Below are 111,034 nucleotides of genomic sequence, written 5' to 3' on the forward strand. Positions count from 1 at the left end.
TGTCAGTGGGAGTGTGTGTTTCAGAATGGGAGTGAGTGTCAGTGGGGAGTGTGTGTTTCAGAATGGGAGTGAGTGTGTCAGTGGGGAGTGTGTGTTTCAGAATGGGAGTGAGTGTGCCAGTATGGGAGTGAGTGTGTCAGTGGGGAGTGTGTGTTTCAGAATGGGAGTGAGTGTGTCACTGGGAGTGTGTGTTTCAGAATGGGAGTGAGTGTGTCAGTGGGAGTGTGTGTTTCAGAATGGGAGTGAGTGTGTCAGTGGGGAGTGTGTGTTTCAGAATGGGAGTGAGTGTGTCACTGGGAGTGTGTGTTTCAGAATGGGAGTGACTGTGTCAGTGGGTGTGTGTGTTTCAGAATGGGAGTGAGTGTGTCACTGGGAGTGTGTGTTTCAGAATGGGAGTGAGTGTGTCAGTGGGGAGTGTGTGTTTCAGAATGGGATTTAGTGTGTCAGTGGGAGTGCGTGTTTCAGAATGGGAGTGAGTGTGTCAATGGGAGTGTGTGTTTCAGAATGGGAGTGAGTGTGTCAGTGGGGAGTATGTGTTTCAGAATGGTAGTGAGTGTGTCAGTGGGGAGTGTGTGTTTCAGAATGGGAGTGAGTGTGTCAGTGGGGAGTGTGTGTTTCAGAATGGGAGTGAGTGTGTCAGTGTGTGTGTGTGTTTCAGAATGGGAGTGACTGTGTCACTGGGAGTGTGTGTTTCGGAATGGGAGTGAGTGTGTCAGTGGGGAGTATGTGTTTCAGAATGGGAGTGCGTGTGTCAGTGGGGAGTGTGTGTTTCAGAATGGGAGTGACTGTGTCAGTGGGTGTGTGTGTTTCAGAATGGGAGTGAGTGTGTCAATGGGAGTGTGTGTTTCAGAATGGGAGTGAGTGTGTCAGTGGGAGTGTGTGTTTCAGAATGGGAGTGAGTGTGTCAATGGGAGTGTGATTCAGAATGGGAGTGAGTGTGTCAGTGGGAGTGTGTGTTTCAGAATGGGAGTGGGTGTGTCAGTGGGAGTGTGTGTTTCAGAATGGGAGTGAGTGTGTCAGTGGGAGTGTGTGTTTCAGAATGGGAGTGAGTGTGTCAGTGGGAGTGTGTGTTTCAGAATGGGAGTGAGTGTGTCAGTGGGGAGTGTGTGTTTCAGAATGGGAGTGACTGTGTCAGTGGGTGTGTGTGTTTCAGAATGGGAGTGAGTGTGTCAATGGGAGTGTGAGTTTCAGAATGGGAGTGAGTGTGTCAGTGGGAGTGTGTGTTTCAGAATGGGAGTGAGTGTGTCACTGGGAGTGTGTGTTTCAGAATGGGAGTGACTGTGTCAGTGGGTGTGTGTGTTTCAGAATGGGAGTGAGTGTGTCACTGGGAGTGTGTGTTTCAGAATGGGAGTGAGTGTGTCAGTGGGAGTGTGTGTTTCAGAATGGGAGTGAGTGTGTCAGTGGGGAGTGTGTGTTTCAGAATGGGATTTAGTGTGTCAGTGGGAGTGTGTGTGTCAGAATGGGAGTGAGTGTGTCAGTGGGGGTGTGTGTTTCAGAATGGGAGTGAGTGTGTCACTGGGAGTGTGTGTTTCAGAATGGGAGTGAGTGCGTCAGTGGGTGTGTGTGTTTCAGAATGGGAGTGACTGTGTCAGTGGGTGTGTGTGTTTCAGAATGGGAGTGAGTGTGTCAGTGGGAGTGTGTGTTTCAGAATGGGAGTGAGTGCGTCAGTGGGTGTGTGTGTTTCAGAACGGGAGTGTGTGTCAGTGGGAGTGTGTGTTTCAGAATGGGAGTGAGTGTGTCACTGGGAGTGTGTGTTTCAGAATGGGAGTGAGTGTGTCAGTGGGAGTGTGTGTTTCAGAATGGGAGTGAGTGTGTCACTGGGAGTGTGTGTTTCAGAATGGGAGTGAGTGTGTCAATGGGAGTGTGTGTTTCAGAATGGGAGTGAGTGTGTCAATGGGAGTGTGAGTTTCAGAATGGGAGTGAGTGTGTCAGTGGGAGTGTGTGTTTCAGAATGGGAGTGAGTGTGTCAGTGGGGAGTGTGTGTTTCAGAATGGGATTTAGTGTGTCAGTGGGAGTGTGTGTTTCAGAATGGGAGTGACTGTGTCAGTGGGTGTGTGTGTTTCAGAATGGGAGTGACTGTGTCAGTGGGTGTGTGTGTTTCAGAATGGGAGTGACTGTGTCACTGGGAGTGTGTGTTTCAGAATGGGAGTGAGTGTGTCAGTGGGGAGTATGTGTTTCAGAATGGGAGTGAGTGTGTCAGTCGGGAGTGTGTGTTTCAGAATGGGAGTGACTGTGTCAGTGGGTGTGTGTGTTTCAGAATGGGAGTGAGTGTGTCAATGGGAGTGTGTGTTTCAGAATGGGAGTGAGTGTGTCAGTGGGAGTGTGTGTTTCAGAATGGGAGTGAGTGTGTCAATGGGAGTGTGATTCAGAATGGGAGTGAGTGTGTCAGTGGGGAGTATGTGTTTCAGAATGGGAGTGAGTGTGTCAGTGGGGAGTGTGTGTTTCAGAATGGGAGTGAGTGTGTCAGTGTGTGTGTGTGTTTCAGAATGGGAGTGACTGTGTCACTGGGAGTGTGTGTTTCAGAATGGGAGTGAGTGTGTCAGTGGGGAGTATGTGTTTCAGAATGGGAGTGAGTGTGTCAGTGGGGAGTGTGTGTTTCAGAATGGGAGTGACTGTCAGTGGGTGTGTGTGTTTCAGAATGGGAGTGAGTGTGTCAATGGGAGTGTGTGTTTCAGAATGGGAGTGAGTGTGTCAGTGGGAGTGTGTGTTTCAGAATGGGAGTGAGTGTGTCAATGGGAGTGTGATTCAGAATGGGAGTGAGTGTGTCAGTGGGAGTGTGTGTTTCAGAATGGGAGTGGGTGTGTCCGTGGCAGTGTGTGTTTCAGAATGGGAGTGAGTGTGTCAGTGGGAGTGTGTGTTTCAGAATGGGAGTGAGTGTGTCAGTGGGAGTGTGTTTCAGAATGGGAGTGAGTGTGTCAGTGGGTGTGTGTGTTTCAGAATGGGAGTGAGTGTGTCACTGGGAGTGTGTGTTTCAGAATGGGAGTGAGTGTGTCAGTGGGAGTGTGTGTTTCAGAATCGGAGTGAGTGTGTCAGTGGGGAGTGTGTGTTTCAGAATGGGATTTAGTGTGTCAGTGGGAGTGTGTGTGTCAGAATGGGAGTGACTGTGTCAGTGGGAGTACGTGTTTCAGAATGGGAGCGAGTGTGTCAGTGGGGGTGTGTGTTTCAGAATGGGAGTGAGTGTGTCACTGGGAGTGTGTGTTTCAGAATGGGAGTGACTGTGTCAGTGGGTGTGTGTGTTTCAGAATGGGAGTGAGTGTGTCACTGGGAGTGTGTGTTTCAGAATGGGAGTGAGTGTGTCAGTGGGTGTGTGTGTTTCAGAACGGGAGTGTGTGTCAGTGGGAGTGTGTGTTTCAGAATGGGAGTGAGTGTGTCACTGGGAGTGTGTGTTTCAGAATGGGAGTGAGTGTGTCAGTGGGAGTGTGTGTTTCAGAATGGGAGTGAGTGTGTCAGTGGGAGTGTGTGTTTCAGAATGGGAGTGAGTGTCAGTGGGGAGTGTGTGTTTCAGAATGGGAGTGAGTGTGTCAGTGGGGAGTGTGTGTTTCAGAATGGGAGTGACTGTGTCAGTGGGTGTGTGTGTTTCAGAATGGGAGTGAGTGTGTCAATGGGAGTGTGAGTTTCAGAATGGGAGTGAGTGTGTCAGTGGGAGTGTGTGTTTCAGAATGGGAGTGAGTGTGTCACTGGGAGTGTGTGTTTCAGAATGGGAGTGAGTGTGTCAGTGGGAGTGTGTGTTTCAGAATGGGAGTGAGTGTGTCAGTGGGGAGTGTGTGTCACTGGGAGTGTGTGTTTCAGAATGGGAGTGACTGTGTCAGTGGGTGTGTGTGTTTCGGAATGGGAGTGAGTGTGTCACTGGGAGTGTGTGTTTCAGAATGGGAGTGAGTGTGTCAGTGGGAGTGTGTGTTTCAGAATCGGAGTGAGTGTGTCAGTGGGGAGTGTGTGTTTCAGAATGGGATTTAGTGTGTCAGTGGGAGTGTGTGTGTCAGAATGGGAGTGACTGTGTCAGTGGGAGTACGTGTTTCAGAATGGGAGTGAGTGTGTCAGTGGGGGTGTGTGTTTCAGAATGGGAGTGAGTGTGTCACTGGGAGTGTGTGTTTCAGAATGGGAGTGAGTGTGTCAGTGGGGGTGTGTGATTCAGAATGGGAGTGAGTGTGTCACTGGGAGTGTGTGTTTCAGAATGGGAGTGAGTGTGTCAGTGGGAGTGTGTGTTTCAGAATGGGAGTGACTGTGTCAGTGGGAGTGTGTGTTTCAGAATGGGAGTGAGTGTGTCAATGGGAGTGTGAGTTTCAGAATGGGACTGAGTGTGTCAGTGGGAGTGTGTGTTTCAGAATGGGAGTGAGTGTGTCAGTGGGGAGTGTGTGTTTCAGAATGGGATTTAGTGTGTCAGTGGGAGTGTGTGTTTCAGAATGGGAGTGAGTGTCAGTGGGTGTGTGTGTTTGAGAATGGGAGTGAGTGTGTCAGTGGGAGTGTGTGTTTCAGAATGGGAGTGACTGTCAGTGGGTGTGTGTGTTTCAGAATGGGAGTGAGTGTGTCAGTGGGAGTGTGTGTTTCAGAATGGGAGTGAGTGTGTCAGTGGGAGTGTGTGTTTCAGAATGGGAGTGACTTTCGGTGGGTGGGTGTGTTTCAGAATGGGAGTGAGTGTGTCAATGGGAGTGTGTGTTTCAGAATGGGAGTGAGTGTGTCAGTGGGGAGTGAGTGTGTCAGTGGGCGTGTGTGTTTCAGAATGGGAGTGAGTGTGTCAGTGGGCGTGTGTGTTTCAGAATGGGAGTGAGTGTGTCAGTGGGGTGTGTGTGTTTCAGAATGGGAGTGAGTGTGTCACTGGGAGTGTGTGTTTCAGAATGGGAGTGAGTGTGTCAGTGGGGAGTGTGTCTTTCAGAATGGGAGTGAGTGTCACTGGGAGTGTGTGTTTCAGAATGGGAGTGAGTGTGTCACTGGGAGTGTGTGTTTCAGAATGGGAGTGAGTGTGTCAGTGGGAGTGTGTGTTTCAGAATGGGAGTGACTCAGTGGGTGTGTGTGTGTCAGTGGGAGTGTGTGTTTCAGAATGGGAGTGAGTGCGTCAGTGGGAGTGTGTGTTTCAGAATGGGAGTGAGTGTGTCACTGGGAGTGTGTGTTTCAGAATGGAAGTGAGTGTGTCAGTGGGAGTGTGTGTTTCAGAATGGGAGTGAGTGTGTCAGTGGGAGTGTGTTTCAGAATGGGAGTGAATGTGTCAGTGGGAGTGTGTGTTTCAGAATGGGAGTGAGTGCGTCAGTGGGAGTTTGTGTTTCAGAATGGGAGTGAGTGTGTCACTGGGAGTGTGTGTTTCAGAATGGGAGTGAGTGTGTCAGTGGGAGTGTGTGTTTCAGAATGGGAGTGAGTGTGTCAATGGGAGTGTGTGTTTCAGAATGGGAGTGAGTGTGTCAGTGGGAGTGTGTGTTTCAGAATGGGAGTGAGTGTGTCAGTGGGAGTGTGTGTTTCAGAATGAGAGAGTATGTTTCAGAATGGGAGTGTGTGTGTCAGTATTAGTATGTCAGAATGGGAGTGAGTGTGTCAGTGGGAGTGTGTGTTTCAGAATGAGAGAGTATGTTTCAGAATGGGAGTGAGTGTGTCAGTGGGAATATGTCAGAATGGGAGTGAGTGTGTCAGTGGGAGTGTGTGTTTCAGAATGGGAGTGAGTGTGTCAGTGGGAGAGCGTGTTTCATAATAGTAGTGAGTGTGAGTGTCTGTGAAATTGTGAGTGTGTCAGGTGTGAGTAGCAGTGTTTAAGTGTGTCAGAGTGGGATTGGGCATGAACACGAGTGTGTCAGAGGGAGTGAGTGTCAAAGTGGGAGTGTGTCAGAATGTGAGTGCGTCAGAGTGGGCGATTGTTACAATAAGGGATCGTGTTGGAGTGTGCGTGATAGTGTCAGTATATGAGATGACAAAGTGTGAGTGCGTCTCGGTGTGCGTGTGTGCCAGACGAATGTGATCACATTGGCATGCGCATGATAGTTGCAGAGAGCGTCAGAGTCTGTGTGATAGTGTCAGAGGGTGTGATGGTGTATGAGTATCGGCGAGTGTGCAATCGTATTGGAGTGTGATAGCGGGAGTGACAGTTTCTGAGTGTGAGTAGTGTCAGAGAGTGTGTGGTAGTGTTAGCATTGTCAAAAAAAGGAAAGAATTGCATTTCTACAGCGCCTTTCACGACCACCGGATGTCCCAAAGCACTTTACGGCCAGTAAAGTACTTTTTTGAAGTGTTGTAATGTGGGAAACGCAGCAGCCAATTTGCGCACAGCAAGCTCCCACAAACAACAATGTGATAATGACCGGATCATCTGTTTTTAAGAACATAAGAAATAGGAGCCTGAGTCGGCTATTTGGCCCTTCGAGCCTGCTCTGTCATTCCAACAAGATCACGGCTGATCTACCTCAATTCCACTTCCCGCACTATCCCCATATCCCTTAATTCCCTTAGTTCCCAAAAGTTTATTGCCCTCTGTCTTGAATATACTCAACGACTGAGCCTCCACAGCCCTCTGGGGCAGAGAATTCCAAAGATTCACCACCCTCTGAGTGAAGACATTTCTCCTCATCTCAGTCCTAAATGGCCGACCCCTTATTCTAAGATTGTGACCTCGTGCTCTAGATTCCCCAGCCAGGGGAAACATTTTCCCAGCATTAACCCTGTCAAGGCCCTTAAGAATTTTGTATGTTTCAATTAGATCACCTCTCATTCTTCTAAACTCTAGAGAATATCGGCCTCGTCTACTCAATCTCTCCTCATAGGACAATTCCCCATCCCAGAACCAGTCTGGTGAACCTTCGTTGCTCTCCCTCTATGGCAAGTATATCTTTCCTTAGGTAAGGAGACCAAAACTGTACACAATACTCCAGGTGTGGTCTCACCAGGGCCCTTTATAATTGCAGTAAGACGTCTTTACTCTTATATTCTAATCCCTTTGTAACAAAAGCTAACATAACTTTCAGTGAGTCGTGTACAAGGACACCCAGGTCCCTCTGAACACCAACATTTCCCAGTCTCTCACCATTCAAAAAATATTCTGCTCTTTTGTTTTTCCTACCAAAGTGGATAACTTCACACTTCCCCACATTTGCCATGTTCTTGCCCACTCAGTCAACCTGTCTGTATCTCTCTGCAGCCTCTTTGTGTTCTCCTCACAGCTTACTTTCCCACCTAACTTTGTATCATCAGCAAACTTGGATACGTTACACCCTGTCCCTTCATCTAAGTCATTAATATAGATTGTGAATAGCTGAGGCTCAAGCACTGATCCTTGCGGTACCCCACTAGTACAGCCTGCCAACCCGAAAATGACCCGTTTATTCCTACTCTCTGTTTTCTGTCCATTAACCAATCCGCAATCCATGCTAGTATATTACCCCCAATCCTACGAGCTCTAATTTTGTGTAATAACCTCTTGTGTGGCACCTTATTGAATGCCTTCTGAAAATCCAAATACACCACATCCACTAGTTCCCCTTAGTCACATCTTCAAAAAACTCAACAGATTTGTCAAACACAATTTCCCTTTCATAAAACCTTTTCATATTACGATTTTCTAAATGCCCTGTTACCACGTCCCTACTAACAGATTCTAGCATTTTGCCTACTACTGATGTCAGGCTAACTGGCCTATAGTTTCCTGTTTTTTCTCTTCCTCCTTTCTTAAATAGTGGGGTTATGTTTGCTACCTTCCAATCTTGGGGACTGTTCTACAATCGAGGGATTTCTGGACGATTAATACCAGCGTATCCACTATATCTGCAGCTACCTCTTAAAACCCTAGGATGCAGTTCGTCAGGTCCAGGGGATTTGTTGCCACTTAGTCCCATTCATTTCTCCAGTGCTATGGCCTAGAAATTCGGTTGCTTTGCGCCTCCCGTGAAGGCGCTAACGGGGTGTAAAGCAACTAGCGCCAGGGCAAGGCGCCGCCAACGCCTCCCGCGAAATTCAGTGGGAGGTTAGTGACGGCGGTAACTGTTAGCACCCCGCAGCGCTGCGCCGCCGATGACGTCATCGCCATGCGCAGCACCCTGCTCGTGCCCCAGCCGCAATCTTCGGTAGCGCCCCCTGACCTATCGCCAGACGCTATGTCCGACGGGGTCAGGGGAGCCTACCTGCGGCCAGGGCGGCGCTAATTAAAGGCGAGGTGCCGGGCGGCCATTTTTGTTGCTGGCCGCCTGCCAGCACCTTCCCCCTCTGCAGACCCCGGCCTCCGCTGAAGCCCCCCACCCCTGCGCTCAGGGAGCCCGGCACTTCTCTTGAGTGCCGGGCTCTTTTGCCGGCACTCCGACCCCTGGTGGCCCAGCTGGGCCCCGGGGGACGCTGTGCAAGGCCCCTCCCCTTTAAGAAGGGGAGGCAGGCCTGCAGTACTGCGCCACGATATTCACTTGCAGCGCCCCAAGAGGGAGGTGGGGCGTTTTCAGTAGCACCCCGCTTCCCTCTTGGGGCACCACCGATGAATTTCGGCCGTGGGGGGGGGTGCAAATTTTTTTATGGCAGTACCCTGGCGAAGTTAACACCCCAAAGGGGGTGCGACTCAATTTTCCCCCCTATGTCTTTACTGATTTCTTTAAGTTCCTCATTCTCTCGAGACCCTTGGTTCCCCATTATTTCCGGAATGGTTTTTGTGTCTTCTACCGTGAAGACAGATACAAAGTATTTGCTTAATGTCTCTGCCATTTCCTTGTTGCCCATTATAATTTCTCCTGTCTCTGCCTCTAATGGGCCCACGTTTACTTTCACTAATCTCTTCCTATTTACATACCTATAGAAACGTTTACAATCTTTTATGTCTCTTGCTAATTTACTCTCATTCTATTTTCTCTTTCTTTATCAATTTCTTGGTCCTCCGTTGCTGAATTCTAAAATCTTCCCAATCCTCAGGCTTACTACTCTTTTTGGCAACATTATAAGCCTCTTCCTTTGATCTAATACTATCTTTAACTTCTCTTGTTAGCCACGGTTGGACCACTTTTCCTGTGTCTTAAAGGAATGTATATTTGTTGTAAATTATGTATTAATTCTTTAAATGCTAGCCATTGCTTGTCTACCATCATACCTTTTAATGTCGTTTCCCAATCTACCGTAGCCAAGTCGCCCCTCATACCTACGCAGTTTGCTTTGTTTAGATTTAAGACCCTGGTTTCGAACTTAAATAAATCACTTTCAAACTCAATATAAAATTCTATCATATTAGAGTCACTCTTCCCTAAAGGCCCCTTTACTACAAGGTTATTAATTAACCCTTTCTTGTTGCACAGTACTAGATCTAAAATAGCCTGTTCCTTAGTTGGTTCCTCAACATACTAATCTAGAAAACTATCTTGCATACATTCCATGAATTCGTCCTCCACACTATTACTGCAAATTTGGTTTGCCCAGTCTAAATGTAGATTAAAGTCCCCCATGATTACTGTATTACCCTTGTTACATGCGCCTCTAATCTCCTGATTTATACTCTGCCCTACATTACAACTGCTGTTTGGGGGCCTATAAACAACTCCCACCAATGTTTTCTGCCCCTTGCTGTTTCTTAGCTCTGCCCAAACTGATTCTACTTCTTGATTTTCGGAGCTCAGGTCCTTTCTCTCTACTGTCCGTTATTATCAGGGCTACCCCTCCTTTTCCATTTTCACAGAATCACAATCGCAGAATCACAGAAACCCCACAGTGCAGATAGAGGCCATTTCGGCCCATCGAGCCTGCACCGACACATATCCCACCCGATCCCCGTAACCCCTACACCAACACATATCCCACCCTATCCCCGTAACCCCACATATTTAATCCCCCTAACACTAAGGGTCAATTTATCATAGCCAATCAACCTAACCCGCACATCTTTGGACTGTGGGAGGAAACCCACGCAAACATGGGGAGAATGTGCAAACTCCACACAGACAGTCGCCCGAGGCCGGATTCGAACCCGGGTCCCTGGCGCTGTGAGGCAACAGTGCTAACCACTATGCCACCGTGCTGCCCTATCACTTTTTGTGATGTTGGTTGATGGATATATAGTGCCATGGGATCTTTTACGAGAGGGCAGACAGGGCTTTGGTTTAACGTCTCATCCAAAAGACGGCACCCACGACAGTGCAGCACTCCCTCAGTACTCCCTGCAGATAGCAGAGGCATTGCTACACATATTTAATAATTTGTTAGAAAAGGGTGTCGTGTCAGAGGACTGGCAGATAGCTAATGTAATACCTATATTTAAGAAGGGGGATAGAACATGTCCAGGGAATTATAGACCAGTCAGCTTAACATCGGTGGCAGGAAAAATACTGAGATTAGTAATGAGGTAAGTGCATTTAAAATAAAAAGAGGGGATTAGATTAAATAAACTAATCAAACTCAAAGAGGATAAAACCCTTGGTCCGGATGGATTGCATCCACGCATTTTAAAAGAATCTAGGGACGAGATAGCAGAGGCATTACTACACATATTTAATAATTTGTTAGAAGAAGGTGTAGTGCCAGAGGACTGGCGGATAGCTAACATAATACCTGTATTTAAGAAGGGGGATAGAACATGTCCAGGGAATTATAGACCAGTCAGCTTAACATCGGTGGTAGGAAGAATAATGGAATCCCTACTAAAGGAGAAAATAGAAGAACATCTAGAAACCACAAATATAATAATGAATAGTCAGCATGGTTTTCAAAAGGGAAAGTCTTGCTTGACCAACCTTATTTGAATTTTTTGGGGGAGAAATTGGGTATCGCCCCGTTTGGGGCACTAGTCCTGGCGATGCGCAAAGTTTAGCGCCAGGCGCAATTTAGCGCCACCTGGCGCGATATTGGGTTGCAGCGCCCCTGAAGGTGATTGCGGCGTTAATTCAGGTGCTGCACGATACTCTTAAGGCGCTAACCCGGCGGCGCAACCCAATTTCGCCGCGGCGGGGCGCAGCGCAGGTGCTGTCAGTAATCACTTTCCCCGAGACACACTGGCGCCGGACAGCTCTTAAAGGGGCGGGTCATCAGCCACGGGCACAGAGGATAGCCCTTGTCCCCGAGAAGCCAGCCTCCTGGGTGAGCCAGGGCCTCGAAAAGGTCTGCAACAGAAGTCTGCCGCAGGATGAAGGCATCGTGGCTGCTGCCTGGGAACTGCGCATTCACTGCGAGGATCAGCTGTCGGTGGTCACAGACCAGCTGGACATTCAAGGAATGGAACCCCTTGCGGTTGCGGAACTCCTCCGGATTCTCTACAGGCGCCCGCAAAGCCACGTGCGTGCAGTCAATGGCACCCTGCACCATGGGGAAGTCCGCTATTGCAGTGAAGCCCTCTGCGCGCTCCTGCTGCTTGTCCGGGGTCATTGGGAAGGAGATGTACTGCCGCCTCCTTTTAAACAGGGCATCAGTCACTTGACGGATGCAGCAATGCACCGCAAACTGCGAGATGTTGGCTATGTCCCCAGTTGCGGCCTGAAAGGGGCCGCTTGCGTAGAAGTTTAGGGCAACAGTCATCCTCACAGCCACCGACAGAGATGTCCTGCACCTTATCTGAGGCTGCAGAACTGGCTGAAGCAGGTGGCACAGCTCAGTCACCACGTCCTTTCTAAAGCGCAGCCTTCTGATACACTGCTCCTCCGACATGTTCATGCAGGAAAACTGCTGTCGGAAAACCCTGGCAGCGTAAGGTCTGCTGTGGTGACGTCTGTTGGTCCTCCCCCGTCTGGCCATGCCTGCCCCTCTCTCCCTGCGTCTCTGTGCCCTTTCCAGATGATTCAGCAGCAGGACGTTCCCCTCCAATGCAGCCCCCATAATAAGTGCGCAAAGAAAGTTTTGCCGTTGGAAATGCTCACCAACAGCAAGGTGCTGATCAGAAGGCTGAAGTTCCTCTGCCAGCGCTGGCTCAGTGGTGAAATGGCTCGCAGTGTGCAGCCCAGCAACTCTGTAACTCTCAAAGAAGTTGTGAGCCAAAAAGGCTGCCACTTTTAAACCACACCAGTGCCCTTTAAATAACGCCCCTCCAGCCCGAGAGCGACTGGGGAAGGCTCCGGCTAAGCTGTCCTTATTAGCGCCAGGCGCTGCAGAGGGGGGCACCACTGAATTTCTGGTCCGGGGCGCCCAAAAGGCGTTGCACACTCAAATGACGTCATGATCTGCCTGCGCCACTTGGAGGGTGCGAGTCTAGGTGGGATAGAGGAACAAAGGGATCTCAGAGTACAAATATACAAATCACTAAAAGTTGCGACACAGGTTAGCAAGGCCATAAAAAAAGCAAACCAAGCACTAGGGTTTATTTCTACAGATATAGGGGGAAATATCGGTTGCTTTGTGCCTCCCGTTAGCACCCTGAGAGGGCGCTAACAGGGCGCAAAGCAACTAGCGCCCGGGCGCGGCACCACCAACACCGCCTGCGAAATTCAGCGGGAGGTCAGCGGCACCGGTAACCGGTAGCGTCCCGCAGCGCTGCGCAGCCAGCGATGACACCATCGCTGTGTACAACGCCCCGCTCGCACCCCAGCCGTGATCTTCGGGAGCGCCCCCTGACTTACCGCCAGACGCTATGCCCGACGGGGTCAGGGAGGCCTACCTGCGGCCGGGGAGGCGCAATTTAAAGCCGAGGTGCGGGGCGGCCATTTTTGCTGCTGGCCGCCTGCCAGCACCTGCCTCCGCTCCCGTCCCCGGCTTCCTTACCCGCACCCCCCCCCCCCCCCGCGGCGGGCCGGCTGCGCTCCAAGAGCCTGGCACTTCTCTTGAGTGCCAGGCTCTTTTGCTGGCACTCCCGATCCCCGGGGCCCAGCTGGGCCCCGGGTCGCGCTGCGCAAGGCCCCTCCCCTTTAAGAAGGGGAGGAAGGCCTGCAATACCGCGGCGCGGCGATATTCCCTCGCAGCGCCCCAAGAGGGAGGCGGGGCGCTTCCAGTAACGCCCCGCTTCCCTTTTGGGATGCTACCACTCAATTTCCGTCGCGGGGGCCGAATAGCCTCCTCCTGTTCCTAATGTTGGTTCAATGGGGCTGAACGGCCTCCTCCTGTTCCTATGGGGATGAATGGCCTCCTCCTGTTCCTAATGTTGGTTCAATGGGGCTGAATGGCCCTGGTGAAGTTAGCACCCCAAAGGGGGAGCTACTCAATTTTTAGCCCATAGAATTGAAAAGTAGGGAAGTTATGTTAAACCTGTATCGAACCTTGGTTAGACCACACTTAGAGTACTGCGTACAGTTCTGGTCGCCATATTATAAAAAGGATATAGAGGCACTGGAGAGGGTGCAGAGAAGATTTACAAGGATGATACCAGAAATGCGAGGGTACACCTATCAGGAAAGGATGAACAGGCTGGGTCTCTTTTCTCTTGAAAAAAGAAGGCTGAGGAGTGACCTAATAGAGGTCTTTAAAATTATGAAAGGTTTTGATAGAGTGGATACAGAGAGAATGTTTCCACTTGTGGGGAAGAGCATAACTAGAGGCCATCAATATAAGATAGTCACCAAGAAATCAAATAGGGAATTCAGAAGAAACTTCTTTACCCAGAGAGTGGTGAGAATGTGGAACTCGCTGCCACAGGGAGTGGTTGAAGCGAATAGTACAGATGCATTTAAGGGGAGGCTAGACAAGCACGTGAAGGAGAAGGCAATAGAGAGTGGTGAACCTGTGGAATTCTTTACCACACAAGGCAGTTGAGGCCAATTCATTAAATATATTCAAGAAAGAGTTGGATATATTTCTGAAGGCTAAAGGGATCAAGGGATATGGGGAGAAGGCAGGGACCGGGTACTGAATGTGGATGATCAGCCATGAACTCATTGAATGGCAGAGCAGGCTCGAGGGGCCGAATGGCCTACTCCTGCTCCTATCATCTATGTTATGCTGATAGATTGAGATGAGGAAAGACGGGAGGAGGCTCGAGTGGAGCATAAATGCCAGCATGGACTGGTTGGGCCGAATGGCCTGTTTCTGTGCCGTATATCCGATGTAATCCTGCACTGGGAGCGTCAGCCTATAGTTTTTTGTACTCAAGTCTCTGGCGTGGGACTTGAGCCCACAACCTTCTGACTCGGAGACGAGAGTGCTACCCACTGAGCCCACTGGCTGACATCAAAGGGTGACAGTGCACCCGAGTGTGAGCGAGTGTGTCAGGGAGCGTGGGTGATGGTGTCAGAGCGTGAATTATATTGTCAGCATGTAAGCACGCGCTCCCTCAGTACTGCACTGGGAGTGTCGGCCTGGAATATTATTTAAATGGTGATAGATTGGGAAATGTTGATGTACAGAGGGACCTGGGTGTCCTTGTACACCAGTCACTGAAAGTAAACATACAGGTGCAGCAAGCAGTTAGGAAGGCAAATGATATGTTGGCCTTCATTGCAAGAGGATTTGAGTACAGGAGCAAGGATGTCTTACTACAGTTGTACAGGGCCTTGGTGAGACCACACCTGGAGTACTGTGTGCAGTTTTGGTCTCCTTATCTAAGAAAGGATATACTTGCCATAGAAGGAGTGCAGCGAAGGTTCACCAGACTGATTCCTGGAATGGCAGGACTGTCGTATGAGGAGAGATTGGGACGACCAGGCCTGTATTCACTAGAGTTTAGAAGAATGAGAGGGGATCTCATTGAAACGTATAAAATTCTGACACGGCTAGACAGACTGGGTGCAGGGAGGATGTTTCCCCTGGCTGGGGGGTCTAGAACGAGGGGTCACAGTCTCCGGATACGGGGTAGGACATTTAGGACTGAGATGAGAAATTTCTTCACTCAGAGGGTGGTGAACCTGTGGAATTCTCTACCACAGAAGGCTGTGGAGGCCAAGTCACTGAATATATTTAAGAAGATAGATTTCTAGACACAAAAGGCATCAAGGGGTATGGGGAGAGAGCGGGAATATGGTATTAAGATAGAGGATCAGCCTTGATCATACTGAATGGCGGCTCAGGCTCGAATGGCAGACTCCTGCTCCTATTTTTCTATGTTTCTATGTTTTTCTAATTATGGGCTCAAGTCTGTGCGGGGTGGGGTGGGGGGGGTGCGGTGGATCTGTACGGAGTCCTCAGCGTCTCGCTATATTGATCAATGACCTGGATGACAGAAGAGAGAGCCGTATATCTAAGTTTGCTGATGGCTCTAGGTTAGGAGGCCCAGTAAGTAGTGTGGACAGGAGCAGAAAGTTGCAAAGGGCCATTGATGGATTGAGCGAGTGGGCAAAACTGTGGCGGATGCAGTTCAATGTGAGGTCATCCACTTTGGACCCGAGAGAGTCTGGATCACTGCATTCAGTTCTGGGCATCGCACTGCGGGAAGGATGTATTGGCCTTGGAGTGGGTGCAGCGCAGATATACTAGAATGTAACCGGGGCTGAAAGGGTTCAATTATGAAGACAGTCATTCAATCATAGGAATGTAGGGATAGGAGGAAGTCATTCAGCCCCATTAGGAACAGGAGGAAGTCATTCAGCCCCATCAAACCAACATTTGGAACAGGAAGAGGCCATTCAGCTATTTGGAACCAACATTAGGAACAGGAGGAGGCCATTCAGATCCATAGGAACAGGAGGAGGCCATTCAGATCCATAGAAACAGGAGGAGGTCATTCAGATCCATAGAAACAGGAGGAGGCCATTCAGATCCATAGGAACAGGAGAATGATCAGCCCCATTGAACCTGTTGGAGGAGGCCATTCAGCCCCATTGACCCAACATTAGGAACAGGAGGAGGCCATTCAGCCACATTGAACCAACATTAGGAACAGGAGGAGGCTGTTCAGCCCCATTGAACCAACATTAGGAACAGGAGGAGGCCATTCAGATCCATAGGAACAGGAGGAGGCCATTCAGATCCATAGAAACAGGAGGAGGCCATTCAGATCCATAGAAACAGGAGGAGGCCATTCAGATCCATAGAAACAGGAGGAGGCCATTCAGATCCATAGGAACAGGAGAATGATCAGCCCCATTGAACCTGTTGGAGGAGGCCATTCAGCCCCATTGAAGAAACATAAGGAACAGGAGGAGGCCGTTCAGCCCCATTGAACCAACATTAGGAACAGGAGCAGGCCATTCAGCCCCATTGAACCAACATTAGGAACAGGAGGAGGCCATTCAGATCCATAGGAACAGGAAGAGGCTATTCATCCCCATTGGAACAGAAGGAGGCCATTCATCCCCATAGGAATAGGAGGAGGACAATCAGATCCATAGGAACAGGAGGAGGCCAGTCAGATCCATAGGAACAGGAGGAGGCCATTCAGATCCATAGGAACAGGAGGAGGACATTCAGATCCATAGGAACAGGAGGAGGACATTCAGATCCATAGGAACAGGAGGAGGACATTCAGATCCATAGGAACAGGAGGAGGCCATTCAGATCCATAGGAACAGGAGGAGGCCATTCAGATCCATAGGAACAGGAGGAGGCTATTCAGCCCCATAAGAACAGGAGGAGAATGATCAGCCCCATTGAACCTGTTGGAGGAGGCCGTCCAGCCCCATTGAACCAACATTAGGAACAGGAGGAGGCCGTTCAGCCCCATTGAACCAACATTAGGAACAGGGGAGGCCGTTCAGCCCCATTGAACCAACATTAGTAACAGGAGGAGGCCGTTCAGCCCCATTGAACCAACATTAGGAACAGGAGGAGGCCGTTCAGCACCTTTGAACCAACATTAGGAACAGAAGGAGGCCGTTCAGCCCCATTGAACCAACATTAGGAACAGGAGGAGGCCGTTCAGCCCCATTGAACCAACATTAGGAACAGGGGAGGCCGTTCAGCCCCATTGAACCAACATTAGTAACAGGAGGAGGCCGTTCAGCCCCATTGAACCAACATTAGGAACAGGAGGAGGCCGTTCAGCACCTTTGAACCAACATTAGGAACAGAAGGAGGCCGTTCAGCCCCATTGAACCAACATTAGTAACAGGAGGAGGCCACTCAGTCCCATTGAACCAACATTAGTAACAGGAGGAGGCCGTTCAGCCCCATTGAACCAACATTAGGAACAGGAGGAGGCTGTTCAGCCCAATTGAACCAACATTAGGAACAGGAGGAGGCCACTCAGCCCCATTGAACCAACATTAGTAACAGGAGGAGGCCGTTCAGCCCCATTGAACCAACATTAGTAACAGGAGGAGGCCGTTCAGCCCCATTGAACCAACATTAGTAACAGGAGGAGGCCGTTCAGCCCCATTGAACCAACATTAGGAACAGGAGGAGGCCGTTCAGCCCCATTGAACCAACATTAGGAACAGGAGGAGGCCGTTCAGCCCCATTGAACCAACATTAGTAACAGGAGGAGGCCGTTCAGCCCCATTGAACCAACATTAGGAACAAGAGGAGGCCATTCTTCCCCATAGGAACAGGAGGAGGCCATTCATCAGAGGAATATGAGGAGGCCAATCAGCCCCATTGAACCGACATTAGGAACAGGAGGATGCCATTCATCCCCATAGGAACAGGAAGAGGACAATCAGCCCTATTGAACCAACATTAGGAACAGAAGGAGGCCGCTCAGCCCCATCGAACCAACATTAGGAACAGGAGGAGGCCATTCAGCCCCACTGAACCAACACTAGGAACAGGAGGAGGCCATTCAGATCCATAGGAACAGGAAGAGGCTATTCACCCCCATTGGAACAGAAGGAGGCCATTCAGATCCATAGGAATAGGAGGAGGCCAATCAGATCCATAGGAACAGGAGGAGGCCATTCAGATGTATTGGAACAGGAGGAGGCCATTCAGATGTATTGGAACAGGAGGAGGCCATTCAGATCCATAGGAACAGGAGGAGGCCATTCAGATGTATTGGAACAGGAGGAGGCCATTCAGATCCATAGGAACAGGAGGAGGCCATTCAGATGTATTGGAACAGGAGGAGGCCATTCAGATGTATTGGAACAGGAGGAGGCCATTCAGATCCATAGGAACAGGAGGAGGCCACTCAGATCCATAGGAACAGGAGGAGGCCACTCAGATCCATAGGAACAGGAGGAGGCCATTCAGATCCATAGGAACAGGAGGAGGCCATTCAGATCCATAGGAACAGGAGGAGGCCATTCAGATCCATAGGAACAGGAGGAGGCCATTCAGATCGATAGGAACAGGAGGAGGCCATTCAGATCCATAGGAACAGGAGGAGGACAATCAGCCCCATTGAACCTGTGGTCAGATTCAATAGTAGCGTTCAAACGGGAATTGGATAAGTACGTGAAGGAGAAAAAAATTGCAGGAATATGGGGAAAGAGCGGGGGGAGGGGGGTAGTGGGACTAACTGGATTGCTCTTCGAAAGAGCCAGCACAGACTCGATAGGCCTAATTGTCTCCTTCTGTGCTGTACTATTCTATGATTCTATGGAACAGGAGGAGGCCGTTCCGCCCCATCGAACCAACAGGAGGAACAGGAGGAGGTCATTCAGCCCCATCGAACCAACATGAGGAACAGGAGGAGGCCATTCAGATCCAGTGAACCAACATGAGGAACAGGAGGCGGTCATTCAGCCCCATCGAACCAACATGAGGAACAGGAGGAGGTCATTCAGCCCCATCGAACCAACATGCGGAACAGGAGGAGGTCATTCAGCCCCATCGAACCAACATGAGGAACAGGAGGAGGTCATTCAGCCCCATCGAACCAACATGAAGAACAGGAGGAGGTCATTCAGCCCCATCGAACCAACATGAGGAACAGGAGGAGGCCATTCAGCCCCATCGAACCAACATGAGGAACAGGAGGAGGCCATTCAGCCCCATCGAACCAACATGAGGAACAGGAGGAGGCCATTCATTCCCATTGAACCAACATGAGGAACAGGAGGAGGCCATTCAGCCCCATCAAACCTGTTCGGCCATTCAATCATAGGAATTGCTCGAAGGAAAGGAGACCACGCTCCATCTAGTGCACCTTCTTCCATCTTGGTATCGTATGATACCCTAACGGAGTTCTTGACTCATCACAGCGAGGCAGGGAGAGCTTTGGGAACCGTAGGTCCAAAGTCACCTGTTCCCCCCAAGCACGCTACACCCCCACAGTTTGTGCCTGAAATGAGTCCTATACTGTCTCCCACAATGTTATATTCTGAAAGAGACTTATCTTATTTGCATTTGAGTGCATCAATACTAACTGCTTCCACCATCTCCCGAGGGAGGATGTTCCATGGATTGACCACTCGCTCACTGAAATAACGTTTCCGCAGATTAGCTTTGAATTAGGAAGAAAGGACTTGGATTTATACAGCGCCTTTCACGACCTCAGCGCTTTACAGCCAATGAAGTACTTTTATGAAGTGTAGTCACTGTTGTAATGGAACCACGGCAGCCAGTTTGCGCACAGCAAGCTCCCACAAACAGCAACGAGATAATGACCAGATCGTCTGTTTTAATGATGTTTGTAATGAGGGATAAAGATTGGGCCCCAGGACACTGGTGTGATCTCCCCCTGCTCCTCTTCCAATAGTGGCCGTGGGATCCTCTCCATCCCACCCTGAGAGGGCAGACGGAGGACCTTAGTATAACGTTTCATCCGAAAGACGGCACCTCCAACAGAGCAGGGCTTCCTCAGTATTGCCCCCTCAGACAGTGCTGTGCCCCCTCAGTACACTCCCTCCGACAGTGCAGTGCTCCCTCAGTACTGCCCCTCCGACAGTGCAGCGCTCCCTCCGTACACCCCCTCCAACAATGCAGTGCTCCCTCAGCACTGACCCTCCGACAGTGCAGCGGAGGCTCCCTCAGTACTTCCACTCTGACAGTACAGCGCTCCCCCCGCACAGTGCAGCATCCCTCAGTACTGTCCCTCCGACAGTGCAGCGCTCCCTCAGTGCCGCCCCTCCGACAGTACAGCACTCCCTCAGTACTCCACCTCCGACAGTGCAGCGCTCCCTCAGTACTGCCCCTCCAACAGTGCAGCACTCCCTCAGTACTTACCCTCCGACAGTACAGCGCTCCCTCAGCACTGCCCCTCCGACAGTGCAGCGATCCCTCAGTACCGACCCTCCGATAGTGTAGCGCTCCCTCAGTACTGCCCCTCCAATAGTGCAGCGCTCCCTCAGTACTGATCCTCCGACAGTGCAGCGCTCCCTCAGTACTGCCCCTTCGACAGTGCAGCACTCCCTCAGTACTGCCCCTCCGACAGTGCAGCGCTCCCTCAGTACTGCCCCTCCGACAGTGCAGCGCTCCCTCAGTGCCGCCCCTCCGACAGTGCAGCACTCCCTCAGTACTCCACCTCCGACAGTGCAGCGCTCCCTCAGTACTGCCCCTCCGACAGTGCAGCACTCCGTCAGTACTGACCCTCTGACAGTGCAGCGCTCCCACAGTACTGCCCCTCCGACAGTGCAGCACTCCCTCAGTACTGACCCTCCGACAGTGCAGCGCTCCCTCAGTACTGCCTCTCCGACAGTGCAGCGCTCCCTTAGTACTGCCCCCTCCGACAGTGCAGCGCCCCCTCAGTACTGCCACCTCCGACAGAGCAGCGCTCCCTCAGTACTGCCCCTCCGACAGTGCAGCGCTCCCTCAGTGCCGCCCCTCCGACAGTGCAGCACTCCCTCAGTACTCCACCTCCGACAGTGCAGCGCTCCCTCAGTACTGCCCCTCCGACAGTGCAGCACTCCCTCAGTACTGACCCTCTGACAGTGCAGCGCTCCCACAGTATTGCCCCTCCGACAGTGCAGCACTCCCACAGTACTGACCCTCCGACAGTGCAGCGCTCCCTCAGTACTGCCTCTCCGACAGTGCAGCGCTCCCTTAGTACTGCCCCCTCCGACAGTGCAGAGCCCCCTCAGTACTGCCACCTCCGACAGAGCAGCGCTCCCTCAGTACTGCCCCTCCGATAGTGCAGCGCTCCCTCAGTACTGATCCTCCGACAGTGCAGTGCTCCCTCAGTATTGCCCCTCTGACAGTGCAGCACTCCCTCAATACTGCCCCTATGACAGTGCAGCGCCCCCTCAGTACTGCCCCTCCGACAGAGCAGCGCCCCCTCAGTACTGCCCCTCCGACAGAGCAGCTCTCCCTCAGTACTGCCCCTCCGACAGTGCAGCGCTCCCTCAGTACTGCACCTCTGACAGTGCAGCACTCCCTCAGTACTGCCACCGGGGAGTGTTGGCCATTGATTATGGGGCTCGAGTCTCTGGAGTGTGATTCGAACCCACAACCTTATGACCCAGAGGCGAGAGAGGGCGTGCTACCCACTGGGCCACGGCTGACAATTAGCCTGCTTACAAATTTACTCCCTTCAAGCACAGGCTGTGCTTTATGGCCCTGCCGCTCTGTTTGTGCCTGATCTGTATCTCAACCCACTGCTCTTTTTGATATATATTAATGACCTGGACTTGGGTATATACAGGATATAATTTCAAAGTTTGCAGATGACACAAAACTCGGAAATGTAGTAAACAATGAGGAGGATAGAAACAGGCTTCAGGAGGACATAGGCAGGCTGGTGAAATGGGCAGACACGTGGCAAATGAAATTTAACGGAGAGGAGTGTGAAGTGATACAGTTTGGTAGGAAGAATGAGGAGAGGCAGTATGAACTAAATGGTACAAGTTAAAGGGGGCGCAGGAGCAGAGAGAGCTGGGGGTGAGTGTACACAAGTCTTGAAGGTGGCAGGACAAGTTGAGATGGCTGTTAAAAAGCACTCCGGGTCCTGGGCTTTATTAATAGAGGCATAGAGTACAAGAGCAAGGAAATTATGCTAAGCCTTTAAAAAAAAAACCTTGTTAGGCCTCAGCTGGAATATTGGGCAGGATTTTCATTGGGCCGTGGAGTCGGGATTGGAGACGTGTGGGGGGGGTTAAAATCCTGAAATCGGGGGGGCACGAACCCATCCCGCCCCCAACCCGCCTCCATGCCAGTTTCAAAGGAGGCGGGTACCCAACCCGCACTGGGACCCGCCTCCCCGAGGCGGGAAGGGATTAGTGCCAATTAACTGCCTGTTAACAGGTAGTTAACAGGCAGTCTTTAGCCTAATCCCTATTTTGAAGGTTGAAGTGTGGGATTCCCGACAGCTCCAAACCACGCCAGGTTAGAGGAGGCGGGCCGTCGGGTTGAAGGACTTGGAGGGGTCGAGATGTTGGTGTTCAGGTGAGTGATGTGTGCATGAGTGCAAAGGTAAGTGTGTTTGGTATGTCTAAAGTGATTAAAGAAGTGTAAATTACCTTTTCTTACCTTTTCAGCCTTCCTTCCTTTAGGTCTCGGGAGTCCCTCATCTCACCGGCACAAAAAGCAGAATGGCTGCGAACTGTCAAAAGTGACAGCCTGCAGCTTTCTGTGTATTATGTCCATGTATAATTGAGACACGGACTGCAGGAGTTGATTATAACAAGTCTTTACTGAATGGAGATAACCTGGAAACTGAAACTACAGAAGCCTGCTAGGGCCTTTTATACAGGGGTGGTCACTGCCGGTACTGCAGTCTGAGACCAGTTATTCCCTTAAAGGTACATACACAACAATTCCTCCCCTTTTAGATAAACAGTACATAACATTCATTTAACAACTAAATAATAACTAATTACAATTACAATTACGGTTGCTAGATACATTGGTTGAAGTTAAGCAATTATAAGTTCAGTCTTTGAGGAGGCTTCCTGATTCTGTCTGGATAACGCCTCTTTGGGATATCAGGTTCTTCTGGCAAGGTTGAGTCGGGATCAATGTCGTTGTTTGGTTCGTCTGCTTCCAATATCACCGATTCTGTGGTAGATGCAATTGGTACTTCGGTTTCATCGCCAGGTGTATCAGATCGTGGTGTGGAGTTGACGTTTTCCAGTGACTCTAGAATCTGGTCAGCATGGCGTCTTACAATGCTCTCTCCAACGTCCACGGTATACATTAGAGGTCCTTGCCGTGTACAGATCGTTCCTGGCTGCCATTTCTCTGTGCGGTAGTCCCGGGCCAAAACTGGTTGACCTATCTTAAAACTCCTGGTCGGCCTTTCATTCATATTCTGAAACTGCCTGTTCTCCACATCTCTTCTGACGTTTGGCTTAACCAAATCCAAGCGGCATCGTAGTCTTCGATTGAAGAACATCATGGCTGGAGTTTGGTTGGTAACTGCATGTGTCGCATTCCGGTAGGCAAACAAGAAGTTGTCCACCTTGTGTTGTAGGGGTATATCTTCATTACACATTGCCTTGATAGCCTTCTTGAATGTTTGAACAAACCTCTCGGCCAATCCATTAGTGGCTGGATGATATGGGGCGGATGTGTAATGCTTAACTCCATTGTTCTTTAAGAACCTCTGGAACTCTTCAGACACAAACTGTGGTCCATTGTCAGAGCAAATCTGTTCAGGCAGCCCATTCCTGGCGAATATGGTTCGTAAGACTGTGATAGTTTTTTCTGTGGTGGTTGAGGACATTTTTATTACCTCTGGCCACTTTGAATGTGCATCCACCGCAATTAAAAACATCGAGTCCATAAAGGGACCAGCAAAATCAATGTGCACCCTTTGCCATGGAGATGAGGGCCACTCCCATGGATGTAGAGGGGCTTGTGGTGGGGCGTTTTGGACCTTCTGGCATCCTGTACAGCTCTTGGTCATCTCTTCGATTTCTCTATCGATTCCCGGCCACCACACAAACACTCTGGCTAAGTTCTTCATTTTTAGCCCTCCCAGATGACCCTCATGAAGCTCATTGAGCACTCTATCCTTCAATTTGGGTGGAATTACTACTCTGGATCCACACATCAAGGTTCCTCTGCACACTGACAGCTGTTCTCTTCTCGGCGAGAATGCTGGCAGCAGTGGTTCGCCATGTGCTGGCCATCCCTTCACCGTTAAATCATAGACCCAGGAGAGTGTCGGGTCATTTCGTGTTTCCTTTTCTATGTTTGCATTCGTCACAGGGAGACATTCGACTATAGTCGAGTGGAATAACTCCACTGGATCCACTGCCAGTTCTTCTTCCACCGTCGGCAACGGTAGGCGCAAAAATCCATCAGCATTCCCATGCTGTTTAGTTCCTTTGTACTCGATGTCATATTGGTGTGCCCCTAGGAAAAGGGACCACCTCTGTAGCCGTTGTGCCGTCATTATCAGTACGCCCTTCTGAGGGTTGAAAATGGAGATGAGAGGTTGATGATCAGTTAGTAGAGTAAATTTCTGACCGTGCAGGTAGTGATTGAACTTCTTCACCCCCCACACCAGGCTGAGGGCCTCTCTGTCAATCTGGGCGTAGTTACGCTCGGCTGAAGTTAACGAGCGTGACGCAAAAGCTATCGGCCTCTCTGAACCATCAAGGAATTTATGTGACAGTACCGCCCCAATGCCGTAGGGAGACGCATCACACGCCAGTCTTATCAGTAGTGATGGGTTGTAGTGAGCCAATACTTCTCTTGAAGTGATTAGGTCCTTACTCTTCTGAAAGGCCCGCTTACATTCATCGCTCCATTTCCATGCTACTCCCGTTCGTAGTAGGGCGTTCAGTGGATGCAGAATTGTTGACAAATTCGGCAAAACCTTATGGTAGTAATTCACCAATCCGAGGAATGACCTCAGTTGCGACACATTTTCAGGCACTGGAGCCTTAACTACCGCTTCAATTTTGTCAGGGGACTTATGCAACCCCTCTTCATCAATCACGTGGCCACAATACGATATCTGTTTCTTAAAAAACTCGCACTTGGGGCGATTGGCTCGTAGCCCATGTTCACGTAGTCTAGTGAGCACCTGCTCTAGGTTGGCAAGGTGTTCACTGTCATCTTCACCTGTCACTAGGATGTCGTCCAAGTAACACTGAGTCCCCGGAATCCCTTGCAGGACTTGTTCCATCGCTCTTTGCCATATCGCCGGAGCTGATGCTACTCCGAATACCAGTCGATTATACTGGTAAAGACCTTTGTGAGTGTTTATCGTGAGGTACTTCCTAGAGGATTCTTCAACCTCCATCTGCAAATATGCTTGTGCTAGGTCAATTTTTGTAAAACGCTTCCCTCCAGACAGTGAGGCGAAGATATCTTCTATCTTTGGAAGAGGATATTGTACTGTGTGAAGGACTGGGTTCACCATCACCTTGAAGTCCCCACAGATGCGAACCTTCCTTGGCTCCTCAGACTTATTGTTTAACGTTTTCTTCATGACAGGAATGATGGGTGTCGCCCACTCGCTCCAGTCTACCTTAGATAACACGCCTGCATTCTCCAGATTCTCCAGCTCTGCCTCGACGGCTGGGCGAATTGCATATTGTACCGGTCTTGCTTTGAAAAACTTGGGAATTGCATTCTCCTCTATTTTTATCGAGGCGGTTACGCCTTTAAGAGTGCCCAGTTCTTGTTGAAATACCTCTTTGGCGTCAGCTAAGATTGTTGACAATCGTCCAGGAGTGACGTCGTCATCCTTTTTACCAGCCACCGTCAGTGCCTGAATGGAGTGCCAGTCTAAACTTATCTTTCTGATCCATTCACGTCCCAATAACGGTGGTCCACCATCTTGCAGAATGTAGAGATACAATTTCCGTATTTTCTTGCCGTTGTACTCGACAGGCACCCTTATTTTTCCTCTGGGGTATACTTTTTGCCCCGTATACGTCCTCAAGACAATGGATGTCTCTCTCGGGTATGTGTGAGAATAGCCGCTCGTAGTCTCGTCGAATCATGACGGTTAGAGCTGATCCTGTATCCAATTCCATTTTGACTTGGGACTCTGCTATCGTGAGGGTGACCCAAATGGTTTGGTGATCCTCTTTTGCGATTACATTGTGAAGTTTGAGACAGCTTAGTCTCTTGTTCCAGGATTCACTATCGCTCATCTGGTCTTCGGAACTACTGTCCGTCATCTTTTGTACTTTCCTGTATGGTTCCTTAGTAGCCTTTTTGTTGTCGTTGGTCTTCTTCCCAGACCTGCAAACTCGTGCAATGTGTCCCATCTTTCCGCATTGCCTGCATATTTTGTCCTTGGACCAGCAGTCCTTCTGGTCATGGGTTGTTCTGCCGCAGCGATAACATTTTGCAAATCCCCGTGTCATTTCGTGGGTGCCGTATTCCTGTGGCTTTTGTTGTATTTCCGCAGCTTCCCTTGCTGCTGCTTCGTATGATACTGCCACACTGAAAGCCTTATCTAGCGTCAGCTCTTTCTCTGAGAGTAACCTCTTCTGGGTTCCTTCACTCAGGAGTCCACAGACAAATTTGTCCCGTAAGGTATCTGCCAGTCCTGCTCCAAACTGGCAGTGCTTTGATAGCTTGTGTAGTTCCGTAAGGTAATCAGCATTGCTCTCATTTTTATGCTGATTTCTCCTGTGGAATTTAAATCTTTCTGCTATCAGCAGCGGTGTAGGATTTAGGTGTTCCTGTAGGATAGCAACAATTTCGTTAAAACTCTTCGCCTTCGGTTTGGCTGGAGTAATCAGGTCCCGCAATAGGCCGTACGTTCTTGCACCCATTAAATTTAGCAATACCGATGCCTTTTTCTCATCGGCTATTTCGTTTGCCTCGCAATATACCTCGACTCTTTCCACCTACGTGGTCCAGTCTTCTATTGCATTATCGAAGGCAGTGATATCGCCAGTCTTTGGCATCTTGAAAATCTAAGATGGCATCTCCCGTGCTTTTCCTTCGTCCCCGATGGATCAAAATAGCGCCTCCCGCGCTTTTCCTTCTTCCCCGCCGAGTTAAGATGGCGCCTCCCGTGCTTTCCCGCTGCTGCCGCTGCTGCCAATGCTGTTGCTGGCGATTATATTTATTTTACTATCCTGTAATGGCGACGCCCTATGGTCTTCGCGCCTCCCCGATCGCTGCTGCCAACGCCGCTGTCCGCGGTATTTTTATTTTTCTATCGCGCTTCAATATTTGCTCCGTTAATTGAAAAACCGTTCCTGTCGTGGAGCGGACCCTCTGGGACACTTCCCTCCCTCTTCTTAGGTCCGAACGCTGCCCGGCTTCGAAGCACCGGCCGCGCCCTGTGTGCTCCACCCTCTCTCTCTCTCTCTTTGCTTCCCGACTCGCTGCCCGGCCCCGTTGCAGAGCCACCCGATCGAGCTCTAGCCCGCCGCAGCCCAGGAAGGATCAGTGCACTACCTGCCACCAGCCCGATTAGCTGGGAAACCACAGACTGGAGAACCAAGCCTGGCTCTCGACAGTCTCTCCTGCACTTTTCAGTTCGATGATTTGGAGGGCGGTTGCCCACGGTCGACGCCCGTTTCTCGAGTTTCTTTGGATTTTTTTTTTCTTTCTTCTGGCTTCGACCTTCAATAACGTCGTCTGAGGTGCTGCCGAGTTGCAGGTAAGTTAGTTTCTTACTCGTCGCCAGTATTATGTCCGTGTATAATTGAGACACGGACTGCAGGAGTTGATTATAACAAGTCTTTACTGAATGGAGACAACCTGGAAACTGAAACTACAGAAGCCTGCTAGGGCCTTTTATACAGGGGTGGTCACTGCTGGTACTGCAGTCTGAGACCAGTTACTCCCTTAAAGGTACATACACAACACTGTGCAGGAGAGATTTCTAACTGAGTCTGTGGAGAAGGACTCAGGTTAGAAGTAAGACTGTCAGTGTTTGACAGCTTCAAACAGCTGTGAAACGCTGATATTTCATCTGTCAAAATCTCTTGACAGATGAAATTTCAGTCTGTGACGTCACCTGTTGCCGGGTGGCCCTTAATTGGCCTGCTGAGCCCGCTGGGCAGGCTGAACAAGGTCAATCAAGTTAAAATCGCGTGGGTTGGCCGCATCTCGATGGAGGCGGGACTACAACCCTGAAAGCTGTAGTCCCGCCTCCAACCCGACTCCTCAATGAAAATCCAGCCCATTGTGTCCAATTCTGGGCACCGCACTTTAGGAAGGAGGTCAAGGCCTTGGAGAGGGCGCAGGGGCGATTTACCAGGATTACATAGGATATACGGCACAGAAACAGGCCATTCGGCCCAACCAGTCCATGGTGGTGTTTATGGTCTCCTTCTGTGCTGTATCATTCTTTAATTCTAATTCAATTTTCCCGCCTTTGCTCCATATCCCTGGATACCCTCGCCCAACAAAAATCTATCCATCTCATTCTTGAAAGCTCCATTTGACCCCCAGCCCCAACAGCTTTTCGGGGGGAGGGGAGTTCCAGATTTCCAACACCCTTTGTATGAGGAAGTGCTTCCTGACATCACTTCTGAACGGCCTGGCTCTAATTTTAAGGTGATGCTCCCTTGTTGTGGACTCCCTGCCCCCCAGAAGAAATAGTTTCTCTCCCTCTACCCTATCGAATCTCTTAAATCAGCCGAACCTGGAATTGCAGCGACTGGGTTGAATGGAAGTCAAGTTGGGCTCTTGTGAAAAGTGCGCAGCCCTGCTGTAAAGGGAAGAGGAAAATTGAGGTCACAATCACACACGGACACAATCACACACACTGACACAATCAAACACCCTCACACACTGACACAATCACACACACTGACACAATCAAACACAATCACACACTGACACAATCACACACACTGACACAATCACACACAATCACACACTGACTCAATCACACACACTGACACAATCACACACACTGACACAATCACACACTGACACAATCACACACACTGACACAATCAAACACCCTCACACACTGACACAATCACACACACTGACACAATCAAACACAATCACACACTGACACAATCACACACACTGACACAATCACACACAATCACACACTGACTCAATCACACACACTGACACAATCACACACACTGACACAATCACACACTGACACAATCACACACACTGACACAATCAAACACCCTCACACACTGGCACAATCACACACACTGACACAATCAAACACCCTCACACAATCAAACACAATCACACACTGACACAATCACACACACTGACACAATCAAACACAATCACACACTGACACAATCACACACACTGACACAATCACACACACTGACACAATCAAACACAATCACACACACTGACACAATCACACACACTGACACAATCACACACACTGACACAATAAAACACAATCACACACTGACACAATCACACAAACTGACACAATCAAACACAATCACACACTGACACAATCACACACACTGACCCAATCAAACACCCTCACACACGGACACAATCACACACACTGACCCAATCAAACACCCTCACACACGGACACAATCACACACACTGACAGACTGACACAATCACACACTGACACAACCACACACATTGACACACTGACACAATCACACACACTGACACAATCACACACACACACACACTGACACAATCACACACACTGACACAATAACACACACTGACACAATCAAACACACTGACACACTGACCCAATCAAACACCCTCACATACTGACACAATCACACACACTGACCCAATCAAACACACTGACACAATCAAACACCCTCACACACTGACACAATCACACACACTGACACAATCAAACACAATCACACACTGACACAATCAAAGACAATCACACACACTGACACAATCAAACACACTGACACAATCAAACACCCTCACACACTGACACAATCACACACACTGACACAATCACACACTGACACAATCAAAGACAATCACACACACTGACACAATCACACACACTGACACAATCAAACACAATCACACACTGACACAATCAAACACACTGACACAATGAAACACCCTCACACACTGACACAATCACACACACTGACACAATCACACACACTGACACAATCAAACACACTGACACAATCAAACACACTGACACAATCAAACACAACCACACACTGACACAATCAAACACACTGACACACTGACACAATGAAACACCCTCACACACTGACACAATCACACACACTGACACAATCAAACACACTGACACAATCAAACACACTGACACAATCAAACACCCTCACACACTGACACAATCACACACACTGACACAATCAAACACACTGACACAATCAAACACAATCACACTGACACAATCAAACACACTGACACAATCAAACACTCTCACACACGGACACAATCACACACACTGACACAATCAAACACACTGACACAATCAAACACAATCACACACTGACACAATCAAACACACTGACACAATCAAACACAATCACACACTGACACAATCAAACACAATCACACACTGACACAATCAAACACAATCACACACTGACACAATCAAACACACTGACACAATCACACACTGACACAATCAAACACACTGACACAATCACACACTGACACAATCAAACACACTGACACAATCAAACACAATCACACACTGACACAATCAAATACCCCCACACACACACAATCAAACACACTGACACAATCAAACACACTCACACACTGACACAATCAAACACACTGACACAATCAAACACAATCAAACACACTGACACAATCAAACACACTCACACACTGACACAATCAAACACACTGACACAATCAAACACACTGACACAATCAAACACACTCACACACTGACACAATCAAACACACCGACACAATCAAACACACTGACACAATCAAACACCCACACACACTGACCCAATCAAACACCCACACACACTGACACAATCAAACACACTGACACAATCAAACACACTGACACAATCAAACACAATCACACACTGACACAATCACACACTGACACAATCACACACACTGACACAATCAAACACACTGACACAATCACACACACTGACACAATCAAACACACTGACACAATCAAAGACAATCACACACACTGACACAATCAAACACACTGACACAATCAAACACAATCACACACTGACACAATCAAACACGCTGACACAATCAAACACAATCACACACTGACACAAACACCCACACACACTGACACAATCAAACACACTGACACAATCAAACACTGACACAATCAAACACCCACAAACACTGACACAATCAAACACATTGACACAATCAAACAGTGACACAATCAAACAGAATCACACACTGACACAATGAAACACACTGACACAATCAAACACCCTCACACACTGACACAAACACCCACACACACTGACCCAATCAAACACCCACACACACTGACACAATCAAACACTGACACAATCAAACACAATCACACACTGACACAATCAAACACACTGACACAATCACACACTGACACAATCAAACACACTGACACAAACACAATCACACACTGACACAATCAAACACACTGACACAATCAAACACAATCACACACTGACACAATCAAACACCCACACACACTGACCCAATCAAACACCCACACACACTGACACAATCAAACACACTGACACAAACACCCACACACACTGACACAATCAAACACAATCACACACTGACACAATCAAACACACTGACCCAATCAAACACCCACACACACTGACACAATCAAACACACTGACACAATCAAACACCCTCACACACTGACACAATCAAACACCCACACACACTGACACAATCAAACACACTGACACAATCAAACACAATCACACACTGACACAATCAAACACCCACACACACTGACACAATCACACACTGACACAATCAAACACACTGACACAATCAAACACAATCACAGACTGACACAATCAAACACACACTGACAATCAAACACAATCACACACAGTGACACAATCACACACCGAATGGCCTACTCCTGCTCCTAACTTTTATGTTTCTATGACACAATAACACTCAGCGACACAATCACACACACGACACAATCTCTTCTTAGGCAGTCCCTCGGAACCGAGGATGACTTGCTTCCACATTAAAAATGAGTTCTCAGGTGGCTGATGAGTCCAATGCGGGACCTACAGTCTCTGTCACAGGTGGGGCAGACGGTGGTTGAAGGGGCGGGTGGGTGGGGTGCTTGGGTTGACGTGCGCTCCTTGCGCTGCCTGCGCTTGGCTTCCGCTTGCTCCCGGCGAAGAGACTCGAGGTGTTCAGCGCCTTCCCGGATGCTTCTCCTCCACTTTGTGCGGTCTTGGGCCAGGGATTCCCAGGTGTCGGTGGGGCTGTTGCACTTTTTCAAGGAGGTTTTGAGGGTATCCTTGAAGCGTTTCCTCTACCCACCTGGGGCTCTCTTGCCGTGCTGGCGCTCCGAGTAGAGCGCTGTTTTGGGAGTCTCGTATAGGGCATGCGGACGATGTGGCCCACCCATCGGAGCTGATCGAGCGTGGTCAGAGCTTCGATGCTGGGGATGTTGGCCTGAGCAAGAACACTGACGTTGGTGCGCCTATCCTGCCAATGGATTTGCAGGATCTTGCGGAGGCAGCATTGGTGGTACCTCTCCAGTGCTTTGAGGTGCCTGCTGTACATGGCCCATGTCTCTGAGGCATACAGCAGGGCGGGTATCACTGCTGCTCTGTAGACCATAAGCTTAGTGCCGGGTTTGAGGTCCTGGTCTTCAAACACTCTCTTCCTCAGGCGACCGAAGGCAGCACTGGCATACTGAAGGCAGTGTTGGACTTCGTCGTCAACGTCTGCCCTTGTTGACAGTAGGCTCCCGAGGTATGGAAAGTGGTCCACGTTGTCCAAGGCCTTGTCGTGGATTTTGATAATCGGGGGGGCAGTACTGTGTGGCGGGGGCAGGTTGGTAGAGGACCTTTGTCTTACGGATGTTTAGTGTAAGGCCCATGCTCTCGTATGCTTCGGTGAAGGTGTTGACGATGGTTTGGAGTTCGAGCTCCGAGTGAGCGCAGACACAAGCGTCGTCTGCATACTGTAATTTGACGACAGAGGATGGGACGACCTTGGATCTGGACTGGAGGTGATGGAGATTGAACACAATCACACACACACTGACACAATCACACACACTGACACAATCACACACTGTGACACAATCACACACACTGACACAATCACACACTGACACAATCACACACACTGACACAATCACACACTGTGACACAATTACACACTGACACAATCACACACTGTGACACAATCACACACACTAACACAATCACACACTGTGACACAATCACACACACTGACACAATCACACTCAGTGACACAATCACACACACTGACACAATCACACACACTGACACCATCACACTCAGTGACACAATCACACGCAATCACACACTGACACAATTACACACACTGATACAATCAAACATAATCACACACTGTGACACAATCACACGCTGATACAATCACACACTGACACAATCACACACTGACACAATCACACACTGTGACACAATCACACTGACACAATCACACACTGACACAATCACACAACTAACACAATCACACACACACTGACATAATCACACGCTGACACAATAACACTCGGTGACACAATCGCACACAGTGACACAATCACACAAATATTGACACAATCACACGCTGTGACACAATCACACAAATATGGACACAATCACACACTGTGACACAATCACACACACACTGACACAATCACACACACTGACACAATCACACACACACAATCACACACACACACTGACACAATCACACACACACACTGACACAATCACACAGACACTGACACAATCACACACACACACACTGACACAATCACACAAACTGACACAATCACACACACTGTGACACAATCACACACTGTGACCCAATCACACACACACTGGACACAATCACACACTGTGACACAATCGCACAATCACACAAATATTGACACAATCACACACTGACACAATCACACAAATATTGACACAATCACACACACACTGACACAATCACACACTGTGGCACAATCACACACTGACACAATCACACAATGTGACACAATCACACACACTGTGACACAATCACACACACTGACACAATCACACACACCGACAATCACACACGATACAATCACACACACTGTAACACAATCACACACTGTGACACAATCACACACACACTGACACAATCACACACACTGACACAATCACACACACCACACAATCACACACGACACAATCACACACACTATGACACAATTACACACTGTGACCCAATCACACACACACTGTACACAATCACACACTGTGACACAATCACACACACACTAACACAATCACACACACTGTGACACAATCACACACTGACACAATCACACACACATTGACACAATCACACTGTGACACAATCACACACACACTGACACAATCACAATGTGACACAATCACTCACACACTTACACAATCACACACAATGACACAATCACACACATTGACACAATCACACACCCTGACACAATCACACACAATGACACGATCACACACACAATGACACGATCACACACACACTGACACGATCACACACACACTGACTCAATCACACACACTGACACAATCACACACACACTGACACAATTACACACACTGAAACAATCACACACTGTGACACAATCACACACTGACACAATCACACACTGACACAATCACACACAGTGACATAATCACACACACATTGACACAATCACACACACACACAATCACACACACACTGATACAATCACACACAGTGACACAATCACACAGTGACACAATCACACACACAGAGACACAATCACACACACTGACACAATCACACACTGACACAATCACACAGTGACACGATCACACACTGACACAAACACACACACTGACAATCACACACTGACACAATCACACACACTGACATAATCAAACATAATCACACACTGTGACACAATCACAAGCTAACACAATCACACACTGACACAATCAAACATAATCACACACACTGACAGATTCAAACACAATCACACACTGTGACACAAACACACACTGACACAATCACACACTGTGACATAATCACACTGTGGCACAATCACAAACTGGACACAATCGCACACACACTGACACAATCACACACACTGACACAATCACACACTAGACACATTCACACACACTGACACAATCACACACACACACCAACACAATCACACACTGGACACAATCACACACACACTGACACAATCACACACACTGACACAATCACACACACACACTGACACAATCACACACACACACTGACACAATCACACACTGGACACAGTCACACAATCATTGGCACAATCACACACACTGACACAATCACACACACCAACGCAATCACACACTGTGACACAATCACACACACACTGGACACAATCACACACTGTGACACAATCTGACACAATCACACACACTGACACAATCACACACACTGTGACACAATCACACACACTGACTCAATCACACACAGTGACAATCACACACACACTGACACAATCACACAGTGATGCAATCACACACACACTGACACAATCACACAGTGATGCAATCACACACACTGACACACAATCACACACCGTGACACAATCACACACACACTGACAATCACACACACACTGGACACAATCACATAGTGACACAATCACACACAGTGACACATTCACGCACACACTGCCACAATCACACAGAGTGACACAATCACACACACCGACACAATCACACACACACTGACACAATCACACTGGCACAATCACACACTGACACACAATCACAGTGACACAATCACATACACACTGACACAATCACACACACATTGACACAATCACACACAGTGACACAATCACACACACACTGACACGATCACACACACACGGATACACACACACACACTGACACACAATCACATACACACTGACACGATCACACACACACGGATACACACACACACACACTGACACACAATCACATACACACTGACAATCACACACACACGGATACACACACACTAACACAATCTCACACACACACTGACACAATCACACACACACACTGACACACAATCACATACACACTGACACAATCACACACACACACGGATACACATACACTAACACAATCACACACACACACACTGATATACACACACTGACACACAATCACACACACAGTAACACATTTTCTGGGAGAGCCTCAAGGACTGAGAGAGACTACAACTCCCGTCAGCCTCCGCGCCACCTGTTCCCCCCGCCCCTTGGCCAGTCACTCGCCGCTCGGCTCCCTCCGCGCAGGCGCGGATTCTACCCCCCGGCGCCTTGTGGGACTTGTGGTCCCGCCGCCGGATGAGCGAGGCGGGTGGGGGAGGAGGAAAGACTACAACTCCCAGCAAGCGGCAGTGTGGCGGGGAGGGCGCAGGCGCAGTGGTGCCGCCAGCTCTCTCTCTGGCTCCCTCTCTCTCTCTCTCTTCCCCTATTGATTATCTCATTGTGTGTGAGTCTGAATGGGGAAGCACTTGGCAAGATTCATTGGCAGATTGTGGGCAAATCAATGAAAGAAAAAAAGAGAGAGAGAGTGTGACAGGGAAGAGATAAAGAGAGAGAAAAAAGACAAGGGGGGGAAGAGTAAAAAAAAAGAAACAATTAAAAAAAATTAAATTAATAAGAGGCAAAAAATTAAATTAATAAGAGGCAAAAAAAAAACAAATTGAAGGATTTTTTTTGAATATCGATTTTAAAGCCCTGCTCACTCACTTCCCGCGGAGTCTGTAAGTACACAATCAACTCCATTGATTTTTTTTTTGCATTCTCTTTTAAAAAAAAATTGTTGTCGCTTTAAGCATTTAATTTCAGTTGTGCAGTCGAAATTCAAAAAAGGGCATCTGTGGCCACACTCTGTGCGTGTCTATGTGTGTGTCTGTTGGACTTCAGAGCGTTTTTTTAAAAGGAGAGGGGGTGGAAAGGATCAAAAATATATTATGTATATAAAAGCCAGGCTTATTTTGTGTGTGTGTGTGTTTGCAGTGATTTGCAACCGAATCCTAGCTTGTATTTCTTTGAATTATTTCCATTGCAGTTAATCAATTGGGAGAATGTCATTTTTGCAGAGAGTGCGTGCGTTTGCAATGATTTGCAACCGAATTTTACATTTTGTTTTGACTTTTTTGCATTGCAGTTAATCAATTGAGAGCATATCATATTTGCAGTGTGTGTACTTCCAACGATTTGCGACCGAATCTTACATTCTATTTATTAGAATTCTTCGCATTGCAATTAAGAAATTGAGAAAATATCATTTTTTTTGCAGAGTGCGTTTGAGTCCTAGATTTGATTTATTTACAACAAATTTAAAGAATACCTTTTTGTGTGGCTGCATAGCGTGTGTGCATTTTTCCCTCGACCGTTTCCATTCATTACATCTCCTGCACCGTCTTTCTATGAAAGAGAGTGACACACAAGAGTGTGTTTAATTCATTCCCAGCTTAGACGATTCTTGCCAAAGAAAAGTACCCAATTTTGAAAAAGATCGATATCTTAAGGGTTTTTTTGTTCTCTCTTTAAAACAGTGTTGCATTATTTTGTGTTATGCTTTTCTTTTTAACCTTCGCTGTCATTTCTATTGAGGGAGGGAGGGGGAATATTCTTAACATTGTAAGGAATTCGCACTGAATTACAATCTGCTCTGAACATGCAAACAGGGAATTGTTATTGGTGCGAATCTAGCTATTCAACTTTTGCCCTGTGTGTGTGGATGTTCCCCTTGTTGTTAAGGGATTGAGCTGGACTGTCGAAAGCGTTCAGTCACCGTGTGCTCGGCACCTTAGTGTGCCTGAGAGAAGGGGGTTACATGAGGAGTGTCACACAGCGAGGAGAGGAGACACTCGGGGGAGTTGAGGCTTTGCTCAGTACAGAGAGCTCGCGTTGTAAATATGTAAAAGGATTTACGATGGTCAAAGGAGGCGGGGTTTTTTTTCTTCCCTTCTCTGTGCGTGGTTCAGTCGGAAGGGACATCTGCACCTGCATTGTGTGTTTATAGAAATGGGATCATCAGCGAGCTGGAGAGCGAGCAAGCAAGGGACTGGAGGCAGAGAGGGGGACACTGAGTGGGAGGGAAAGGATTGGAGTGAGGCAGCGTACAGAGGGATGGCGAGAAACCAGAGGCAAAGGGAGGCCATTTAAGACACGGATGGTGAAACGTTGATTGAGTGAGACGGAGAAAGAGTAATTGAGACAGAGAGAAAGAGAGAGAGGCAGAAACAGACAGAGTGATGGAGAGAGGCAGAGAGACATAAACAGACAGAACGAGGGAGGCAGAGATAGAGAGAAGCAGAGGGACACACAAAGGGAGACACAGAGGCACAAAGAGAGAGACAGAGTCACACACATACAGAGAAAGAGACAGACAGAGATACAGAGAGTCACACACAGACAGAGAAAGAGATACAGACAGGGAGTCACACACAGACAGAGAGACAGATACAGACAGAGAGAGACACACACAGACAAAGAGACAGACAGAGCGAGAGACAGAGAGCGATAGAGACAGAGAGACAGCGATACAGTGAGAGAGACAGAGAGCGAGACAGACAGCTAGAGAGAGAGCGACAGACCGAGAGAGAGAGACAGACCGAGAGACAGACAGAGAGATTCATTTTCCAGTGCTTCCACATTTCAGAGGCGGGCAGAATATTTGAAGAGACGGTATTATATCTCGTTGAGCCTGTGTGCGCCGGGTGGGTCCCGATTCTACAACACAGTCTGGGAGCGAGGGTCTGGGCAGCGCCGAGAGAAATTCAATTTGCAGCCAGCACTGACAGTGACGGGCGATGTTTATCTGGGGGCCGCAGTCGGCGCTGGCCCAGGGACACCGAGAACTGGGTTGTTAAATAGGTCTTTAATAGGTTGCACTTGCGGCGAGCGTATGTGTGCGTGTGTGAGTGAGTGTATGTGCGTGACTGCGTGTGATTGTGAGTGTGTGAGTGTGAGTGCGTGAGTATGTGTGTGCGTGTGTGAGTACATATGTGTGCGTAAGTGAGTGTGTATGTGTGTGACTGCGTGTGAGTGTGTATGTGTGTGAGTGCGTATGTGTGTGCGTGAGTACATGTGTGCGTATGTGTGTGTGCGTAAGTGAGTGTGCGTGTGTGTATGTGCGTGACTGCGTGTGATTGAGTGTGTGTGTGTGAGTATGTGTGCGTGAGTACATATGTGTGCGTATGTGTGTGTGAGTGCGTGTGTATGTGTGTGTGAGTGCGTGTGTGAGTACATATGTGTGCGTGTGAGTGAGTGTGCGTGAGTGTGTGTATGTGCATGACTGCGTGTGAGTGTGAGTGTGTGTGAGAGTGCATGAGTATGTGTGCGTGAGTACATGTGTGCGTATGTGTATGTGCGTGACTGCGTGAGTGTGATTGTGTGTATGTGTGTGAGTGCGTATGTGTGCGTGTGAGTACATATGTGTGCGTGTGAATGTGTGTACGTATGTGTGTGCGAGTGAATGCTTGTGTGAATGTGTGTGCGTAAGTGTGTGCGTTTGTGAGTGTGCGAGCGAGTGGGGGGGTGTCTGTGTGTGTGCGTGTCTGTGAGTGCGAGTGTGCGAGTGATTGAGTATCTGTGTGTGTGCATGAGTGAGCCTGAGTGTGTGTGCGTGCGTGAGTGCATGTCTGTGCGCGAGTGTGTGTATGCGCGTGTGCATGAGTGTGTGCGTGAGTGTATATGTGACTGTGTGTGTGACTGTGTGCGTGAGTGATTGAGTATCTGCGTGAGTGTGTGTGCGTGAGAGTGCGCGTGTGTGTATGTGTGCGTGCATGTCTGTGCGAGTGTGTATGTGCGCGTGAGTGGGTGAGTTTGTGTGCGCGAGTGTCTGCGTGTGTGTGAGGGTGTGCGTGAGTGTGTATGTGTGAGTGTGTGTGACTGTGTGTGTGCGAGTGATTGTGAGTATCTGCGTATGTGTGTGTATGTGAATGTGTGCGTGTGTGTGCATGACTGAGTGTGTGACTGTGTGCGTGAGGGTGTGTGTGTGCATGCATGTGTGAGTGATTGTGAGTGTCTGTGCGTGAGGGTGTGTGTGCGTGAATGATTGTGAGTATCTGCGTGTGAGAGCGTGAATGTGTGTGTGCGTGAGTGTGTATGTGCGTGAGTGTATGTGTGCGTGTGTGTGCGCGTGTATGATGTATCTGCTTGTGTGAGTGTGTGCGTGCATGAGTGTGCGCGTGTATGTGTGCGTGAGTATATTTGTGTGTGTGCGTGAGAGTATGTGTGAGAGTGTGTGCATGTGTGAGTGTGTGTCTGTGTGATTGTGTTTGAGTTTGTGTGTTTGAGAGAGTGTGTGAGTATGTGTGTGGTTGTGAGTGTGTGTGTGAAAGTGTGAGTATGTATGTGTGAGTGTGTGTATGTGTGCCTGTGCGCATGCGTGTGTGTGCATGAGTGAGCGCGTGAGTGTGAGTGCATGAGTGATTGTGAATGAGTGTGTGCGCAAGTGAGTGTGAGAGTATGTGTGTGAATGTATGTGTGTGAGTGTGCGCGCGGGTGAGTGTGTGTGAGAGTATGTGTGTGAGTATATGAGTGTGCGAGACTGTTTATATGAGTGTGTGTGAGAGTGTGTGTGTGAGTGAGAGTATGTGTGCAGGTGTGTGTGTGCATGAGTTTGTGTGTGAGTATGTGAGAGAGTACGTGTGTGTATGAGTGTATGTGTGTGGGAGTGTATGAGAGTATGTGTGTGTATGAGTGACTATGTGTGTGTGTGAGTGTATGAGTATGTGTGTGTTAGTGTGTGCGCGAGTGTGCATGTGTGTGTATTTGTGTGAGAGTATGTATGTGAGTGTGTCTGTGTTTTAGTGTGTGAATGTGTGTGAGAATGTGTGAGAGTATGTGTGTGTGTGTGTTTGAGAGTGTCTGTGTGTGTATGTGAGTACGTGTGTGAGCATGAGTTAGTGCATGTGTGTGCATAAGTGTGTGTGTGTGTGTGTATGTGAGTATGAGAGTGTGTGTGTGTGTCTGAGTGTGTGCGTGCGTGAGTGTGCATGAGTGTGTGTGTGTGCGTGTGTGAGTGGCGTGAATGTGCATGAGTGATTGTGTATGAGTGTGTACGTGTGAGAAAATGTGTGTATCTGAGTGTGTGTGTGTGTGAGAGTGCGTGTGTGTGAGAGTATGTGTGAGTGTTTGTGTGAGTATATTTGTGTGTGTGAGTATGTGTGTGTGTGAGCGCGTGAGAGTAGGTGTGAGTGTGAGAACGTGTGTGTATGAGTATATGTCTGTGTGTGAGAGAATGCGTGTGTGTGAGTATATTTGTGTGTGTATGTGTGTGTGTGAGCGCGTGAGAGTAGGTGTGAGTGTGAGAACGTGTGTGTATGAGTATATGTCTGTGTGTGAGAGAATGCGTGTGTGTGAGTATATGTGTAGGTGTGAGTGTATGTAGGTGTGAGAGTGTGTGTGCATGTGTATGAGAGTGTGTGTGTGTACATGTGTGTGTGAGTGTGTGTGCATGTGTACGTGTGTGTGTATGAGCGTGTGTATGAGAGACTGTGTGAGAGTGCATGAGTGTGTGTGAGAGAGTATGTGAGTGAGTGTTTGTGTGTGTGTGTGTATGAGTACATTTGTGTGTGTGAGAGTATGTGTGAAGAAGTGTGTGTGAGAGTGTATGTTTGAGTATGTGTGTGAGTATGAGTATATCTGTGTGAGAGACTGTGTGACTATGTGTGTGTGTATGTTACCCGAGTGTATGTGTGTGTGAGAGTGTACGTATGTGTGAGTGTGTGTGTGTGTGAGAGTATGTGTGTGTGTGACTGTGTGTGTGTATATGTGTGTGAGAGTGAATGTTTGTGTGTGTTAGTGTGTGTATGTATGAGTGGGTGTGTGTGAGAATGTGTGTGTGTGAGAGAATGTGTGTATGTGAGAGTATGTGCATGAGTGTGTGTGTGTAGGTGTGAGAGCGTGTGTGTATGTGTGAGTGCATGAGTGTGGGTATGAGAGTATGTGTGCGTGTCTGTGAGTGTGTTTGAGAGTATGTGAGAATGTGTGTGTGAGAGTATGTGACATTGTACGTGTGTGTGTGTATGTGAGTGTGTCTGTGTGAGAGTATGTGAGTGTGTGTGTATGAAAGTGTGTGTGTGATGAGTGTGTATGTGAGTGTATGAAAGTGTGTGTATGAGTGTGTGTGTGTATGTGAGTGTTTGTGTGTGTGTATGAGTGTTTGTGTGAGTGTGTGTATGAGTGTTTGTGTGAGTGTGTGTATGAGTGTGTGTGTATGAGTTTTTGTGTGTGTGAGAGAGTATGTGTGGGTGTGTGAGAGAGTATGTGTGTGTGGATGAGTTTGTGTGTGTGGATGAGTGTGAGTAAGTGTATGAGTGAGCGTATGAGTGTGAGTGATTGTGTACGAGTGTGTGTATGTGAGTAGAAGAGTGTGTGTGAGAGAATGTGTGTGTGAGATAATGTGTGTGAGATAATGTGTGTGTGTGTGAGTGTTTGTGTGTGTGAGAGTGTGTGTGTGTGTGAGAGTGAGTGTGTGAGTGAGTGTGTGAGTGTGGATGGGTGTTTGTGTGTGAGTGAGTGTAAGTGTGTGTGAGTTGAATGTTTGTGTGTATGAGTGTTTGTGAGTGAGCGTATGAGTGTGCGTGTGTGTATGAGTGTATGAGTGTGTGTGTAGCCAATTCCTGTTTAGCAAACATCATCTTGCTGTTGAAGCGTGTAAAGATTCAGTGCTCACAGCTGGGGTGTCTGTGTGGCGATTTTGTTATCGAATTATCCCGGTTTGATTTCTGCTTTCGGAAAATCAATATTGCGATTTACAAATACATTGAACAAAAAGACAAGACACAGGGGTTTTTTATTGCAGCTGGCTGTCCCCTCGCCTCCTTCCTTGCTTGGGCTTAACTCCCCTGGTTCAGCAAAGATACAACTAGATGGTATATCACCACCTCCCAGCCCTTGGCGCCTCACAATGTATTTTAGCCGTAATGCATTGAAATTGGCTCAGAAATTAGACTCGGGCGGTGGTGCAAAACGAGCGGTATTGGGTCGGACGCCCGTTACACGCAATACAACTGAACAGTTTTTTAAATATTTGATAAATAGATGAATACTAAACAGAATATACATATAACCCTTGCCTGTAGCTTTTTAGAAGGGAAGGGGGAATTGTAAAGGGTTTGATCGGGCTGGTGAGATCGAGTTGGCGGTTGTTAAGGAGAGGCGGATAGAAACGGAATCAAAGCGCAGGCCAGCAGGATGGATTTGAAATCAAACGGAGGAAAGGGAGAGTGGGAAGCGATAGGAGGAGAAAGACAGGAAGGAGGAATTAAAAATGATAGGAGAGATGGAGGCAGAGAAATAATAGATAGGGAGAGAGAGAGATGCAGAGAGACAGACAGAGAGTGAGACACAGAGAGAGAGACAGTGAGAGTAAGAGAGATGGAGGCAAAGATAGAGAGATACACAGGGGGAGAGAGGAGAGCGAGACAGAGACATAAAAATAGAGAGAGAGAGCGGGATAGTGACAGAGAGGGAGAGAAGTGGAAAGAGAGAGATATATATAGAGGCAGATATATGTGTACATATGGAGAGAGGGCTAGAGTGAGAGATGTAGGGAGAAGTGGAGACAGAGAGATAGAGATAAATATATGTAGCCAGATAGAATCATAGAAATTTAAGGCACAGAAGGCCATTTGGCCCATCGTGTCTGTGCCGGCCGACAAAGAGCTATCCACCCTAATCCCACGTTCCAGCTCTTGGGCCGTAGCCTTGTAGGTTACGGCAATCGAGGTGCATATCCAAGTACTTTTTAAATGTGATGAGGGTCCCTGCCTCTACCACCCTTTCAGGCAGTGAGTTCCAGACCCCCACCACCCTCTGAGTGAATAAATTCTCCTCAAATCCCCTCTAATCCTCATACTATATATTTATACGGAGAGAGAGGGATAGAGAGAGATAGGGAGAAGTGGAGAGACAGAAGATAAATATATCGAGAGAGTTATATATAGGGAGCAAGAGAGTGAAAGACAGGGAGAGAGAAGTGGAAAGAGATGGAGAGATAAATGTATATATAATAAACAGATATATAGAGAGAGGGATAAATATATATATAATAAATAGATCTATGTAGAGAGTGGGATAGAGAGGGAGATACACACAAAAAAGATAGTGACAGAGAAATAAGAGACGGAGAAAGACAGATAGATACAGAGGTAGAGAGACATAGAGATAAATATATATATATATATATATATATAGAGAGGGATAGAGATAGAAAGGGGGGAGAGAACGACAGAAAGATTGATATATAGAGAGATACAGAAGGGAGAGATGTAGAGAGAGAAATATAGAGGGACTGATTTGTATAGAGACAGGAGGGAGAGAGACAGAAAAAGAGACATGGAGAGCGAGACTGAGAAAGAGATAAAGAGAGACAGAGACAAGGAGAGACACAGAGAGAGAAAGAGACAGACAGAGAGATGGAGAGAAACAGAGAGAGAGAGAGGGACAAAGAGAGCGTCAGAAATAGAGGTAGAGAGACTGAGAGGGAGGTAAATAAATAGAAAGGGGAGAAAAACATGTTATATATTTACCAATTTCAATTTTATTTGTCACATAACCAAATACAACAAGTGAAATCCAGTCAGTGAAATGTTTTTTTCTTAACGAGCTGAGCGCACCAATCAGCAAAGGGCACTTAGCTGCCTGGTACGCACGGAGCCCGCAAGGACGGCAGCCATCTTCATCGGCGCCATCACAATAGGGTCGCTCCGCCTTTCCCGCACTCCTGCCCGACAATCTTCAGCCGCCGAGGTACCGATGTCCCGGGGCCTGCTTCTCCCTGGCTCTCCTTCCACCCGGTCTGCCCTCTGAGCCTCCCGCGGTGTCCGACCTTCCAGGGCCTGCTTTTCCTGCCCTCGGTCCGCTGGCCGCCTCCCCTCCTACCGGTTCGACCTCTGAGCTTCCCGCCGAGGAGCTGCCGGCCGCCGTGCTACAGCGGGTCGGCGTGGCCTCCATCGCTGCTTCTGCTGCCTCCCCGCCGACCACATCAGCGCCGATGCACAGCGTCTGTAGCGGGAGTGGCCCGACCGACTCAGGGAGAGCGCTTACCCTGCGACCGCCACCAGGAAGTTCAGGCGCTGCTTACTAGAGTCAGAGAGAGAGAGAGAGACAACAACAACTTGTATTTATATAGTGCCTTCAACAAAGTCAAACGTCCCAAGGCGTTTCACAGGAGAGTTATAAAATAAAATTTGACACTGAGCCACATAAGGAGAAATTAGGGCAGATGACCGTCAAAGTGCTGGGTTTTAAGGAGCGTCTTAAGAGAGGCGGAGAGGTTTAGGGAGGGAATTCCAGAGCTAAGAGCCTCAGCAGCTAAAGACATGGCCGACAAGATGGAGTGATTAAAACCAGGGATGCTCAAGAGGCCAGAATTAAAGGAGCGCAGAGATCTCGGGGATGGGGTGGGGTGGGGTGTCATGGGGCTGGAGGAGATTACAGAGATAGGGACGGGGGGATGAGGCCATGGTGGGATTTGAACACGAGGATGAGAATTTTAAAATCGAGGCGTTGCTTAACCGGGAGCCAATGTCGGTCAGCGAGCACAGGGGTGATGGGTGAAAGGGACTTGGTGCGAGTTAGGACACGGGCAGCCGAGTTTTGGATGACCTCAAGTTTACAGGATGATCTGAAGTAAGACAGAGAGGGAGAGAGACAGAGAGACAGGAGTGTAAACCTGACGCTGACAGGCAGGCAGGAATATGATTTAAGACGACGGGCTGGTGGTGTTAATCTCTCTCCTGATCTGGACCCAGAGTCCAGTGAGCGTGTGAATTATTGGTCTGGGACTGTGGGTGGAGCAGGGAGATGGACTGCTCCGGGTGTCTCTCTCTGTACAAGTCCCAGTGTGTGAATTACCTTAAATAAAACCCCAATCCCTCACAGGTGCAGTTCACTGGCCTCCAATTTTACAAAGCAACCATAAATCTCTCACCTCTTTCGACCCCTGACACACTTTATCTATCTCTCTCTCTATCTCTCCACAATATTCTCTATTTCAGTCGCTGCCCCGACCTTGCCTGCAGTTGCCACCTTCAAAAACCGAATTATGTATGAAATATTAACCATATTTGACAAGTCTGCTTCTGGATTCTTTGTCTATTTTCTCCCTCTTGTACACTGCGCACTCTCTTCATTTTTGCATTAAGTTTTAACCTTCCCAAGCAGATGAAGAGGGATTTGTATCTAAGCGTGTTTAACCTGTCTCTCTCTCGTTGTCTCTCTCTGTCTGTGTGTGACTCTCTCTCCGTTTCTATCTTTGTCCCTCACTGTCATTCTTTCTCTCTCTCTCTCTGTCACTCTCTAGTCTCTGTCTCTCTCTGTCTGTCTCTCTCTCATCTATGTCCCACTGTCTCTGTCATTCTTTCTGTCTCTCCTCTGTCACTCTCTGTTCGCCTCTCTCGCTCTTTCTGTCTGTCACAGTCTCTCTGTGTGCGTCTCTCTCTCTGTCACTCTTTCTGTCTGTCTTTCTCTCTCTCCCCTGTCAGTGTATTATATCATGGGGGATTATCTGGGCGTGTTTACTGTGCCTCTCTCTCTCCTTGTCTCTCTTTCTCTGTCTCTCTCTCTGTGCCTCCCTCTATCTCTATGTCTCTCGCTCTGTGTCTCTCTCTCGCTTTTTCTGTCTGTTTCTGGCTTTCTGTCTCTCTGTCGGTGTACTATACAATGGGGGATTATCCGGGAGTGTTTAACATGTCTCTCTCTCTCTCTCTCCCCATCAGTGTATTATATAATGGGGGATTATCCGGGAGTGTTTAACATGTCTCTCTTTTTCTCTGCATTATCTCTCTCGAAGTCATTATTTCTGTCTCTCCGTTTCTCTGTCTGTTTCTGTGAATGTCCCTGTTTCTACTCCTCCCTTAGCTCCTGGTTTCTCTCACTCTCTGAATCTGTTTTTGTACTTCTCTCCCGATTTCTTATTTTTCTCTCTGTTCCTTGTCACTCTCTCTCTCCGTCTGTCTCTCTGTTTCTCTCCCTCTGGTTCCTTGTCTCTCTCTCTCTCTGTCTGTCGCTGTGTTTATCCATCTCTGGTTCCTTGTACCTCTTTCTCAACTGTCTATCTCCGGTTCCTTATTTGTCTCTATTCCTCTTTCCAGGTTTCTCTCTTTCGCTATCAATTTTTTTCTTTCTGTCGCTCTCTGACATTCTCTCAGCTGTCTCTGTGTATTTGAGAGATTGAGTAGACTCGGCCTATATTCCCTAGAGTTTAGAAGAATGAGAGGTGATCTCATTGAAACATATAAAATTCTCACAGGGCTTGACAGGGCTGATGCAGGGAGGATGTTTCCCCTGGCTGGGGAGTCTAGAACCAGGGGTCACAGTCTCAGAATAAGGGGTCGGCCATTTAGGACTGAGATGAGAAGAAAGGTTATCACTCAGAGGGCGGTGAATCTTTGGAATTCTCTACCCAGAGGGCTGTGGATACTCAGTCGTTAAGTATATTCAAGACAAGAGAGCGATAGATTTTTGAGCACTAAGGGAATCAAGGGATTTGGGGATCGGGCGGGAAAGTGGAGATGAGGTAGAAGATTAGCCATGATCTCATTGAATGGCGGAGCAGGCTCGAGGGGCCAAATGGCCGACTCCTGCTCCTATTTCTTATGCAATAAGATCATGAATGATCATCGACCTCATCTCCACTTTCCCGCCCGATCTCCATATCCCTCGATTCCCCTAGAGTCCAACAATCTCTCGATCTCAGCCTTGAATACACTCAAAGACTCAGCATTCACAGCCCTCTGGGGTAGAGAATTCCAAAGATTCACAACCCTCTGAGTGAAGAAATTCCTCCTCATCTCAGTCTTAAATGGCCGACCCCTTATCCTGAGACTATGCCCCCTAGTTCTAGACTCTCCAGCCAGGGGAAACATCCTCTCAACGTCTACCCTGTCAATCCCCTTCAGAATCTTGTATGTTTCAATGAGATCACCTCTCATTCTTCTAAACTCCAGAGAGTATCGGCCCATTCTACACAATCTCTCATCATAGGACAGCCCTCTCATCACAGGAATCAATCTAGTGAACCTTCGTTGCACTCCCTCTATGGCAAGTCTATCCTTCCTTAGGTAAGGAGACCAAAACTGTACACAATACTCCAGGTGTGGTCTCACCAGGGCCCTATATAATTGTAGTAAGACATCTTTACTCTTATACTCAAATCCTCTTGTAATAAAGGCCAACATACCATTTGCTTTCCTAATTACTTGCTGTAACTGCATTTAGCTTTCAGTGATTTGTGTACAAGGACACCCAGGTCCCTCTGAACATCAACATTTCCCAGTCTCTCACCATTTAAAAAATACTCTGCTTTTCTATTTTTCCTACCAAAGTGGATAACTTCACATTCCTCCACATTATGGGGGAAAAATTCAGTTGGTTTGCGCCTCCTGTTAGCGCCTTAAGAGGGCGCTAATGGGATGCAAAGCAACTAGCGCCCGGGCGCGGCGATGTTTGCGCCGCTCGCAAAATTAACTAGACATTTTGCGGCGGCGCTAAACACTACCGCCACGATCGTGATGTCAGTCGAGTGCGCAACGCCCCGGACTGGATATTGAGTGGTGTCCCCTGCCTTACCGCCTGCCGCTAGCAACGACAGGTTGAGCGGGAGCGTTTTGCAGTCAGGAAGGGACTGGGGGAGCGCTATTTAAAGGCAACCACTTCCTGCCTTTTTTTGTTGGTGACATTTTTGCACCACGCATTCTGAGAGAGAGAGAGAGAGAGACTTCTGGAGAGAGTCAATGCTGTGTGAAGGAGTTTTGGGTACTGAGCAGCACTTTGCCGGTTCATTTTGATTTGACCTTCCTGGCATCGATTTAGAAGAGACTGTGGGGGCTGCACTCTGAGCTCTTTCCCTGGGTCTCTCCATTGTTCTTTCCAGCAGATTTGATGTCCAGGTCTCTCCAGGCCGAGATTCAAGGCTGCAATGAGCAGGATGTGGATGGAGAGCCAGATCGACCCTCCCCTTTAAGAACTGGCCGGCGCCAGTGTGTCTGTGTTCCATTGCTGACTGACATCACACGAGCTTCGCCAGCGCTCTGAGGTAGCGCCTCGCTCCTCGGCGTTAGCGCCTTAAGAGAGGTGTGAAGCGTCTGATTTAGCGCTCCAATCACCTCCAGGGGCGAGAGAAGCCAAGTTTGCCGTCGGAGGCGATAATTAGCGCCAGGCGCTAAACTTTGCGCCCGGCCGATAATGGCACCCCAAACGGGGCGATACTGAATTTCTCCCCCTAGATTCCATTTGCCATGTTCTTGCCCACTCACTTAGCTTGTCTATATCCCCTTCAAGCCTCTTAGAAACATAGAAGATAGGAGCAGGAGTAGGCCATTCAGCCCCTCGAGCCTGCTCCGCCATTCAATGAGATCATGGCTGATCATCCTAATTCAGTACCCTGTCCCTGCTTTCTCCCCATACCCCTTGATCCCTTTAGCCTTAAGAAATATATCCAACTCCTTCTTGAATATATTTAATGAATTGGCCTCCACTGCCTTCTGTGGTAGAGAATTCCACAGGTTCACCACTCTCTGGGTGAAGAAATTCCTCCTCATCTCTGTCCTAAATGGCTTACCCCTTATCCTTAGACTGTGACCCCTGGTTCTGGACTCCCCGACCATCGGGAACATCCTTCCTGCATCTAGTCTGTCCAGTCCTGTCAGAATTTTATAAGTTTCAATGAGATCCCCTCTCATTCTTCTAAACTCCAGCGAGTATAAGCCCAATTGACCCAATCTCTCCTCATTCCTGCCATCCCAGGTATCAGCCTGGTGAATCTTCGCTGAACTCCTTCCATGGCCAGAACATCCTTCCTCAGATAAGGCGACCAAAACTGCACACAATACTCCAGATGTGGTCTCACCAAGGCCCTGTACAACTGCAGCAAGACATCCTTGTTCCTGTACTCGAATCCTCTCGCTACGAAGGCCAGCATACCATTTGCCTTCTTAACCGCCTGCTGCACTTGCATGCTTACTTTCAGCGACTGGTGCACAAGGACACCCAGGTCTCGTTGCACTTCCCCTTCTCCCAATCTATTGCCATTCAGATAATAATCTGCCTTCCTGTTTTTGCCACCAAAGTGGATAACCTCGCATTTATCCGCGTTATATTGCATCTGCCATGCTTCTGCCCAATCACCCAACCTGTCCAAATCATCCTGAAGTTTCTCGGCATTCTCCTCACAGCACACACGCCCATCCAGCTTTGTGTCGTCTGCAAACTTGGAGATATTACATCTAGTTTCCTTGTCTAGATCATTAATATATATTGTGAACAGCTGGGGTCCAAGGACCGATTCCTGCGGTACCCCACTAGTCACTGCCTGCCACTCGGAAAAAGACCCATTTATTCCAACTCTTTGCTTTCTGTCTGCCAACCAGTTCTCTATCCAAGTCAATACCTCAATTCAATTCAATTTTATTTGTCATATATGCAGCAAACGTGTGTACTGCACAATGAAATGTTGATTTTTACCAGTCCTCCCAACATTGGAATAAATATGGCATAGCAATGATAAAAATACTAATAGAATATAGTAATAATAAATAAACAACAGTAATAAATAATAATAAATTATTCGTTCATGAGTCTTATGGCCTGGGGGTAGAAGCTGCCCCCAATCCCATGTGCCTTAACTTTACACGCTAATCTCTTATGCGGGACCTTATCAAAAGCCTTCTGAAAGTCCAAATACACCACATCCACTGGTTCTCCCTTATCTATTTTACCAGTTACATCCTCAAAAAATTCCAGTAGATTAGTCGAGCACGATTTACCTTTTGTAAATCCATGTTGCATCCTCCTCACAACTTACATTTCCACCCAGCTTTGTATCATCGGCAAACTTGGATATATTACATTTGGTCAACTCATCCAAATCATTGATATAGATTGTGACCAGCTGAGGCCCAAGCACTGATCCTTGCGATACCCCACTAGCCTGCCAACCTGTAATGACCCGTTTATTCCTACTCTCTGTTTTGTGTCCGTTAACCAATCCTCAATCCATGCTAGCATATTACCCCCAATCGCAAGAGCCCTAATTTTGTTTAATAACCTCTTGTGTGGCACCTTATCGAATGCCTTCTGAAAATCCAAATACACCACATCCACTGGTTCCCCCTTATCTCTTGAATGGTGGAGCAGGCTCGAAGGGCCAAATAGCCTACTCCTATTTCTTATGTTTGTCTATCTATTTCTAAGCCCGTTTTTCCCCCATTATTCAAGATATAAATCGGTCTTCGCACAATATTCAAAGCTCCACGTTCCTCCTGCAGTCTCCATCGCACTTTCATTCTGTTTCCCTCGTCTAATTGTACGATTACAACTTTTTAATGAACTGCCATGGCCCTCATTTAAGAATCGAAGTTCAGTTTTTCTCTTTGAGAACGATCTGCACCTTTAGCCCGTGAGAAGGTGTCGCAGAGATCGGCTGCAGGAACCTTGATCGGCACCCCATCCACCACCTTAAACATTCCCTCCCTCCACCACCGGCGCACCGTGGCTGCAGTGTGTACCATCGACAAGATGCAGTGCAGCAACTCGCCAAGGCTTCTTCGGCAGCACCTCCCAAACCTGCGACCTCTTCCACCTAGAAGGACAAGGGCAGCAGGCGCATGGGAACATCACCACCTCCAAGTTCCCCTCCAAGTCACACACCACTCCCGAACAGCACTGTGGGAGTACCTTCACCACACGGATTGCAGTGGTTCAAGAAGGCGGCTCCTCCACCACCTTCTCAAGGGCAACTAGGGATGGGCAATAAATACTGGCCTTGCCAGCGACACCCACATCCCAGGAACGAATTTTAAAAAAAATAACAGGGGGTGGGGAGGGGACGAGAGGGAAAAGGGCAGACAGACGGTGAGAGACAGAAAGAGACAGAGGGTGAAAAAAAGTCTTGCATTTATATAGGATGTCACAAAGCGCTTTACAGCCAATGAAGTACTTTTTGAAGTGTAGTCACTGCTGTAATGTAGGAAACGCAGCAGCCAATTTGCACACAGCAAGCTCCCACAAACAGCAATGTGATAATGACCAGATCATCTGATGTTGATTGAGGGATAAATATTGGCCAGGACACCAGGGATAACACCCCTGCTCTTCTTCGAAATAGTGCCATGGGATCTTTTACATCCACCTGAGAGATGGGGCCTCGGTTTAACGTCTCATCCAAAAGACACCTCCGACAGTGCAGCACTGGAGTGTCAGCCTAGATTTTTGTGCTCAAGTCTCTGGAGTGGGTCTCTGAACCCACAACCTGCTGTCTCAGAGGCGAGAGTGCTGCCCACTGAGCCACGATAACCTTATTATTATCACTGTTCAAGAGAGAGAGAGAGACAGAGATGGAGAGACAGATAGAGAGAGAGAGACAGACAGAATGAGTGAGAGGGACAGAGAGAGAGAGAGAAAGATAGGAGAGGGAGAGAGAAAATAGAGAGTGACAGAGAAAGAGATTGGGAGAGACAGGGAGGGAGATAGAGATGGAGAGACAGATAACGAGAGAGAGAGAGAAATAGAGAGGTAGAGAGAGAGAAAAATAGAGAGACAGACCGAGGGAGAGAGAAACAGAGATGGTGGAGAGAGGCAGCGAGAGAAAGGGGAGAGAGAAATAGAGTGGGAGAGAACAAGAGAGCTGTGGAGAGAGAGAGGTAGTGGGAGACAGATAGGGAAGGTGAGAGACAAGGAAGGAAAAAGAGGAACTTAGAGGGAGTGAGAAACAGACAAAGGTGTTGTATCCGTGTGTTAATGGAGACACGGAATGCAGGAGTTGGTTTCACAGGTGTTTACTGAACAAAGTCTGGAGGTGAACTAACAGATACAAGACACTATACAGGCTTATATAGCCCGAGTGGCCATTACCGGCATTACAGTACACAGGGGGCTCTTAAAGGCACATACACCACAATTCCTCCCCTTTTAGACACCCAGTACATAACATTTTAAGTAATCATTAATTAACATGTTACAAGAACAATAATCTACACATTTGCTGCAGTTAATCAATTATAAGTCAGTCTCTCTGGAGGCTTCCTGACTCGGTCCGGATAACGCCTCGGTGGTGTAGTGGTTTTTGGTGGTGTAGTAGGTTCTTTTGGCAAGGTCGATTCGGCTTGAATGCCAGTGTCGGGTTCATCTGGTTCCAGTATCACCGGATCGGAGGTAGATACTATGGGTATCTCTGCTTCATCATTAGGCGTATAGAGTTGTGGTGTAGGTTGTCCCTTTTCGGATGACTCTATGATCTGGTCAGCATGGCGCCTTATTATGCTTTCTCCAATGTCCACGGTATACATCAGCGGTCCTAGTCGTGTGCAAATAGTTCCAGGCTGCCATTTCTCGGTACGGTAGTCCCGGGCCAAAACTTGTTGACCTATCTGGAAGGTTCTAGTTGGCCTTTCATTCATGCCTTGAAATTGCCGGTTCTCCACGTCCTTTCTGATGTTTGGCTTGATCAAATCCAGCCGGCATCTTAGGCTTCTATTGAAGAACATCATGGCGGGAGTTTGGTTTGTAACCACATGTGTTGCATTCCTGTATGCAAACAAGAAGTTATCTACCTTATGCTGTAGATTTATGTCTTCATTACCCATGGCCTTTATGGCCTTCTTGAAGGTCTGGACAAACCTTTCAGCCAATCCATTGGTGGCGGGATGGTATGGGGCGGACGTGTAGTGCTTAACCCCATTGTTTTTTAAGAACTTCCTGAATTCTTCGGACACAAATTGCGGTCCATTATCAGAACAGATCTGTTCCGGCAGCCCATTCCTGGCAAATATGGTCCTTAATACTGTGATGGTTTTTTCCGTGGTGGTGGAGGACATCTTTATTACCTCCGGCCACTTGGAGTGTGCATCAACCACGATTAAGAACATTGAGTCCATAAATGGACCAGCAAAGTCGATGTGTACCCTTTGCCATGGAGATGAGGGCCACTCCCATGGATGTAGAGGGGCTTGTGGTGGGGCGTTTTGGACCTTCTGGCATCCTAGGCAGCTCTTGGTCATTTCTTCGATGTCTCCATCGATACCTGGCCACCATACAAATGCCCTGGCTAGGTTCTTCATTTTCACTCCACCCAGATGCCCCTCGTGAAGCTCCTTTAGCACTTTATCCTGGAGTTTGGGTGGAATCACCACTCTGGATCCACACATCAAGGTTCCTCGGCACACTGACAGCTGTTCTCTTCTTTGCGAGAATGCTGGCAACAGTGGTTCACCATGTGCTGGCCATCCCTTCACTGTTAAATCGTAGACTCGTGAGAGAGTCGGGTCATTTCTCATTTCCTATTCAATGGCAGAATTTGTTACTGGTTGAGTGGAACATCTCCACTGGGTCCACTGTAGGTGCCTCTTCTACCGTTGGCAACGGTAGGCGCGATAAACCATCAGCATTCCCATGCTGTTTTGATCCTTTGTATTCTATGTCATATTGGTGTGCCCCTAGGAAAAGGGACCACCTCTGTAGCCTTTGCGCTGTCATAATGGGAACACCCTTTTTAGGGTTGAATATGGAGACGAGGGGTTGATGGTCAGTCAACAAGGCAAATTTTTGTCCGTGTAGATAATGGTTGAATTTCTTCACTCCCATACCAGGCTGAGTGCTTCCCTGTCGATCTGGGCGTAGTTACGCTCAGCTGAGTTCAATGAGCGTGACGCAAAAGCTATCGGCCGCTCCGAGCCATCAGGGAATCTATGCGATAATACCACTCCTACGCCGTAAGGGGATGCATCGCATGCCAGTCTGATTGGCAGTGATGGGTTGTAATGAGCCAAAACTTCCTTGGACGTGATCAAGCTGTTGCATTTATGGAAGGCACGTTTACAGTCTTCGCTCCATTTCCAAATTACTCCCATTTGTAGCAGTTCGTTAAGAGGGTGCAGAAGAGTTGACAAGTTCGGTAAAAATTTATGATAGTAATTTATCAATCCCAGGAACGACCTTAATTGTGAGACATTTTCAGGTGCTGGGGCTTTTATGACCGCTTCAATTTTTTCAGGTGACTTATGCAACCCTTCCTCGTTAATTATGTGGCCACAATATGATATTTGTTTCTGGAAAAATTCGCACTTGGGGCGATTTGCTCGTAGGCCCCGTTCTCTCAGCCTAGTGAGCACCTGCTCCAAATTGGCAAGGTGCTCGTTGTCGTTTTCTCCTGTTACAAGGATGTCGTCTAGGTAGCATTGAGTCCCCGGAATCCCTTGGAGGACTTGCTCCATAGCTCTTTGCCAGATAGCTGGAGCTGATGCTACTCCGAAAACCAGTCGATTGTACTGGTACAGGCCTTTGTGTGTATTTATCGTGAGATACTTTTTAGAGGCCTCTTCAACCTCCATCTGTAGATATGCCTGTGCCAAGTCAATTTTGGTGAAACGTTTCCCTCCGGATAGTGAGGTGAAAATATCTTCTATCCTCGGAAGAGGATACTGTACCGTGTGAAGGACCGGGTTTACAGTCACCTTGAAGTCCCCACAGATGCGAATTTTTCTCTGTTCTTCAGATTTATCATTATTCAACGTTTTCTTCATGACCGGGACGATGGGTGTTGCCCACTCGCTCCAATCTATCTTGGATAACACGCCAGCTTTTTCCAAATTCTCCAGCTCTGCCTCGACGGCTGGACGAATTGCGTATGGCACCGGCCTTGCCTTAAAAAACTTGGGAATTGCCGCATCTTCCACTTTTATTGAGGCGGTGACGCCTTTCAAGGTTCCTAGTTCCTGTTGAAACACTTCCTTGGCGTTGGCCAAGATGTCTTTTAATCGTTCAGGTATGACGTCATCATCATTTTTTTTCTTACTGGTCACCGTCAGTGCCTGAATGGAGTGCCAGTCTAAACGTATCTTCCTGATCCATTCACGTCCCAACAGCGGTGGACCACCATCTTGCAGAACGTATAAATACAACTTCTGTATTTCCTTGCTGTTGTATACAACAGGCACCTTTATTTTCCCTTTGGGGTATACTTTCTGCCCCGTATATGTTTTCAGGATAATGGATGTGTCTTTCAAAGGTATATGCGGAAATAGCCGCTCGTAATCCCGTCGACTTATGACGGTCAGAGCTGATCCTGTATCTAGCTCCATTTTAACTGGGGACCCCGCTATCGTGAGGGTAACCCAAATGGTCTGGTAATCTTCTTTGGCAATTACATTATGTAATTTGAGACAGCTTAGTCTCTTGTTTCCGGAGTCGCTATCGCTCTTCTGGTCTTCGGAGCTACTGTCCGTCATCATTTGTACCTTTCTGTACTTTTCCTTATTGATTTTTTTCCTGTCCGTGGATTTTTTTGTGTCCAGATCGGCATACACGTGCAATGTGTCCAATCTTTCCGCATTGCCTGCATGCTTTGTCCTTGAACCAGCAGTCCCTCTGGTCATGGGTGGATCTGCCGCAGCGATAACATCTCTCGAAACCCTGTGTCATTTCATGGGTGCCGAAGTCCTGTGGCTTTTGCTGTATCTCTGCAGCTCCTTTTGCGGCTGCTTCGTATGATACAGCCATACTGAAAGCCTTGTCCAGTGTCAAATCTTTCTCAGAAAGTAGCCTTTTCTGTGTTCCTTCACTTAGGAGACCGCAGACGAATTTGTCTCGAAGAGAATCTGCCAGTCCTGCCCCGAATTGGCAGTGCTTTGACAGCTTCCTTAATTCGGTGAGGTAATCAGCGTTACTTTCATTCTTGTGCTGATTCCTCTTGAAGAATTTGAATCGTTCCGCTATCAGCAGCGGTGTTGGGTTTAAGTGCTCCTGTAGGGTATCAACAATCTCCTTAAAATTCTTGTCCTTTGGTTTGGCTGGAGTGATTAAGTTTCGTAACAGCCCGTATGTCCTTTCACCCATTAGATTTAGAAGTACTGATGCCTTTTTATCATCTTCTATTTCATTTGCTGTGCAATATACCTCCACTCTTTCCACATATGTGGTCCAATCCTCTATATCACTATCGAAAGCATTAATATTGCCAGCCTTAGGCATCCTGAAAAAAAATGGCGCCTCCCGCGCTTTCCTTTCTTCCCTGCAGAAAAAAATGGCGCTTCCCGCGCTTTCCCACCGCTGCCGCTGCTGACAACGCTGTTCTCCGCAGTTTTTATTTACATAGGTTTTTTTCAATAGGTGGAGACTCGTTCCCGCCGGACTCTCTGGGACTTTTCCCTCCCTCTGCTTGGTCCGAACGCCGACCTGCTTTGCGGCGCCGGCCGTCTCCCGAGTGTCTCTGTTTGCCTCCGCCTTCGCTGCTCGGCCCCGCTGCAGAGCCAGCCGATGGAGCCCCAGCCCGCCGCCCAGGAAGGATTATTGCAGTACCTGCCACCAGCTCGGCTAGCTGGTGAAACCACAGTTTTTTTTTTTCTTTCTTGTTTTTCTTCGACTTTCGTCTGAGGAATCGATCTCCTTGAGGTGCTGCCGAATTGCAGGTAAGTCCGTTTCCAATTCGTCGCCACTGTTGTATCCGTGTGTTAATGGAGACACGGAATGCAGGAGTTGGTTTCACAGGTGTTTACTGAACAAAGTCTGGAGGCGAACTAACAGATACAAGACACTATACAGGCTTATATAGCCCGAGTGGCCATTACCGGCATTACAGTACACAGGGGGCTCTTAAAGGCACATACACCACAAAAGGAGAGAGTGAAAGCGAGATGGAGCGGGATAGAGTGTGTAGAGAACAAGAGAGGGGATAAACAGATACAGAGAGTGAGAGAAAGTGACAGAGGGGGAAGAGGGAGTAGGAAAGAAGCAGAAAGGGAGGAACGGGGAGCAGGAGAGAGAGAGTGAAAGAGAGGGAGAGAGAGGACTGGGAGAGGGGTAGAGAGAGAGAGAGAGGGACAGAGATAGAGAAAGGCAGAGACAGAGGGGGAGATAGATAGTGCAATGTAGAGAGTGAGAGGGGCAGAGACTGAGGGAGAAGGAGGGGGAGAGGGAAGGTGGGTGAGAAAGAGATAGAGAGTGCGCACATACAATCGGCCCCGTCAGGATTAAATAATACAAATCTCTGATGCACCATTTTAAAAACATGTACACAAATTAAGTCTCTCTCTATCGTTCCTCTTTTCCTTTGTTGAAAGCGTTGCACGTAGCATTTAATGTAAAAACATCTGTATAGAAAGCTCTTGGGCATATATCTAAATATGTCTATGTATCTATATGTGTGCGTATTTATTCTGTATGTGTATACACAGATATAGATTGATCAATTCGAATACAGTGTGCTTTGTACATATTTATTCAACTTCCATCTATATGTATTTCCGTCCCTCTCTCTTGCTCAGTAATGGGTAAAGGCGCGCTGCCGATTCACAAGGTGAAGAATCGCTCACCTTTGCCTCTTTCTGTGCCACCTGCTGCCCCCGATCCCTGGTGCGGGCGGACGGGCTTGTGCCACCGCGAGCCTGTAATGTGAAGTTTGCAGGCATTCCTCAGCGTGCAGCCCCTCCCCCTTTAATACTCTGAAAAATAGAGTAAACAATCTTTTTCTTTATTCATTTATGGGATGTGGGCGTCGCTGGCAAGGCCGGCATTTATTACCCATCCCTAATTGCCCTCGAGAAGGTGGTGGTGAGCCGCCGCCTTGAACCGCTGCAGTCCGTGTGGTGAAGGTACTCCCACAGTGCTGTTAGGGAGGGAGTTCCAGGATTTTGACCCAGCGACGATGAAGGATCGGCTGATATACTCCTAAGTCAGGATGGTGTGTGACTTGGAGGGGAACTTGGAGGTGGTGGTGTTCCCATGCGCCTGCTGCCCTTGTCCTTCTAGGAGGGAGAGGTTGCGGGTTTGGGAGGAGCTGTCGAAGAAGCCTTGGCGAGTTGCTGCAGTGCATCTTGTAGATGGTACACACTGCAGCCACAGTACGCCGGCGGTGGAGGGAGGGAATGTTTAAGGTGGTGGATGGGGTGCCAATTAAGCGGGCTGCTTTGTCCTGGATGGTGTCGAGCTTCTTGAGTGTTGTTGGAGCTGCACTCATCCAGGCAAGTGGAGATTATTCCATCACACTCCTGACCTGTGCCTTGTAGATGGTGGAAAGGCTTTGGGGAGGGAGTTCCAGGATTTTGACCCAGTGACGATGAAGGAACGGTGATATATTTCCAAGTCAGGATGGTGTGTAACTTGGAGGGGAACTTCCAGATGGTGGTGTTCCCATGCACCTGCTGCCCTTATCCTTCTAGGTGGTAGAGGTCGCAGGTTTGGGAGGTGCTGTCGAATAATCTGCAATAATAGATAAACTGATAGTAATATTCTGTAATATGAACAGGGAGATAGAGCGACAATCCAATAATAGAGAGACTGATAGTAATATTCTATAATCCCTTGAACAATGATCATGATAATAATACAGGAAACTTTGTGTTATCCGGAGGCTAAATGTCCGGCAAGCTCGAGCCACTGGCAAAAATCAGGAGCCTTTTTTTTTCTTTTCGTTTCTTTTCGTTGCTTTTTTCTCAACAGTCAAGCTCTGCAAGGTCTGTAGCTAAGCAACAGCTTCAGCTCGAGACGCTTGCCGACTGTTTAGAAGCTGTATGTTTCAACATTAGCGCTGGAGTGTCCGGCAGTTTTGAGGGAACGGCAACAGCTCGGTCCCGTCGGTGCCGGATAGCACAAAGTTTCCTGTAAAAGGGTTAGCCGTGGCTCAGTGGGTAGCACTCTCACCTCAGAGTCAGAAGGTTGTGGCTTCAAATCCCACTCCAGAGACTTGAGCACAAAAATCCAGACTGACACTACCAGCGCCAGTTAAACCGAGGCTCCATCTGCTCTCTCGGGTGAATGTTAAAGGTCCCACGGCCACTATTTCGAAGAAGAGCTTGGGAGCTATTCCCGGTGTCCTGGCCAGTATAGCTCAACATCACTAAAAAACAGCTTACCTGGTCATTATCACTGTTAAGTCTGTGTGTCCCAGTTATGCTTATTATAAATCACTGGACACAGACCACAAGAATAACTTTAACAGGTCTTTACTATTCGGAGGTCAGGGCTGAACTGCCCAGCAAATCCCTACACAACACAACACTTATATACCGGTGTGGTCACCACCGGTATTACAGTATACAGCAGCCAAGAGAAAGTAGTACATCTCTTAAGGTAGTTCTCTTAAGGTGGAACAGGTTACATACACCACAATCACATTGCTGTTTGTGGGATCGTGCTGTGTGCAAATTGGCTGCCGCGTTTCCTACATTACAACAGTGACCACACTTCAAAAAAGTACTTCATTGGCTGTAAAACACTTTGGGACGTCCGGTGGTCGTGAAAGACGCCATATCAATGCACGTCTTTCTTTCCTTGTTTCTTTCTTTTCAATCTGTAATAATAGATAGACTGATAGTAATATTTTATAAGAACATAAGAAATAGGAGCAGGAGTCGGCCATTTGGCCCCTTGAGCCTGCTCTGCTATTCAACAAGATCATGGCTGATCTTCTACCTCATCTCCACTTTCCTGCCCGATCCCCAAATCCCTTGATTCCCCATGAGTCCAAAAATCTATCGCTCTCTGTCTTGATTATACTCAACGACTGAGCCTCCACAGCCCTCTGGGGTAGATTTTCCAAAGATTCACCGCCCTCTGAGTGAAGAAATTCCTCCTCATCTCGGTTTTAAATGGCCGACCCCTTATCCTGAGACTGTGACCCGTAGTTCTAGACTCCCCAGCCAGGGGAAACATCCTCCCAGCATCTACCCTGTCAATCCCCTTCAGAATCTTATAAGTGTCAATGAGATCACCTCTCATTCTTCTAAACTCCAGAGTGTAGGCCCATTCTACACAATCGCTCCTCATAGGACAAACATAGGATATACGGCACAGAAACAGGCCATTCGGCCCAACCAGTCCATAGAAACATAGAAGATAGGAGCAGCAGTAGGCCATTCGGCCCCTCGAGCCTGTTCCGCCATTTAATGAGATCATGGCTGATCATCCAAATTCAGTTCCCGGTCCCTGCTTTCTCCCCATATCCCTTGATCCCTTTAGCCTTAAGAAATATATCCAACTCCTTCTTGAATATATTTAATGAATTGGCCTCAACTGCCTTCTGTGGTAGAGAATTCCACAGGTTCACCACTCTCTGGGTGAAGAAATTCCTCCTCATCTCTGTCCTAAATGGCTTACCCCTTATCCTTAGACTGTGACCCCTGGTTCTGGACTCCCCGGCCATCGGGAACATCCTTCCTGCATCTAGTCTGTCTAGTCCTGTTAGAATTTTGTAAGTTTCAATGAGATCCTCTCTCATTCTTCTAAACTCCAGCGAATACAAGCCCAATCGACCCAATCTCTCTTCATACGTCATCCCAGGTATCAGTCTGGTGAATCTTCGCTGCACTCCCTCCATGGCAGGAACACCCTTCCTCAGATAAGGCGGCCAAAACTGCACACAATACTCAAGATGTGGTCTCACCAAGGCCCTGTACAACTGCAGCAAGACATCCTTGTTCTTGTACTCGAATCCTCTCGGCTATGAAGGCCAACATACCATTTGCCTTCTTAACCGCCTGCTGCACCTGCATACTTACCTTCAGCGACTGGTGCACAAGGACACCCAGGTCTCGTTGCATTTCCCCTTCTCTCAATTTCCTGTTTTTGCCACCAAAGTGGATAACCTCGCATTCATCCACATTATACTGCATCTGCCATGCATCTGCCCAATCACGCAACCTGTCCAAATCATACTGGAGTTTCTCTGCATCCTCCTCACAGCACACACACCCACCCAGCTTTGTGTCAGCTGCAAACTTGGAGATATTACATCTAGTTCCCTCGTCTAGATCATTAATATATATTGTGAATATCTGGGGTCCTAGCACCGATCGCTGCGGTACCCCACTAGTCACTGCCTGCCACTCGGAAAAAGACCCGTTTATTCCAACTCTTTGCTTCCTTTCTGCCTACCAGTTCTCTATCCAAGTCAGTACCTTACCCCCAATCCCATGTGCTTTAACTTTGCACGCCAATCTCTTATGCGGGACCTTATCGAAAGCCTTCTGAAAGTCCAAATACACTACATCCACTGGTTCTCCCTTATCTATTCTACCAGTTACATCCTCAAAAAATTCCAGTAGATTAGTCAAGCACGATTTACCTTTTGTAAATCCATTTTGACTTTGTCCGATCTTGTCACTGTTTTCCAAGTGCTCTGCTATTACATCTTTTATAATGGACTCTAGCATTTTCCCCACTACCGATGTCAGGCTTACCGGTCTGTAATTCCCCGTTTTCTCTCTACCACCTTTTTTAAATAGTGGGGTTACATTAGCTACCCTCCAATCCATGGGAACTGTTCCAGAGTCTATAGAATTTTGGAAGATGACCAGCAATGCATCGCGTTTATGCTCCACTCGAGCCTCCTCCCGTCTTTCCTCATCTAAATCTATCAGCATAACCCTCGATTCCCTTCTCCCTCATATGCTTGTCTAGCCTCCCCTTAAATGCATCGATACTATTCGCTTCAACCACTCCCTGTGGCAGCGAGTTCCACATTCTCACCACTCTCTGGGTAAAGACGTTTCTCCTGAATTCCCTATTGGATTTCTTGGTGACTATCTTATATTGATGGCCTCTAGTTATGCTCTTCCCCACAAGTGGAAACATTCTCTCTGTATCCACTCTATCAAAACCTTTCATAATTTTAAAGACCTCTATTAGGTCTCCTGTCAGCCTTCTTTTTTCAAGAGAAAAGAGACCCAGCCTGTTCATCCTTTCCTGATATGTATACCCTCGCATTTCTGGTATCATCCTTGTAAATCTTCTCTGCACCCTCTCCAGTGCCTCTATATCCTTTTTATAATATGGCGACCAGAACTGTACGCAGTACTCCAAGTGTGGTCTAACCAAGGTTCGATACAGGTTTAGCATAACTTCCCTACTTTTCAATTCTGTCCCTCTAGAAATAAATCCGAGTGCTTGGTTTGCTTTTATTTAATGGCCTTGCTAACCTGTGTCGCAACTTTTAGTGATTTGTGTATTTGTACTCCTAATACACAAATCACTAAAAGTTCCTCTCGTCCCAGGGATCAACCTAGTGAACCTTCGTTGCGCCGCCTCATTGCAGGCGGTTCGGAAGTGTCCCTGGGATCACATAGGACGGGTCAACCAATGAGAAAGGGGGGATTCCTCCGATTCGTATGAGGATCCCATTTGCGTATGGATTCCCCCAAAGCTTATGAGAAATCCCCCAAATAAATAAATAACTGACACAGCTGAAATAAAAATAAGGTTCCCATGTTCAAAACTAATTAAAAGTCCCTTTTACAGAAACATGGCTGCAGGGTGACAATGCCTGGGAATTAAACATACCAGGTTATTTAACGATCAGGAAGGACAGGCAGGAAGGAAGGGGAGGTGGGGTGGCTATGTTAATAAAGGAAGGAATCACTGTAATACAGAGAAATGATATTGGGTCAAAAGATCAGGATAATGAAACAGTTTGGGTGGAGATAAGGAATAATAAGGGGAAAAAAACACTAGTGGGCGTAGTCCATAGGCCTCCGAACAGTTGCAACTCTGTTGGACGGAGTATCAATCAGGAAATAGTTGAGGCTTGTAATAAGGGAACATCTATAATTATGGGGGATTTTAACTATCATATTAATTGGACAAATCAAATTGGGCAGGGCTGCCTTGAGGATGAGTTCATTGAGTGTATTAGGGATGGGTTTCTTGAGCAGTATGTAACTAAACCGACCAGGGGGCAAGCAACCTTAGATTTGGTCCTGTGTAACGTGACAGGATTAATTAAAAATGTCCTAGTAAAGGATCCCCTTGGAATGAGTGACCGTAACATGGTTGAATTCCATATTCAATTAGAGGGTGAGAAGGTTGGATCTCAAACAAGCGTGCTAAGCTTGAATAAAGGAGACTATGAAGGTATGAGAGCGGAATTGAGTAGAGTGGATTGGGAAAATAGATTAAAGGGTAAGACGATACATGATCAGTGGTGTACATTTAAGGAGTTATTTTACAACTTCCAAAAAATATATATTCCACCGAGAAGAAAAGGGTGTAAAAGAAAAGACAGCCATCCGTGGCTAAGTAAAGAAATTAAGGATAGTATTCGACTAAAAACAAGGGCATATAAGGTAGCCAAATCTAGTGGGAGGATAGAGGATTGGGAAAACTTTAAAAGACAGCAAAAGATAACACAAAGATTGATTAAGAAAGGGAAGATAGATTATGAAAGTAAATTAGCAAAAAATATAAAAACAGATAGTAAGAGTTTTTATAGTTATATAAAAAGAAAAAGGGTGGCTAAAGTAAATGTTGGTCCCTTAGAGGATGAGACCGGGAAATTAATGGTGGGAAATATGGAGATGGCAAAAACACTGAATGAATATTTTGTATCAGTCTTTACAGTAGAAGACACTAAGAATATCCCAACACTGGACAAACAGGGGGCTATGGGGGGGAGGAGCTAAACACGATCAAAATCACTAAGGACGTGGTACTTGGTAAAATAATGGGACTCAAGGCGGATAAATCACCTGGACCTGATGGCTTACATCCCAGGGTTTTGAGGGAAGTGGCGGTAGGGATTGTGGATGCATTGGTAATAATCTTCCAAAACTCCCTGGACTCAGCAAAGGTCCCGGCAGACTGGAAAACTGCTAATGTAACACCCTTATTTAAAAAGGGCAGTAGACAGAAGGCTGGAAACTATAGACCGGTTAGCCTAACATCTGTGGTAGGTAAAATTTTGGAGTCCATTATTAAGGAGACAGTAACAGGACATTTGGATAATCATAATTTAATAAGACAAAGTCAGCATGGTTTTATGAAGGGGAAGTCATGTTTGACAAATTTGCTGGAGTTCTTTGAGGAAGTAACATATAGGGTGGATAAAGGTGAACCAGTGGACGTAGTGTATTTAGACTTCCAAAAGGCATTTGACAAGGTGCCACACAAAAGATTATTGCTTAAGATAAAAAATCACGGGATTGGGGGTAATATTCTGGCATGGATAGAGGATTGGCTATCTAACAGAAGGCAGAGAGTTGGGATAAATGGTTCATTCTCAGACTGGCAATCAGTAACTAGTGGTGTTCCGCAGGGGTCAGTGCTGGGTCCCCAACTCTTTACAATCTATATTAACGATTTGGAGGAGGGGACCGAGTGTAACATATCAAAGTTTGCAGATGATACTATGATGGGAGGGAAAGTAGTGAGTGAGGAGGACCTAAAAAACCTGCAAGGGGACATAGACAGGCTAAGTAAGTGGGCAGAGATTTTGCAGATGGAATACAATACTGGAAAGTGTGAGGTTATGCACTTTGGCAGGAAAAATCGTAGAGCAAGTTATTATCTTAATGGCAAGAAAGTGGAAAGTACTGAAGTACAAAGGGATCTGGGGGTCCTGGTGCACGAAACTCAAAAGGTTAGTATGCAGGTGCAGCAAGTGATTAAGAAGGCCAATGGAATGTTGGCTTTCATTGCTAGGGGGATAGAATATAAAAATAGGGAGGTATTGCTTCAGTTGTACAAGGTATTGGTGAGACCGCACCTGGAATACTGTATACAGTTTTGGTGTCCATACTTAAGAAAAGACATACTTGATCTCGAGTCAGTACAAAGAAGGTTCACTCGGTTAATCCCGGGGATGAGGGGATAGACATATGAGGAGAGGTTGAGTAGATTGGGACTCTACTCATTGGAGTTCAGAAGAATGAGAGGCGATCTTATTGAAACATATAAGATTGTGAAGGGGTTGGATCGGGTGGATGCGGGGAGGATGTTCCCGATGATGGGTGAAACTAGAACTAGGGGGCATAGTCTTAGAATAAGGGGCTGTTCTTTCAAAACTGAGATGAGGAGGAATTACTTCACTCAGAGGGTGGTAGGTCCATGGAATATGCTGCCCCAAAAAGCTGTAGAAGCTACATCATTACATAAATTTAAAACAGAAATAGACAGTTTCCTAGAAGTAAAGGGAATTAAGGGTTACGGGGAGCGGGCAGGAATTTGGACATGAGTCTAGGTTCGGATCGGACATGGCCCTGTGGGTAGCGGAGCGGGCCCAGGGGCCGTGTAGCCTGATCCTGCTCCTATTTCGTGTGTCTAATTCTGTTAGATTCAGGAGATGGTTCTGTGATAGTAGATTGGCGGTTAGGATCAGATCAGCCATGATCTTATTGAATGGCGGAGCAGGCTCGAGGGGCCGATTGGCCTACTCCTGCTCCTATTTCTTATGTTCTTATGTTCTTTAATTAAGCGTTTAAAATAAAAATTTAATTTTTTGAAAAATAATTTTTAAACAATTTAATCCTGGCCAAAATTTAGGTAAACTAATTTTAAATGTTTTTGTATGTTTTAATCATTTTTTAAATGTTAATTTAACATTTACTTTAACTCTTACGCTGATAAAAGCAGGCCCTATGCCTGCTTTTACCAGGCCATAAGGGTTTTGTGGGCAATATGATGTTGTGGCAATAACGGAAACATGGCTTAAAAACGGTGAGGACTGGGCACTTAATATTCAAGGGTACAAAGTGTTCAGAAAAGATAGGGAGGTGGGGGGGCAGTGCTGATTAAGGAAGACATTCTAGTGTTGGAAAGGGAGGATGTCCTTGAGGGGACAAGGACAGAATCCATTTGGTTAGAGTTGAGGAGCAAAAAGGGAATGATCACAGGTATTCTATAGGCCTCCAAATAGTGAGAGGGAGGTAGAGGAGCTAATGTGCAGGGAAATCGCACAGATATGCAAGAGCTATAGAGTGGTGATATTGGGGGACTTTAATTACCCAAATATCGATTGGGATAATGCTAGGGTAAAGGGAAAGGAGGGGGAGGAATTTCTGAAATGTGTTCAGGAGAATTTCCTTGACCAGTATGTTCTTGGCCCAACTAGGAAGGAGGCATTGCTGGATCTGGTGCTGGGGAATGAGGTGGGCCAGGTCGACCAAGTGTCTGTGGGAGAACACTTGGGTGCGAGTGATCATCATATCATAAGATTTAGATTATCAATGGAGAGGAGCAAGGAACAATCTAGAGTGGAACTTCTAAACTGGAATAGGGCTAACTTCAATGGGATGCGAAAGGATCTAGCCAGGATAAAATGGAACCAAAGACTGACAGGAAAAACTGTAACGGAACAATGGGTGATCTTTAAGGAGGAGATGTTCCAAGTACAGGCTAGGTACATTCCAACAAGAAGGAAGGGTAAGGGAACCAAAGCAAGGGCTCTTTGGATGACAAGGGAGATAGAGAAGATGATGAAACAAAAAAAGAGGATGTATGATGCATGTCAGGTGAATTCTTCAAGGGAGAACCAGACCAAATACAGTAAGTTGAGAGGGGATGTGAAGATGAAAATAAGATTGGCAAAGAGAGAATATGAGAGTAGAATGGCGGTTAACATAAAAAGGAACCCAAAAATCTTCTACCGGCATGTAAATGGTAAGCCCGTAGTAAGAGGCAGGGTGGGGCCTATTAGCGACAAAGAAGGTGTTATATGCTTAGAGGCGCAGGGCAAGGCTAGAATACTCAATGAGTACTTTGTATCGGTGTTTACTAAGGAGGTGGATGCTGACAAAATATCGGTAGAAGTGGAAAAGGTAGAAGCAATGGAAGGGGTGAAAACTGATGGACAGAGTGTACTAGAAAGGCTGGGTATGCTTAGAGTGGACAAGTTGCCTGGTCCAGATGGCTTGCATCCCACCCAGGTTTCTAAGGGAATTGGGGGAGGAGATAGCGGAAGGGCTTGCCATAATTTTCCAATCTTCCCTAGATGCGGGGGAGGTGCCTGAGGATTGGAAAGTGGCAAATGTGACACCATTGTTCAAGAAAGGGTGTAAGGACAATCCTAGTAACTACAGGCCAGTCAGTTTAACATCAGTGGTGGGTAAAGTTTTAGAAACAATAATCAAGGAAAACATTAACAGGCATTTTGAGAGGTTTAAGCTAAGTAAGGAAAGCCAACACAGGTTTGTAAAAGGCAGATTGTGTTTGACTAATCTAATTGAATTTTTTGATGAACAGGGAGGATTGATGAAGGGAATGCAATGGATGCTGTCTACATGGATTTTAGGAAGGCGTTTGACAAAGTACCACATAGAAGGCTGGTTAACAAAATCGAGGCTCACGGAATAGGTGGGTCAGTGGCAGCTTGGATAAGGAATTGGCTTAAGGACAGAAAACAGCGAGTTGTGGTAAATGGCTGTTTTTCAGACTGGAGGATGGTAGACAGTGGTGATCTCCAAGGGTCAGTCCACTGCTTTTTTTGATATATATAAATGACCTGGATATTGGAATACAGAGTAGAATTTCTAAATTTGCCGATGGCACCAAACTTGGGGGTGTGGCAAACAGTGAGGATGATACCAATCGACTGCAACAGGACATAGAAAGGCTAGCAGAATGGGCAGACAAGTGGCAGATGGAATTCAATACAGAGAAGTGCGAGGTGATGCATTTTGGCAGAAGGAACAGGGAGAGGCAATATACACTTAATGGCACAGTTTTAAAGAGTGTACAGGGACAGAGGGACCTGAGAGTTAATGTGCGTAGGTCTCTGAAGGTGGCAGGACATGTTGAGAAATTGGTTAGCAAAGCATATGTGATCTTGGGCTTCATAAATAGGGGTGTTGAGTACATAGAAGATAGGAGCAGGAGCAGGCCATTTGGCCCCATGAGCCTGCTCCACCATTTAATGAGATCATGGCTGATCATCCAAATTCAGTACCCTGTCCCTGCTTTCTCCCCATATCCCTTGATCCCTTTAGCCTTAAGAAATATATCTAACTCCTTCATGAATATATTTAATGAATTGGCCTCAACTGTCTTTTGTGGTAGAGAATTCCACAGGTTCACCACTCTCTGGGTGAAGAAATTCCTCCTCATCTCTGTCCTAAATGGCTTACCCCTTATCTTTAGACTGTGACCCCTGGTTCTGGACTCCCCCGCCATCGGGAACATCCTTCCTGCATCTAGTCTATCTAGTCCTGTTAGAGTTTTATAAGTTTCAATGAGATCCCCTCTCATTCTTCAAAACTCCAGCGAATATAAGCCCAATCGACCCAATCTCTACTCATACGTCATTCCTGCCATCCCAGGTATCAGTCTGGTGAATCTTCGCTGCACTCCCTCCATGGCAAGAACATCCTTCCTCAGATAAGGCAACCAAAACGGCACACAATACTCAAGGTGTGGTCTCACCAAGGCCCTGTACAACTGCAACAAGACATCCTTGCCCCTGTATTCGAATCCTCTCGCTATGAAGGCCAACATACCATTTGCCTTCTTAACTGCCTGCTGCACCTGCATGCTTACTTTCAGCGACTGGTGCACAAGGACACCCAGGTCTCGTTGCACTTCCCCTTCTCCCAATCTATTGCCATTCAGATAATAATCTGCCTTCCTGTTTTTGCCACCAAAGTGGATAACTTCGCATTTATTCACATTATACTGCATCTGCCATGCATCTGCCCAATCACCCAACCTGTCCAAATCATACTGGAGTTTCTCGGCACACACGCCCACCCAGCTTTGTGTCGTCGCAAACTTGGAGATATTACATCTAGTTCCCTCGTCTAGATCATTAATATATATTGTGAATAGCTGGGGTCCTAGCAGCGATCCCTGCGTTACCCCACTAGTCACTGCCTGCCACTCGGAAAAAGACCCGTTTATTCCAACTCTTTGCTTCCTGTCTGCCTACCAGTTCTCTATCTAAGTCAGTACCTTACCCCCAATTCTATGTGCTTTAACTTTACACACTAATCTCTTATGCAGGACCTTATCGAAAGCCTTCTGAAAGTCCAAATACACCACATCCACTGGTTCTCTCTTATCTATTCTACCAGTTACATCCTCAAAAAATTCCAGTAGATTAGTCAAGCACGATTTACCTTTTGTAAATCCATGTTGACTTTGTCCAATCCTGTCACTGTTTTCCAAGTGCTCCGTTATTACATCTTTTATAATGGACTCTAGCATTTTCCCCACTACTGATGTCAGGCTTACCGGTCTGTAATTCCCCGTTTTCTCTTTACCACCTTTTTTGAATAGTGGGGTAACATTAGCTACCCTTCAATCCATGGGAACTGTTCCAGAGTTTATAGAATTTTGGAAGATGACCAGCAATGCATCTACTATTTCTAGGGCCACTTCCTTAAGTACCCTAGGATGTAGATTATCAGGCCCTGGGGATTTATCGGCCTTCAATCCCATCAATTTCCCCAACACCATTTCCCTACAAATACTGATTTCTTTTAGTTCCTCCCTCTCATTAGACCCTATGTTCCCCGACAGCTCTGGGAGGTTATTTGTGTCCTCCTTTGTGAAGACAGAACCAAAGTATGTATTTAATTGGTCTGCCATTTCTTTGCTCCCCATTATAAATTCCCCTGATTCTGACTGCAAGGGACCTACTCTTGACTTCACCAATCTTTTTCTCTTCACATATCTATAGAAGCTTTTACAGTCAGTTTTTATGTTCACTGCAAGCTTACTCTCATACTCTATTTCCCCCCTCTTAGTTAATCCCTTTGTCCTCCTTTGCTGAATCCTAAACTGCTCCCAATCCTCAGGTTTGCTGCTTTTTCTGGCCAATTTATATGTCCTCTCCTTGGATCTTATGCTATCCCTAATTTCCCTTGTTACCCACGGTTGAGTCACCTTTTTTGTTTTAATTTTATGCCAAACAGGGATGAACAAATTCTGTAGTTCATCCATGCGACCTTTAAATGTTTGCCATTGCCTATCCACCGTCAACCCTATCGTCCCCAACAAGCTGGCCACCAAACTCCACACTCTTGGCCTGAACACTTCCCTCTGCAACTGGACCCTGGACTTCCTAACTAACAGACCCCAGTCTGTCAAATTAAGTAACCACACCTCCCCCCCCCCGACCCTGAACACGGGGGCCCCACAAGGTTGTGTGCTGAGCCCCCTCCTCTACTCCCTCTTCACCCACAACTGTGTGGCTGTTCATGGTTCCAACACCATCATCAAGTTTGCGGATGATACCACGGTGGTAGGCCAGATCACCAACAACGATGAGTCAGCCTACAGGGAGGAGGTCCAGCATCTCGTGAAGTGGTGCGCCGATAACAACCTGGCCCTTAACATCAAGAAAACCAAGGAAATCATTGTAGACTTCAGGAAGTCTAAAGGCGGAAGTCACACCCCCGTCCACATCCATGGAGCTGTGGTGGAAAGGGTGGACAGCTTTAAGTTCCTCGGAGTCCACATCACGGAAGACCTCTCCTGGTCCCTCAATACCTCCTCTTTGGTAAAGAAGGCCCAGCAGCACCTATATTTCCTAAGGAGGCTGAAGGGGTGTAACCTGTCACCCCTGATCCTCTCTAACTTTTACCGCTGCACAATAGAGAGCATTCTGACGAACTGTATCACAGTGTGGTATGGCAGCTGTAGCTCCTATGATCGGAAAGCCCTGCAGCGGATAGTCAAAACTGCCCAACGCATTACCAGCACCCGGCTACCGACCATAGAGAACATCTATCAGAAACGCTGTTTACGGAGGTCACTGACCATCATCAAAGACCCTACCCACCCCAGCCACAGTTTGTTCGCCCCCCTGCCATCTGGGAGACGCTACAGATGCATTCGCACCCGAACAACCAGATTTAGGAACAGCTTCTTTCCCAGGGCTGTCATCCTACTGAACTCTACAAATAAACTCTAAAGCCTGCACATCTGCCAATGCACTTTATTATGTTTATGTATTACAAGCCAAATGAATGTCGAATGTTAAATGTCTTAATCTAAATGTACACTCTCAGGAGCCGCAAGACTACATTTCGTTGTACTGCACTTGTGCACTAACAATGACAATAAAGTTGATTATTATATTATTATTATTAACGTTCCCCAATCCATCCTAGCCTACTCGCGCCTCATACCATCGTAGTTTCCTTTATTTAAATTCAGGACCCTAGTCTGAGTCAAATACTTCACTCTCCATCTTAATGAAGAATTCTATCATATTATGATCGCTCCGCCCCAAGGGGCCCCGCACAACAAGATTGCTAATTAATCCTTTCTCATTACATAATATCCAGTCTAAGATGGGCTGATCTCTAGTTGGTTCCTCGACATATTGGTCCAGGAAACCATCCCGTATACACTCTAGGAATTCCTCCTCCACAGTATTGTTACTAATTTGGTTAGCCCAATCTATATGTGAAGTCACCCATGATAACTGCTGTGCCCTTATTGCACGCGTCTCTAATTTCCCGTTTAATGCCATCCCCAACCTCAGCATTACTGTTTGGGGGTCTGTATACAACTGCCACTAACGTTTTCTGCCCCTTGGTATTTCTCAGCTCTACCCATACAGATTCCACATCATCAGAGCTAATATCCTTCCTTACTATTATTATTATGTCCGTGTGTAATTGAGACACGGACTGCAGGAGTTGGTTATAACAGGTCTTTACTGAGTGGAGACAAACTGGAACTAACTATGCAAAGTTACTACACAGGCTTATATACAGGGGTGGTCACTACTGGTACTGCAGTATACAGGGGCTGCAGAATATAGTTCCTTCTGCAAAGTAGATACACTACAATTCCTCCCCTTTTAGTTAAACAGTACATAACATTCGATTAATAATTAAATAACATATTTACAATTACAGTTGTCATATACATTAGCTGAAGTTAAGCAATTATAAGTTCAGTCTTTGAGGAGGCTTCCTGATTCTGTCTGGATAACGCCTCTTTGGGGTATCAGGTTCTTCTGGCAGAGTTGATTCGGAATCAACGTCGTTGTTCCTCTTTTGGTAATCAACGTCGTTGTTGGGTTCGTCTGCTTCCAATATTCCCGATTCTGAGGTAGATGCAATTGGTACTTCGGTTTCATCACCAGGTGTATCGGATCGTGGTGTGGAATTGACGTTTTCCAGTGACTCTAGAATCTGGTCAGCATGGCGTCTTACAATGCTCTCTCCAATGTCCACGGTATACATTAGAGGTCCTTGCCGTGTACAGATCGTTCCTGGCTGCCATTTCTCTGTGCGGTAGTCCCGGGCCAAAACTGGTTGACCTATCTTAAAACTCCTGGTCGGCCTTTCATTCATATTCTGAAACTGCCTGTTCTCCACATCTCTTCTGATGTTTGGCTTAACCAAATCCAAGCGGCATCGTAGTCTTCGATTGAAGAACATCATGGCTGGAGTTTGGTTGGTAACCGCCTGTGTCGCATTCCGGTGGGCAAACAAGAAGTTATCCACCTTGTGTTGTAGGGGTATGTCTTCATTACACATTGCCTTGATAGCCTTCTTGAATGTTTGAACGAACCTCTCAGCCAATCCATTGGTGGCTGGATGATATGGGGCGGATGTGTAATGCTTAACACCATTGTTCTTTAAGAACCTCCGGAACTCTTCAGACACAAACTGTGGTCCATTGTCGGAGCAAATCTGTTCAGGCAGCCCATTTCTGGCGAATATGGTTCGTAAGACTGTGATAGTTTTTTCTGTGGTGGTTGAGGACATTTTTATTACCTCTGGCCACTTTGAATGTGCATCCACTGCAATTAAAAACATCGAGTCCATAAATGGACCAGCAAAATCAATGTGCACCCTTTGCCATGGAGATGAGGGCCACTCCCATGGACGTAGAGGGGCTTGTGGTGGGGCGTTTTGGACCTTCTGGCATCCTGTACAGCTCTTGGTCATCTCTTCGGTTTCTCTATCGATTCCCGGCCACCACACAAACACTCTGGCTAAGTTCTTCATTTTTAGCCCTCCCAGATGACCCTCATGAAGCTCATTGAGCACTCTATCCTTCAATTTGGGTGGAATTACTACTCTGGATCCACACATCAAGGTTCCTCTGCACACTGACAGCTGTTCTCTTCTCGGCGAGAATGCTGGCAACAGTGGTTCGCCATGTGCTGGCCATCCCTTCACCGTTAAATCATAGACCCAGGAGAGTGTCGGGTCATTTCGTGTTTCCTTTTCTATGTTTGCATTCGTCACAGGTAGACATTCGACTATGGTCGAGTGGAATATCTCCACTGGATCCACTGCAGGTGCTTCTTCCACCGTCGGCAACGGTAGGCGCGACAATCCATCAGCATTCACATGCTGTTTAGTTCCTTTGTACTCGATGTCATATTGGTGTGCCCCTAGGAAAAGGGACCACCTCTGTAGCCGCTGTGCTGTCATTATCGGGACGCCCTTCTGAGGGTTGAAAATGGAGACAAGAGGTTGATGATCAGTTAGTAGAGTAAATTTCTGACCATGCAGGTAGTGATTGAACTTCTTCACCCCCCACACCAGGCTGAGGGCCTCTCTGTCAATCTGGGCGTAGTTACGCTCGGCTGAAGTTAACGAGCGTGACGCAAAAGCTATCGGCCTCTCTGAACCATCAAGGAATTTATGTGACAGTACCGCTCCAATGCCGTAGGGAGACGCATCACACGCCAGTCTTATCGGTAGTGATGGGTTGTAGTGAGCCAATACTTCTCTTGAAGTGATTAGGTCTTTACTCTTCAAAGGCCCGCTTACATTCATCGCTCCATTTCCATGCTACTCCAGTTTGTAGTAGGGCGTTCAGTGGGTGCAGAATTGTGGACAAATTCGGCAAAAACTTATGGTAGTAATTCACCAATCCGAGGAATGACCTCAGTTGCGACACATTTTCAGGCGCTGGAGCCTTAACTACCGCTTCAATTTTGTCAGGGGACTTATGTAACCCCTCTTCAGCAATCACGTGGCCACAATACGATATCTGTTTCTTAAAAAACTCGCACTTGGGGCGATTGGCTCGTAACCCATGTTCTCTTAGTCTAGTAAGCACCTGCTCTAGGTTGGCAAGGTGTTCACTGTCATCTTCACCTGTCACTAGGATGTCGTCCAAGTAACACTGAGTCCCCGGAATCCCTTGCAGGACTTGTTCCATCGCTCTTTGCCATATCGCCGGAGCTGATGCTACTCCGAATACCAGTCGATTATACTGGTAAAGACCTTTGTGAGTGTTTATCGTGAGATACTTCCTAGAGGATTCTTCAACCTCCATCTGCAAATATGCTTGTGCTAGGTCAATTTTTGTAAAACGCTTCCCTCCAGATAGTGAGGCGAAAATATCTTCTATCCTCGGGAGAGGATATTGTACTGTGTGAAGGACTGGGTTCCCCGTCACCTTGAAGTCCCCACAGATGCGAACCTTCCTTGGCTCCTCAGACTTATTCTTTAATGTTTTCTTCATGACAGGAACGATGGGTGTCGCCCACTCGCTCCAGTCTACCTTAGATAACACGCCTGCATTCTCCAGATTCTCCAGCTCTGCCTCGACGGCTGGGCGAATTGCATATGGTACCGATCTTGCTTTGAAAAACTTGGGAATTGCATTCTCTTCTATTTTTATCGAGGCGGTTACGCCTTTAAGAGTTCCCAGTTCTTGTTGAAATACCTCTTTGGCGTTAGCTAAGATTTTTGACAATCGTCCAGGTGTGACGTCGTCATCCTTTTTACCAGCCACCGTCAGTGCCTGAATGGAGTGCCAGTCTAAACTTATCTTTCTGATCCATTCACGTCCCAATGACGGTGGTCCACCATCTTGCAGTATGTACAGATACAATTTCTGTATTTCCTTGCCGTTGTATTAGACAGGCACCCTTATTTTCCCTCTGGGGTATACTTTTTGCCCCGTATGCGTCTTCAAGACAATGGATGTCTCTTTCAAGGGTATGTGTGAGAATAGCCGCTTGTAGTCTCGTCGATTCATGACGGTCAGGGCTGATCCTGCATCCAATTCCATTTTGACTTGGGACCCTGCTATCGTGAGGGTGACCCAAATGGTTCGGTGATCCTCTTTTGCGATTACGTTGTGAAGTTTGAGACAGCTTAGTCTCTTGTTCCCGGATTCACTATCGCTCATCTGGTCTTCGGAACTACTGTCCGTCATCTTTTGTACTTTCCTGTACTGTTCCTTAGTAGCCTTTTTGTTGTCGTTAGTCTTCTTCCCAGACCTGCAAACTCGTGCAATGTGTCCCATCTTTCCGCATTGCCTGCATATTTTGTCCTTGGACCAGCAGTCCTTCTGGTCATGGGTTGTTCTGCCGCAGCGATAACATTTTTCAAATCCCTGTGTCTTTTTGTGGGTGCCGTATTCCTGTGGCTTTTGCTGTATTTCCGCAGCTCCCCTTGCTGCTGCTTCGTACGATACTGCCACACTGAAAGCCTTATCTAGCGTCAGCTCTTTCTCTGAGAGTAACCTCTTCTGGGTTCCTTCACTCAGGAGTCCACAGACAAATTTGTCCCGTAGAGTATCTGTCAGTCCTGCTCCGAACTGGCAGTGCTTTGATAGCTTGCGTAGTTCCGTAAGATAATCAGCATTGCTCTCATCTTTATGCTGATTTCTCCTGTGGAATTTAAATCTTTCTGCTATCAGCAGCGGTGTAGGATTTAGGTGTTCCTGTAGGATATCAACAATTTCGTTAAAACTCTTCGCCATCGGTTTGGCTGGAGTAATCAGGTTCCGCAATAGGCCGTACGTTCTTGCGCCCATTAAGTTTAGTAGTACCGATGCCTTTTTCTCATCGGCTACTTCGTTTGCCTCGCAATATACTTCGACTCTTTCCACATACGTGGTCCAGTCTTCTATTGCATTATCGAAGGCAGTGACATTGCCAGTCTTCGGCATCTTGGAAATCTAAGATGGCGCCTCCCACGCTTTGCCTTCTTCCCCGATTTAACAAAATGGCGCCTCCCGCGCTTTCCGTCTTCTCCGCTGCTGCTAGCGCTGTTGCTGGTGTTTTATGCCTTGATGGCGACGCCCTATGGTCTTCGCGCACTTCCCCCCGCGCTGCTGCTAACACCGCTCTCCGCGGTTCCCGTGGCAAACTGCAGCTCCTCGCGGCTTTCTGCGCTTCTAATTTCTTTTATTTCCCCGTCGTCGGAGCAACCCTACGGGACACTTTCCTCCCTCTTCTCGGGTGTGTACGCTGCCCGGCTTCGTAGCACCGGCCGCGCCCTGTGTGCTCCACCCTCTCTCTCTCCTCTTCCCGACAACGCTGCTCGGCCCCGTTGAAAAGCCACCCGATCGAGCTCTAGCCCGCCGCAGCCCAGGAAGGATCAGTGTACTACCTGCCACCAGCCCGATTAGCTGGAACACCATCGACAGGATAACCAAGCCCCGCTCTTGACAGCCTCTCCTGCAAATCTTCAACTTCGATGAATCAGAGGCGGTTGCCCACGGTCGACGCCCGTTTCTTCTGTTTGTTTTATTTATTTATTTATTTTTCTTCCTTCCTTCTGGCCTCGACCTCTGACAACTTCGCTTCAGGGATGGATCCCCATGAGGTGGTGCAGACTGTAGGTAAGTTCGGATCTGCTCGTCGCCAGTATTATGTCCGTGTGTAATTGAGACACGGACTGCAGGAGTTGGTTATAACAGGTCTTTACTGAGTGGAGACAAACTGGAACTAACTATGCAAAGTTACTACGCAGGCTTATATACAGGGGTGGTCACTACTGGTACTGCAGTATACAGGGGCTGCAGAATATAGTTCCTTCTGCAAAGTACATACACTACAATTATGTTAATCTCCTCTTTAACCAGCAATGCTACCCCACCTCCTTTTCTTTTTTGCCTGTCTTTCCTGAATATTGAATACCCCTGGATGTTGAATTCCCAGCCTTGGTCACCCTGGACCCATGTCTCCGTAATCCCAATTATATCATATCCGTTTACATCTATTTGTGCTGCTAATTCATCCACCTTATTATGAATCTACAAAAGTAGAGAAGTTATGCTGAATCTTTAAAAGCGCTGGTTAGGCCACAACTGGAGTATTGCGTCCAGTTCTGGTCACCGCACTTTAGGAAGGATGTGAAGGCACTTGAGAGGGTGCAGAGGAGATTTACCAGAATGGTTCCGGGGCTGGAGGATCTTAGCTACAAGGACAGGTTGGAGAAGCTGGATTTGTTTTCATCAGAGCAAAGGAGGTTGAGGGGAAATTCGATAGAGGTGTACAAGATTATGACGGGTTTGGCTAGGCTAGATGGGGAAAGGCTGTTCCCATTAGTTGATGGTACAAGGACTAGGGGACACAGATTTAAAGTTTTGGGCAAGAGATACAGGGGGGATGTGAGGAAAATCTTTCTTATGCAACGAGTGGTGAGGACCTGGAACTCGCTGCCGACGGAAGTGGTGGAAGCGGAGACGCTCAATATTTTCAAGAGGAGACTGGATAGGCACTTGAGGGAAATAAACTTGCAGGGCTACGGGGATAGAGCGGGGGAGTGGGACTGACTGGATTGCTCTAGAGAGAGCTGGCACGGACTCGATGGGCTGAATTGCATCCTTCTGTGCCGTTATGACGGAATCAGAAAAAGTTAGCATGCAGGTACAGCAAGTAATTAGGAAGGCAAATGGAATGTTGGCCTTTATTGCAAAGGGAATGGAGTATAAAAGTAGGGAAGTCCTGCTACAACTGTACAGGGCGTTGGTGAGACCACACCTGGAGTACTGCGTACAGTTTTAGTCTCCTTATTTAAGGAAGGATATACTTGCATTGGAGGCAGTTCAGAGAAGGTTCACGAGGTTGATTCTGGAAATGAAGGGGTTATCTTATGAAGAAAGGTTGAGCAGGTTGGGCCTATACTCATAAGAACATAAGAAGTAGGAGCAGGAGTAGGCCATACGGCCCCTCGGGCCTGCTCCGCCATTCAAAAGGATCATGGCTGATCCAAACCTAGACTCACGTCCACTTCCCTGCCCGCTCCCCGTAACCCCTAATTCCCTTATCTGCTAGGAAACTGTCTATCTCCGTTATAAATTTATTTAATGTCGCAGCTTCCACAGCTCTCTGGGGTAGCAAATTCCATAGATTTACTACCCTCTGAGTGAAGAAGTTTCTCCTCATCTCAGTTTTGAAACGGCAGCCCCTTATTCTAAGATGATGCCCCCTAGTTCTAGTCTCACCCATCAGTGGAAACATCCTCCCCGCATCCACCCGATCAAGCCCCCTCACAATCTTATATGTTTCGATAAGATCGCCTCTCATTCTTCTGAATTCCAATGAGTAGAGGCCCAACCTACTCAACCTTTCCTCATAAGTCAACCCCCTCATCTCCGGAATCAACCGAGTGAACCTTCTCTGAACCGCCTCGAGAGCAAGTATATCTTTTCTTAAATATGGAAACCAAAACTGTACGCAGTATTCCAGGTGTGGCCTCACCAATACCCTGTATAACTGCAGCAAGACTTCCCTGTTTTTATACTCCATCCCCCTTGCAATAAAAGCCAAGATTCCATTGGTCTTCCTGATCACCTGCTGTACCTGCATACTAACCTTCTGTGTTTCATGCACCAGGACCCCCAGATCCCTTTGTACTGTAGCACTTTGCAGTTTCTCTCCATTTAGATAATAACTTGCTCTTTGATTTTTTCTGCCAAAGTGCATAAGCTCACGCTTTCCAACATTATATTCCATCTGCCAAATTTCTGCCCACTCACTTAGCCTGTCTCTGTCCTTTTGCAGGTTTTTTATGTCCTCCTCACTCACTGCTTTCCCTCCCATCTTTGTATTGTCGGCAAACTTGAATATGTTGCACTCGGTCCCTTCCTCCAAATCGTTAATATAGATTGTAAAGAGTTGGGGTCCCAGCACCGACCCCTGCGGAACACCACTAGTTACTGATTGCCAACCCGAGAATGAATCATTTATCCCAACTCTCTGTTTTCTGTTAGATAGCCAATTTTCCACCCATGCCAGTATATTACGCCCAATCCTGTGATTTTTTATCTTGTGCAGTAATCTTTTGTGTGGCACCTTGTCAAATGCCTTTTGGAAGTCCAAATACACCACATCCACTGGTTCCCTTTTATACACCCTGTTTGTTACGTCCTCAAAGAATTCGAGCAAATTTGTCAAACATGACTTCTCCTTCATAAAACCATGCTGACTCTGTCCGATTAAATTATGCTTATCCAAATGCCCTGTTACTGCTTCCTTAATAATGGACTCCAACATTTTACCAACCACAGATGTTAGGCTAACTGGTCAATAGTTTCCAGCCTTTTGTCTACCTCCCTTTTTAAATAAGGGCGTTACATTAGCAGTTTTCCAATCTGCTGGGACCTTTCCTGAATCCAGGGAGTTTTGGAAAATTACCACCAATGCATCCACAATCCCTACCACTACTTCTCTCAAGACCCTAGGATGTAAGCCATCAGGTCCAGGGGATTTATCCGCCTTAAGTCCCATTATCTTACCGAGTACCATCTCCTTAGTGATTTTAATCGTGTTTAGCTCCACCCCCCCCCCATAGCCCCCTGTTTGTCCAGTGTTGGGATATTTTTAGTGTCCTCTACTGTAAAGACTGATACAAAATATTTGTTCAACGTTTTTGCCATCTCCATGTTCCCCACTACTAATTTCCCGGTCTCGCCCTCTCAGGGACCAACATTCACTTTAGCCACCCTTTTTCTTTTTATATAACTGTAGAAACTCTTGCTATCTGTTTTTATATTTTTTGCTAGTTTACTTTCATATAGTCTATCTTCCCTTTCTTAATTAATCTTTTAGTTATTCTTTGCTGGCTTTTAAATCTTCTATCCTCCCACTAGATTTGGCTACTTTATATGCCCTTGTTTTCAGTCGGATACTATCCTTTATTACTTTACTTAGCCACGGATGGCTGTCTTTTCTTTTACGCCCCTTTTTCCTCAGTGGAATACATTTTTCTTGAAAGTTGTGAAATATCTCCTTGAATGTAGACCACTGCTCAGGTACCGTCTTACACGTTAATCTATTTTCCCAGTCTACTTTAGTCAACTCTGCTCTCATACCTTCATAGTCTCCTTTATTTAAGCTTAGTACAGGAAACTTTCGATTTACCGGCACCTAAATAACCGGAAATCTCGGTTAACCGGCAAAATTCAGGAGTAGGTTCAGGTAAGTTTTATTACTTGCCTTCCTCGATCTGTAGCAGTGCAAGGGTGTGGCTGCAGCTGTTGCTAGGCTACAGAGACGCTTGGAACTTGTGGCCATTCTTCTGAACCTGTTGCTAAGCAACAGGGTTTGTTGCTTTATACGGAGCTCTCAGCTCCGTATCTTTTACTATAGCTTTCGGTTATCCGGAATTTTTGATGAACCAGCACCACGTCGGTCCCGGATAAAAAAAGTTTCCTGTACGCTGGTTTGAGATCCAACTCTCTCACCCTCCAACTGAATTTGGAATTCAACCATGTTATGGTCACTCATTCCAAGGGGATCCTTTACTAGGACATTTTTTATTAATACTGTCTCATTACAGAGGACCAGATCTAAGATTGCCTGCCCCCTGGTTGGTTCAGTAACATACTGCTCAAGGAACCCGTCCCTAATGCACTCTATGAACTCTTCCTCAAGGATGCCCTGCCCAATTTTATTTGTCCAGTCAATATGAAAGTTAAAATCTCCCATGATTATAGCTGTTCCCTTATTACAAGCCCCAACTATTTCCTGATTTATACTCCGACCAATAGAGTTGCAACTGTTAGGAGGCCTACAGACTACGCCCACTAGTGACTTTTTTCCCTTATTATTCCTTATCTCCACCCAAACTGTTTCACTATCCTGATCATTTGACCCAATATCATTTCTCACTATTGCAGTGATTCCATCCTTTATTAACATAGCCACCCCACCTCCCTTTCCTTCCTGTCTGTCCTTCCTAATAGTCAAATACTCCTGGATGTTTAGTTCCCAGTCATAGTCACCTTGCAGCCATGTTTCTGTAATGGCCACCAGATCATACCCATGTGTAGTTATTTGTACCGTCAACTCGTCTATTTTGTTACGAATACGAACTCGTTGAAGTTTAGAAGAATGAGAGGGGATCGTATTGAAACATATAAGATTCTGAAGGGGCTTGACAGGGTAGATGCAGAGAGGATGTTTCCCCTCGTGGGAAAATCTAGAACTAGGGGACATAATTTAAATATAAGGGGGCACCCTTTTAAATCGGAAATGAGGAGGAATTTCTTCTCTCAGAGGGTTGTGAATCTTTGGAATTCTCTTCCCCAGAGAGCTGTGGAGGCTGGGTCATTGAATATATTTAAGGTGGAGATAGACAGATTTTGGAACGATAAGGGAGTCAAGGGATATGGGGAGCGGGCAGGGAAGTGGAGTTGAGGCCAAGATCAGATCAGCCATGATCTTATTGAATGGCAGAGCAGGCTCGAGGGGCCAAATGACCTACTCCTGCTCCTACGTCTTATGTTCTAAGAGCAGGTCAGAGGCTAGGTGTTCTGCAGCAAGTGTCTCACCCCCTGACTCCACAAAGCCTTTCCACCATCTACAAGGCACAAGTCAGGAATGTGCTGGAGTACTCTCCACTTTATTGGCACCCCATCCACCACCTTAAACATCCACTCCCTTCACCACCGGCGCACCATGGCTGCAGCGTGCATCATCTATGAGATGCCCTGCAGCAACTCGCCAAGGCTTCTTCGGCAGCACCTCCCAAACCTGCGACCTCTACCACCTAGAAGGACAAGGGCAGCAGGTGCCTTGGAACACCACCACCTCTAAGTTCCCCACCAAGTCACATACCATCCTGACTTGGAAATATATCGCCGTTCCTTCATCATCGCTGGGTCAAAATCCTGGAACTCCCTCCCTAACAGCACTGTGGGAGTACCTTCACCACATGGATTGTAGCGGTTCAAGAAGACGGCTCACCACCACCTTCTCAAGGGAAATTGGGGATGGGCAATAAATGCTAGCATTGCCAGCGATGCCCACATCCTAGCACTAATGTAGACTTTTAAATTGGTGTACTAATCTAAGGGTTTATTATAATTGTGAGATCAATACAAGTATCCATACCTAAGGAAGGATATACTTGCCATAGAGGGAGTGCAACGAAGGTTCATCAGACTGGCTCCTAGAAAAAAAAATAGGAGCAGGAGTAGGCCATTCGGCCCTTCGAGCCTGCTCCACCATTCAATCTGATCATGGCTGATCCTCTCTCTCAATACCATATTCCCGCTCTCTCCCCATACCCCTTTGTCATAAATCTCATCATCGAGAAACTACCTATGAAATAACACTGGACGGCCATCTGGTGCCGCTGTTCAAGGAGTATAAATACTCGGAGTGGGCCCCAGCTTGCCAGGGACATTTTGTAAGACAGGAACTAGTGAAGTACAACTAGACCTCCATGTTCTGAAATAAGTTGATTAAAGCCTTGCTTTATACTCAAACCAAGTGCGTAGTGAGTTTTATTACGTCACCCTTGATGCCTTTTGTGTCTAGAAATCTATCTATCTCCTTCTTAAATATATTCAGTGACTTGGCCTCCACAGCTTTCTGTGGTAGAGAATTCCACAGGGTCACCACCCTCTGAGTGAAGAAATTTCTCCTCATCTCAGTCCTAAATGTCCTACCCCGTATCCTGAGACTGTGACCCCTCATTACCTAGACCCCCCCAAGCCAGGGGAAACATCCTCCCTGCATTCAGTCAGTCTAGCCCTGTCAGAATTTTATACGTTTCAATGATATCCCCTCTCATTCTTCTAAACTCTAGTGAATACAGGCCTAGTCGACCCAATCTCTCCTCATACGACAGTCCTGCCATCCCAGGAATCAGTCTGGTGAACCTTCGCTGCACTCCCTCTATGGCAAGTATATCCTTTCTTAGGTAAGGAGACCAAAACTGCACACAGTACTCCAGGTGTGGTCTCACCAAGGCCCTGTATAACTGTAGTAAGACATCCTTGCTCCTGTACTCAAATCCTCTTGCAATGAAGGCCAACATACCATTTGCCTTCCTAACTGCTTGCTGCACCTGCATGTTTGCTTTCAGTGAGTCATAGAGTCATAGAGCACAGAAAGAGGCCCTTTGGCCCATCGTGTCTGCGCCGTCCATCAAGCCCTGTCTAATCTAATCCCATTTTCCAGCATTTGGTCCATAGCCTTGTATGCAATGGCATTTCAAGTGCTCATCCAAATGCTTCTTGAATGTTGTGAGGGTTCCTGCCTCTACCACCCTTTCAGGCAGTGAGTTCCAGACTCCAACCACCCTCTGGGTGAAAAAGTTCCTCCTCAAATCCCCTCTAAACCTCCTGCCCCTTACCTTGAATCTATGCCCCCTTGTTATTGACCCCCCTACTAAGGGGAAAAGTTCCTCTTTATCTACCCTATCTATGCCCCTCATCATTTTGTACACCTCAATCAGGTCCCCCCTCAGCCTTCTTTGCTCCAAGGAAAACAACCCCAGCCTGTTTAGTCTTTCTTCATAGCTGAGGCGCTCCATCCCAGGTAACATCCTGGTGAATCTTCTCTGCACCCTCTCCAAAGCAATCACATCCTTCCTATAGTGTGGTACCAGAACTGCACACAGTATTCCAGCTGTGGCCTTACCAGTGTTTTGTACAGCTCCATCATAACCTCCCTGCTCTTATATTCTATGCCTCGGCTAATGAAGGCAAGTATCCCATATACCTTTTTAACCACCTTATCTACCTGATCTGCTGCCTTCAGGGATCTATGTACATGTACACCAAGGTCCCTCTGACCCTCTGTGCTTCCTAGGGCCCTACCACTCATTGTGTATTCCCTTGCCTTATTTGTCCGTCCAAAATGCATCACCTCGCACTTGTGTACAAGGACACCCAGGTCCCTTTGTACATCAACATTTCCCAATTTAACACCATTTAAGTAATACTCTGCCTTTCTGTTTTTCCTACCGAAGTGGCTTACTTCACATTTATCCACGTTATACTGCATCTGCCATGTAATTTGCCCATGTATCCTGGGATGGGGAATTGTCCTATGAGGAGAGATTGAGTAGACTAGGCCTATATTCTCTAGAGTTTAGAAGAATGAGAGCTGATCTCATTGAAACATACAAAATTCTTACAGGACTTGACAGGGTAGATGCTGGGAGGATGTTTCCCCTGGCTGGGGAGTCGAGAACCAGGGGTCACAGTCTCAGAATAAGGAGTCGGCCATTTAGGACTGAGATGAGAAATTTCTTCACTCAGAGGGTGGTGAATCTTTGGAATTCTCTGCCCCAGAGGGCTGTGGAGGCTCAGTCGTTGAGTATATTCAAGACAGAGATCGAATATACTCAACGGCAGGAAAGTGGAGCTGAGGTAGATCAGCCATGATCTTATTTTTTTTATTGGTTTATGGGATGTGGGCAGCATTTATTGCCCGTCCCTTATTGCCCTTGAGAAGGTAGTGGTGAGCCTCCTTCTTGAACCGCTGCAGTCCGTGTGGTGAAGGTACTCCCACAGTGCTGTTAGGGAGGGAGTTCCAGGATTGTGTCCCAGCGACGATGAAGGATCGGCTGATATACTTCTAAGTCAGGATGGTGTGTGACTTGGAGGGGAACTTGGAGGTGGTGGTGTTCCCGTGCGCCTGCTGCCCTTGTCCTTCTAGGTGGGAGAGGTCGCGGGTTTGGGAGGTGCTGCCGAAGAAGCCTTGGCGAGTTGCTGCAGTGCATCTTGTAGATGGTACACACTGCAGCCACGGTGCGCCGGTGGTGGAGGGAGTGAATGTTTAAGGTGGTGGATGGGGTGCCAATCAAGCGGGCTGCTTTGTCCTGGATGGTGTTGAGCTTGTTGTAACTGCGCTCATCCAGGCAAGTGGAGAGTATTCCATCACACTCCTTACTTGTGCCTTGTAGATGGTAGAAAGAATTTGGGGAGTCAGGAGGTGAGACAGACGCCGCAGACCTGCTCTTGTTGCCACTGTGTTTAAGTGGCTGGTCCAGTTAACTTTCTGGTCAATGGTGACCCCCCCAGGATGTTGATGGTGGGGGATTCGACGATGGTAATGCCATTGAATGTCAAGGGGTGGTGGTTAGACTCTCGCTTGTTGGAGATAGTGATTGCCTGGCACTTCTGTGGCGCGAATGTTACCTGCCATTTATCAGCCCAAGCCTGAACGTCATCCAGATCTTGTTGCATGCGGGCATGGACTGCTTCATTATCTGAGGAGTTGTGAATGGCGCTGAACACTGTGCAGTCATCAGCGAACATCCCCATTTCTGACCTTATGTTGGAGGGAAGATCATTGATGAAGCAGCTGAAGATGGTTGGGCCTAGGACATTGCCCTGAGGAACTCCTGCAGCGATGTCCTGGGGCAGTGATGATTGACCTTCAACCACCACAGCCATCTTCCTTTGTGCTAGGTATGACTCCAGCCAGTGGAGCGTTTTCCCCTCCGATTCCCATTGACTTCAGTTTTACTAGAGCTCCTTGATGCCACACTTGGTCAAATGCTGCCTTGATGTCAAGGGCAGTCACTCTCACCCCACCTCTGGAATTCAACTCCTTTGTCCATGTTTGGACCAAGGCTGTAATGAGGTCGGGAGCCAAGTGGTCTTGGTGGAACCCAAACTGGGCATCAGTGAGCAGGTAAGTGCCGCTTGATAGCACTGTCGATGACACCTTCCATCACTTTGCTGATGATTGAGAGTATACTGATGGGGTGGTAATTGACCGGATTGGATTTGTCCTGCTTTCTGTGGACAGGACATACCTGGGCAGTTTTCCACGTTGTCGCATAGATGCCAGTGTTGTAGCTGTACTGGAACAGCTTCGTTAGAGGCACGGCTAGTTCTGGAGCACAAGTATTCAGCACAATAGCCGGGATGTTGTCAGGGCCCATAGCCTTTGCTGTATCCTGTGCGCTTAGCCATTTCTTGATATCACGTGGAGTGAATTGAATTGGCTGAAGACTGGCTTCTGTGATGGTGGGGACCTCAGGAGGAGGCTGATATGGATCATCCACTTGGCAATTCTGGCTGAAGATGGTTGCAAACGCTTCAGCCTTGTCTTTTGCACGCATGTGCTGGGCTCCACCATCATTGAGGCTGGGGATATTCATTGAGCCTCCTCCTCCCGTTAGTTGTTTAATTGTCCACCATTCATGACTGGATGCAGCAGGACTGCAGAGCTTTGATCTGATCCATTGATTGTGGAATCGCTTAGCCCTGTCTATAGCATGCATGTAGTCCTGTGTTGCAGCTTCCCCAGGTTGGCACCTCATTTTTAGGTACGCCTGGTGCTGCTCCTGGCATGCTCGTCTACACAACTTATTGTACCACTGTTTGTCCCCTGGCTTGATGGTAATGGTAGAGTGAGGGATATGCCGGGCCATGAGGGTGCAGGTTGTGGTGGTGTACAATTCTGCTGCTGCTGATGGCCCACAGCACCTCATGGATGCCCAGGTTTGAGCTGCTAGATCTATTCTGAAGTTATCCCATTTAGCTTCTTCTTCTTAGGCAGTCCCTCGGAACCGAGGATGACTTACTTCCACATTAAAAATGAGTTCACAGGTGACTGATTAGTCCAATGCGGGACCTACAGTCTCTGTCACAGGTGGAGCAGACGGTGGTTGAAGGGTTGGTGGGGTGCTTGGGTTGACATACGCTCCTTGCGCTTGGCTTCCAGCGAAGTGACTCGAGGTGTTCGGCACCTTACCGGATGCTTCTCCTCCACTTTGTGCGGTCTTGGGCCAGGGATTCCTAGGGTCGGTGGGGATGTTGCACTTTTTCAAGGAGGCTTTGAGGGTGCCCTTGAAGCGTTTCCTCTGCCCACCTGGGGCTCTCTTGCCGTGCCGGAGCTCTGAGTACGGTGATAGTGCCACACAACACAATGGAGGGTGTCATCAGTGTGAAGACAGGACTTCGTCTCCACAATGACTGTGTGGTGGTCACTGCTACCAATACTGTCATGGACAGATGCGACAGGTAGATTGGTGAGGATGGGGTCAAGTAGGTTTTTCCCCTCATGCTGGTTCTCTCACCACCTGTGTAGCAGGCCCAGACTGGCAGCTACGTCCTTCAGGACTCGGCCAGCAGTGGTGCTACTGGGCCACTCTTGGTGATGGACATTGAAGTCCCCCACCCAGAGTACATTCTGTGCCCTTGCTACTTCCAAGTGGTGTTCAACATGGCAGAGTACTGATTCATCAGCTGAGGGAGGGCGGTAGGTGGTAATCAGCAGGTTTCCTTGCCCTTTTTTGTCCTGAATCAATGTTGAGGACTCCCAGGGCCACTCTTTCCTGACTGTATGCCACTGTGCCGCCACCCCTGGTGGGTCTGTCCTGCCGGTGGGACAGGACATACCCAGGGATGGTGATGGAGGATTTTGGGACATTGGCTGCAAGGTATGACAATGTCAGGGTTGTTGCTTGACTAGTCTGTGGGACAGCTCTCCCAATTTTGGCATAAGTCCCCAGATGTTGGTGAGGAGGACTTTACAGGGTGTGCTGTTACTAAACCAGATGGGTTTTTTACAACAGTCCAATAGTTTCATGGTTACCATTACTGACACAAGCTTTTTATTCCAGATTTATTTAATTAACTGAATTTAAATTTCCCCAGCTGCCGTGGTGGGATTTGAACTCACGTCTCTAGATCATTAGTCTGTGGCGGAGGCCACAAAGGGACAATAACACAATGTGTACCCAATGCTGTTATATGTACCTAACACAATTCACTTTGTATAGCAATGCTGTGGTATGGACATGCTGGGTTGGGTTATTGGTGCAGGGCCCCTTTAAGAGTGTCGGGCCCTTTAAGAGTGTCGGGTTACGTGATGACTCATCAGCCCCTGCTTGTAACCCTGCAGGGGGCTGAGGTTTTCCAGTCCATGTGGAGATGTGATAAAAGCAGGACACGTTTTGTCCTTTACCAAAAGAAAGTCTCAGCCTGTTGATTTCTGTCGATCCCAACAAGTCCAGGCTTCTGGATTACTAGCCCAGTGACATTACCACTATGCTACCTTTCCCATCTATGGTGGAGCAGGCTCGAAGGGCCAAATGGCCTACTCCTGCTCCTATTTCTTATGATCAAAATGTACAATAATTCTAATGTACTGACGTATAATACTCTGTCACACTGAGTATTCATAGAAACATAGAAGCAGGAGTAGGCCATTCGGCCCTTCGAGCCAGCTCCGCCATTCAACGAGATCATGGCTGATCATCCAAACCCTAGCACCCGGTCCCTACACCGACAGCCATCCCACCCAAGCCCTATCCCCGTAACCCCATGTATTTAATCCCTCCTAACACTAAGGGTCAATTTTTATCATGGCCAATCAACCTAACCCGCACATCTTTGGACTGTGGGAGGAAACCAGAGCACCCGGAGGAAACCCACGCAAACACGGGGAGAATGTGCAAACTCCACACAGACAGTCGCCCGAGGCCGGATTTGAACCCGGGTCCCTGGCGCTGTGAGGCAACAGTGCTAACCACTATGCCACCGTGCTTCATACATAAAGTGATAATAATAATGTATAATTCTGGCTGAGACGCCCTGTAGTAATTCCATAATATTAAATATACAGTGCAGCAGACAACTGAATTTGAACACACTTAATATTAATATGCAATAAGCTACAATGGTTATGAATGAAGGATGGAGTACTATAAAATGCAGGCATGTTCTGCTCTAATTAATGTAGGAAGCAGGAATTATAAAGGGAACGCAGTATTCTGGAGTGTGCTAGCACACCAGGTAATAAATACACCCAACGGTACCACCAAGCAAACCGATCCACTAATGGTCTCTGTAATCTAATTGACATTAAATCTTACAGCGCAGAAGGAGGCCGTTGGGCCCATCGTGCCTGTACTGGCTCTTTGAAAGTGCCACCCAATTAGTCCCACTCTCCCCACCCCCCATATTCCTGCATTTTTTTCCTGTTCGAGTATTTATCCAATTCCCTTCTGAAAGTTACTATTGAACCTGCGTCCATCGCCCTTTCCAGGCAGCGCTTGCCAGATCACGGCAAACTCGCTGCGTAAATTTTCTTATCCTCATGTCGCCTCTGGTTCTTTTGCCCATTACCCGACATCTGTGTGTCCTCTGGTTGCCGACCCTCCTGCCAGTGGAAACGCTTTCTCCCTATCTACTCCATCAAAACCCCCTCATGATTTTGAACACCTCTGTCAAATCTACCCTTAACCTTCTCTGCTCTGAGGAGAACAACCCCAGTGTCTCTAGTCTAAGGAACAGGAGGAGGCCATTCGGCCCCTCGAGCCTGTTCTGCCGTTCAGTTAGATCGTGGTTGATCTGTAACCTCAACTCCATTTGCCCGCCTGTGCCCCATAGCTCTGCAATTCCCTCCCTAAACCTCTCTGCCTCGCTATCCCTCTGTCCTCCTTTAAGACACTCCTTAAAACTCTGACCAAGCTTTGGGTCATCTGCCCTAATTTCTCCTTATTTGGCTTGGTGTCAAACTTTGTTTTATAACACTCCTGTGCAGCGCCTTGGGACATTCCACTACATTAAAGGCGCTATATAAATACAAGTTGTTGTTATTGATACCCTGACCGAACAAAAATCTGTCACGCTCGGTCTTGAAAGCTCCAACTGACCCCCAGCATCCATAGCCTTTCAGGTGAGAGAAAGTTCCAGATTTCCACTACCCTTTGTGTGAAGAAGTGCTTGCCGACATCACCCCCGAACGGCCTGGCTCTAATTTTAAGGTGATGCCCCCCTTGTTCGGGACTCCCCGTCCCACCAGAGGAAATAGTTTCTCCGTATCTACCCTAGCACACCTCAATTAATCTTCTAGACTCGAGGGAATACACGCCTGGTCTATGCAACCTGTCCTCATAATTTAACACTTTTAGCCCGGTATCAGTCTGGTGGATCTGCGCTGCAACCCCTCCAAGTACAATATATCTATCCTGAGGTGCAGTGCCCAGACCTGAACCGCTATGTGGTGATATAAAGCTGGGTGGGAATGTAAGTCGTGAGGAGGATGCAAGGAGACTTCAAGAGGGGGTATAGACAGGCTAAGTGAGTGGGCAAGAACATGGCAAATGGAGTATAATGTGGAGAAATGTGAAGTTATCCACTTTGGTAGGAAAAATAGAAAAGCAGAGTATTATTTAAATGGTGAGAGATTGGGAAATGTTGGTGTTCAGAGGGACCTGGGTGCCCTTGTACATGAATCACTGAAAGTTAACATGCAGGTACAGCAAGTAATTAGGAAAGCAAATGGTATGTTGGTCTCTATTACAAGAGGATTTAAGTATAAGATTAAAGACATCTTACTGCAATTATACAGGGCCCTGGTGAGACCACACCTGGAGTGCTGGGCACAGTTTTGGTCTCCTTACCTAAGGAAGGGTATACTTGCCATAGAGGGAGTGCAACGAAGGTTCACCAGACTGGTTCCTGGGATGAGGGGATTGTCCTATGAGGAGAGATTGAGGAGACTAGGCCTATATTCCCTAGAGTTTAGAAGAATGAGAGGTGATCTCATTGAAACATACAAAATCCTTACAGGGTTTGACAGGGTAGATGCAGGGAGGATGTTTCCCCTGGCTGGGGAGTCTAGAACCAGGGCTCACAGTCTCAGAATAAGGGGTCGGCCATTTAGGACTGAGATGAGGAAGAAATGTCTTCACTCAGAGGGCGGTGAATTTTGGGAATTCTCTACCCCAGAGGGCTGTGGAGGCTCAGTCATTGAGTATATTCAAGACAGAGATCAATAGATAGATTTTTGAATATTAAGGGAATCAAGGGATATGGGGATAGTGCAGGAAAGTGGAGATGAGGTAGAAGATCAGCCATGATCTCACTGAATGGCGGCGCAGGCTCGAAGGGCCGACTCCTGCGCCTATTTCTTATGTTCTTATCAATTACAAACTTTGGTAACAGAGAAAATCTTCAAAGTTTTGCACTGGATGGTGTTAGAGGATTGTTACGTAGATACACACATGCAGTGATGTCAGCTGTGACTCAGCTGGTAGCACGCTCGCTTCTGAGTCAGAGGGTTGTGGGTTCAAAGTCCCGCACCAGAGACCTGAGCACATAATCTAGGCTGATGCTTCAGTGCAGTGCTGAGGGAGTGCTGCACTGTCGGAGGTGCCGTGTTTCGGATGAGACGCTAAGACAGTGAGGTGAGAGTGACTACCCTTGACAGCAAGGTAGCATTTGACCGAGTGTGACATCAAGGAGCCCTAGTAAAACTGAAGTCAATGGGAATCAGGGGGAAAACTCTCCACTGGCTGGAGTCATACCTAGCACAAAGGAAGATGGTTGTGGTTGTCGGGAGGGCAATCCTCTCAGCCCCAGGACATCGCTGCAGGAGTTCCTCAGGGCAGTGTCCTAGGCCCAACCATCTTCAGCGGCTTCATCAATGAACTTCCCTCCAACATAAGGTCAGAATTGGGAATGTTCGCTGATGACTGCACAGTGTTCAGCGCCATTCGCAACTCCTCAGATAATGAAGCAGTCCATGCCAGCATGCAACATGTCCTGGACGACGTTCAGGCTTGGGCTGATAAATGACAAGTAACATTCGCGCCACAGAAGTGCCAGGCAATGACTATCTCCAACAAGCGAGAGTCTAACCACTGCCCCATGACATTCAACGGCATTACCATCGTCGAATCCCCCACCATCAACATCCTGGGGGTCACCATTGACCAGAAACTTAACTGGACCAGCCACATAACTACTGTGGCAACAAGAGCAGGTCAGAGGCTGGGTATTCTGCGGCGAGTGTCTCACCTCCTGACTCCCCAAAGTCTTTCCACCATCTACAAGGCGCAAGTAAGGAGTGTGATGGAATACTCTCCACTTGCCTGGATGAGTGCAGCTCAAAAACCTCGACACCATCCAGGACAAAGCAGTCTGCTTGATTGGCACCCCATCCACCATCTTAAACATTCACTCCCTCCACCACCAGCGTACCGTGGTTGCATTGTGTACCATATACAAGATGCACTGCAGCAACTCGCCAAGGCTTCTTCGGCAGCACCTCCCAAACCCGCGACTGCTTCCACCTAGAAGGACAAGGGCAGCAGGTGCATGGGAACACCACCACCTCCAAGTTCCCCTCCAAGTCACACACCATGCTGACTTGGAAATATATCGCCGTTCCTTCATCGTTGCTGGTTCAAAATCCTGGAACTCCCTCCCTAACAGCACTGTGGGAGTGTCATCACCACACGGACTGCAGCGGTTCAAGAAGGATGCTCACCACCACCTTCTCAAGGGCAACTACGGATGGGCAGTAAATGCTGGCCTTGCCAGCGACGCCCACATCCCAGGAACGAGTAAAAAAAACCCTGTGAGCCCCGTGGGGGGGAGGGAGTTCTCCCCGGTGTCCTGGGGCCGACAGTTATCACTCAACCAACATCACTAAAAAACATATTACCTGGAGATTTATCACATTGCTGTTTCTGAGAGCTTGCTGTGTGCAAGTTGGCTGCCGCATTTCCTACATTACAACAGTGACCACACTTCAAAAATTGGCTGTAAAGCGCTTTGAGACGTCCTGAGGTTGTGAAAAGTGCTATATCAAGTTTTTTCCCCACGTTCTTTGCTAAAATGAGTGCATGTGGCTGAAATGTTGTTGTCGTAACAACAACTGTGTCAAGTCAGCGAGTGCCATTGTACAAGTAGTGTTGTGGTTATGTTGCTAAATTTATAATCCAGCGAATATGAGTTCAAATCCCACCACAGCAGTTTGAGAATTTGAATTCAGTTTTTTTTAAAATCCGGAAATAATAAACTGGGATCAGTAAAAGTGACCAGAATGACTAAGAATAATATTGAGGATAGCAAGAAAGAAACAACTTGCATTTTTACAGCACCTTTCACGACCTCAGGACGTCCCAAAGCGCTGCACAGCGAATGAAGCATTTTTCGAAGTGTAGCCACTCTTGTAATGTCGGAATTGCAGCAATCAGTTAGTGTATAGCAAGCTCCCACAAACAGCAATGAGTTAAATGACCAAATAGTCTGTGCTAGTGATGTTGGATTGAGGGATAATTATTGGCCCCAGGACACCGGGGTTAACTCCCTCCTGCTCTTCTTTGAAATAGTCTGTTTGATCTTTTACGCCCCACCTGAGAGGGCAGACGGGGTCTCTCAGTTTAATGTCTCATCTGAAATACGACACCACCGACAGTGCAGCGCTCCCTCAGTACTGACCCTCCGACAGTGCAGCGCTCCCTCAGTACTGCCCCTCCGACAGTGCAGTGCTCCCTCAGTACTGACCCTCCGACAGTGCAGCGCTCCCTCAGTACTGAACCTCCGACAGTGCAGCGCTCCCTCAGTACTGCCCCTCCGACAGTGCAGCGCTCCCTCAGTACTGACCCTCCGACAGTGCAGCGCTCCCTCTGTACTGCCCCTCCAACAGTGCAGTGCTCCCTCAGTACTGCCCCTCCGACAGTGCAGCGCTCCCTCAGTACTGCCCCTCCGACAGTGCAGCACTCCCTCAGTACTGCCCCTCCGACAGTGCAGCGCTCCCTCAGTACTGCCCCTCCGACAGTGCAGCGCTCCCTCAGTACTGCCCCTCCGACAGTGCAGCGCTCCCTCAGTACTGCCCCTCCGACAGTGCAGCGCTCCCTCAGTACTGCCCCTCCGACAGTGCAGCGCTCCCTCAGTACTGTCCCTCCGACAGTGCAGTGATCCCTCAGTACTGCCCCTCTGACCGTGCAGTGCTCCCTCAGTACCGACCCTCGAACAGTGCAGCGCTCCCTCAGTACTGTCCCACTGACAGTGCGGCGCTCCCTCAGTACCGACCCTCCGACAGTGCAGCGCTCCCTCAGTACTGCCCCTCCGACAGTGCAGCGCTCCCTCAGTACTGCCCCTCCGACAGTGCAGTGATCCCTCAGTACTGCCCCCTCTGACAGTGCAGCGATCCTCAGTACTGCCCCCTCCGACAGTGCAGTGCTCCCTCAGTACCGACCCTCCGACAGTGCAGCGCTCCCTCAGTACTGCCCCTCCGACAGTGCAGTGATCCCTCAGTACTGCCCCCTCTGACAGTGCAGCGATCCTCAGTACTGCCCCCTCCGACAGTGCAGTGCTCCCTCAGTACCGACCCTCGAACAGTGCAGCGCTCCCTCAGTACTGTCCCACTGACAGTACGGCGTTCCCTCAGTACCGACCCTCCGACAGTGTAGTGCTCCCTCAGTACTGCCCCTCCGACAGTGCGCTCCCTCAGTACTGCCCCTCCGACAGTGCAGCGCTCCCTCAGTACCGACCCTCCGACAGTGCAGCGCTCCCTCAGTACTGCCCCTCTGACAGCGCAGCGCTCCCTCAGTACTGCCCCTCCGACAGTGCAGCGCTCCCTCAGTACTGCTCCCTCCGACAGTGCAGCGCTCCCTCAGTACTGCCTCTCCGACAGTGCAGCGCTCCCTCAGTACTGCTCCTCCGACAGTGCAGCGCTCCCTCAGTACTGCCTCTCCGACAGTGCCAGCGATCCTCTGTACTGCCCCCTCTGACAGTGCAGCGCTCCCACAGTACTGCCCCCTCTGACAGTGCAGCGATCCTCAGTCCAGCCCCCTCTGACAGTGCAGCGATCCTCTGTACTGCCCCCTCTGACAGTGCAGCGCTCCCTCAGTACTGCCCCCTCTGACAGTGCAGCGATCCCTCAGTACTGCCCCCTCTGACAGTGCAGCGATCCCTCAGTACTGCCCCCTCCGACAGTGCAGCGATCCTCAGTACTGGCACCGGGAGTGTGGGTCCTGGATAATGGGGCTCAAGTCTCTGGATTGTGGGCAGGGAGGCTCGAACCCACGAACTTCTAACTCAGAGGGGAGAGAGAGTGAGACACACTGAGCCACGGCTGAGAAGGACAATCAGCTAAACTCTGGAAAAGAATCCCGTGTCCTTACTTTTCCAGCGATCGATTGACCTAAGTTGACCTCTCCTGTTCGCCAAGGGTTAAATGTCAGGATTGATCAGGAAAACGCAGGTGATGTTTTTTCCCGATCACAGAGCGATCCCTAATCGAGCAATTCCTTGTTTTTTTTCCATGACCCGCCCACCTCCCAGCTCCAGTATGGACGTCAGACGCCAGCTCCGTCCGATCCACCTGACCAGAACGATGGGTTGATGATAGAAAGAACCTGTGACTGTGAGTCGATCAAAGCTCCAACAACGGTGAGTCTTTTAACTTCACCGTCTGAACCTCGCGCAGTCTGGCCTCACTCTCCCTCCACTCCTCACTTCCCTTCCCATCTTTCCCTTCTTCTCTCGCTCTTCCGTTTCCCTCTTTTTCCTCCTTTCCTTTTCCCTCTTTTTTCCCACTCTTTGCATTTCTCTTATTTTTCCTCCCTCTTTCCATTTCTCTGTCTCTCTCTTTCCTTTGCTCTTTTCTATTCCTTCTTTTTACTTTTCCCACTCTTCCTGGCTTCATTTATTTCTGTCTCCCTTTTGCTTTCCCTCTCTCTCTGTCTTTCCTTTTCGCTCTCTTTTTTGTTACATCTCTTTCCATTGCTCTCTCTTGATGGGACAGTGTAGAGGGAGCTTTACTCTGTATCTAACCCGTGCTGTACCTGCCCTGGGAGTGTTTAATGGGACAGTGTAGAGGGAGCTTTACTCTGTATCTAACCCGTGCTGTACCTGCCCTGGGAGTGTTTGATGGGACAGTGTAGAGGGAGCTTTACTCTGTATCTAACCCGTGCTGTACCTGCCCTGGGAGTGTTTGATGGGACAGTGTAGAGGGAGCTTTACTCTGTATCTAACCCGTGCTGTACCTGCCCTGGGAGTGTTTGATGGGACAGTGTAGAGGGAGCTTTACTCTGTATCTAACCCATGCTGTACCTGTCCTGGGAGTGTTTGATGGGACAGTGTAGAGGGAGCTTTACTCTGTATCTAACCCGTGCTGTAGCTGCCCCGGGAGTGTTTGATGGGACAGTGTAGAGGGAGTTTTACTCTGTATCTAACCTGTGCTGTACCTGCCCTGGGAGTGTTTGATGGGACAGTGTAGAGAGAGCTTTACTCTGTATCTAACCCGTGCTGTACCTGCCCTGGGAATGTTTGTTGGGACAGTGTAGAGGGAGCTTTACTCTGTATCTAACCCGTGCTGTACCTGCCCTGGGAGTGTTTGATGGGACAGTGTAGAGGGAGCTTTACTCTGTATCTAACCTGTGCTGTACCTGCCCTGGGAGTGTTTGATGGGACAGTGTAGAGGGAGTTTTACTCTGTATCTAACCTGTGCTGTACCTGCCCTGGGAGTGTTTGATGGGACAGTGTAGAGGGAGCTTTACTCTGTATCTAACCCGTGCTGTACCTGCCCTGGGAGTGGTTGATGGGACAGTGTAGAGGGAGCTTTACTCTGTATCTAACCCGTGCTGTACCTGCCCTGGGAGTGTTTGATGGGACAGTGTAGAGGGAGTTTTACTCTGTATCTAACCTGTGCTGTACCTGCCCTGGGAGTGTTTGATGGGACAGTGTAGAGGGAGCTTTACTCTGTATCTAACCTGTGCTGTACCTGCCCTGGGAGTGTTTGATGGGACAGTGTAGAGGGAGCTTTACTCTGTATCTAACCCATGCTGTACCTGCCCTGGGAGTGTTTGATGGGACAGTGTAGAGGGAGCTTTACTCTGTATCTAACCCATGCTGTACCTGCCCTGGGAGTGTTTGATGGGACAGTGTAGAGGGAGCTTGACTCTGTATCTAACCCGTGCTGTACCTGCCCTGGGTGTGTTTGATGGGACAGTGTAGAGGGAGCTTGACTCTGTATCTAACCCGTGCTGTACCTGCCCTGGGTGTGTTTGATGGGACAGTGTAGAGGGAGCTTTACTCTGTATCTAACCCGTGCTGTACCTGCCCTGGGAGTGTTTGATGGGACAGTGTAGAGGGAGCTTTACTCTGTATCTAACCCGTGCTGTACCTGCCCTGGGAGTGTTTGCTGGGACAGTGTAGTGGGAGCATTACTCTGTATCTAACCCATGCTGGACGTGCTCTGGCAGTGTTTGATGGGACTGTGTAGATATATTATTTATATATATAGCCAGTCGCCGTCCAGCTATGTCTCAATTTTAATCCTCGTGTTCAAATCCCACCATGGCCTCGCTCCCTCCATCCCAGCAACCATCTGAGATCTCTGCATTCCTCCCACTCTGGCCTCCCCCACTTCATTCGCCCCACCATTGGCGGCCGTGCCTTCAGCCATCTAGGCACTAATCTCAGGAATTGCCTCCCTAAACCTCGCCGTCTCTCTCTCTCTCTTTGCTCCTTTTAAGATGCTCCTTAAAATCCTGCCTCGTAGTATCACCCTGTGCGGCTCGGTGTCAAATTTTGTCTGATGTACGCTCCTGTGAAAGGTCATGGGAGGTTTGGCCTACGTTCAATGCGCTGTATCAGTGCAAGTTGTTGTTGAACAGGGACTATTCCCCCAATCATTGTTTCGCTCTTGTATTTCGCAGCTTCCAAGGGTGGTCTTTGCGGATCCAAGTGAGGGTAGATCTGCAATGGACCCAGCTCTCTTCTCAACCCGTTGACAGTTATAGAAGGCCCCAGGTAAGTGAATGAAGAAGCCATTTGGGTATTGGCTACCTCCTCACTAATGAGAACATAAGCAATAGGAGCAGGAGTCGGCCATACGGCCTCTCGAGACTGCCCCGCCGTTCATAAAGATCACGGCTGATCTTACATAGGATTACATTACATAGGATATACAGCACAGAAACAGGCCATTCGGCCCAACCAGTCTATGCTGGCGTTTATGCTCCACACGACCCTCCTCCCATCTTTCCTCATCTAAATCTATCTGCGTAACCCTCTATTCCCTTCTCCCTCATATGCTTGTCTAGCCTCCCCTTAAATGCATCGATACTATTCGCTTCAACCACTCTCTGTGGTAGCGAGTTCCACATTCTCACCACTCTCTGGGTAAAGAAGTTTCTTCTGAATTCCCTATTGGATTTCTTGGTGACTATCTTATATTGAGGCCTCTAGTTATGCTCTTCCCCACAAGTGGAAACATTCTCTCTGTATCCACTCTATCAAAATTTTTCATAATTTTAAAGTCCTCTATTAGGTCACCCCTCAGCCTTCTGTTTTCAAGAGAAAAGAGACCCAGCCTGTTCATCCTTTCCTGATATGTATACCCTCGCATTTCTGGTATCATCCTTGTAAATCTTCTCTGCACCCTCTCCAGTGCCTCTATATCCTTTTTATAATATGGCGACCAGAACTGTACACAGTACTCTAAGTGTGGTCTAACCAAGGTTTGATCCAGGCTTAGCATAACTTCGCTACTTTTCAATTCTGTCCCTCTACAAATAAACCCAAGAGTTTGATTTGCTTTTTTTTTATGGCCTTGCTAACCTGTGTTGCAGCTTTTAGTGATTTGTGTATTTGTACTCCTAGGACACTTTGTTCCTCTACCCCACTTAGACTCGCACCCTCCTTCTTCTTAGGCAGTCCCTCAGAACCGAGGATGACTTGCTTCCACATTAAAAATGAGTTCTCAGGTGACTGATGAGTCCAATGCGGGACCTACAGTCTCTGTCACAGGTGGGGCAGACGGTGGTTGAAGGGGCGGGTGGGTGGGGTGCTTGGGTTGACGTGCGTTCCTCCCGCTGCCTGCGCTTGGCTTCCGCTTGCTCCCGGCGAAGAGACTCGAGCCGTTCGGCGCCTTCCCGGATGCTTCTCCTGCACTTTGTGCGGTCTTGGGCCAGGGATTCCCAGGTGTCGGTGGGGATGTTGCACTTTTTCAAGGAAGCTTTGAGGGTGTCCTTGAAGCGTTTCCTCTGCCCACCTGGGGCTCTCTTGCCGTGCCGGAGCTCCGAGTAGAGCGCACCCTCCAACTGATAAGTGACCTCCCTATTCTTCCTACCAAAATATAATACCTCACATTTATCTGTGCTGAACTTCATTTGCCAATTATATGCCAATCTTCGACCCTCTCGCACTATCCCCATATCCCTTGGTTCTGTTAGTGTCCACAAATCTATCCATCTCAGTCTTGAATGTACTGAGCATCCACAGCCCTGTGGAGGAGAGATTTCCAAAGATTCACAACTCTCTCTCCTCTTTCTTTACCCAGCGAGTGGTGAGAATGCGGAACGCGCTACCACAGGGAGTGGTTGAGACGAATAGCATAGATGCATTCAAGGGAGGCTAGATAAACACATGAGGGAGAAAGGAATAGGAGGATATGTTGCTGGGGTGAGATGAAGAGGAGGCTCGTGTGGAACATAAACACCGACATGGAGCCGCTGGGTCACGGTCTGTCTCAAACACAGCTAGAGAGATCCTGGCGATTTTATTGCTTTTGTATCTTCACATTCTTCTCTTGGAGAATGGTTTGTAGTAATGGAAGGTTTAGGCCCCAGCCAATTCTGGGCACTGCACTTTAGAAAGGTTGTCAAAGCCTTGGAGAGGGTGCAGAGATTTACTAGAATGGTACCAGGGATGAGGGACTTCAGTTATGTGGAGAGACTGGAGAAGCTGGGATTGTTCTCCTTGGAGCAGAGAAGGTTAAGAGGAGATTTACTAGAATAGTACCAGGGATGAGGGGCTTCAGTGATGTGGAGAGACTGGAGAAGCTGGGATTGTTCTCCTTAGAGCAGAGAAGGTTAAGGGGAGATTTACTAGAATGGTACCGGGGATGAGGGACTTCAGTTATGTGGAGAGACTGGAGAAGCTGGGATTGTTCTCCTTGGAGCAGAGAAGGTTAAGAGGAGATTTACTAGAATAGTACCAGGGATGAGGGACTTCAGTTAATGTGGAGAGACTGGAGAAGCTGGGATTGTTCTCCTTGGAGCAGAGAAGGTTAAGAGGAGATTTACTAGAATGGTACCAGGGATGAGGGACTTCAGTAATGTGGAGAGACTGGAGAAGCTGGGGTTGTTCTCCTTGGAGCCGAGAAGGTTAAGAGGAGATTTACCAGAATGGTACCAGGGATGAGGGACTTCAGTTAATGTGGAGAGACTGGAGAAGCTGGGATTGTTCTCCTTGGAGCAGAGAAGGTTAAGGGGAGATTTACTAGAATGGTACCAGGGATGAGGGACTTCAGTTAATGTGGAGAGACTGGAGAAGCTGGGGTTGTTCTCCTTAGAGCAGAGAAGGTTAAGAGGAGATTTACTAGAATGGTACCAGGGATGAGGGACTTCAGTTAATGTGGAGACTGGAGAAGCTGGGGTTGTTCTCCTTGGAGCAGAGAAGGTTAAGGGGAAATTTACTAGAATGGTACCAGGGGATGAGGGACTTCAGTTACACGGAGAGACTGGAGAAGCTGGGGTTGTTCTCCTTGGAGCAGAGAAGGTTAAGGGGAGATTTACTAGAATGGTACCGGGGATGAGGGACTTCAGTTAATGTGGAGAGACTGGAGAAGCTGGGATTGTTCTCCTTAGAGCAGAGAGGGTTAAGGGGAGATTTACTAGAATGGTACCGGGGATGAGGGACTTCAGTGATGTGGAGAGACTGGAGAAGCTGGGATTGTTCTCCTTGGAGCAGAGAAGGTTAAGGGGAGATTTACTAGAATGGTACCGGGGATGAGGGACTTCAGTTAATGTGGAGAGACTGGAGAAGCTGGGATTGTTCTCCTTGGAGCAGAGAAGGTTAAGGGGAGATTTACTAGAATGGTACCAGGGATGAGGGACTTAAGTGATGTGGAGAGACTGGAGAAGCTGGGGTTGTTCTCCTTGGAGCAGAGAAGGTTAAGGGGAGATTTACTAGAATGGTACCAGGGATGAGGGACTTCAGTTAATGTGGAGAGACTAGAGAAGCTGGGGTTGTTCTCCTTAGAGCAGAGAAGGTTAAGGGAGATTTACCAGAATGGTACCAGGGATGAGGGACTTCAGTTAATGTGGAGAGACTGGAGAAGCTGGGGTTGTTCTCCTTAGAGCAGAGAAGGTTAAGGGAGATTTACCAGAATGGTACCAGGGGATGAGGGACTTCAGTGATGTGGAGAGACTGGAGAAGCTGGGGTTGTTCTCCTTGGAGCAGAGAAGGTTAAGGGGAGATTTACTAGAATGGTACCAGGGGATGAGGGACTTCAGTGATGTGGAGAGACAGGAGAAACTGGGGTTGTTCTCCTTGGAGCAGAGAAGGTTAAGGGGAGATTTACTAGAATGGTACCAGGGATGAGGGACTTCAGTTAATGTGGAGACTGGAGAAGCTGGGGTTGTTCTCCTTAGAGCAGAGAAGGTTAAGAGGAGATTTACTAGAATGGTACCAGGGATGAGGGACTTCAGTTAATGTGGAGACTGGAGAAGCTGGGATTGTTCTCCTTGGAGCAGAGAAGGTTAAGGGGAGATTTACTAGAATGGTACCAGGGGATGAGGGACTTCAGTTAATGTGGAGAGACTGGAGAAGCTGGGATTGTTCTCCTTGGAGCAGAGAAGGTTAAGGGGAGATTTACTAGAATGGTACCAGGGATGAGGGACTTCAGTTACACGGAGAGACTGGAGAAGCTGGGTTGTTCTCCTTGGAGCAGAGAAGGTTAAGGGGAGATTTACTAGAATGGTACCAGGGATGAGGGACTTCAGTGATGTGGAGAGACTGGAGAAGCTGGGATTGTTCTCCTTAGAGCAGAGAAGGTTAAGAGGAGATTTACTAGAATGGTACCGGGGATGAGGGACTTCAGTTAATGTGGAGAGACTGGAGAAACTGGGATTGTTCTCCTTGGAGCAGAGAAGGTTAAGGGGAGATTTACTAGAATGGTACCAGGGATGAGGGACTTAAGTGATGTGGAGAGACTGGAGAAGCTGGGATTGTTCTCCTTAGTGCAGAGAAGGTTAAGGGGAGATTTACTAGAATGGTACCAGGGATGAGGGACTTCAGTTAATGTGGAGAGACTGGAGAAGCTGGGGTTGTTCTCCTTAGAGCAGAGAAGGTTAAGGGAGATTTACCAGAATGGTACCAGGGATGAGGGACTTCAGTGATGTGGAGAGACTGGAGAAGCTGGGGTTGTTCTCCTTGGAGCAGAGAAGGTTAAGGGGAGATTTACTAGAATGGTACCAGGGGATGAGGGACTTCAGTGATGTGGAGAGACAGGAGAAACTGGGGTTGTTCTCCTTGGAGCAGAGAAGGTGGGGAGGAGATTTGATCGAGGTGTTCAAAACCTTGAAGTGTTTCGATAAGAGTAGGGAGGGAGAAACTGTTTCCACTGGCATGCCGGTAGGTAAGCAGAGGATACAGATAATTGGCAAAAGAACCAGAGGCGAGATATGGAAAAATATTTACGCAGCGAGTTGTTGTGATCTGGAACGCGCTGCCTGAAAGGGCGGTGGAAGCAGATTCAATAGCAGCTTTCAAAAAAAAGGGAATTGGATAAATTCTGTTTTTTTATTCGTTCACGGGATGAGGGCGTCGCTGGCATTTATTGCTCTCGAGAAGGTGGCGGCGAGCTGCCTTCTTGCAGTCCGTGAGTGGCTTGCTAGGCCATTTCAGAGGGCAGTTAATTGTCAAAGTCCTGAATCACTGTAGACCAGACCGGGTAAGAACGGCAGATTTCCTTCCCAAAGGATATTAGTGAACCAGATGGGTGTTATACGACAATCCGGTAGTTTCATAGTCAGCCATTACTGATGCTAGCTTTTTATTCCAGATTTATTTAATTAACAATTTAAATTCCCCAGCTGCCGGGGTGGGATTTGAACTGACATCTCCCGGATAATTAGGCCAGCGCCTCTAGATTACTAGTTCAGTAACGTAACCACTGTGCAACCATTGCCAATACTGCAAAAGAAAGATATTGCAGGGCCATGGGGGAAAGAGCAGGGGTGAAGTGGGGACTAATCGGACAGCTCTTGCAAAGAGCCGGCAGAGGCACTATGGGCTGAATGGCCTCCTTCTGTGCTGTGGATCATAGAATGATCAGAGGCTGATTAGGTCAGACAGGGTGGGCGGGCGGATGTATTGTTTCTGTATTGTCACGTTCTTCCCTTTTTTGAATTCATTTTATGGGATGTGGGCGTCGCTGGCAAGGCCAGCATTCATTGCCCACCCCCAATTGCCCTTGAGAAGGCGGTGGCCAGTCGCCCCCCTCCTCGGACCGCTGCTGTCTGTGCGGCGAAGGCGCTCCCACCGTGCTGCTGGAGAGGGAGTTCCAGGATCCTGACCCAGCGACGATGAAGGAACGGCGACACACCTCTAAGTCAGGAATGGTGTGTGTGACCTGGGAGGGGAATGGTGTGAACGAGTGGAAGGATTCGAATGGGGGGCTGGCGAATGGTGTGACGGGGTGGCGATGTTGTTTTTGTATCTTCACCCCCCTTTGGAGGGTGGGGGGAGGCGGCGACCCTCCCCCGCACCCCCCCCCCCCGGCCATAAGGGTTAATCTGTGTGGTTATGGCAGCTCTGCATTTTCCCAACCTTTACCTCCTCCCCGTCTTCTCTCCCCCTCTCCCCATCCTCTCCTTTCCCCCTCCTCTCCCCCACTCCCCCCTTCCTCTTCCTCCTCCCCATCTTCCTCATCTTCCTCTCCCCCTCCTCCCCTTCCTCTCTCTCCTCTACTCCTCTTCCTCCTCCCCATCATCTTCCTCTCCCCCTCATCTTCCTCTCCCACTCCCCTCCTCCCTCCCTCTCCCCTCCTCCCTCCCTCTCCCTTCCCTCTCCTCCTCCTCCCCTCCATCATCTTCCTCTCCCCCTCCTCTTCCTCCCCATCTCCCTCCCCCTCCTCTTCCTCCTCCCCTCTCCTCTTCCTTCCCTCTCTCCTCTTCCCTCTCTCCTACTCTTCCCCTCTCCTCGTCCTCCCCTCCTCTTCCCTCTCATCTTCCCCTTCCCTCTCTCCTCCTCCCCTCCTCTTCCCTCTCTCCTCCTCTTCCCTCTCATCCTCTCTCCTCCCCCTCCTCTTCCCTCTCCTCCCTCTCCTCTTCCCTCTCTCCTCCCCCTCCTCTTCCCTCTCCTCTTCCCTCTCCTCCCCTCCTCTTCCCTCTCTCCTCCCCCTCCTCTTCCCTCTCTCCTTCCCCTCCTCTTCCCTCTCTCCTCCCCCTCCTCTTCCCTCTCTCCTCCCCCTCCTCTTCCCTCTCTCCTCCCCCTCCTCTTCCCTCTCTCCTCTTCCCTCTCATCTTCCCCTCTCCTCCTCTTCCCTCTCATCTTCCCCTCCTCTTCCCTCTCTCCTCCCCTCCTCTTCCCTCTCTCCTCCCCCTCCTCTTCCCTCTCTCCTCCCCCTCCTCTTCCCTCTCTCCTCCCCCTCCTCTTCCCTCTCTCCTCCCCCTCCTCTTCCCTCTCTCCTCCCCCTCCTCTTCCCTCTCTCCTCCCCCTCCTCTTCCCTCTCTCCTCTCCCTCCTCTTCCCTCTCCTCCTCTTCCCTCTCATCTTCCCCTCCTCTTCCCTCTCTCCTCCCCCTCCTCTTCCCTCTCTCCTCCCCCTCCTCTTCCCTCTCTCCTCCCCCTCCTCTTCCCTCTCTCCTCCCCCTCCTCTTCCCTCTCTCCTCCCTCTCCTCTTCCCTCTCTCCTCCCCCTCCTCTTCCCTCTCTCCTCTCCCTCCTCTTCCCTCTCTCCTCTTCCCCTCTCCTCTTCCCTCTCCTCCTCCCCTCCTCTTCCCTCTCTCCTCCCCTTCCCTCTCTCCTCCCCCTCCTCTTCCCTCTCTCCTCTTCCCCTCCCCTCCTCTTCCCCTCCCCTCCTCTTCCCTCTCCTCCTCTTCCCTCTCCTCCTCCCCTCCTCTTCCCTCTCATCTTCCCCTCCTCTTCCCTCTCTCCTCCCCCTCCTCTTCCCTCTCTCCTCCCCCTCCTCTTCCCTCTCCTGCCCCTCCTCTTCCCTCTCCTCCCATCCTCTTCCCTCTCCTCCCATCCTCTTCCCTCTCCTCCCATCCTCTTCCCTCTCTCCTCCCCCTCCTCTTCCCTCTCCTCCCCTCCTCTTCCCTCTCTCCTCCCCCTCTCTCCTCCCCCTCTCTCCTCCACCTCTCCCCTCCTCCTCCTCTCCCCTCACTCCTCCTCCCCTTCCCTCTCTCATCTTCCTCTCTCCTCCCCCTCCTCTTCCCTCTCTCCTCACTCCTCCTCTGCCCCCTCTCTCCTCCTCCTCTCCTCCCTCTTCCACCTCTCCTCCCTCCCGCAGGTCTGGTGTGTGTCTCTCTCTCTCCTGGGAGATGACTTCCCCGCAGGATGGACGGCCCTAATTCGCCCGCCCTCGCCCACGCCCGACGCCATGAGAGCGCCAGCCCGCCCGCCAGCAGCCCGGACCCCCCCCGCCAGGATACCTCAGCAGCCCGGCTGCCTCCGCCGCACGCCCGGCGGAGGAACATGAGGGCGGAGGCGGACGACGCGCGCAGCGTGGACGGCCGCCTGCTTTTCGGCGCCGACGGCTCGGCCTGCCTGCTGGACCGCGCCTGCGCGCTGGGCCCGCTGCCGGCCGGGCCCGGCAGCCGCGCCTGCGCGCTGCCCATCCGCCACTTCCACGTGCTGAGCGAGCGGCGGCGGCGTCGACGGCAACCCGACCAAATGATGCTTCCTCCGAATACCTCAGTGGCCGTCGTCGTCCACAGCTTCCGCGCCTTCAGCCTCCGACGTGGCCGAGGCCTCGTAGACTACCTGCAAGCCAACCAATCTGCCAAAAACTCGCCTTTACCCAAAGAAGCCCAGGGAGCAGGAGGACAACAAAATGGCGGCGGCAACGACGACGACGACAAAGAAGACGATGACAACAACGACGACGAGGAGGCGCACGCGGGCCTCAGGCCCCGCCCCCCTCCGCACGCGGGCCTCAGGCCCCGCCCCTTCGCGCCCGCGCACTCCAGGCCACGCTCTCCGCCGTTGGACGCGCTGTGGCCCCGCCCTCTTCCTTCCCTTACGCTCGACGACGACGACCACGACCTCAGGCTCCGCCCTCCTCCGCTCGACGACGACGACGACAACAACCACCACCTCAGGCCCCGCCCTCCTCTGTTCGACGACGACCTCAGGCCCCGCCCTCTTACGCTCGACAGCGACGACGACGACGACCTCAAGCCCCGTCCCCCGCCGCTCCTGCTGTGCATCAGCTGCCGCCTATCCTTCGGGCGGCCGGGCTCGCTGGCGGCCCACGCCGCCCGGCGCCACGGGCTGGCGCTGCTGGAGCGGGAGCGGCGGCTGCTGGAGGAGCAGGGCGCCTCGGCCCTCGTCCAGCCGGGCGCCGGGGGCGGCGGGAACGACGACGACGACGCCAAACCTCTGATCATTAGCTTTCTCGAACCAAAAAGCGGCGCGGGGGCTGGGCTGGAGCAGATGCCAGAGTGCTGGGGTTGGGACCCGGGCCTGCTGCATCACGTGACTGAGAGGATGTCAAGCGGACATCATGCGATTACCCTTTCGCCCGAAGCGATGTCTCCGTCGCCGACCGAAAACGCTTGGCCCGAAGCGACGGCCCCTTCGCCAACTGCTGACGGTTCTCCTCTGCCAGCCGAAAACAGCCCGCCCAAAGCGACGGCCCCCTTGCCCGGCGCCAACAGCCCGCCCAGAGCGACGGCCCCCTCGCCGACCGCCAGCACTTCGCCCAAAGCGATGGATCCTTCACCCTCCGAAAACAGTTCTCCCAAAGTAATGACTCCCTCGCCAACCGCCAACCACAGTTCGCCCAAAGCAATGGCTCCTCCACCAACCGCCAGCACTTCACCCAAAGCGATCACTCCCTCGCCGACCGGAAACAGTTCTCCCAAAGTGATGGCTCCCTCGCCAACCGCCAACACATCACCCAATCGAATGGCCGGTGCATTGCCCAACGGGAGCGCCGACGAGGCGCCGAGTGGACCAGAAGATGGCGGCCGGAGTAGATTGCCCTTGACCGGGCAGGACTACCCCTGCAAGGCCGGCCCCCCGCGGCCCCTGGCCCGAGGCCCCGCCTTTACTGCCGACGGCTTGTCGGAGTCCTCGCGTCCCAAAGGATCTGTGCCAGCCAAGGCCAAAGACTCCGAGGGGGAGAAGGAGGCTGGCGCGGAGACGGTCAAGGACCCGGAGCCGAAGCACGGCGCCGGCCTCTCGCAACGAAACCAAAGCAGCTACCAAATCCGCAAGTCGCCCGGCTTGCCCGCCGGCATCCCTCCAAAGGAACCGAGCGCCGCCCTCGACCCCGGCGGCCCGCTCGCCGAAGCCCACGACCCCCGCGACCTGGAGGGGAGCCGCCCAGCCCGCAGCGCCAACCCCCTGGCTCGGACAGCCGCCAGGGCCTTCCTGGCGGAGGCGGAGGCCGAGCGGTACAGCACCCTCGGGGAGCGGGCCGCCCCGTACCCGCTGCTGCTCGCCCCCCCCTCCCACAACTCCTGCAAGACCCTCAAATGCCCCAAGTGCAACTGGCACTACAAGTACCAGCAGACGCTGGAGGCCCACGTCAAGGAGAAGCACCCGGGCACCGACATCCTGTGCGCCCACTGCGACGCGGGGCGGCCCCACCCCCGGCTCGCCCGCGGCGAGAGCTACACCTGCGGCTACAAGCCCTTCCGCTGCCAAGTCTGCGACTACTCCACCACCACCAAGGGCAACCTCAGCATCCACATGCAGTCGGACAAGCACCTGACCAACCTGCAGGGGCTGCAGGCGGGCGGCGGGGCGGGCGAGCGGGCGCCGCCCCCTTCCGGCCTCCTGCCCCCCCCGCCGCCGCCCCCGCCTCCCCCCCCACCCGCCCCGGAGGCCTCACCCCCTGAGCGGCCCAAGGCCAAGACCTCCTGGCACTGCAAGGCCTGCGACTACGAGACCAGCATCTCTCGCAACCTGCGCATCCACATGACCAGCGAGAAGCACGTGCAGAACGTCCTCCTCCTGCGGCAGGGGCTCCCACTGGGCCTCCGGGCCCTACCCCAGCCGGGCCTGGAGCTCTACCACCAATACTACCGGGCCCACAGCAGGAGGCTCGAGGCCCTGAAGATGGACAGTCAGGTGGAAGCCCGGCTTCTGCTCCACGGCTTCCAGCTCGACCCCGCCGGCTCCCAGCATGCCACGGCAGGTCAGTACTTCTTCTTCAACTCTGTGTGAACCCGGTCAATATTCAGGAAAATCACCCCCAGGGGAGAGAGTTACAGGCTGGAATCTAATCGAGGGGTTCGGGGGGTTTATATATAGAATAACAGATACCCGGGAGAGAGTTACAGGCTGGAATCTAACCGAGGTGTTCGGGGGGTTTATATATAGAATAATAACAGATACCCGGGAGAGAGTTACAGACTGGAATCTAATCGAGGGGTTCGGGGGGTTTATATATAGAATAACAGATACCCGGGAGTGAGTTGCAGACTGGAATCTAATCGAGGGGTTCGGGGGGTTTATATATAGAATAACAGATACCCGGGAGTGAGTTACAGGCTGGAATCTAATCGAGGGGTTCGGGAGGTTTATATGCAGAATAACAGATACCCAGGAGTGGGTTACTGGCTGGAATCTAATTGAGGGGTTCGGGAGGTTTATATGTAGAATAACAGATACCCGGGAGAGAGTTACAGGCTGGAATCTAATCGAGGGATTCGGGGGTTTATATATAGAATAACAGATACCCGGGAGAGAGTTACAGGCTGGAATCTAATCGAGGGGTTCGGGGAGTTTATATATAGAATAACAGATACCCGGGAGTGAGTTACAGGCTGGAATCTAATCGAGGGATTCGGGGGTTTATATGTAGAATAACAGATACCCGGGAGTGAGTTACAGGCTGGAATCTAATCGAGGGATTCGGGGGTTTATATGTAGAATAACAGATACCCGGGAGTGAGTTACAGGCTGGAATCTAATCGAGGGATTCGGGGGTTTATATGTAGAATAACAGATACCCGGGAGTGAGTTACAGGCTGGAATCTAATCGAGGGGTTCGGGGGTTTATATGTAGAATAACAGATACCCGGGTGTGAGTTACAGGCTGGAATCTAATCGAGCGATTCGGGGGTTTATATATAGAATAACAGATACCCGGGAGTGAGTTACAGGCTGGAATCTAATCGAGGGGTTCGGGGGTTTTATATTTAGAATAACAGATACCCGGGAGTGAGTTACAGGCTGGAATCTAATCGAGGGGTTCGGGGGTTTTATATATAGAATAACAGATACCCGGGAGAGAGTTACAGGCTGGAATCTAATCGTGGGGTTCGGGGGGTTTATCTGTAGAATAACAGATACCCGGGAGTGAGTTGCAGACTGGAATCTAATCGAGGGGTTCGGGGGGTTTATATAGAGAATAACAGATACCCGGGAGTGAGTTGCAGACTGGAATCTAATCGAGGTGTTCGCGGGGTTTTATATATAGAATAACAGATACCCAGGAGAGAGTTACAGACTGGTATCTAATCGAGGGGTTCGGGGGGTTTATATATGGAATAACAGATACCCGGGAGAGAGTTACAGACTGGAATCTAATCGAGGGGTTCGGGGGGGTTATATATAGAATAACAGATACCCGGGAGTGAGTTACAGGCTGGAATCTAATCGAGGGGTTCGGGGGGTTTATATCTAGAATAACAGATAGCCGGGAGTGAGTTGCAGACTGGAATCTAATCGAGGGGTTCGGGGGGTTTATATATAGAATAACAGATACCCGGGAGTGAGTTACAGGCTGGAATCTAATCGGGGGGTTCGGGGAGTTTATATCTAGAATAACAGATACCCGGGAGTGAGTTGCAGACTGGAATCTAATCGAGGGGTTCGGGGGGTTTATATATAGAATAACAGATACCCGGGAGTGAGTTGCAGACTGGAATCTAATCGAGGGGTTCGGGGGGTTTATATATAGAATAACAGATACCCGGGAGTGAGTTACAGGCTGGAGTCTAATCGAGGGGTTCGGGGGGTTTATATATAGAATAACAGATACCCGGGAGTGAGTCACAGGCTGGAATCTAATCGAGGGGTTCGGGGGGTTTATATATAGAATAACAGATACCCGGGAGTGAGTTGCAGGCTGGAGTCTAATCGAGGGGTTCGGGGGGTTTATATATAGAATAACAGATACCCGGGAGTGAGTTGCAGACTGGAATCTAATCGAGGTGTTCGCGGGGTTTATAGACAGAATAACAGATACCCGGGAGTTAGTCCTGGGAAGCGGAGCAGTGGAAGAGTCGAATAATTGGGAAATAAGAACCACAGTGTAGCGAGAATTAACTACGAAGACCAAGGCGCATTAGAGCCCAGGAAGTACTTTTCGAAGTGTAGTCACTATTGTAATGTGCGAAACGCAGCAACCAATTTGCGTACAGCAAGATCCACAAACAGCAATGAGATGATTTTTTTTAAAAGACATTGGGCCCCAGCACACCAGGCAGAGCTCCACCCCTACTCTTCTTCCAATAGCGGCCGTGGGATCTTTTACGTCCCACCTGAGAGGGCAGATGGGACCCTCGGTTTAATGTCTCATCCCGAAAGTAGGCACCTCCGACAGTGCAGCACTCCCTCAGTACTGCCCCTCCGACAGTGCAGCGCTCCCTCAGTACTGCCCCTCCGACAGTGCAGCGCTCCCTCAGTACTGCCCTTCCGACAGTGCAGCGCCCCCTCAGTACTGCCCCTCCGACAGTGCAGCGCTCCCTCAGTACTGTCCCTCCGACAGTGCGGCGCTCCTTCAGTACTGACCCTCCGACAGAGCAGCTCTCTCTCAGTACTGCCCCTCCGACAGTGCAGCGCTCCCTCAGTACTGCCCGCTCCGACAGTGCTGCGCTCCTTCAGTACTGCCCGCTCCGACAGTGCCGCGCTCCCTCAGTACTGCCCCTCCGACAGTGCAGCACTCCCTCAGTACTGCCCCTCCGACAGTGCAGCGCGCCCTCAGTACTGCCCGCTCCGACAGTGCTGCGCTCCTTCAGTACTGCCCGCTCCGACAGTGCCGCGCTCCCTCAGTACTGCCCCTCC

General features: G+C 48.7%; 1 protein-coding gene across 1 annotated transcript; it reads left to right on the plus strand.

Annotated features, from left to right (window-relative positions):
* The first annotated feature begins 36,115 nt into the window (after positions 1-36,115).
* Positions 36,116-108,187, plus strand: LOC147118342 (uncharacterized). Its single transcript, XM_085983887.1, has 4 exons — positions 36,116-36,393; positions 95,345-95,452; positions 97,723-97,816; positions 105,303-108,187. Exon 4 carries the CDS (start codon positions 105,350-105,352, stop codon positions 108,185-108,187), a length of 2,838 nt encoding a protein of 945 aa, XP_085840013.1. The 5' UTR covers positions 36,116-36,393; positions 95,345-95,452; positions 97,723-97,816; positions 105,303-105,349.
* The last annotated feature ends 2,847 nt before the right edge of the window (positions 108,188-111,034 follow it).

This window comes from Somniosus microcephalus, chromosome 4 (genome assembly GCF_052327205.1).
Source record: "Somniosus microcephalus isolate GS21.2 chromosome 4, FLI_Smic_1.0, whole genome shotgun sequence".
NCBI classification, from domain to species: Eukaryota; Metazoa; Chordata; class Chondrichthyes; order Squaliformes; family Somniosidae; genus Somniosus; species Somniosus microcephalus.

Coding starts and splice junctions, on each gene's coding strand:
- LOC147118342 (XM_085983887.1), top strand. CDS start 105,350: ATGGACGGCCCTAATTCGCCCGCCCTCGCCCACGCCCGACGCCATGAG.